At 44.0% G+C, this 144,179-nt stretch overlaps 3 protein-coding genes across 5 annotated transcripts; 1 reads left to right on the forward strand and 2 right to left on the reverse strand.

Moving 5' to 3' along the window:
* The first annotated feature begins 17,485 nt into the window (after positions 1 to 17,485).
* On the forward strand, positions 17,486 to 73,575 carry LOC141095864 (uncharacterized). The gene is made up of 5 exons (XM_073582244.1): positions 17,486 to 17,527; positions 17,644 to 17,858; positions 18,248 to 19,326; positions 73,352 to 73,462; positions 73,555 to 73,575. The coding sequence occupies exons 3-5, from the start codon at positions 18,289 to 18,291 to the stop codon at positions 73,573 to 73,575; spliced, it is 1,170 nt and encodes a 389-aa protein (XP_073438345.1). The 5' UTR covers positions 17,486 to 17,527; positions 17,644 to 17,858; positions 18,248 to 18,288.
* LOC141095492 (uncharacterized) lies at positions 59,718 to 79,023 on the reverse strand. Of its 3 annotated transcripts, XM_073581522.1 has the most exons (7): positions 78,564 to 79,023; positions 74,590 to 75,872; positions 74,169 to 74,234; positions 73,834 to 73,875; positions 73,612 to 73,670; positions 67,381 to 67,471; positions 59,718 to 60,137 (listed from the first exon to the last, which is right to left on the reverse strand). In XM_073581522.1, exons 1-2 carry the CDS (start codon positions 78,626 to 78,628, stop codon positions 75,260 to 75,262), a joined length of 678 nt encoding a protein of 225 aa, XP_073437623.1. In that variant the 5' UTR covers positions 78,629 to 79,023; the 3' UTR covers positions 59,718 to 60,137; positions 67,381 to 67,471; positions 73,612 to 73,670; positions 73,834 to 73,875; positions 74,169 to 74,234; positions 74,590 to 75,259. The 3 variants fall into 3 exon arrangements, with proteins under 3 accessions (XP_073437623.1, XP_073437622.1, XP_073437626.1); XM_073581521.1 differs by having other exon boundaries at positions 74,169 to 75,872; XM_073581525.1 differs by lacking the exons at positions 59,718 to 60,137; positions 67,381 to 67,471 and adding an exon at positions 72,934 to 73,060 and having other exon boundaries at positions 74,169 to 75,872.
* Positions 79,024 to 103,633: 24,610 nt separating this feature from the next.
* LOC141095493 (nuclease EXOG, mitochondrial-like) lies at positions 103,634 to 136,930 on the reverse strand. Its single transcript, XM_073581526.1, has 6 exons — positions 136,721 to 136,930; positions 117,265 to 117,414; positions 114,979 to 115,118; positions 114,462 to 114,538; positions 112,911 to 113,025; positions 103,634 to 105,426 (listed from the first exon to the last, which is right to left on the reverse strand). The coding sequence occupies exons 1-6, from the start codon at positions 136,848 to 136,850 to the stop codon at positions 104,968 to 104,970; spliced, it is 1,071 nt and encodes a 356-aa protein (XP_073437627.1). The 5' UTR covers positions 136,851 to 136,930; the 3' UTR covers positions 103,634 to 104,967.
* Between the last annotated feature and the right edge of the window lie 7,249 nt (positions 136,931 to 144,179).

Genomic DNA, 144,179 nt, shown 5'->3' on the forward strand with positions numbered 1-144,179 from the left:
ATCACGTGCAATCCATACTGGGCCTAACACCGTCTGAGCCTGCCTCCTGAGACATATATTTTGAATGTGTACGCTATCCATACATGTTATCCGGGGATACGGTACCCTTTCTAACCTTTGTGCAATCACGTGCAATCCATACTGGGCCTAACACCGTCTGAGCCTGCCTCCTGAGACATATATTTTGAATGTGTACGCTATCCATACATGTTATCTGGGGATACGGTACCCTTTCTCACCTTTGTGCAATCACGTGTAATCCATACTGGGCGTGAGAACGGCTGGCAAGCTGTTAAGCAAGCTACAGCACCTGTGGTTTGCACACGTAAGTTTTTCATTTTTTCAGTAATGACGGTTAGGCCTAATTCCGGAACTGCGGTTGACCTGCACTTACTGGGAAATCATTGTTCGCGGGTAATAATTGTAATCAGTGATCCCCATCACTAACATTGTTCAGCGGGTTATCTGCACCTGTAAGCGACAAACGCTGGCCTTTTCAGTGTAGCGCACATGCAGCCACGGACATGTAAGGGCATGATACACCAGTTATTGGCCAATCTCATGTGCCAGAGCCTCACGTGTCCCTCTAGTAAGCCGGACTCGGACCGCGGGGCATGACGGAGTCTCGTTCGTTAACGGAATTAAGCTTGCAATGTGTGCATCTGTTCTGTAGCTGGCATGGTTGAGGTTTCCCAGGTGGAGTCGAATTTAACCGTAGGCTCCACTCCTGGTGGTGCCCTTCTGGACATTCCTTTAAGGTTCAGCTTTGCAACCATACTGCCCATGTAAAACAAACACTTTGCCTTCATGAACGCTGTTTGGAGGGTCATGACTCGTGGGAATAACGCCGCCCAATCAGTTAACCTGCTAGAGAGATCCTTCGTTGCTCCCAAGCATGACATCACACTCCCTAGGAAGAAGGTAATGCCACTGTGGCGACCGTACTCCTGGGGGCGACACAAGTGCACTGATGCCCAGCCACTGCTCGATGAATCTGCTGGTACATTGACCCAGACCACTACAGTTCCATCTTACACGGTGACAAAGAGGAAGCTGCAGATGAAAGTGCAGGTTCGGCCCACCCGCCATCAGACACACCACCGTACTATCAGGGGCCCTGTGCCAGTGCCGTCGCCAACGAGTGGCCCCCCCCTGCTTGCCCAGGATCACAGCACTTGCAAAGTTGAAATACTGTGCAGTGAGATGGAAGATGGGGACGACGAGGAATCCAGACAAGTACAGGGATTCCCTAGCGAGGAGACTTATTTGATTGTTTTCAATGTTGGGACAGCAATTTTTGGGGAGCACTATACTCTGGAGAATGATAGATGGGGCCCACCATACACTGTAACATTCCAAAGGTGGACATCAGACACTGGAGCAGCATTTACAGGGCCCATTATACACTAGAGCATTAGAAATGGGGCCCATTATGTTTGGAGCATTATTTGGGCCCATAAGACAGTGGAGCTTCATCCATGGGGACCAACATATACTGTAGCATTATGTGGAGCTCATCATATACTGTTTCAAACATTATATGGGACCAATGATTCTGTATGGAGAAATAGATGGGCCTCGTCATGAGATGTAAAAAGTGAGGTATTTTTCATTGTACTATACCGCTATTTCTCTGCCGTATCGGAGCATGATGAGTTGTGGTATGTGTTAAAGGGGCGCTCTTTCGCCCAGGGCACATGAAAACCTGGAGCCAGCCCTCCCCCCCCACAACTTTAGCCAAATAACCCCCATTTTTCAGTGCGTAACTTGTATTATGAAGTTAATTAAGGTTGACAAGCTTAAGTAAGAAGAATTGATGCTTTTGGCATTCAAATGGGCACTGTAGGTGTGTTTCCTGTCCTCCTCTCACTGCCGACTTTTATTCCCCATTGACTTACATTGGGTTTCGTGTTTCGGGACGACCCCGACTTTTCCCTATAATCGGACGATCTTGCTCGACCCGACTTTTGGAAAAGTCGGGTTTCACGAAACGAAACGCGACCCTAAAAAACCAAAAGTCGCTCAACTCTAGTGAAGAGGATGGTCTAATATGACCCTTCTCCCACGCCTCCTTAATATAGGACCACATAGCCTCGTGCTCGGGTACAGATAAATTGAAGAGCCGACCCTTGGGAAATTTACACCCCGGGCTTAGTTCAATTGCACAGTCATAACTCCTATGACGAGGCAAGGACACAGACTCATTCTCACTAAATACATCATAAAAGTCCGCCAAATAGTCAGGAACATCATGCGACTGAGGAGAGGTGGAAAAAACCGGAGCCTCACTAAAGGCACACCGACAACCCCAACTCACCACAGACACAGATTTCCAATCCAAAACTGGATTATGAATTTGCAACCATGGAAACCCCAGAAAAACGGCATCATGCAGACCATGCAACACCAAAAATCTGCAATTTTCTTGATGGTCTGGGGCAACCCGCATGACCACCTGGGTCCAAAACTGAGGTTTATTTTTAGCCAAAGGAGTAGCATCAATCCACCTCAAAGGGATAGGCGTCTGCAGAGGTGTCATTGGAAATCCACAACGTTTAGCAAAATCCAAGTCCATTAGGTTTAGCGCTGCTCCCGAATCCACACGATCAGACAATTGCTTTATCTCCATTGAGAGAAAAAAAAATTCCCCCTACGGCCTCAGAGATATAGAGGAAAGAATATACACATATATATATATATATTTTATTTTTTTTTTTTTTTTTTTTTAAGCACAATGCTTTCCTGCTATTGAGTACCCTAGGATCTGCGGTATGGCGGGTGATTCTGTTATGATTGAGTCACCGTAGGAGGCAAAAACAGAAATGCTAGCTAAGTCCAGAAAACCAGAGAAGTTGGCAGCTATCGGATTGCAGATCCCTGAACTTATCAACACAACTAGCAGTAGCCGTGGGGGGTTCTTACGATGCCCTAGACCCCTCGATCACAGCCGGAGAATTAAATAGGCCTAAAGAAAGAAAGGGGAAATCTAAACTGCCCCAGAGCAGACCCCAAAGCAATAGGCAGCCCCCAACATATAATGACGGTGAAGCAAGATGAAAACACTAACACAGAGAGAAAGATAGACTGAGCAAAGACGGGGCCCAAGCTAACTACATAGGAAAGGACAGGAAGGCTGCTGTCTGCAATCCGTGAAAAACCCTATGAAAATAAGCGCCAACAGACTGACAGTGAAAAAGGCCCTGAAGACGCTAGGCTTCAAAAAGCTATGTCAGTACTCAGGAATATTCTGAAGACAGAGCAACAGGCAAAAGGAGATTCAGCTCACCCCAGCAGGGAATGGCAGAATCCAGTAAAGCAAGGAAAACAAAAACAAAACAGAAATGCAACAGGCAAAGCAAAAAACTTAGCTTTAGAGGAGCAGGAATCAGACTGGTGTCCTAGAAGTCCACAGAGAAATGACCCGCAGGGCAGAAGGGCATCGGCAGCCTTATATCCAGTCCGTGACTCCACTCAGCCAGTCATCCTCATTAGACTCAGGTGCCTGATAATCAGGCTCATTACCTTCCTTTACCAGAATAGGGAGTTCACCAGACCTCAGTGACGAAGGGGAAAATGAACTCACAACAGTACCTCCCCCTTGAGAAGGGGTCACCGAACCCTCAACCACGCCACCAGGGCGATCAGGGTGAGCCCGATGAAAGGCACGCACCAATCTTTTGGCATGAATATCAGAGGCAGAGACCCAGGAATTATCCTCCTGACCATAACCCTTCCACTTAACCAAATACTGGAGTCTCCGTCTAGCCAAACGGGAATCCAGTATTTTCTCTACCTCATATTCCATGTTACCTTCAACCAATACAGGGTCTGGAGGTGCCACCCCAGGAACAACTGGTTCAACAAACCTCTTCAACAAGGACTTATGGAACACATTATGGATTTTAAATGTGACAGGAAGAGCCAAACGAAAAGAGACCGGATTAATAATCTCCAAAATCTTGTAAGGTCCAATAAATCTAGGCTTAAACTTAGGAGAAGCCACCTTCATAGCAAAATTTTTTGATGATAACCACACCATATCACCAATCTTAAACTGGGGACCAATGGTCCTATGTCGATTGGAAAACCACTGGGCCTTTTCCTGGGAGAGAGATAACTTATCCACCACTTGGTCCCAGATCTGGTGCATTCTCTCCACCACAGTGTCAACACCTGGGCAGGCAGAAGGCTCCACCTGCCCTGAAGAAAATCGAGGATGAAACCCAAAGTTACAAAAAAAAGGTGACATCAAAGTGGCAGAACTAGCTCTATTATTTAAAGCAAATTCGGCCAAGGGCAAAAATGAAACCCAATCATCATGATCAGCGGAAATAAAACATCTCAAATACGATTCCAAGGTCTGGTTTGTTCTCTCTGTCTGCCCATTGGTCTGGGGGTGAAAAGCAGAGGAGAAGGACAACTGAATTCCCAGCTTGGAACAGAAAGTCCTCCAAAATCTAGACACAAACTGAACTCCTCTCTCAGATACAATGTTCTCAGGAATCCCGTGTAAGCGAACCACCTGGTGCAAAAACAGGGGCACCAACTCAGAGGAAGATGGCAACTTAGGGAGTGGTACAAGATGGACCATCTTAGAGAACCTATCACAAATCACCCAAATAACAGTCATTCTTTGAGAGACCGGCATATCAGAGATGAAATCCATTGAAATATGGGTCCATGGCCTCCTGGGGACCGGCAAAGGCATCAACAACCCACTAGAGCGAGAACAAGATTTAGACCGGGAGCAAGTCGCACAGGACTGCACAAAATTCCTGACATCATGAGACAAGGTGGGCCACCAAAAAGAGCGACTCACCAGATCTCTAGTACCAAAAATACCTGGATGACCAGCCAATGCAGAGCAATGAACTTCAGACATCACTCTCTTCTTCCACTGGTCAGGAACATACAACTTTCCACTGGGACAACGCTCAGGTTTGTCCTCCTGGAACTCTTGCAGCGCAAGTCTCAAATCGGGCGAGATGGCAGAAAGAACTACCCCTTCGCCTAAGATGGTAGCAGGCTTGGTCACCACAGGAGAATCAGCAAAGAAACTCCTAGAGAGGGCGTCTGCCTTGACATTCTTAGTTCCAGGAAGAAAAGAGACCACAAAATCAAAACGTGTAAAAAACAAGGCCCACCTAGCCTGTCTAGGGTTCAAGCGTTTAGCCGACTCTAGGTAAATCAAATTCTTGTGGTCAGTGAGGACCACAACTTGATGTTTAGCTCCCTCCAACCAATGTCTCCACTCCTCAAGTGCCCATTTCATGGCCAACAGTTCCTGATTCCCCACATCATAGTTACGTTCAGAAGGAGAGAACTTTCTGGAAAAGAAAGCACAGGGATTCATTTTAGATGTTACAGGATCCTTTTGGGACAAAACAGCTCCTGCACCAATCTCAGAAGCATCCACCTCTACCTGGAACGGGAGTGAGACATCAGGTTGCCGCAAAACCGGGGCGGAGGTAAATCTTCGCTTCAGCTCCTGAAAGGAAGCAACAGCCTCCGGAGACCAATTCAACACATCAGCACCCTTCTTAGTCAGATCAGTCAATGGCTTGGCAATACTAGAAAATTTTGCTATAAATTTCCGATAAAAATTAGCAAAACCCAAAAACTTCTGGAGGGCCTTCAAAGAAGTGGGCTGAACCCAATCATAAATGGCCTGTACCTTGGCCGGGTCCATTTCAATAGTTGACGGAGACAAAATAAATCCCAAAAATGAAATCCTCTGTACTCCAAAAAGGCATTTCGATCCTTTGACATACAGGGAATTCTCCCTCAAGATCCGGAACACAGTCTGAATATGTTCCACATGAGAATCCCAATCCTTGGAGAAGATCAAAATATCATCCAGATAGATAATCAAAAAATTATCGACAAAGTCTCGGAAAATATTGTTCATGAAGCACTGGAAGACAGAAGGGGCATTAGTGAGCCCAAAAGGCATCACCAGGTACTCAAAATGTCCCTCCGGTGTATTAAACACCGTCGTCCATTCATCCCCCTGCTTAATGCGGATAAGATTATACGCTCCCCTGAGGTCAAGCTTGGTAAACCAGCAAGCACCTCTAACTCTAGAGAATAGATCCGAAATCAGGGGTAACAGATACTGATATTTAATAGTAATTTTATTGAGGGCACGATAATCAATACAAGGCCTTAAGGAACCATCCTTTTTGGCCACAAAAAAAAAAAACGGCACCTAAGGGTGAAGAGGATGGTCTAATATGACCCTTCTCCAACGCCTCCTTAATATAGGACCGCATAGCCTCATGCTCGGATACAGATAAATTGAAGAGCCGACCCTTGGGAAATTTACACCCCGGGCTTAGTTCAATTGCACAGTCATAACTCCTATGAGGAGGCAAGGAAGCAGACTCATTCTCACTAAATACATCATAAAAGTCCGCCAAATAGTCAGGAACATCATGCGACTGAGGAGAGGTGGAAAAAACCGGAGCCTCACTAAAGGCACACCGACAACCCCAACTCACCACAGACACAGATTTCCAATCCAAAACTGGATTATGAATTTGCAACCAGGGAAACCCCAGAACAACGGCATCATGCAGACCATGCAACACCAAAAATCTGCAATTTTCTTGATGGTCTGGGGCGACCCGCATGACCACCTGGGTCCAAAACTGAGGATTATTTTTAGCCAAAGAAGTAGCATCAATCCTCCTCAAAGGGATAGGTGTCTGCAGAGGTGTCATCGGAAATCCACAACGTTTAGCAAAATCCAAGTCCATTAGGTTTAGCGCTGCTCCCGAATCCACACGATCAGACAATTGCTTTATCTCCATTGAAAGAAAAAAAAATTCCCCCTACGGCCTCAGAGATATAGAGGAAAGAATATACACATATATATATATATATATTTTTTTTTTTTAGGCACAATTCTTTCCTGCTATTGAGTACCCTAGGATCTGCGGTATGGCGGGTGATTCTGTTATGAATGAGTCACCGTAGGAGGCAAAAACAGAAATGCTAGCTAAGTCCAGAAAACCAGAGAAGTTGGCAGCTATCGGATTGCAGATCCCTGAACTTATCAACACAACTAGCAGTAGCCGTGGGGGGTTCCTACGATGCCCTAGACCCCTCGATCACAGCCGGAGAATTAAATAGGCCTAAAGAAAGAAAGGGGAAATCTAAACTGCCCCAGAGCAGACCCCAAAGCAATAGGCAGCCCCCAACATATAATGACGGTGAAGCAAGATGAAAACACTAACACAGAGAGAAAGATAGACTGAGCAAAGACGGGGCCCAAGCTAACTACATAGGAAAGGACAGGAAGGCTGCTGTCTGCAATCCGTGAAAAACCCTATGAAAATAAGCGCCAACAGACTGACAGTGAAAAAGGCCCTGAAGACGCTAGGCTTCAAAAAGCTATGTCAGTACTCAGGAATATTCTGAAGACAGAGCAACAGGCAAAAGGAGATTCAGCTCACCCCAGCAGGGAATGGCAGAATCCAGTAAAGCAAGGAAAACAAAAACAAAACAGAAATGCAACAGGCAAAGCAAAAAACTTAGCTTTAGAGGAGCAGGAATCAGACTGGTGTCCTAGAAGTCCACAGAGAAATGACCCGCAGGGCAGAAGGGCATCGGCAGCCTTATATCCAGTCCGTGACTCCACTCAGCCAGTCATCCTCATTAGACTCAGGTGCCTGATAATCAGGCTCATTACCTTCCTTTACCAGAATAGGGAGTTCACCAGACCTCAGTGACGAAGGGGAAAATGAACTCACAACAGTACCTCCCCCTTGAGAAGGGGTCACCGAACCCTCAACCACGCCACCAGGGCGATCAGGGTGAGCCCGATGAAAGGCACGCACCAATCTTTTGGCATGAATATCAGAGGCAGAGACCCAGGAATTATCCTCCTGACCATAACCCTTCCACTTAACCAAATACTGGAGTCTCCGTCTAGCCAAACGGGAATCCAGTATTTTCTCTACCTCATATTCCATGTTACCTTCAACCAATACAGGGTCTGGAGGTGCCACCCCAGGAACAACTGGTTCAACAAACCTCTTCAACAAGGACTTATGGAACACATTATGGATTTTAAATGTGACAGGAAGAGCCAAACGAAAAGAGACCGGATTAATAATCTCCAAAATCTTGTAAGGTCCAATAAATCTAGGCTTAAACTTAGGAGAAGCCACCTTCATAGCAAAATTTTTTGATGATAACCACACCATATCACCAATCTTAAACTGGGGACCAATGGTCCTATGTCGATTGGAAAACCACTGGGCCTTTTCCTGGGAGAGAGATAACTTATCCACCACTTGGTCCCAGATCTGGTGCATTCTCTCCACCACAGTGTCAACACCTGGGCAGGCAGAAGGCTCCACCTGCCCTGAAGAAAATCGAGGATGAAACCCAAAGTTACAAAAAAAAGGTGACATCAAAGTGGCAGAACTAGCTCTATTATTTAAAGCAAATTCGGCCAAGGGCAAAAATGAAACCCAATCATCATGATCAGCGGAAATAAAACATCTCAAATACGATTCCAAGGTCTGGTTTGTTCTCTCTGTCTGCCCATTGGTCTGGGGGTGAAAAGCAGAGGAGAAGGACAACTGAATTCCCAGCTTGGAACAGAAAGTCCTCCAAAATCTAGACACAAACTGAACTCCTCTCTCAGATACAATGTTCTCAGGAATCCCGTGTAAGCGAACCACCTGGTGCAAAAACAGGGGCACCAACTCAGAGGAAGATGGCAACTTAGGGAGTGGTACAAGATGGACCATCTTAGAGAACCTATCACAAATCACCCAAATAACAGTCATTCTTTGAGAGACCGGCATATCAGAGATGAAATCCATTGAAATATGGGTCCATGGCCTCCTGGGGACCGGCAAAGGCATCAACAACCCACTAGAGCGAGAACAAGATTTAGACCGGGAGCAAGTCGCACAGGACTGCACAAAATTCCTGACATCATGAGACAAGGTGGGCCACCAAAAAGAGCGACTCACCAGATCTCTAGTACCAAAAATACCTGGATGACCAGCCAATGCAGAGCAATGAACTTCAGACATCACTCTCTTCTTCCACTGGTCAGGAACATACAACTTTCCACTGGGACAACGCTCAGGTTTGTCCTCCTGGAACTCTTGCAGCGCAAGTCTCAAATCGGGCGAGATGGCAGAAAGAACTACCCCTTCGCCTAAGATGGTAGCAGGCTTGGTCACCACAGGAGAATCAGCAAAGAAACTCCTAGAGAGGGCGTCTGCCTTGACATTCTTAGTTCCAGGAAGAAAAGAGACCACAAAATCAAAACGTGTAAAAAACAAGGCCCACCTAGCCTGTCTAGGGTTCAAGCGTTTAGCCGACTCTAGGTAAATCAAATTCTTGTGGTCAGTGAGGACCACAACTTGATGTTTAGCTCCCTCCAACCAATGTCTCCACTCCTCAAGTGCCCATTTCATGGCCAACAGTTCCTGATTCCCCACATCATAGTTACGTTCAGAAGGAGAGAACTTTCTGGAAAAGAAAGCACAGGGATTCATTTTAGATGTTACAGGATCCTTTTGGGACAAAACAGCTCCTGCACCAATCTCAGAAGCATCCACCTCTACCTGGAACGGGAGTGAGACATCAGGTTGCCGCAAAACCGGGGCGGAGGTAAATCTTCGCTTCAGCTCCTGAAAGGAAGCAACAGCCTCCGGAGACCAATTCAACACATCAGCACCCTTCTTAGTCAGATCAGTCAATGGCTTGGCAATACTAGAAAATTTTGCTATAAATTTCCGATAAAAATTAGCAAAACCCAAAAACTTCTGGAGGGCCTTCAAAGAAGTGGGCTGAACCCAATCATAAATGGCCTGTACCTTGGCCGGGTCCATTTCAATAGTTGACGGAGACAAAATAAATCCCAAAAATGAAATCCTCTGTACTCCAAAAAGGCATTTCGATCCTTTGACATACAGGGAATTCTCCCTCAAGATCCGGAACACAGTCTGAATATGTTCCACATGAGAATCCCAATCCTTGGAGAAGATCAAAATATCATCCAGATAGATAATCAAAAAATTATCGACAAAGTCTCGGAAAATATTGTTCATGAAGCACTGGAAGACAGAAGGGGCATTAGTGAGCCCAAAAGGCATCACCAGGTACTCAAAATGTCCCTCCGGTGTATTAAACACCGTCGTCCATTCATCCCCCTGCTTAATGCGGATAAGATTATACGCTCCCCTGAGGTCAAGCTTGGTAAACCAGCAAGCACCTCTAACTCTAGAGAATAGATCCGAAATCAGGGGTAACAGATACTGATATTTAATAGTAATTTTATTGAGGGCACGATAATCAATACAAGGCCTTAAGGAACCATCCTTTTTGGCCACAAAAAAAAAAAACGGCACCTAAGGGTGAAGAGGATGGTCTAATATGACCCTTCTCCAACGCCTCCTTAATATAGGACCGCATAGCCTCATGCTCGGATACAGATAAATTGAAGAGCCGACCCTTGGGAAATTTACACCCCGGGCTTAGTTCAATTGCACAGTCATAACTCCTATGAGGAGGCAAGGAAGCAGACTCATTCTCACTAAATACATCATAAAAGTCCGCCAAATAGTCAGGAACATCATGCGACTGAGGAGAGGTGGAAAAAACCGGAGCCTCACTAAAGGCACACCGACAACCCCAACTCACCACAGACACAGATTTCCAATCCAAAACTGGATTATGAATTTGCAACCAGGGAAACCCCAGAACAACGGCATCATGCAGACCATGCAACACCAAAAATCTGCAATTTTCTTGATGGTCTGGGGCGACCCGCATGACCACCTGGGTCCAAAACTGAGGATTATTTTTAGCCAAAGAAGTAGCATCAATCCTCCTCAAAGGGATAGGTGTCTGCAGAGGTGTCATCGGAAATCCACAACGTTTAGCAAAATCCAAGTCCATTAGGTTTAGCGCTGCTCCCGAATCCACACGATCAGACAATTGCTTTATCTCCATTGAAAGAAAAAAAAATTCCCCCTACGGCCTCAGAGATATAGAGGAAAGAATATACACATATATATATATATATATTTTTTTTTTTTAGGCACAATTCTTTCCTGCTATTGAGTACCCTAGGATCTGCGGTATGGCGGGTGATTCTGTTATGAATGAGTCACCGTAGGAGGCAAAAACAGAAATGCTAGCTAAGTCCAGAAAACCAGAGAAGTTGGCAGCTATCGGATTGCAGATCCCTGAACTTATCAACACAACTAGCAGTAGCCGTGGGGGGTTCCTACGATGCCCTAGACCCCTCGATCACAGCCGGAGAATTAAATAGGCCTAAAGAAAGAAAGGGGAAATCTAAACTGCCCCAGAGCAGACCCCAAAGCAATAGGCAGCCCCCAACATATAATGACGGTGAAGCAAGATGAAAACACTAACACAGACAGAAAGATAGACTGAGCAAAGACAGGGCCCAAGCTAACTACATAGGAAAGGACAGGAAGGCTGCTGTCTGCAATCCGTGAAAAACCCTATGAAAATAAGCGCCAACAGACTGACAGTGAAAAAGGCCCTGAAGACGCTAGGCTTCAAAAAGCTATGTCAGTACTCAGGAATATTCTGAAGACAGAGCAACAGGCAAAAGGAGATTCAGCTCACCCCAGCAGGGAATGGCAGAATCCAGAAAAGCAAGGAAAACAAAAGCAAAACAGAAATGCAACAGGCAAAGCAAAAAACTTAGCTTTAGAGGAGCAGGAATCAGACTGGTGTCCTAGAAGTCCACAGAGAATTGACCCGCAGTGCAGAAGGGTGTCGGCAGCCTTACATCCAGTCCGTGACTCCACTCAGCCAGTCATCCTCATTAGACTCAGGTGCCTGATAATCAGGCTCATTACCTTCCTTTACCAGAATAGGGAGTTCACCAGACCTCAGTGATGAAGGGGAAAATGAATTCACAACAGGTTCTGCTCAGAATTTAGACGTTGGACTGCCGAAGTATCCTGGAACGACGACGCCCTGAGGGGGTTGTTCCGCAGGGGCCTGTCTGACCGTTTGCAGGACGCTCTGGCATTGGGGATGGTATTGGGGATGCCCCGGTTGCAACGCCACAATCCTCTCATTGATTGGGTGAAGGGGGAGATCATCCGATGGGGATGTAATGATAATGGTCTGTGTTGTAACCCGGTTCCTTTTGTCAATCCGGTAAGATTTGTATCTGTGTCGTCTGTCGGTCTGGAGAGTATTCCGGAGTACCTGAGAGACTTTGAAGACGTGTTTTCCAAAAGCGAGGCCGAGGCGCTCCCACCACATAGACAATTTGATTGTGCTATCGATTTAGTACCTGGAGCCAAATTACCCAAGGCTCGTTTGTTTAATTTGTCCGGGCCTGAGCGCCAAGCTATGAAAGAGAACATTAAAGAGAGCCTTCGCAAGGGGCATATTTGGCCCTCGGTCTCACCCGTGGCAGCGGGGTTTTTCTTTGTAAAGAAAAAAGATGGTGGGTTGCGACCGTGCCTCGACTTTCGGGAACTGAACAAAATTACTGTTAAGAACACGTACCCTCTCCCGTTGATTCCTGATCTATGCAACCAACTCACGGGGGCCAAATGGTTTTCTAAGCTCGATCTACGAGGGGCTTATAACCTTATAAGGATCCGGGAGGGGGATGAATGGAAGACAGTGTTCCTGACAACTGAGGGTATGTTTGAAAACCTGGTTATGCCCTTTGACCTCACTAACGCCCCTGCTGTTTTTCAGAACTTCATTAATGTTGTTTTTCTCTGACTTGATTGGGTGTTTTGAAGTCATCTACTTGAATGACATCTTGATATACTCCGGGGACAGTCAGTCAGTCACACAGTCAGACAGTCAGTTACACCATTTACGTACGGTTCTTATGAGACTCCGGGAGAACCATTTGTATGCTAAGCTGGAGAAGTGCTCATTTTTTATGCAAGAACTGTCTTTTCTGGGTGTAATTGTATCCGGGGAGGGATTCCGCATGGATCCAGGGAAGGTTCAAGCCATTACCGATTGGGTGTAGCCTCATGACCTGAAGAGGTTGCAGCGATTTCTGGGCTTCGCTAATTATTATAGGAAGTTCATTAAAGGGTTCTCGCAGGTGGTGAAACCCTTGAGGGACCTCACTCTTAAAGGGGCAGATGTAAAAAATTGGTCCGTGCCCACAAAAAATTCCTTCCTTACATTAAAGAAATGTTTTACCACAGCCCCTGTGTTGGTACAACCCGATTTGTCAAGACCTTTTTTCGTCGAGGTCGACGCTTCAGAGGTGGGGGTGGGGGCAGTATTGTCACAGAGCCCCTCTACCCTGACTAACCTCAAACCCTGTGCCTTTTTCTCTAAGAAGTTCTCTTCGGCCGAGAGAAACTATGATGTTGGTAACAGGGAATTGTTAGCGGTTAAATTGGCCTTCGAAGAATGGAGGCATTTTTTGGAGGGGGCCGCTCATCCCATTACGGTCATCACTGATCATAAAAACCTGGCCTATATCGAGTCTGCTAAGAAATTGACCCCCAGACAGGCTCGGTGGGCACTTTTTTTTTCTCGATTTCATTTTACCATCATGTTCCGACCAGGGTCTAAAAATGTAAAGGCGGATGCCTTATCCCGAAGTTTTGATTCTGTGTCCCCTCCAGAATCTCCTTCCTCCATTCTTCAACCGGGAGTGGTTGTAGCCGAAATCTCCTCTGAGTTACAGAGAGAGATTCTGGAAGCACAAGCTCCCAGGAATAAACCCTCAGGTAAATTGTTTGTACTCGAACAATTCCGTCTCACACTCCTTCAAGAATTTCATGATTCTGTGTTAAGTGCACACCCTGGTATTGCAGCTACCCGGGGGGGCAGTAGCTAAGGGTTTTTGGTGGCCCTCTATGGGTACTGATATAAAAAGGTTTGTAAATACTTGTGGGGTGTGTGCGCGCTCTAAAAGCTCTCAGGTCCGGCTGGGGAATTGGTGCCTTTGCCAATTCCGGATAAACCATGGACACACCTATCCATGGACTTTATCACTAACCTTCCATCTTCCAAGGGCAACTCAGTGGTATGGGTAGTGGTTGATAGATTTTCTAAGCAAGCCCACTTTGTGCCATTACCTGCCTTACCATCTGCTGAAACCTTAGCCCGTTTGTTTATACAGCACATTGTTCGATTGCATGGAGTGCCCGTGAACATGGTGTCGGACAGGGATGTGCAATTTGTGGCCAGGTTTTGGAGAGCGTTTTGTATGAAGTTGGGGGTTACGTTGTCATTCTCCTCTGCCTATCACCCGGAATCCAACGGACAGACTGAACGCACCAACCAGTCGTTGGAGCAGATTCTGAGATGCCTGGCCTCCTCCAGACAGGAAGACTGGTGTGAGGTATTGCCCATGGCAGAATTTGCATTCAACTGTCGTATTAATCAGTCTACCAGAAAGTCTCCCTTTCAGGTCAATTATGGGTTTGTTCCACAGTTTGGGGAATTTTCTCGTATGGATTCGGATTGCCCTGGTGCCGAGGGGATGGTACAACAGTTAAAAACCCTCTGGAGGGAGGTTCAGGAGAACATCTCCAAAGCCCAGAAGAAGTACAAACATTTTGCGGACAGGAGGAGGGGGTTGGGTCCTACGTTAATAGTGGGGGAAAAAGTCTGGTTGTCCACCCGTAACATCAAACTTAAAATACCCTCTATGAAGTTGGGCCCAAAATTTATTGGCCCATACAAGATTGTAGAGGTGATCAACCCGGTGGCATACAGATTACAGTTGCCCACCTCCTTCAAAATATCTAACGTCTTCCACAGGTCCCTATTAAAACCTGTGGGGACAGTTACAGAAGCTCCCTCATCTGTGGCTCCACCAGTGTTGGTAGAGGGTCAACTGGAGTACGAGGTAGGGCGCATCATTGATTTACAGTGGGTGCACCGGAGACTTCATTACCTTATTCATTGGAAGGGATATTCCGTTGAGGATCGGTCATGGCTTCCAGTCAGTTCGGTGCACGCTGATCGACTGGTGCAGGCTTTTCATGCCAGATACCCTGAGAAACTTGGGGGTCCAGTGGCCCCCATTAAGAGGGGGGTACTGTCATGGTTAGGACATGGTTAATGTCCTGTTCTCACAGGGTTAACTTTTGCCGGCCTCTCTTTGGATCTGGGAGGGGTATTTATGCTCACTCCAGACTAGGATTTCCTGTCAGCTATACTGTTATTCTGGCTGTGTGTCTGCATTGCTTGTTTGATTCCCGTGAATGGCCCGGTCTGTCCCCTCTCTCTGTTCTCTGTTTCATGTTTTGGTACTATCATCTTCTCCGGTTCTGACCTCCTGGCTTGGCTATCATTACTCCGTTACAGTTTGTCCCTATTGTACCATCTATTGCCCGTTCTGGTTTTCTGATCTATTGCTACGTCCTGACTATCCGTTCTGTCTAACCCTTTGGCATTGTTGTGCTATCTCGTGCTTTGACCCCAGCTTAATCTGGTTTATGTCTCTGCCTATGCCCCTTGGTAACTTGTCCCGCAGTTACCTTTCTAGGAGTTTTCCTTCAGCTCCTAGCTCTGTGGAGCTTAGGCCACGCCCCCAGCAGTCACGCGCTTCAGGCCCTGTTAGTCTGAAGCACGCATCTTCATCGCTGCTGCCCCGCTCCACAGGTATCTTTGAGCACCGATTTTGTACTCAGGACACGCACACTGGCTCAGTGAGCTAGTGCAGTGCGGTGTTCCTGACAGGAGGAAACCCAGCGTTTGGTGATGTCCATGGCTTCCACATTTCAAGCAGTCATTGCCTGCAATGGATTCTCTACAAAGTATTAAAAATGAACATTTTATTTCTGGTAAAGTTAAAGTTAAAGTCACTTACCCCCCAGGACGAAGCTCACGCGAAACGCACGTCGGGGGATCATTGCACCACTCAGGTCGTATGCATTATTTGTCCTATGGGGCTGGCATGGCATATTTAGGGAATGGGAGCAATGCTATGCAGGATCCTTAGGGAGTACACTCTGGCTACTCTTTATTTTGCACATGCAGTAATCTGATTTAACTGGATGGTATTGCTTTCATTTATGATGTGTGTGCCATTTTTAGATTATATTAGCACCCTATTGTGACGTTACTTTACTATCACACATTGAAATCTGGGGTACTTCATTTGATGGTCTGAGGGCCAGTTCTTCTATCGGACGTCCCTTGTGATGAATGCAAACCCCAGTCATTTTACTGGGGTATAACCACACTTAGGTGTATATTTATGGAGGCAATCTTATGCAGTATCTAAAGTAATGCCCTTACATAGATCTTTTGAGATTATAGGCCCTGCTTATTCATCACTGGAGGGTGATATATTTAACCATACGATTTGGCTCTAACACTATTGTGGAGTGTAATATGTACCTAACTAAAATATTTTCAATTTATGCTTTAATGGCGCACTTACATTCTTGAACATCTAGTTTATTAAACTCATTTGATACTTCCCATCCGAACTTTCCATTTCCAGCACTAGGCATACTATCTCTATATTAGATTGCATATGTACTTAGTGGTGTTTTATTGGCTATTCATCTCCTTTTAAGATTGTCTATATGTCTGTGTTTTTGTATTGACTCTAATAAAGCAGTGTTACTTTTATCGCTATTTGCTTCCGTAATCTTTTTGGATGATACATTTTTTGTTGAAAGTGCCATCTATCTAGGCCTATTTTTTTGCTTGAATTTATAGAAAAATGGTTGCAATTCCTAAACGTTTTACACGATATTTTTGTTCAACTCCTTTAATTAAACCTGAAAGTCTCCACTTCAATTTTATCTTAGTTGTTTCATTTTAAATCCAAAATAATGGCATGCAGAGCTGAAATCACAAAGATTCGGACGCTGTCCAAATATTTCTGGACTTATATAAAAATAAGATTCCAGGTTATGGGTATTCAATATCTGAAACATGGGGAAGGAATTTTTCCTTAATAAGGAGTAATTAGAATTTGTGAAGAGACTCCAGCTCCACGAATTGTGATTCACACTAGAACTACTGATGGAGTCATTTTGACCCCTTTCGTTTTTTATTTCTCTTCTGTGACTACATTTTTCAGAATTCCGGCTTGAAACTCGGTGACTTTTCCTCAAATATGATGTGAAAAAAGATTTTGTGAGAATAAATAATTTTGGTGAAAAATTTGCGTGTTTTTTTCAAAATTTACCAAGAACTACTGAAGGGAGTCATTTTGACTCCCTACTATATTTTGAGGTCCTTTTGTCACTAAATGTTGCTATAAAGTTTTGTGCATAATTTTTTCACTCTGTCTTATTTACCCTGATGTTCATATAGATGTAGTTCAATTTACATGTCAACTTTTCACATTTTCCTTGTGTTTTACCTGCTTGTATTACTGTGTAATACTGAACAAAATAGCTTGTTTACTCTAGGCTCTTATCTTATGCTAATGAAGGGTGGTGTTTTTCTAAGGTCCTAGCAGGAGACAGTATTCTGGATAGTAACTTTACTTTCAGTTCAGCTGAAGAGACAAAGAGAACAGACGCAGACATAGGAGCTCTGAAGACTCATACAGGTATGAATTGTTATGAAATAGTTTAGCTGTCTGTCAACTGATTCAGCCCACCTACTTTTGAAGGTGGCAGAACAGTTATTATTTCTTTTAGTTTTCATTTCATTTCTATTTTTCAGCAGGGAACTATATAGAATTATGGAATTTGTGAGGAATATGGAGAGAAGACGTTTGATAAAGCCTCAGGATATTCTGGCTACTTTGCAATCCATACCGGAGGATGAATCCGAATCCGAATTGCAGGAACATGTATTTGATTCTGACAGTGATGAAGATTTCATTCCTTAGAACATATCAAGTGAATCTGAAGACTCAGAAGGAACAAATCCAGAAGGTAAGTAGTTATGTGTATTTATTTGTTTTTCCACACACTGAGTTAGGGCCTGTGCACACTAGCAGAATTCTGGCTGAATAGCCATCTGGATATTCTTGCCGCAATACAGGCCGTACCTGCCCGCTCATGCCTGAAGCTCCGCTCCGAACCCCGGGCTGGAGCCGCTGTCAGAGACAGAGCAGCGCTTGCTTACGCGCGAGCATGGCTCCGTCCCAGACAGCGGCTCCAGCCCGGGGTTCAGGTATGAAACTCCGCTCTGTACCTGAGCGGGCAGGTACGGGCCGGATTGTGGTGAGAATATCCGGTCGGATATTCCGCCGCTAATCCAGCCAGTGTGCACGGACCCTTACAAAACAAAAATTCTAAATATTCATCAACTTTTTTTCCAGATATTCCAAGCACATCAACTGGGGATCGGGCTCATGCAGTTATGTTGCCTCGTGACCATCCTCCTGGTCGTGGACAGAAAAAATCAGCAAAACGTCCCAGAAATGAAAGAACAACAGATAACGATGGCGGCGAAGGTAATGCAACAACAAACACCAGAGAAGGCGAATCTGAAGGAATACTAGTTTCAGCGGATGGTATTCAATGGAAACCTGTTGAAATTGGAGAACACTTGCCTGGTAGGCGTGCCAGCCAAAATATTCTTCGAGAAGCACCTGGCCCTACAGGATACGCCAGAAGAAATATCATTATCGATAGTCCTTTGAGCGCATGGCGTTTATTTTTTGATTCATATATATTGACACATATAAAGAACTGTACGCTTGCAGAAGCATGCAGGAACAATAATTTACAGTTTACTCTATCCGATGAGGAGCTAGATGCATTCATTGCGATATTCTATGCTCGTGGAATATCTGGCACGGACCGTCACTCGATTAGCAGTATTTGGTGTAATGACTGGGGAATACCGTTTTGCAAAGCGACAATGTCTAGGGACTGCTTTGTTGAAATTATGAGGTTTCTCAGATTTGATGAGAAATCTACTCGATCGGAGAGACAGCAAACGGACAAGTTTGCTCTATTTTCTACTGTGTGGGACAGGTTTATTGAAAATTGTATTGCGTGTTACAAACCTGGCCCATACATAACGGTGGATGAGCAACTTTTCCCAAGCAAAACTAGGTGTCCATTCACGCAGTACATGCCTTCCAAACCAGATAAATATGGCCACAAATATTGGCTAGCTGTTGATAAGGAGAGCAAATATCTGGCAAATGGCTTCCCTTATCTAGGCAAAGATGACACACGCCGTGCTGAGGACCGTTTAGCTGACCCTGTTCATGCATTTGAAAATGCCTTAGACTTTGCGGGTATAAATGCATGGATAATATTCAAGGAGATTACCCACCAAAAAATGTCACGCAAGGCATTTTTGCAAACGCTTGTGAGAGAGTTGAGTGGTCCTTATGTCACAGATAGGGAAAAGGGTTCCACGTCCCAAGTTTCTACATGCTCAGAAGTGATGGTTCAAACAAAATTTTGCCAGATCAAAGAAAAGTGCAAGAAAAATAGATCTGTCGGCAATTGTAAGACTTGTGGTAAGTCTTTGTGTGGGCAATGTACTGCCATAAATCAAAGGCAATGCCTAAAATGCGAAACACCAAATGTTTAGAAGGTGAATTCTGCTCCATATTTTCATTTTTATGCTCCTCCACCTACATTTTCTCTGCTTTTTGTTCTTCAGTTGTTGTTTATATGTGTGCACTTGAATAAAAAAAAATGTTTGAAAAACGTCTATTATAATTATTGTTATTTTCTGTAGAAAAATAAGAAAAGCAGAAAAAAAACAATCAAGAGCATTACTGTTGGATCTCACAATAATAATACATTACAAAAAATATAATTATTAATAAATAACCACAAATGAAACTCTAAAAATAAACGAAAACAAGCAAGGAGTCAAAATGACTCCTTTCAGTAGTTCTAGGCGGGGTCACGAGTCCAGTAGTCCTAGTGTTAATCACATAAAAAATTTGGAGGACATACACAGTCATACACAGTCACGCGTTTCAGGTGTCTGCGCACCCTTCATCATGATGCGGGTCACGTGAATTTGCATTGCTGACTGTGTATGCCCTCTGAATTGCTTATGTGAATAAAGAATCATAGTTCCTGAAGCTGGAATCTCTTCATTTTGCATTTTCCACGCCTTGACAAGGCACTTCTGGGCTCCGAACAACCTCAAGATGCAATCGCGGTGAGCTGGATTTTATTTTAGCTTTCTTATGGCAGTTAGCATTTGCCTCTTGAAATTCGTATTCCTATGGATAAAAAAAGTCAGATTATAGGCAAACTCAATGGGCCTGGTCATTTTTCATCAGTGTGATGCTCCGTTTTCCAGTAATTTTTGTCATCATTGTGTCATCTGTTTATCTTGTGTGAAAAAACATGTTTCCCGACATTTCAGAGAGTTCCATCCTCAAAACAGACAGAAGTCAGACATTTGTTAATTTTTATATGCAGTTAGTTAGTCAAAAAACTAACGTCAGTAAGAAAATGGGATGTAATATGTCATAGTGCTATCAGTGGAAACACTAACAGCACCTTGACGACAAGCATTGGCGTGTGAATAAAGCTTAAGGCTACCATCACGCCAAGTATATTCAAAGTATTTTGGTCAGTATTTTTGTAATCCGCAGAAACTGAGAAAAGCGATAATGCACTTACAATATTTCATAGTGGGACTTCCCTGTCATTCTTCAATACACTATATAAAAAAATGTGACTATTGAAGGGGTTATCCAGGACTTTTTTTTTTTTACAATGTGCCTAAGATCTAATAGACAGGTAGTAAGCAACCAGGCACCAATCTCTGATGGCACAAAGTGATTTCATGTGACATATCAACAGAGCAGCGGTTTCTTTTCTGTTCTGCTTTGTTGACGGCTCATGACTGTCGGCGTCATGTTCATTGACAGCCGACTCCCTGCTGCCTAACTGCGGGAAGTCAGCAGTCAGCGAGATACCAGTAGTCACATCATGTTGACAGAGCTGTCCAGAAGAAGAGCTGTTCTGTTGCCATGGGGTAGCTGAATCACAGGCAGGAGCGGTCTAAATTCGCACCGGGTACACCAGGCAGGTACTTAGTAAATACATGCCTGTTAGTTTTTAGGAACATAGTTAAATAAAAAAAAACCTGTATAGCCTCTTTAAAGATTCTATGCCTATATACACATGTGCAGTACTGGTGGAGCCTGGTCAGAAGGAGCACAAAGCGTTTCGACAGAAACATCTGTCTTCCTCAGGTGGCAGTACATGGGTTACATCAAGGGGAGGTATATAAAGAGACGATAGCCAATCCGAGGTAACAAGTAATCAGTGCATCATGATGATTAAAACATGGGAAATTATAAGAAATAAACACATAGGAATGGGGAAATGGGGAAATAAAACATAAATACATATAAATTAAAAAACAGATTAATAAAATACTATGTAAAAGTATACTATGTAAAAAAATATAAAAAGATATAACTCCCTAAGGTTTCTCAATAGTCAAATTTAACCCATCTGTTGCCAATGTGCCCAATTTAAAAATCCAATAACTTTCCCTCCTAATGAGATTTTCATAACGATTGGTCACGTCCTCCTTTATGTGTTCAATGACTGTGAGTTTTAATAAACTGGGATTTTTATTGTGTGTATGCGAAAAATGTTTAGAAAGGCTACGCAGCATATACCCGACATAGCTTGATTGGCAGGTGACGTGACCCTTGATTTTAAAACTTGCGCCAGTAGTCCGGGATTCAAAATATTGTACCCCATTCGTAATTGATGTGCAACATAAGCATTTAGGGGTCTTACATGGAAAACACTGGTTATAGGTGGTAACCAGGCTCCATTTCGCCATATCCAGAGGTTCAGCCTTTTTCTGAAGTTCAATTTTATTTTTACTTCAGTTGCTAATTTTTTCAATGCAATCTTTTTGTGAAAGATTATTAGCCCTATTAAAGGCATCTTTCAAAAATTTTTTGGGATAGCCTTTGTCTACAAACCGATCCTCCAAAATCTTAGCCTCTTTCAAAAATTCTATATTATTTGTACAGTTTTTTCAAATTCTCCAATACTGCCCATAGGGAATATTCGAAATCCATTTCGGGAGATGGCCACTTGAAAAGTTCAAATAACTATTTACATCTACTTTCTTGAAATGAGTGGATGTCGAAATTTTACCAGAATGATCAACATTGATCATAAGGTCCAGGAACTGAATTCCTGTAGTGGAGGTATTAGAGGAAAAATAGAGGCCCCAAGTATTCTGGTTCAAAGACTGGGTAAATTCAATAGCTTCCAATTCTGAGCCAGTCCAAATTATGGGGTCTTTTGAATCCACTTTTATCGTGCAGTTCCCGCTGGCGGTTGGCAGGATAGCCCTCTATAGACGCTTTATTGACGATCTGTTTATAATTTGGACCTCAGAAACCTCAGAAAAAAATGACCTAGCATCCCCCTACAAATTCTAACCAGTAAAGGCTAAACAGACAGCTGTGGGCTGAGATTTCTAGCCAGGGAAAGAGCCATTGATATCGGCCTCCCTCCCAAGCTACCAACATCATCCTTCAGCAGCCCCGGAAGTGGTGCATCCATAAGATGTTCCAAATCTGGCCCTTAGCCTCACTCTTCCCACTTACTCTGGTGCGATGACAAGTGGGGTAATAGGGTTGGGTTGATGTCAGCTTTGTATTGTCAGCTGACATCAAGTCCAGGGGTTAGTAATGGAGAAGCATCTACAAGACGCCTCAATTACTTACCCCATAGTCAAATTGTAAAAAGTCCACAGCCAGAATAAAGTATTTTAATTGAAATAAACACACCCCACCCTCATTTTGCCATTTATTACTGTAAAAATGAAAATAATAAAAAATCATATTCCTCACTTGTTCGATGATAATCCATTTGTCCCACGCTGTAATCCATCTCTGCTTCATCTGGATGCTTTGCTGAACAGTGGTACTTTCTCCAAATTTTTAGAGGGTCATCATGCAGCCCTCACTACAAATTTTTAAAGGGTCATCATACGACCCTCACTCCAAATTTCTAGAGAGTCATTAAGCATCCCTCACTCATAATATTTAGAGAGTCATCATTCAACCTTCCCTCTTAATTTTTGAAGGTTGTGTATGGTATGATGCCCTCCTTCATAATTTTACAGGATGTGTATGATGCCTCCGCTACAATTCTCTTACATTTAAAGGGAACCTGTCACATCGCTTTTCCGCAATAAGCTGCGGCCACTGCCTTTCGGGGCTTATCTACAGCAATCTATAATGCTGTAGATAAGCCCTCGATCTAACCTGAAAGATAAGAAAACAAGTTTTATCTTGCTCACCCAGGGGTGGTCCGTCCGATGGGTCTCGCAGGTATGGATCTGCCGCCTCCCTTCTTCATGTGATGTCGTTATCCTCGTCGCTTCATGTCGCGGCTCCTGCGCAGGCATACTGAACTTCCCTGTTGAGGGCAGAGCAAAGTACTGCAGTGCACAGGCGCTGAGAAAGGTCAGAGAGGCCCTGCGCACTGCAGTACTTTGCCCTCAACAGGGCAGATCAGTACGCTTGCACAGCAGCCATGATACGAAGCAAGGAAGATGATAATATCACAAGAAGATGGGAGGCACCGGACCCGGACGTGCGACGCTCATCGGACCGGACCGCCCCCAGGTGAGTATAATAAAACTTGTTTTTCTTATCTTTCAGGTTAGATCGGGGGCTTAGCTACAGCATTATAGAATGCTCTAGATAAGCCTTGAAAGGCGGTGGCCGCAGCTTATTGCAGAAAAACAACGTGACAGGTTCCTTTTAAATATGCTAACCCCCCCGGGGTAAATGTATTTCAGCCCTTGCACTTAGTGCATAGGCTTTACAAGTCTGAGTCCCACGATTCAAAAATGGGGAAAAAAATGTGTTCCGAGGCCCTCCTCTATGTGACTTTCAGGGTGTATTGCAATCCCTCGTAATTTTTGGAAACTCTTGCTAGTTCATAAGCTTTATGAGTCTAGGAGTCCCAAAACCTAACAATTTTAACATAATGTGTATGAGGCCCTCCTTTTGTGTCTAATACAGGGTCTTCCTTCTAATATTTTGGCAGTTCTTGCATTGTCCGCATAGGCTTTGTGAGTTTTAGAGTCCCTCCTTCATAAATTAAACAGGATCTGTCTGACCATGTCACACACGCCTTATGCCCAGATAAAATTGTAAAATTTAAAAAATACATTTACATCTACATCTAATGTATTCAGAGACGACGGGGAAATACAGTGAGAGATGACCTGGCTATTAAGGGGTAGAGGAGGCAGGATTTTTCCCCTCTTTTTTATATTGGCGAGTGGCATGTATCTTCTGGTGTATGCAACGCCACAGCTGATTATAAATCAGGCGACCTGTGGTGTCATGCCCCCACCATGACTCAACTCTGCACATTTAGGCGTAGATTGGGAAACTGGTGAAAAGATGCCAAAAGTCACAAAAATTGCGACCTCTCAAAGCTTTTAGGCTATGTGCACATGTTGCAGATTTAGATGCGGATCCGCAGCGTTTTTGGCAGCACGGATTTGCATCACATCCGCAGTGTAGTGCACAGCCAATGTAAATCTATGGGAAATGGAGATTTGTTGTGCACATGCTGCAGAAAAATCTGCGCAGAAACACAGCGTTTTTTTTCTGCATCATGTCAATTCTTTTTGCGGATCTGCGGCGTTTCTGCACCCATTGACTTCCACTGAGTCAGGCACATCTGCAGCAAAACCGCAAATGTAAAAAGGATCTGTGGATTTGCTGTGGATGTGGTTGCTAGAAAGGAGGGAAGTTATGTGCATGTCTGTGTGTGCGGGGGTCTGCATGTATATGTGTGTGTGTCTCTGTGTGTGTTTGCGTGTGTCCCTGAGTGTGTGCGTCTGTGTGTCCCTGTGTGTGTGCGTATCTGTGCGTGTCTGCTGTGTAAATAGCCATTGTCTGATGGGACTACTGCATTGCCGGTGATGGGAAAGTAGTCCCATCAGACAATGCATGTCAAGTATAAAAAAAAAAACATACAGAACATTCAGTACATTACACACAGTACATAGAACATATAACATAGAGTACATACTCAGCAATCACCTAGTCCCCGAATCCCTTGATCTCCTAATAAAAATAATAAACCAACCTATACTTACCTTTCCGTCATAGTCCAGTTAATAATGAGTGTCTCACGATGATCTCCCGTGTAGAACACTGACATCGGGTGATGTCAGTGCTTTACAGGGGCTCCCGCGATGAACTGACAGATGGAGGTAATCCTCCACGATGTATTCCTCCGCCGCCGGGAAAGAGGTCCTGTAACCCTAATTTTCAGGCAGCATTGCTGTAAAGTGAGAGCCTGAACTTCAGTGAACGCTCAGTGATAACACTGCAGGAGCCATTTTCTCCTGTCAGTGTCACTGGAGGCCCTGTAGAGAGGTCACATCTCCTGATATGACATCTCTATAGTTAAGATCGTCGTGGGACACATTATTAAATGGATTACGTTGGAACAGGGAGTATTTGTTTGTTTTTTGTTTTTTTTCAGGAGATCGAGGGCATCGCATGGATTTGGCGTGTAATAAAGATGACAAAACTGTGTAGTGTTTTATTTCATTAAAATACTTTTTTCTGGCTGTGTGCGTGTTTATGTAACCCTTAACAACTATAGGATTAGTAATGGATAGGTGTCTTATTGACGCATCTCCATTATTAACCGGGCTTAATGTCACCTTACAATACAAAGGTGACATTAACCCCTTATTACCAAATATGCCACCACTACAGGGCAGTGGGAAGAGAGAGGCTACGTGCTGGAATTGGCGCATCTTAGAGATGCGCCATTTCTGGGGCGGCTGGGGGCAGATGATTGCAGCCGGGGGGCAATAACCATGGTCCCTTCCTAGACTATGAATATCTGCCCCCAGTCGTTGGCTTTCCCTCTCTGGTGCAGTAAATTGCGAGGGAGCCCACGCCATTTTTTCTCCCTTTTTTTTTCAAAATTAAGCATATTTTTCATTATTAAACATCGGCCTTGCTATTATATATCTATCTATAGATACATAGATATATCTATCCATATATCTATCTATATGTATATATATATCCATAGATATATCTATGGATAGATACAGACATAGATGGATATAGATAGATATATGGATATACAGTATCTATCTATAGATTTATCTATCTATTCTCATATATCTATTATCTATCTATCTATAGATCTATCTATAGATCTTTCTATCTATCTGTCTATCTATCTATAGATTTATCTATCTATTGATCTATCTTTTATCTATCAATCTTTCCATCTATCTGTATATCATCTATCTATCTGTGTGTAATGGAGTATGCAAAATAAGAGGTTGGACAAAGAAATTACTCTTTTTTTTTGTTAAATAATAGATCTTTATTTAGCTTACAAAAATGCATACAAATCCACATGAAAAAAACGCGTTTTCTGGCGAGAGATGCAGATTCTGTGCAGAAAATTCTGCAGGCAAATCTGCAACCTGTGTGCATACCCTTACCCCTGAATTCTGGAAGGAAAGCTCTGACGAATCTGGCCCTTTGAGTTTAAAAACTAATTCATGAAATGCATTTACTCGTTTTCCATTGTGGATTATCTTCATTATTTGTTACTGTGGTTACATTGTTTTTAGTAACTTCAATCAAAAGTGGTTAATTTTTTAAGTGATTCAAAACCACTTGAAATTTTGGTTTAAGATTTTTTCCTGTTAATTTGTGTCCATAGAGATAATGATTTAGGCCGGAGTCACACTACCGTAGAATACCGACGAGATGAGAAAGGAGGGTGATCCCTCCCTCACACAATCGGCACCGTTGACAAGGCAACCTGAGGTTATCATGGCAAACCCCGGGTCTGCCAGCTACGATGCAGCCATTCTGTCAGTGTAACACTGACTGGTATAATGCATTGCAATACCAGTGATCAGAGTTAAAAAAAAAGCTAAAGTCTCACAGAGGGACTAAGCAAAAAAGATTTTTTAAAAAGTACAAATATTTAATAATTAACAAAATAATGAAAAAATACTTTACCAATAAATAGGTACAGTATATTTACGTAAAAAAGTACACATATTTGGTATCACCACGTCGCGTACGGAATGACCCGATCTATAAAATTATCACACTAGTTAACTCCTTCAATGAACTCCATAAAAAAGGCAAAAAACTGCAGTTAGGTCCATATATATTTGGACAGAGACAACATTTTTCTAATTTTGGTTCTAGACATTACCACAATGAATTGTAAACAAAACAATTCAGATGCAGTTGAAGTTCAGACTTTCAGCTTTCATTTGAGGGTATCCACATTAAAATTGGATGAAGGGTTTAGGAGTTTCAGCTCCTTAACATGTGCCACCCTGTTTTTATAGGGACCAAAAGTAATTGGACAATTGACTCCAAGGCTATTTCATGGACAGGTGTGGGCAATCCCTTCGTTATGTCATTCTCAATTAAGCAGATAAAAGGCCTGGAGTTGATTTGAGGTGTGGTGCTTGCATTTGGAAGGTTTTGCTATGAAGGAAACATGCGGTCACAGGAGCCCTCCATGCAGGTGAAACAAGCCATCCTTAAGCTGCAAAAGCAGAAAAAACCCATCCGAGAAATTGCTACAACATTAGGAGTGGCAAAATCTACAGTTTGGTACATCCTGAGAAAGAAAGCAAGCACTGGTGAACTCATCAATGCAAAAAGACCTGGGTGCCCACGGAAGACAACAGTGGTGGATGATCGCAGAATAATCTCCATGGTGAAGAGAAACCCCTTCACAACAGCCAACCAAGTGAACAACACTCTCCAGGAGGTAGGCGTATCAATATCCAAATCTACCATAAAGAGAAGACTGCATGAAAGTAAATACAGAGGGTTCACTGCACGTCACAAGCCACTCATAAGCATCAAGAATAAAAAAGCTAGACTGGACTTTGCTAAAAAAAAACATCTAAAAAAGCCAGCACAGTTCTGGAAGAACATTCTTTGGACAGATGAAACCAAGATCAACCTCTACCAGAATGATGGAAAGAAAAAAGTATGGCGAAGGCGTGGTACAGCACATGATCCAAAGCATACCACATCATCTGTAAAACACGGCGGAGGCAGTGTGATGGCTTGGGCATGCATGGCTGCCAGTGGCACTGGGTCACTAGTGTTTATTGATGATGTGACACAGGACAGAAGCAGCCGAATGAATTCTGAGGTATTCAGAGCCATACTGTGTGCTCAGATCCAGCCAAATGCAGCCAAACTGATTGGTCGTCGTTTCATACTACAGATGGACAATGACCCAAAGCATAAAGCCAAAGCAACCCAGGAGTTTATTAAAGCAAAGAAGTGGAATATTCTTGAATGGCCAAGTCAGTCACCTGATCTCAACCGAATTGAGCATGCATTTCACTTGTTAAAGACTAAATTTCAGACAGAAAGGCCCACAAACAAACAGCAGCTGAAAACCACCGCAGTGAAGGCCTGGCAGAGCATCAAAAAGGAGGAAACACAGCGTCTGGTGATGTCCATGAGTTCAAGACTTCAGGCAGTCATTGCCAACAAAGGGTTTTCAACCAAGTGTTAGAAATGAACATTTTATTTACAATTATTTAAGCTGTCCAATTACTTTTGGTCCCTTTAAAAATAGGGTGGCACATGTTAAGGAGCTGAAACTCCTAAACCCTTCATCCAATTTGAATGTGGATACCCTCAAATGAAAGCTGAAAGTCTGAACTTCAACTGCATCTGAATTGTTTTGTTTAAAATTCATTGTGGTAATGTCTAGAACCAAAATTAGAAAAATGTTGTCTCTGTCCAAATATATATGGACCTAACTGTATGTATTTGCATCATACCACCAAAAAAGTGGAATAAAAAGTTGAATGTAAATAAGAATATATCAATGAAAATATAATCTTGTCCTACCAAAAACAAGCTGTCATACAGCTGTCTGCGAAGAAATGGAAAAGTTATGGCTCGAGAGTGGTGCAAAAATAATTCTTTTTTCTACAAAATAGTTTTTATTGTGTAAAAGGTCCAAAACATAAAAAAATATAGAAATGTGGACTCACTGCAAAGAATGAAGCCATCTTTTCACTTTTACTGTACGGTGAACGGCATAAAAAAAGAAGGGGTGACGTTATCAAGCACCATGAACTAGCATTGATCGCTCCGAGGTCACTGCAGTTCAGCCCGACTGGGAACGCAGCCTCAGTGACCGGAGGTAACCTCGATGACGTCACCGCTAGTCACACTGCGCACGCAGCCGTTCAGTCACCAGTGGTTCTCAGCCTGGACTGTCGCATCTTGGCACCGTCCTGCTTGAAAACTGTTTTTCCCCAGACATGGATTACGGCGTGGGACAGAATGACGGATAGGTGACGGATATTGTTTTTTTTAATTTTTGTTATATTACCGGATATGAGGGATTCAGTGGAATTAGGCATTAGGTGAGTATAACTGTGTTTGTTATTTTTAAGTAAAAATAGAAAACTGTTTTTATTTTATTTCTAATAAAAGACTTTATTCTGGCTTTATTTACCATATAGCTGTCGGGGTAGCTATTTAGGGAGGGCTAAATTAACCCTTCACAGTTGAGCCAGTGATTTCCAAATTAATCCACAGAGTGTTTCTAGCAACTCAAATGACCACACGGAGACGGGGGTCTCTGTACGGGAGGATTGAGACAGATCACCAAGCCCCTTTATTTTAGTCACTTCTTTTATAACATTTTGCTTAATTATGCAAAGTTCTCAACTACCAATAACATCATTTCACTTTATAAGCCAATAATATTGCAAGAAAACCGGAAACTACATATATGTCCGTATCCAAATAGAAAGTAGTATAATGGCATATTCTTCAGAGTTTTACAGCCCCGGTTCCCTTATCTTGCACCTGATGGGAACAGTCTGGTTTCATGACAGCCCATGCCAATTACAAAAATTTATCTTACAGCAACAAAAACGGAGAAACGAAACCTTCAGGAAAAATGGAGAAGTGAGACTTCAGCTCTGATTTTAGTATTAACCCTTCACATAATTATAGGATTAGTAATGGATAGATGGCTTATACACGCCTCTCCATTAGTAATCCGTGGACATGATGTTACCTGACAATACAAAGGTGACATCAACCCCACAAAATGGAAATTCTAGGAGTACAAAGTGAACACGAAAAATTGTATATAATGACTCAGATAAAATATATATAAAGTGGTGACCTAGATATGGTGGTGATATTAAATATACAGTACTTTCCCACAGCGAGGTTTCAAGAGCGGTATTTTCTTGTATACTGGCCCTTCGAAAATCTCTATGTGAGGACATACGTTCCTCTTTCTTGCGGACTCGCTTTACCACTAGTGGCATAGCGACTGGCTTCTGAGCACCATTTAGGACTTTTACTATTTTTACCTTACAGATGAATATTTCTAAATTTATTTGTTAGATTTGCAAATGTGCCCCACACCTAAATATATTCTTTGACATAAAAATATTTTTAGAAAGGTGACATAGTGACCTTCTATTTTAGATTGAATTGCTGCTTGGTTTAAGTGTCCCTTTAGTCTTCGCCATAAAACATTTCATTATTCAAAAAACTCATCATAATCATTCTAAAAATTCTCACAGTTGCAGCAATCGCTGTGCTATGTTCTGCTATTAAATGCCTTGAAATAATAGGTAATTACAATTCTAATATATTTTTATACAGGAAGAACGGTAACCTACAATTTAAAAAAAATATGTCTGAATATATATGGGACAAATGTGCAATCAACTAAAGAAATCTACAAAACTATTATATTCACAACACCGATAGAACATGACAATTTCCCAGGGGCTGAGAAAATCTCTGTAGCGGAATAGCATATAGAGTTTAACTATTTGCATTAAATATAATTACCGTATTAACTCCTATAAATTTCTCAGGACTATAAAAATCATGTATAAACCATTCAACTTTTTAGGCATTTCAGTAGTAGTTTTTTTGGCACAGTTCTTTTTGTTGTTTCAGCATCAAAATCTATATCTATGCAGAAGCCATAGACTTAACTTAAAAAAAAATAAGAAAACAAAAATCCCAGACAATTTTTCAATGGGGATTTACCCCATAGAATTGTCTTTTTATTTACAGGATACATTTGTACATAAAGTGCCGTAAGTACACATGTAAGGGAACATTCTAATAGAATATTATATTATGAGAACTATTTTAATACATTTATTTGAATATATACAGTGCTCAACATAACTGAGTACACAGTAACAGATTTGTCATAAAACATCTAGTTTCCTTTTAAAATCATTTTATGTGGGATTCCATACTACAAAATCTGGGCTACTGATAGTAAGCAAGATTTGTTATTTTCACACACAAAAGAGTAATTTTCCTAACAAATTCATTCAAGACCATGCTGCTAAAATGAATACACCTCATTGAAAGTCTTAGGAGGAAAGCTAAAGTTTATACTACTAAATTATAATTAACAAGAATTAAACCAAAGGTAAGTCTAATTATTTATTAAACAGGTGTCCTGCAGACAGTTGACCATAAAAAAGCAACATTTAACAAAGAAAACACCTTCTATTTCATGCTATCAGCAATGGTACCATATGGAAGAGAAATGTCACACGGGAGAGAAAATATTTTCTTTACACAAATGTGAAGGCAACAAGAAGATCAGCAAAAATTCACTTATCAGCCAGAATACTGAAGCAAAAGTGATACAAACATGTAACAAACCGACCACAGGAGCGTTTTCTGATGAGCGTTGAAAAAAATCGACATGCAAGTTCACTGCAGCTAGCTAAATAAGTAGAAAGCCAAACCGGGGTTAGTGTTTCCCATGACAATACAGTGTACACTGAAGAGTAATGGCATGCTTGGGTGTCATCTGTGAAGGAAGCCTCTTTTAAAGCCAATGGACAAAAAAGCCCACCTACAATTTGCCAAAGCCTATGCTCAAAAAGACTACTGGGACTCTGTACTCTGGAGTGATGAGACCAAGATAAATGTTTTTGGAACTGATGGTTTCAAAACTGTATGGCTTTGCAAACAAGAGGAATACAAAGAAAAATGCATGGTGCCTACAGTGAAACATGGTGGCAATGTCCTTATGTGAGGCTTCATAGGTGCTGCTGATGTTGGTATCATCATTGATGGTATCATGAATTCACAGATGTACTGTTCTATATTGAAAGAAAAGATGCAATCTTCACTCTGTACCCTTTGTAGACATGCACTTTTCCAAAATGACAATAATCCAAAACACACATTTTTGGCCACTGTTACCATTTCTGAAGAACAGCGTGAAAGTGATTTAGTGACCAAGCATCTCCTGATCTCAACCCAATCAAACACCTATGGGGAATTCTGAATAGAAAAGCTGTCATCACTCTCCATTCAGCATCCAGGCTCTTAAAGGTCATTCTAGAAGAATGGAAAAAGAAAGATGTTGCAGTATGTCGCTAACTTCTTCAATCTATGACTAGAAGACTTGGTGATGTCCTTAAAAATCATGGAAGTCATACAAAATATTAAATGTAGCAGTTTGTGTTGTGGGGTGTATTCATTTTTGCACCAACTAATTTGAGTAAAACTGAAGATTTTTTAACCCCATATCTACTGCCAATACGCCTTTTAACGGCAACAGTTAAGAGTACTACTTATGCCTCAGCGTCGCTATTTACTGGCACTGAGAAATAAGTCTATAGCTCCCTCAGGGTCAGAATTTCTCCAGGGTCTCGGCTACCGGGGGGTAGCTGAGACCCAAGAGAATATGATTTGGGTCGGTTTTTACCAACCCCAGTGTTGTGGTCGCTGTTATTAATGAAATAACGGCAACCACAAAAAGTAAGTCTGATTTCTCATTCAATTTCTCTCACCTCTGATGTGATCGCACATCAGAGGAGAGAGAAATGGGGTCCCCTGATCCCCCAGGTACATCCGGAGTCCCTGCAACCCACTGTAAAGTTCCCCGGGCTGCCAGCGCCTTGTTCCGGGAAGAAAATGGGATCTGCTGGCTTGCACCCGGCAACAGTAGGAAATTTTTCCTATTGATTAATTTCAATCACTGTGATATACCCTATCACAGTGATCAAAATAAAAAAAATAGTAAATCAACCCGCCCTTTATCACCCCCTTAGTTACGTAAAAATATAAAATTAAAAAAAGTAATCATTTCCATTTTTCCATTAAGGTTAGAGTTGGGCTAAAGTTAGGGATGAGCTAAAGTTAGGGTTAGGGTTGGGCTAAAGTTAGAGTTGGGCTATGGTTAGGGTTGGGCTATGGATATTGGTTAGGCTAAAGTTAGGGTTGGGCTAAAGTTAGGGTTGTGGTTATAGTTGGGATTACGGTTAGGGGTGTGTTAGTGTTAGGTTTGTGGTTAGGGTTATGGTTAGGGGTGTGTTGAAATTAGCATTGTGGTTAGGGTTATGGTTAGGATTGGGATTACTGTTAGGGGTGTGTTGGGGTTAGGGTTGGAGTTAGAATCAGGAGGTCTACAAACACGACATGACACCACCATTGATTCCATCCAATTTTGCGTTCAAAAACTCAAACGGTGCTCCCTCACTTCTGAGCCCTGCCTTGCACCCAAACAATGGCTTTCCTCCACATATGGTGTATCGGCATACTCAGGAGATATTACACAACAAATTTTGTCATTCATTTTTCCTGATACCCTTGTGAAAAAAATTGGTTCCAAAGTAAATTTTTGTGAAAAAAGTAAAATGTTCATTTTTTCCTTCCACATTGCTTTAGTTCTTGTGAAGTACCTGAAGGGTTAATAAACTTCTTGAATGTGGTTTTGCGCACCTTGAGGGGTGCAGTTTTTAGAATGGTGTCACTTTTAGGTACTTTCTGTTATATTGACCCCCCCAAACTCACTTCAAATGTGAGGTGGTCCCTAAAAAAAATAGTTTTGTAAATTTTGTTGGAAAAATGAGAAATTACTGGTCAACTTTTAACCCTTATAACTTCCTAACAAAAAAATTATGTTTCCAAAATTGTGCTGATGTAAAATTGCAAAATTTTCAAAATTTTGGCCAAATTTCCATTTTTTTCATAAATAAACACCAGTTATGTCGAAGAAATTTTACCACTAACATGAAGCACAGTAAGTCACGAAAAAACAGTCTCAGAATCAGTGGGATATGTTGAAGCGTTCTAGAGCTATAACCTCATAAAGTGGTCAGAATTGTAAAAATTGGCTTGGTCATTAAATACCAAATTGGCTCTGTCACTAAGGGGTTAAGGAAAGTTATGTTATTTAGTTACCTTATTTTCATGTTATGAGTTAAAAAAAAATGTTCCATGAAACTCAGGCTTGCCAAAATACTTTAAATTGCCCGTGTTCTGTGAGATATTGATTAAAATCTTACTTTTCAAAGTTGGTGCACCCATTTAGGCTGAGCACTGTATAGATTTAATTTTATTATTGATATTCAGTTTTAATAAAACGTCTCCACTCTCATAGGAGTGGTGACCGCGCTTCACCACCTGTGTCCATTCATTTGTATGGGAACACTCAACCAAATGAAAAGAGATCTCATTGCTTGGTCCTGCATCTATCTCAACGGTGGAGTTCTGTTATGTGGCCACCTCTCATTTTTGAATAGCATGCAACAGGGTCCCCTTCTTGAGATAGATGCAGGTCCAAGCGATGGGACATGCATCTATTACACATTACTAGCAAATAAATGTACAAGTTAAGAATACCTCTTTAAATGTCGAACACAACAGTACTTGTCCTTGACATCCACGGTCCATTCAGACAAGAAAAATAATATAAATAATATACAATATGATAAATAATATACAATAACCAATATTAAACTAATAATAAGTCAAAGTTTATTTTTATGGAGAGAATGATGAAAATCTACCGAAAATATATGCTTTGACATATCGGCAACAGTTATATTATGCTTTATCTTTGGTGATTATAGAGCATCCAAACTCTTTTTACACCATTTATTGATTTCCATCGCTGAAATACTCATCATTCATAGGAAAATGTTAATTATTTTGTTGTTCCTTTAGCTTAGAATGGACAGTGGTGTCAGAAATGTTCATTAATTATAATGTAAGAAGTAGAGATTGTAAGGTTTGAGGACTCTTCAAAGGTGCCAAAACCCCCTTGTTTTGAGGATCTGAGCTTGTATTTTTAAAGGGAACCTTTCATCAGGTTATTGCCACCAAATCTGAGAGCAAAATAATGTAGATACAAGGACCCAGATTGCAGTCACTCACTAGGCTGCTTGCTACAATTTTCATTAAATCGCTTTTCTACCTGAGGTAGAGATGAGCTGATCTCTTCACCCATCGCCAGTAGACAGTCCAGGTTGGTGTCGTTTCCCCAGAGCGATGTATGATTCACTGGCCTGGCGTGACTTCATCTGTGCAGGTTATGGCATACAGGTGATGATGCTCCAGCCAACCCGGGAAACCTGTAAGCTCAGGAAACTTATGCAGCTCCTGTTCATGGCCAGAAAACATTAACTTGGACTATGAGCTTGGTTTGCACAAATCCGCTCATCTATAACGGCAGGAGATTATCAGAGACAAATAGTTTCCAAGGCACCAGAGAGATGATTCTATATACTCATATACACTCAAACAAAAAAGGAAGCACACTGTTTGTATGTGACGGTCAGTTTTTTGAAATTTGTATTCATTAACCTTCTGACTGAGCACTCCACCTCTTAGCGACAGGCGTTTTTTATCACAGCAGGGCTACCACCCCTCCACAGAGATATAGATTTCAGTCTAAAGAGAGGATTTACATAGGTTCACATTCAGATGAAGACTTTAGTTTAAGTGAGGAGTGACATTAGGTTAGGGTCCTGGAAAACAGGAAGCGCCTTATCGTGGCTTCCAGGTACATATAAAATTGGCCATTTTATGTGCTAAGCTTTCTCAATTTTTCATATTTGTAATGCAATTCATTTTTCATATTTCATGTTTGCATGCTATGGCGCTACAGTGTGCTTCCTTTTTTTGTTTCACTAACATCCATGTGTCTGCTCAGTAAGAGTGTCTAGTGTTCCCTTTATTTTTTTGAGCAGTATATTTTGATGATGGACAATTTAAGCAGTGAAATGTACTATATTCGGCATCCTCCAGAATGAGAGTAATTTAACAAACTGGGCAGAACAATTTAACAAACCGACGATTTATTCACCCGTAATTTTCCTAAATATAAAGAACTGACTGTAAAATATGTCCTTTACCCAATACTCCCACACTTTATTCTATTCTTACTATAGCTGTTCTCTAGGAGGAAATCATTTTCCAGAAAAATGAATAATTTCAATACAATTGTTTCCAGAGATGACTTCAGAAACGCTTGGAACTGGCGATGGCCATTGTTATTATCTACAGTCTTGTACAGGCTGGCAGTGTCTCCACTATTACATCTCCTTCTATAAAACCTCTGATTGCTTTCGCACTATGTTTGACAATCCTTCCCAGAATGTGTGTGTTGAAATTGTTGTTCTTTTCAAGTTGCTATTTTGGAAAACGTCCTGCCTTTATACCTAGCTGTGAGAACAATAGGAATCCCATTCTGTATTGGAGCGAGCACGTGTGCCAAACTGTTTCGGTGTTCCTTGTTGTGGGATTGTGTAGGAAGATCTAAATTGATAGAATTGAATCATACAAGTTAACATTTGTACATCCCTGCTGTTAGCCACTGTGCTACATTGTTGAACAGCACCGGGGGAAAAAAAAAAACCTCTCCCGAATGAATGCAATATAACATGATTCTAAAATAACTCTGCCAAATTGCTCCTGGCTTCCCTGCTGAGTCATTTAACCTGCAGAGCACTTCTGATCCTTTCTTTCTGGCCCTTGGAAGTCAGAACAGACACAGTCGGAATCATTTAAGCCTGGTTCTCCCATACATGCGCATTGCTTTCATTGTTCAAAAGCCGCTCTATAACTCAGCTAATCCGTGTTTTTTATTTGTTACTACTAATTGTCTACATCAGACACTGGGACATCCTTTTTTCCCAAAAACGATGTTCCAACCACATCTTAGTTTTTGTCTAAAGTGGGTGAGTAAAGTAATATCTTTTACTAAGGACTGTATGGTCCCGATAGTGCAGTGGAGAATGTGAATACATGATCTAAAAAAAAAATCTTAATATTGTTGATATTGTTAGACTTCATAAAGAGGAAAGTCTGATCACAGTACAAAATAAGATAACTGTGCTAATTGTGCGTGATTCTCTGCAGATATGTGGGATCATAATCTCTTTGGCACTGCTCACTTCTGCATCAGTGCTGGAAAAACCCCTTCACCACCTTGGGTTTTTCCGTTTTTGAGTTTCCGTTTTATTTTCTCCCCTTCTCAGAGCCATAGCTTTTGTTTTACATTTTTCCATCAATATGGCCATGTGAGGGCTTGTTTTTTTGAGGGACGAGTTGTACTTTGAATGACAAAATTGGTTTTACCGTATAGTGTTCTGTAAAATGGGAACAAAAATTCAAAGTGCTGTAAAATTGCAAAAAAAAGTGCAATTCCATAATTGTTTTTTTTTTTCACCATGTTCACTAAATGCAAAAACTGACCTCCCATTATGATTCTCCAGGTCATTACGACTTCGTAGATACCAAACATGTGTAGGTTATTTTTTATTTAAGTGGTGAAAAAAATTCAAACCTTGTAAAAAAAAAAAAAATAGCCATTTTCCGTGACACGTAGTGTCTCCATTTTTCGTGATGTGGGACTGTGTGAGGGCTTTTTTTTTGCATGCCGAGCCAACATTTTTATTGATACCATTTTGGTGCAGATATTTCTTTTGATATCCCGTTATTTCATGTTAATGCAAAGTTGCATCAACCAAAAAAACGTAATTCTGGCATTTTGATTTTTTTTTTTTCGTTATGCCGTTTACCGATCAGATTAATTCTTTTTATATATAGATAGATCAGGCGTTTCTGAAAACAGTTATTATGTATTTTTTTATTTTATTTTGAATGGGAGGTGATTTTAACTTTATCTATTTTTTTATCCAACAATTACCATTTCTCCTTGCAGAGATTGACATGCTAAGCATGGCGAGATGAGGAGACTTAAAGCCACAATGCTCCTCTGGGAAATATGCAAATTGTCTCTTCAGAGAGGAAGAGGACTAGAACTCTAGTGCCACCTACTGGAAGTAGCAATCCTAAAAGTCAATGTCGACCCTTTAACGAGCCTTGTCACATGACTTAGGATAAAAAGCCAAACTGGAATCTCAATTTGCAGACACTGTGCTTCGAGGTACTGCCCCTCGTCAGTGCAAAGTGTGAGATCTGGGCTGGCTGTGTGAGAAGTGTCTGACCGATATCCAAGATGTACCGTTTCTCATTGTGGAGATTGACATGCTAAACATGCCGAGATGAGGAGACTTAGGCCGGGATCACACACAGCGAGATACGGCCGAGTCTCGCAGGTTAAAACCAAGCTCTGGCGCTGACACTCTGGAGTGGAGCGTGCAGCCGCACAGCAATACATGGAGCTGCATCTCTGCTCCAGAGTGCCGGTGCCAGAGCTTGGTTTTAACCTGCGAGACTCGGCCCTATCTCGCTGTGTGTGATCCCGGCCTTAAAGCCGCAATGCTCCTCTGGGAAATATGCAAATTGTCTCTTCAGAGAGGAAGAGGACTAGAACTCTAGTGCCACCCGCCTCTCACACAGCCAAGCCAGATCTCACACTTTGCACTGACGAGGGGCAGTACCCCGAAACACAGTGTCTGCAAAAAATTTTTTTACTTTTTACTGGCTTCAGTAGTCTCCATGGGAGACTAGAAGCAGCAATCTTCTGATCACTTGTGCTACACATACAGTTGTGGCCAAAAGTATTGAAACCCCTGCAATTCTGTCAGATAATACTCAGTTTCTTCCTGAAAATGATTGCAAACACAAATTCTTTGCTATTATTATCTTCATATAATTTGTCTTAAATGAAAAAACACAAAAAGAATTGTCCTAAAGCCAAATTGGATATAATTCCACACCAAACATAAAAAAGAGGGTGGACAAAAGTATTGGCACTGTTCGAAAAATCATGTGATGCTTCTCTAATTTGTGTAATTAACAGCACCTGTAACTTACCTGTGGCACCTAACAGGTGTTGGCAATAACTAAATCACACTTGCAGCCAGTTGACATGGATTAAAGTTGACTCAACCTCTGTCCTGTGTCCTTGTGTGTACCACATTGAGCATGGAGAAAAGAAAGAAGACCAAAGAACTGACTGAGGACTTGAGAAACCAAATTGTGAGGAAGCATGAGCAATCTCAAGGCTACAAGTCCATCTCCAAAGACCTGAATGTTCCTGTGTCTACCGTGCGCAGTGTCATCAAGAAGTTTAAAGCCCATGGCATTGTAGCTAACCTCCCTAGATGTGGATGGAAAAGAAAAATTGACAAGAGATTTCAACGCAAGATTGTGCGGATGTTGGATAAAGAACTTCGTCTAACATCCAAACAAGTTCAAGTTGCCCTGTAGTCCGAGGGTACAACAGTGTCAACCCGTACTATCCATCGGCATCTAAGTGAAAAGGGACTGTATGGTAGGAGACCCAGGAAGACCCCACTTCTTACCCCGAGACATAAAAAAGCCAGGCTGGAGTTTGCTAAAACTTACCTGAAAAAGCCTAAAACGTTTTGGAAGAATGTTCTCTGGTCAGATGAGACAAAAGTAGAGCTTTTTGGGCAAAGGCATCAACATAGAGTTTACAGGAGAAAAAAAGAGGCATTCAAAGAAAAGAACACGGTCCCTACAGTCAACATGGCGGAGGTTCCCTGATGTTTTGGGGTTGCTTTGCTGCCTCTGGCACTGGACTGCTTGACCGAGTGCATGGCATTATGAAGTCTGAAGACTACCAACAAATTTTGCAGCATAATGTAGGGCCCAGTGTGAGAAAGCTGGGTCTCCCTCAGAGGTCATGGGTCTTCCAGCAGGACAATGACCCAAAACACACTTCAAAAAGCACTAGAAAATGGTTTGAGAGAAAGAACTGGAGACTTCTAAGGTGGCCAGCAATGAGTCCAGACCTGAATCCAATAGAACACCTGTGGAGAGATCTAAAAATGGCAGTTTGGAGAAGGCCCCCTTCAAATATCAGGGACCTGAAGCAGTTTGCCAAAGAAGAATGGTCTAAAATTCCAGCAGAGCATTGTAAGAAACTCATTGATGGTTACCGGAAGCGGTTGGTCGCAGTTATTTTGGCTAAAGGTTGTGTAACCAAGTATTAGGCTGAGGGTGCCAATATTTTTGTCTGGCCCATTTTTGGAGTTTTGTGTGAAATGATCAATGTTTTGCTTTTTGCTTCATTCTCTTTTGTGCTTTTTCATTTAAGACAAATTAAATGAAGATAATAATACCAAAGAATTTGTGTTTGCAATCATTTTCAGGAAGAAATTGAGTATTATCTGACAGAATTTCAGGGGTGTCAATATTTTTGGCCACAACTGTAGCAGGGCTTTAGCAATGCTATGTGTAGCTAAAATGCTCCTCAGCTATGAGCGCCGGCCACTGGGCAGCGCTCATAGCTATCCGACAATGAAAACCACAGTGGTCTCCTGCAGACCTCAGATTGTCATGCCAACCCATTGTGTTACAAGGGCGCTAATGGGTGTGATTTGTGATGCACTGCCAGAGCGAGCATGTTAAATGCTGCTGTCAGAGGTTGACAGTGTTAACAGTGAGAGGTGGATTGCGATTCCACCAGCGGCTGTTAGGGGCAAACGTCTGCTGCTGAAATCAGCTGACATGTGCCGGAAAAGTTGATGGATCATCGCCGGAGCCCGCAGCAAACAGGGGGAAGCGACCTTGGACATACCTATACGTCCAAGGTTGTTAAAGGGGTTAAAGGAAACCTGACATGTTGTAAAGAAGACCAATACACAGAGGTATCCAGGGTTCCAGACTAATTCACTTCCAGTAACTGTTGTACAGTATATTACTCTACTTAATTCCGCACAAAATCCATTACTGACGTTATTGTCTCTAAAGCTTGGAGTATAAAGCAGTGGTAAGTTTCCCGAGGACAAGGCTTTATGTGTTTTGTGTACATGAGGGCATAACTCTGAGGTTTTTAATGACCTATTATACCGCAAAAATACAATAAAAGAAAATCATTAGGGACAGGAAAATCCTGTCCCATCTTTATTATACAGCAGATATCACAGAAGCAGTACAACGTGCAACATGAAAATGAGACATTGAAGCGTCACTAAAGGTAGTCTGCACCTCGATGTATCTATTTGTTCTTCTGTGGGTAAGGCATCCAAAGGGAATCTGTCAGTAAAAACAACCCTCCTAAGCCGTCTATATAGGCCTGCAGGTCATAGGAAGCTGAATAGAATGATACCTTGATATCTGTGATCTGATGAAAAATCCACATTTTTTATTATATGCAAATGAGCTGTTAAGATCTATATGCCGGACATAGATCTCCAAGAGAATGTGTCTCCTCTCCAGAGCTTATTGTAAATCAGGGATCCCCAACCTGTAGCTCAGAAGCCACTTGTGGCTCGCAGTCCCATGAATTGTGGCTCGTGCCTGTCTTCCAGCTTGGTGCATTAGGTCCAGGTTTAGCAAACAGGTATGAAGAGCACATCTCAAAATGGTGAATTTTGTGAGTAGCCCTGCACAGAAGTGCAGATGTGGATGCACATATACTGGTCTTAGGGGTTTAGAGGTGTTTTAGATATGGTACACTGGAGGATGGTACTACCTGTTAGAGGAGGTGCTCAAAGCTGGCTGTGACAGTGTGTTGGGAATCCTTGATGGTAGAATACTGAATGGGAAGCTTAGTGTGTCAATAATAACTTGAACAGAATAAGGTGTCAACGTCTGATAATATATTCCCTTTACAGTCAGTGGGTGCTGGACATAAAAGAAACATGTAAATCACTATGCCCCATTGCTTTGGCCAGAAACTTATATACAAACAATTTCTCAAAGCTATCTAAATGAAAAACTGTCCTTTTAAAGGGAATCTGTCACCTATTTTTAGCCCTATAAGCTGCGGCCACCACCATCAAGGGCTTATCTACAGCATTCTGTAATGCTGTAAATATGCCCCAGATGTAACCTGAAAGATAAGAAAAATGAGTTAGATTATACTCACCTGTGGGCAGGGACGGGTGCGGTGGGTGTCGCGGTCCAGTCTGACGCCTTCCATCTAGTGATGACGTCCTCCTCATTACTTCTGCCGTGGCTCCTGCAGAGGCGTACTTTATCTGCCCTACTGAGGGCAGAGTAAAGTACTGCAATGCGCAGGGGCCGGGAAAGGTCAGAGAGGTCCGGCACTGCAGTACTTTACTCTGCCCTCAACAGGGCAGATAAAGTACGCCTGTGCAGGAGCCACGGCAGAAGTAAGAAGGAGGACATCATTGTATGAAGATGGGAGGCGCTGGACCGGACCACGACACCCATTGGACCGCACCGAACGCCTTGGTGAGTATAATCTAACTCATTTTTCTTATCTTTCAGGTTACATGGGGGGCTTATCTACAGCATTACTGAATGCTGTAGATAAGCCCCTGATGTCAGTGGCCACAGCTTATAGGGCTAAAATGGGATGACAGATTCCCTTTAAAGATTTCTTATATAGATATTAGATATTGTAAAAGTCACTTCCATTAAAAAAATCTGGAGTAAAGTAGAGGCAATCGAAGGGTGCAGACCTGCGAGGTGCATCATTTACCATAGACCCTTACTAAATATAGACAGGCATGTTGTGGAGAGAGAGGTAATGTGTATATGAAAGGAAGCCAGGATTGACAGCAGCAAATTAGAAGCAAAAGTCAATCACACGAACTTAGATCATGCGATGTGAACCCTTTTTTAACATAATATTGCTACCCATTATTGTCATAGATCTATGACTAGAATGCGCAATAAGACAACGTTAGTGACCATATAGAGTTAATAAATCATACATACTAAAACAAATACTCGTATAGGAGCGAATTACAGAAATATCAATAAATAGGAGTTGACTTGCAGTACCCTGTTATGGCCACTAAACAGTGAGTGGAGCTGTGGTGTTCCTCTTCATTCACTGTTTCCATTCCGATACTTCTGGAGCTGAAAACAGCTGATAGGTGGGGGTCCAATACCTGGCATCCCATCAATCAGTTGTTGCCAGCCCTTGCAGTGGTGGTTAGGTCATCAATATCACTGTAGTGGAAAACCCCACTACAAGCTATCCTGGATCATGCTGTCTGCTATATGACGATAAGTGGTCATTTTCTCCAAAGAGTTTGCTACTGACATTTTGTTGGTCTATCCTTAGGATAGGTCATCAATATCAGATTGTTGGTGGTCCAACACCAATTAGCTGATGTTGAGTGTTCATCTCCCCATTATTTGATGTTAGTCATCTATATCTAATGAAAAGCTATCAATAGCTAAGTAATAGACAAAACATTTAACTTTTCATTAATATTTCAAAGGTTTTTTACATGAAAATTAAATAAGCCACAACAAATCATTGGTACCAGTCCTCTGGAGCTATTGAATTGTTGTGACTTGTTCTATGACTTCTCTATGGGTAACTCCACTGTGTCTGACAGCGGATGTCCACTCTCGATCACGTGCAGCTTCTCTAATATGTGGTGTCTTTTTTGAAAACCACTGTAGTGTATAACGCCCAGATCTTTAAAGTCTATGGGCGGTCCACAAGCAGTTAACCTCTTCACCCCCCCAGCCTGGTTTCACCTTCATGACCAACCAAATTTTACAAATCTCACCAGTAGAGTTGAGCGAAACGGGTCGGTCAATTTCAAAAATCGCCGACTTTCGCAAAAGTCGGGTTTCATTAAACGAAACGCGACCATAGCGTGAGGTCGGCCATGAGGTCGGCGACCAGAGCGCCAAAGTCGCGTTTCAAAAGATGCTTCCAGCGCCCTTTTTCAGCCAATGATGGAGGACGCACACTGTGGGCAACGCGATGACATAGGCAGTGGTCACCACCATCTTTGAAAAGGGCATGCAAGTGATTGGCTTGCTTTGTGTGGCGTTACAGGGGCTATAAAAGGGCGTGCACGCCGACTGTCATCTTACTTCTGCTGATCTCAGAATAGGAAGAGCTGCTGCTGCTGCTGATTCTGCAGGGAGAGCGTAAGGCAGGGAAGAAGATACAAAAAACTGCTTCTGCTGCTAGCGATTTTGCCTGTACAACACACCAATTAGTGTGCAGTGCAAGGGGAGGCTATATTTTGGTGCATCAGCTCTGTTGGTTATTAGGCTGCCTTATAAGGCTCCCTGATAGCTGCATTGCTGTTTTCACACTGCTGTGCAAACTGCTTTTTTAAAAGCAAAAATACTTTTCATCCTCTTTTTTGCCCAGTTACCAAGCGTTCATTTTTCCACACTTTTGTGTGCAGCAGTCCTGCTTATTAGGCTGCCTGCTTGGGACTGAGAGCATCATTGTCAGCTTGCTAAAATCTCAAGGGAGATTCAAATTCTCCCCAATAGTATATACACACCTTGTGCATGGTCATACACCAGCCTATTTCAGCCTGTTAAATTGAGGTGTAATCTACACTGGGCCTGAGATATTAGTTCAGTGTCCTCAAGTCTGTAGGGAGATTCACATTCTCCCCAGTCCTATATAGACATTTTATACACCATCCAATTTCAGCCTGTTATATTGAGGTGCAATCTACACTGGGCCTGAGATAATAGTTCAGTGTCCTCAAGTCTGTAGGGAGATTCAAATTCTCCCCAGTCCTATATAGACATTTTATACACCATCCAATTTCAGCCTGTTATATTGAGGTGTAATCTACACTGGGCCTAAGATATTAGTTCAGTGTCCTCAAGTCTGTAGGGAGATTCAAATTCTCCCCAGTCCTATATAGACATTTTATACACCATCCAATTTCAGCCTGCTATATTGAGGTGTAATCTACACTGGGCCTGAGATAATAGTTCAGTGTCCTCAAGTCTGTAGGGAGATTCAAATTCTCCCCAATACTATATACACCTTGTACCTTGTTTTACAGTACCATATTGCTGGTGGTATTTTGGGTACATTTTCCAAAAAATGATGAAGTGTGTTGGAAGAGGCCGTGGAAGTGGACGGGGGGTTGCCAGCTGGTAATGATGGTGTTGGTGGTGGATCTGCTGGTAGTGGCAAAAGCACAATAGCACCTAATGCAGGAGGTGTTGAGTCTGCGTCATCATTTAGCTCCACAAGGCCTCGAAGGCTCCCTTTTCTGGGAGTAGGTAAACCGCTTTTATAAAAGAAGCTTCAGGAACAAGTTTTGGCTTACATTGCTGACACAGCCTCCAGCTCTATCGCCTCCTCTTCTGAACTTTCAAAAAATAAAAGCACTGAGTCATCATTGGAGGCTCCTGGTTAGGAACAACACCTTTCCTTGTGTCCTTCACCCCTACCAAAAGTAAAGGGTGCGGCAGGCCACACTACAGATTACTCTATGGAGCTCTTTTCACATACCATGCCTGGGTTATCAAGTCAAATCGTGAATTACCCAGTCCAAGAAGAATCTGACATGGAGTGCACTGATGCACAGCCACTGCTAGATTTATCTGCTAGTACATTCACTCAGAGCACTACATTGTCCTCGCAGTGTACTGAGCCAGAATCTGACCCTGATAAAACTCAGGTGCCCCTTCCCGCATACTATACCACCTTACATGTTGACACAGAGGTGCACATGATATTGAAGAGGAGGTGATGGATGACCCAGTTGTTGACCCAGATTGGCATCCATTTTGGGAAGAGGGTGCCGCTGCCAATAGCTCAGAAGAGGAGGAGGAGCACCCGCACAGGCATCGACATCGCAACAGCTGTTATCTGGCAGGCCCGGAGCAGTCCAAAAAACGGGTTACAAAAACCAAAAGAGTTGCAGGACAGCTAGGCCAGACGGTCAAATTAGCACAGCGTGCAAGGCCTCAAAATGTCTTCCATAGTAGGAAGAGTTCAGTGTTGCACTTTTTTGAACAAAATCCTAATGATCAGGCAAAGGTTATCTGTAAGAAGTGCGCAAAGACCTTTAGCCGAGGGAAAAATCTGAGAAATTTGAATACTAGTTGCATGCTTAGACAATTAACCACCATGCACTTGCAAGCATGGATGGACTACCAAACCTCACGTACCACATGTGCAACTGCTCCTAATGAAGGTAGTCAGCAACGCCACATCGTTTCCCCCACTGTAAGCCCACCGGTTAGCACACCACCAGCAGCAAATGTTGAGGTGTCGTCGCAAGGCCAAAGCAGTCATGGAATCACAATGTTATTGCTACGAAAGACTGAATCTAGGCCATCAGAAAGAACACCAACTCCATCACCATCATCAACCCTCTCTCAGTCCGCCATGTCCACCGCTAGTTCCACCATATGCAGCTCTGAAGTCCAGCTCACCCTACCAGAGACTATGAGTAGGACAAGAAAGTACTCATCCGCGTACACTGGGTTTGAACGCCCACATTGCCAAACTAATCTCGTTAGAGATGATGCCCTACCGGTTGGTTGAAAGCGAAGCTTTCCGCGAACTCATGGCCTACGCAGTACCACGCTATGACCTACCCAGTCGGCACTTCTTTTCTCACAAAGCCATCCCACCCCACCACCTTCATGTGAAAGACTGCATTGTCCATGCACTCAAGCAATCAGTGAGTGGAAAGGTGCACCTCACAACAGATGCATGGTCCAGTAGGCATGGCCAGGGCCTTACGTGTCCATCACTGCGCACTGGGTTAATGTGGTGGATGCAGGGTCCACAGGGGACAGCAGCGGTGGGACAGTGCTGCCTAGCCCACGGTATAGGAAACAGTTGGGTGCAGGCGTTCGACCCTCCTCCTCCTCCTCCAGAAGCAAAAGCTCGTCCACAGAGTGCAGTCGCACGAGCATTCCATCTGCAGCTGCCAGTGTTGTGCACTCGGTGTCCCACTATCGAACAGCTTCAGCTGTAAGCGTCAGCAGGCTGTGTTGAAGATGATGTGTTTGGGCGACAGGCACACCGCGGAGGTACTGGCCGACTACTTGCAGCGACAAACTGAGTCATGGCTGGGCAGTCTACATCTTGAGGCAGGCAAGGTAGTTAGTGATAAAGGCTGGAATTTTGTGGCAGCCATAGCCCTTTCAAAACTCCGACACATACCTTGCCTGGCTCACACCTTGAACCTGGTGCTTCCTCAATAATTATCCGGAGTTAACAGGCCTGCTCCAGAAGGTCCGAAGACTGTGCTCGCACATCCGCCGGTCGCCCGTACACTCCAGTCGTATGCAGAAGTTGCAGCGATTGCTCCAACTTCCCAAGCACCGGCAAATTATCGACGTTGCAACAAGGTGGAATTCCACCCTGCACATGGTTGAGAGGCTGTGCGAACAGAGGCAGGCTGTAATGTATTTGTGGGAGGATACACGGTCAGGCACTTTGAGGGCATACATGGAGTTGTCGGGTGTGCATTGGTCGAAGCTAAAAGACCTCTGTAAAGTCCTTCAGTGTTTTGAGGAATGCACACGACTGGTAAGCGCAGACGACGCCATCAAAAGCATGAGCATCCCACTTATGCCTCTGCTCATGCAAACTTTGACGCACATTAAGAAGCAGGCATCTGCAGCCGAGGAGGATGAGGAGGAGGAGGAGGGAAGCCTTGATGACAGTCAGCCATTGTCTGCTCCGGGAAATCTCCTGGACGAGGTGGAGGAAGAAAAGGAAGAGGAGGAGGAGGATGATGATGGGGATGATTATTTAGGGCAGGAGGATGCTTCTCGTGGGGCAAGAGAAAATGTTGGCATGGCAAGGTCTGGTACAGGGTTTGTGCGTGACTGGATGGATGTGGATTTGCCAGAAAGTGCTCCTCCACCCAGCACTCACAGTGAATCATTGACACCTGGAACATTGGCCCACATGTCAGATTATGCCTTGCAGATCCTAAAAAGGGACCCCTGCATTGCCAAAATGATGAACGATGACGACTACTGGTTGGCCAGCATCCTGGATCCATGCTATAAAGGCAAATTCCAGAACCTCATGCCACAGGAGAACCTTGTCCTAATATTGGCTAACAAACAAGCAACTCTGGTAAACTGTTTGTTTGAGGCATTCCCAGCACACAGCAGCGGTGATGGTTCTCCAACGAGCGGTAGGGGGCAACATGGAAGAGGTGTTCATGGTGCTCACATCAGAAGTGGCGTTGGAGACAGGGGTTTGATGACCATGTTGTGGACTGATTTTTCAAGTCCCGCTTACACGACTGGTTATACTGCATCGATTGAAAGTTACAGGAGACAGCAGTTGTCAACTATGGTTACAAACTACTTCTCATCCCATATCGATTTTCTCCCTCACAGGTCATTCCCCTTTGACTATTGGGTCTCTAAACAGGACCCCTGGCCTGAATTGGCACAATATGCCTTACAGGAGCTCGCTTGCCCTGCTGCTAGTGTGCTATCGGAAAGAGTCTTCAGTGCTGCTGGCTCAATCCTAACAGAAAAAAGGACCCGTCTGTCGACCCAAAATGTTGATGATCTAACCTTCATTAAAATGAACCATGCATGGGTTTCAAAGGATTTTGTCCCACCTTCCCCCGATGACACATAGGTTGCCAGAAAAATGGCTCGCTTTTGTCCTCCTCTTCCTCGGACTTCTCCAATTCCTCCATTTGCAGCTGCTGAATGTCCAACATCAACATATGCCATTTTTTAAACCTCCCTATCTGGGCTGCCTCCCCCCCATGGCCGGGGTCACCACCTAGCGCACGCAACCGTGCGAGTGCCATTGCCCTGGACAGGTGGGTGGGCTGACTCTTAGGCGCCTGCACTGGCACAGGGTCCCTCATAGTGCAATCAAGTGTCTCTGATGGTGGGGGTGCAAACCCACCGTCAGACACACCGGCGTACTATGAGGGGCCCAGTGCCAGTACCGATGCCCACGAGTGGGCCCCCCTTGCTTGGGCAGGGCCCCAGCATTTCCAATACTTACCTCTCCCTGCTCCTCCGCTGTGTGGTCTGGGCTATCAAATCCTTCCCTGGGACTGCCACTACAAATTTGATAAACTGATAGATGATGGTTAAGATGCAGCTATGCCCTGTCCTGCTGGCCGGGCTCTAGCTTCAAATGATCAATGGCTTCCATTTCTTATGGACGTCGACTCACAATGAGATGCAGTGGTGGTTTATCATCAGCTTTCACAGTTTTCCTACTCACAGACGTGTGGCATTCCTGCCCACATTTTTAAATGTGCCCTCTCATGCCAATCCAATAGAATCTCCTACAGCCTGTGGCTTCTGTCTTTTGCACTCCAAAGTTACCTGACAGATCATGATAGGCAGTGAACACCATGTCTACATCTCTCCCTGTGATCAAAATTTGATGGAGATGAGTAACAGTGATGGGATCAAAGGTACTGCGATACAGCAACCCTTTCTTCACAAAGAACTGTTTTCGCTGTCTCCACACACAAAGTAATTGAGGGTCAGCATCGCCTCTGAGAATTCTCCCGGGAGTTTTTCCCCTGATTAGTAATTCCTAAATTTCTGCAATCACTCGACTTTATGTCTGTACTTTTATCCATCTCGTTTCCTCTTGAGGACAGTCTGGACTGTCTTTCTGAGACAGAAATATATATGAAGATTTAAAAATACCCCAATAGTGTATACTGGTGTACGCTTCAAAAACATTTCCTTTTTTCTACTTTTTAGATTGTTGTCTAATCTATACTGAGGCTGTGAGTGTCTTTGTCGGACTCCGGAAATAAACACGGAGATTTTAAATGTTTAAACTATGCTATATATACCTGTTATCCGGTGATACTGTACCCTTTCTCAACTTTCTGCAATCTTGTCGAATCCATACTGTGCCTAAGACGTTCTGAGTCTGCCTCCTGATTACAGATGAGTGGTGTTTGAGTGGAACTGTTGGCCAAGTTCAAATTCTAGCTGTTTTGGGCGGTGTTAGATCCATTCGTCGAACTACAACACTTTGATTAAAATTCGGCTGTTCGAGTTTCCGTTCGAGAACGTTTCGTTAAACAAAAGCGTATCTTTTTTTTCACATTAATAATGGTTTTCAATGAAGTTTTAGGGCATAGTAGCGGTGTCTGGTAGCCAGCGGTGTAGTACAGCTGTGAAGGAGCTACACCGTGTGTGTTTCTAATAATTTTTTACCGCATATTGTACTGAAAATCCTTTTGGACTTAGTAACTGTGTCTGCTACTCAGAAGAGGAGCCCACCCGTGAACCGAGCTATGCCGCCTGTTTATGAAAGAACCAGTTTTTGACTGCATTTACACCACTTAATACTTTGGGCTAGTAACTGTGTATGCTACTCAGCAGAGTTGGCCACCCGTGAACCAAGCTATGCCGCCTGCTTATGTAAGAACTATGTGCTACTCAGCAGAGGAGCCCAGCTGTTAAGCAAGCTACAGCACCTGTGGTTTGGACACTTAATTTTTTCACATTCTTTCTGGAATGCCGTTTAGGCCTAATTCTAGAATTACGGTTGACCTGCACTTACTGGGAAATGCTTGTTCGCGGGGAAGAATTGTAATCCCAGATCCCCATCACTAACGGGGTTCAGCGTGTTATCCGCACCTGTAAGCGATACACGCTGGTCCTTTCATTGTAGCACGCGTGCAGCCCCCGGACATGTAAGGGAATGACAGACCTGTTATTGGCCGATCTCGTGTGCCAGAGCCTCGCGTGTCCCTCTCATAAGCTGGACGCTGACCGCGGGGGCATGCCTGAGTCTCGCTCGTTAACGGAATTATGCTTGCAATCTGTGCAGCTTTTTTGTGGATGGCATGGTTGAGGTTTCCCGTGTTGAGTCCAATTAAGCTGCAGGCTCCACTCCTGGTGGTGCCCTTCTGGATATTCCTTTAAGGTTCAGCTTTGCAACCATACTGCCCCCAGAAACCAAACACTTTTCCTGACAGTGACATTCTGGTCAAAGAGTGCGATGACATCACGTCTGTATGCCCTCTGCCTAAACAGTCCAAGTGCAGAGAGATGGAAGATGGGGACAACGAGGAGTCCAGAGTACAGGGATTCCCTAGCGAGGAGACTTTTTTAATTGTTTTAAAGATTGGGAGCAATTTTTGGGGAACACGATACTCTGGAGAATGATATCTGGGGCCCACCATACACTGGAGCATTCCAAAGGTGGACATCAGTCACTGGAGCAGCATTTACAGGGCCCATTATACACTGGAGCATTAGAAATGGGGCCCATTATATATGGAGCATTATTTGGGCCCATAAGACACTGGAGCTTCATCTATGGTGAACAACATATACTGTAGCATTATGTGGAGCTCATCATATACTGTATGGAACATTATATGGGACCAATGTGTCATGTCGGACGCTATTCACACCACAGCGTCCGGCAGGGAGAGGTAGTTCCACCTCCGTCCACTATAGCCTCAGTGGCGCCGGCTTGATCTTCAGGCTCTCGGGGATTAATCTTGCTGGAGACCAGGTTGGATGTTTAGTCATGCCCACGGTCTTTAAATAGTCATGCTGGCCTATGGGCGTCGCCGTCTGAAGAATAGTTTTGCTTCAGCCCCCATTCTGGTGCAACCAGACGTGTCTAAACCTTTTGTGGTGGAGGTTGAAGCGTCGGAGGTGGGAGTGGGGGCAGTACTGTCTCAAGGCTCGTCCTTGAGCGAGATGCATCCATGCGCCTACTTCTCCAAGAAGCTGTCGCCGGCCGAACGGAATTATGATATCGGCAACAGGGAGTTGTTGGCCATCAAATTGGCTTTTGAGGAATGGCGACACTTCTTGGAGGGGGTGTCTCACCAGGTCACAGTCATCACCGACCATAAGAATCTGCTCTATCTGGAGTCGGCCAAGCGTCTGTCTCCTAGGCAGGCCCGCTGGGCATTGTTTTTTACTCGTTTCAATTTCCTTGTGACTTACCGTCCCGGGGCTAAAAACACCAAGGCGGATGCTTTGTCTAGGTGTTTTCCGGGGGGAGAACCTCGGGAAGAGCCGGTACCCATCCTCCAGGAAGGGGTAGTGGTCTCGGCTCTCACAACTGAGGTAGAGGCGGAGATTGCCGAGGCCCAAGAGGAGGTACCGCCAGGACTTCCCGCCAACAAATCATTTGTACCCCTGCATCTTCGGCTTAAGGTGTTGAAGGAACATCACGACTCGGTACTGGCTGGTCATCCAGGGGTGAAGGGCACCTTAGAGCTGGTATCGCGTCGTTTCTGGTGGCCCAAAATCCGGCAGGACGTGGTCTCATACGTGGCAGCTTGCATCACGTGCGCTAGGGCCAAGTCGCCCCGAGCCCATCCTGCTGGCATGCTACAGCCTCTGGGGGTACCCAATAGGCCATGGACAGAAATCTCCATGGATTTCATCACTGACTTGCCAGCCTTGGCAGGGAACACGGTCATCCTGGTGGTGGTTGACCGTTTTTCAAAGATGGCGCATTTTGTGGCGTTGTCTTCATTGCCCAATGCAAAGACCTTGGCTCAGGTATTTGTGCAGGAGGTGGTCAGACTCCACGGAGTTCCGTCGGACATAGTATCTGATAGGGGTACGCAATTTGTGGCGAGGTTTTGGAAAGCTTTTTGCTCACGTTTGGGGATCAAGTTGTCACATTCATCGGCGTTTCATCCACAGTCTAATGGACAAACTGAGCGCATGAACCAAAATCTAGAACAGTATTTACGATGCTTTGTGTCCGACAACCAGGAGGAGTGGTCTACTTTCCTTCCTCTGGCCAAATTCGCGTTAAATAATCACCGCCAAGAGTCATCGGGAGAGTCTCCGTTCTTTTGTGTTTACGGTCAACATCCTCAGTTTTGTACCTTACGTCAGGGTGACTCGGGGGGTGTCCCGGAGGAGGATCAGCTAGGAGCCCAATTGTCATCGGTCTGGAGGAGGGTGAAACAGCGTTTGTTGAGCATGAGTGCTAGGTACAAACGGGTGGCTGACAGTAGACGCGTGCCAGGTCCGGACCTGTGTGTGGGTGAATGGGTGTGTTTAGCTTCGAAGAACATAAAACTCAAAATCCCATCTTTAAAACTGGGTCCAAGGTTTATTGGGCCTTTTAGGATTTCTGCCATCATTAACCCAGTGGCTTATCAGTTGGAACTTCCTGCAGTGTACAAGATACACAACGTGTTTCACAGGGCTTTATTGAAAAAGGTGGTAGGCTCTGTGGACACGACGCCGATGCCACCTCCAGTCACGGTGGATGGCGATTTAGAGTTTGAGGTCGCCAAGGTAGTGGACTCTCGAGTAGTACGCCGTACTCTTCAGTATTTGGTGCATTGGCGGGGGTATGGTCCGGAGGAGAGGTCTTGGGTTCCAGCCTCAGACATACATGCGAATCGACTGGTCAGTTCCTTTCACCGTCGTCATCTGGACAAGCCGGGTCCTATGAGTCTTGAGGGTCTGGGGGTCCCTCGTAGAAGACGGGGTAATGTCATGTCGGACGCTATTCACACCACAGCGTCCGGCAGGCAGAGGTAGTTCCACCTCCGTCCACTATAGCCTCAGTGGCGCCGGCTTGATCTTCAGGCTCTCGGGGGTTAATCTTGCTGGAGACCAGGTTGGATGTTTAGTCACGCCCACGGTCTTTAAATAGTCATGCTGGCCTATGGGCGTCGCCGATTATAGCTTGTGTTTCATACCAAGTGGTTCCGGTCTGGAGTGGAGGTGTTGAAGAGAGAGAGATTCGTATCTGGTGGCGTATGATCCGGTGTTATCCTTTCTCCTTCCCATATTTGTGTTTAGTTGTGCCCTGTTCACATTACTGTATAGTCCTGTGTGTATGCGGCGCGGTGCAGTTTAAGTTCTCCCTGTCTGTCATTACTGTGTGGGGCTTTGGTGGTTTGTCTCCTCACTGGGTGGAGGGTGGAGGGGTAAGTGCAGGGCCGAGCAGGAGATAAGGAAAGGTTGGAGGCTCAGGCATTTGCACCATCAGCAAAAACCCTGGGTTGAGGGTCAGACAGGGTTTTCCCTAGTTAAAGGGACATCACAGGGGCCCCGGGTATTTCAGCCTTAGTTGAACTAAGCCCTGCGTGACACAATGATTCTGTATGAAGAAATATATGGGCCTCATTACTCTGTATGGCGCACTATGCGGTGGCCATAATAATGTATGGAAGAATATACTGTCTGTTTTTGGAGCTATTGGAGAACTTAAAATGGATATCAGTCATGTGATGTAAGAATTGAAGTATTTTTCATTGTACTGTACCGCTATTTCTCTGCCGTATCAAAGGATCGTGAATTGTGTCATGTGTTAAAGGAGCCCAGTGACACTCTTTGGCCCTAGGCCCATGAAAATCTGGAGCCAGCACTACCCCCCCCCCCCACAACTTTAGCCAAATAACCCCCAGTTTTCAATGCCTAACTATTATTATAAAGTAAATTAAGGTTGACAAGCTTAAGGAATAAGAATTGATGTTTTGGCATTAAAATGGGCACTCTAGTGTGTTTCCTGTCCTCCACTCACTGCCGACTTTTCTTCCCCATTGACTTACATTGGGTTTCGTGTTTCAGTCGGCCTTCGACTTTTCACGATAATCGGCCGATTTCGTTCGACCCGCCTTTTGCGAAAGTCGGGTTTCGTGAAACCCGACTCGACCCGAAAAAAGGCAAAGTCGCTCATCTCTACTCACCAGTATCACTTAATGTGGTAATACTGTAACTCTGGAGCGGTTCAAACGGATCCCAGCAATTCTGAGAAAGGTTTTTCATTGCATATTGCATTTCATGATAGTGGGAAAATTTGTTCAATATGACTTGCGTTTATTTGTGTAAGTCCGCAAGGGCAGGGTCCTCTCTCCTCTGCACCAGTCTGTCATTGTAAATTTGTTTACTGTTAACGATATCTATAACTTTGTATGTAACCCCCTTCTCATGTACAGCACCATGGAATTAATGGCGCTATATAAATAATAATAATAATAATTTGTGAAAAAAATCAGAAAATGTGAAAAATGTTGAACATTTAGTAATTTTCAAACTTTTAGTTCTTTTGCCCTTAATCCAGAGAGATATATCATACAATAAAGTTAATAAATAACATTTCCAACATGTCTACTTTACATCAGCACAACTTTTGAAACATATTTTTTTTATTAGGAAGTTAAAAGGGTTAAAAATTGCCCAGCGATTTCTCATTTTTCAAACAAAATTTACAAAATCATTTTTTTTTAGGGACCACGTCACATTTGAAGTGACTTTGAGACGCCTATATTACAGAAAATACCCAAAAGTGACACCATTCTCAAAACCACATTCAAGAATTTATTAACACTTCAAGTGTTTCACATGAATAAATGGAATGTGGAAGGATAAAATGAACATTTAACTTTTTTCATAAAATTTTATTTTAGACTCAATTTTTTTTATTTTCACAAGGGTAACAAGAGGAAATTGAACGAAAAATATGTTGTGCATTTTTTCCCTGAGTATGCCAATACCCCATATGTTAAAATGGGACCGATTTTTTTATTCGTTGTGTGTGACTCCAGCCTAATTTTGATCTAATTTTAGTCCATTTTTTGCTCAGCATTATGAAAGCATAGTTTTTGCAGTTTTTTATTTATTTTTTTACGGTGTTCACTGAAGGAGTTAACTAGTGTGACACTTATGCTGCGGGTCATTCTGGATGCTGCGATATTAAATATGTGTACTTTCTTTTTTACATAAAAATACAAATTTATGGATACTATATATACACTCACTGGCCACTTTATTAGGTACACCTGTCCAACTGTGTGTTAAGACTTAATTTCTAATCAGCCAATCACATGGCGGCAACTCAGTGCATTTAGGCATGTAGACATGGTCAAGACAATCTCCTGCAGTTCAAACCGAGCATCAGTATGGGGAAGAAAGGTGATTTGAGTGCCTTTGAACGTGGCATGATTGTTGGTGCCAGAAGGGCTGTTCTGAGAATTTCAGAAACTGCTGATCTACTGGGATTTTCACGCACAACCATCTCTAGGGTTTACAGAGAATGGTCCGAAAAAGAAAAAAAATCCAGTGAGCGGCAGTTCTGTGGCCGGAAATGCCATGTTGATGCCAGAGGTCAGAGGAGAATGGGCATACTGGTTCGAGCTGATAGAAAGGCAACAGTGACTCAAATTGCCACCCGTTACAACCAAGGTAGGCAGAAGAGCATCTCTGAACGCACAGTGCGTCGAACTTTGAGGCAGATGGGCTACAGCAGCAGAAGACCACACTGGGTACCACTCCTCTCAGCTAAGAACAGGAAACTGAGGCTACAATTTGCACAAGCTCATCGAAATTGGACAGTAGAAGATTGGAAAAACGTTGCCTGGTCTGATGAGTCTCGATTTCTGCTGCGACATTCGGATGGTAGGGTCAGAATTTGGCGTAAACAACATGAAAGCATGGATCCATCCTGCCTTGTATCAACGGTTCAGGCTGGTGGTGGTGGTGTCATGGTGTGGGGAATTTTTTCTGGGCACTCTTTGGGCCCCTTGGTACCAATTGAGCATCGTTGCAACGCCACAGCCTACCTGAGTATTGTTGCTGACCATGTCCATCCCTTTATGACCACAATGTACCCAACATCTGATGGCTACTTTCAGCAGGATAATGCGCCATGTCATAAAGCTCGAATCATCTCAGATTGGTTTCTTGAACATGACAATGAGTTTACTGTACTCAAATGGCCTCCTCAGTCACCAGATCTCAATCCAATAGAGCATCTTTGGGATGTGGTGGAACGGGAGATTCGCATCAGGGATGTGCAGCCGACAAATCTGCGCCAACTGTGTGATGCCATCATGTCAATATGGTCCAAAATCTCTGAGGAATGCTTCCAGCACCTTGTTGAATCTCTGCCACGAAGAATTGAGGCAGTTCTGAAGGCAAAAGGGGGTCCAACCCCTTACTAGTATGGTGTACCTAATAAAGTGGCCAGTGAGTGTATATATATATATATATAAATATATATATTTATTTTTTGAATTTTTAAATATATTTTTACAATTTTTTTAAAAACTTTTTTTTTACTTAGTCCCTCTATGGGACGCTCATAATTGTCTGATCGCTGTTATAAACCATTGCAATGTACCAGTGAGAGCCGGTTGTCATCTATGATATTAGCTGAACACCTGGCTGCAATCACGAGCACACAGCTGCTATTGGAGCAAAATCGCCAGGATGTACCCAGTACAAGGTTGGAAAGAACCCCATCGCCATCATGCGGCCGGGGGTCACCATAGAGACCATCAGGACATCGCGATCGCATTGCATTGTTTTGATGGAAGCACATGGGGAGCCCACTCCTTGTGTGATGCTCCTCGATGTCGCTGTTACTATTGACAGTGGTATCAGAGGGGTTAAACGCCCATGATCGGCTCTAGCACCAATCGTGGGCATTGCTACAGGGTGTCAGCTCTCACAAAGAGCTGTCACCCGCACATGATCGCCGTGACGCTCAGCGCGAAGCCCTTGTGATCGCAGGGCCATACATATGCTTCTCTTTGAGGGAACGCAGCTCTTGCAGAGCAGTATATATGTATGGTGCATGTCGGGAAAGGGTTAAAGGCTAACCATATTTTGAATTTTCGTTTTTCATAAATCAAAAGTACACATTAAAATAAGAAACTTTGTAATATATCTTATCAAAGAAATCAACTTCTTTCTCCTCCGGGACTGGTCTTTCATTCTCAGTTCACAGCCAAAATCTGTCCTCAGTGAATGCAGACTTTCCTTTTACTGAGAACATGACAGTTGGTGCTCATAAAGTTCTATGGAGGGGTAGGGAGAAGCTAAAGGCAGACACAGACCATCTGCTGCAAGTTCTCCTGAAAAGACAGTTGCAATGTTCCACCAGCTCAGCGTAGCCTTCATTCCGAGGGTCATAGGCTTCCTGGAGATTATATGCTATCACTTTATGAGATTGATTTTTCTTCTGAAAATATTAAAACTCCTGCATTGCAATATTTGTTTCCCTCCAAGAATAGGAAGACAGATTTATAAATAGGATTTACTTCCCGTGTAACAGACAGCACTGACCGCCTATCTATACTTAGACTAAACCCCAGGTAGCAATTATGGATCATATTTTCAGAAATTATCCTTACAACTTTGCCGAATGTGAAAAAGAAAATGGTTTCCACGGATACTGGGAATCGTCACAATAGGGACCTTCCTGTGAGTGATTAAGTTACCTGGGAGATGTATGAGTGACGTGTTGGTGAGAGGCGGCCTTTCTGAGGCATAGACGCGTAAATGTAAATCATTACAGACAAGGTAAACATTCATTTACTTCCAAAACAGATGAACTTGTGACTTAACTCTTTGTGCTCTATTAGTTTTGCATCTCTACAAAAGACCCTTGGGGAAGGTAATGCAGTAGGTTTACCTGCAGTCCTATGTAAAACCTTTGATACTATAAGTTATGACACATGACAAGCTCAGCTATGGTTTATATACAGGAAGTAGTTCAATGTAGAAGGAGTGCAGATGTCCATAGAAATATCACGTGGGACAAACAACATGTACCCTTTACGACAAAATGAAAGTAATAAATAGTAACACACAGTCACTTCTTGTCCAGCAAATACATGAGAGTCTTTTTGGATGAGTAGAGTGTCTAAAATATTATTCTACTCTGCGGACATCTTTTTGTGAGTAGTGTGTCAAAAATAAAGTCTACTGTATCTGTACGAGTTGTGGCTGTGCCTAAAAAAATAACTGCCTTTAAGCCTTTGTGTGTACTCTGCAACCCTGACTCTGAGAGTACTGTACCAAAAAGCCTCTTTGTGTACTGTACCAAAAATCCTCTGTGTATACTATGTCTAAAAACCTCAGGGACTGTTGGGCCAAAACACCTCTGGGAGTTCTGTGCCAAAAAGCCTTTATGCATACTGTGCCACAAAGCCTCTTTGTGCACTGTACCAAAAAGCCTTTGTGTGTACTGTATCTAAAAACCTCTGGGACTGTTGGGCCAAAAAAACTCTGGAAGTTCTGTGCCAAAAAGCCTTTGTGTGTACAGTGCCAAAAAGCCCCTGGGAGTACTGTACCAATAAGTCTTTGTGTGTACTGTATCTAAAAACCTCTGGGACTGTTAGGCCAAATAACCTCTGAGAGTTCTGTGCCAAAAAGCCTTTGTACGCACTGTGCCAAAAAGCCGCCTCTGAGACTACTGTATCAAAAAGCCTATGTATGTACTGGTCCGAAAAGCCTCTCTGTATCTGCAGCTGTGTTTGTACGAGTAGTGTGCCTAAAAAATAATTACACTCTGCTGTTGTATCTGTACAAGTTAAGGGCCTATAAAATAGTTATAATCTGCACCCGTGTTTGTGGTAGCACTGTGTGTAAAAACAAATACAAATTTTACTCTGCAACTGTCAACAATGGGACAAAAAAGGAATATCCAATAGTATTTAGTAAAAAAGTATGCATAAATTTTATTAGAAAAATCAAAAAATACAAAATAAGATATGACACAAAAACAAGACAAGTACCAATGACACAGAAGCCACGTGCACAAACAATTATGTATACAGTGTATATACTGTATATATATATAGCAGCACAAAGTCTGCTGTTAGTTTGCTGTAGATCAGGAGGTAGGCTGTAACAAACAAACAGTTATTCAAAGCCCAAAGGTAAATGTAGCTTAGGTAGATGTTTACCAAAAGTAAAGTGACTAGTGCGCAAGAAGATAATTACAGCTTACCAACTAAAGTGTACATGGACACAATGTCCAGATGGCAGGGAACCCCGACGCGCGTTTCACGTCCACCCATCCCTTTGAGAAAGTGACCTGTGTGGACGCAAAACGCGAGTCAGAGTTCCCTGCCATCTGGATATTGTGTCCGTGCACACTTTAGTTCATAAGCTGTAATTATCTTCTTTCACACTAGTCACTGCAGTTTTTGGGATGTTCGCCGATCCAAACTGAATCTTAACAAGTCCCAGATCTTCTTGTAGTGAGTGTGACACATTGTATATGCGCACACTGAATTTGATAACAGATCCTTGGTGATTATTATTATTGTCCTGATCAAATGGTAGCTATACAGTATGTCTCCATTATCAGGATATACTGTACAGTATATTTTGTGACAAGATAATGCAGTCCATACACAGAAATAAAGCTAAAGTCTAAAAAAAAAAATAACGTATGATCCCAATGGCAGGATAAAATAGTCATACTAAGGCTATGTGCACACAGTGTTATAGACGTTTTTCCTAAAGCTTCTTCTTTGTCATCTCTGTAGTCATTATTGCAGCTTCTTTGCTGTTGGGATCTTCTTAATTTAATCTGAAATGTAAAATAGTGAATGAGTGGTCAGGTCACTTCTTCAAGCCACTTCACGGCTTTCGAAACCTGAAGCGGTTAACAGAAGTTACAAAAGTTATAATACATGCATGTACGGGAGTGGGCAGGCTTGGGACCAAAAGTATGTTATTTGCATAAATGCGGTCACATGCTGACTAGACATGCGCAGCCAGGCACACGTCTAGTCAGAATGTATGTATGTAGTGACCACATGTAGATCACATGCTTGTGGTCACATGACGGCCCTCTAACAGAGATGATTCACAACTCTGCAGTCAGACAGCGACTGCAGACTTGAACCCCAAACTTCAACAACTCCTTTAATAATTGATCATTTTAAAATGGATGAAACATGGATGGAAAACTCACATATGACATTTTCCATTTTTCATCCATTTTTAACGGATCCTCATAAACTTTAATCATCAAAGGAGTATTCCCATCTCCAAGATCCTATCCCAATGTGTAGTAGATGTAATATTAATATTAGCAAATACATCAAATTAGAAATGTAGTATAGTTCTTCTGAATCGCTATGTCACTTACCCTACGTGCAGGTCACTGCAGTAGCTTAGGTATCAATGGTTACAACCAGTCATATAGTGAAAGTCGCTAGTTTCCTGTTAACGGTAGTAACCACGAATATTTAAGTTACTGCAATGTTTTGAATGGAGAAAGCGACATGGCGAATCAGAAGAACTATACTACATTTCTAATTGGCGCACACCAGAGGCTGAAGTAGGATTTCTGGCATGAAAACCACCAGCACTTTTGCAGAATTTGACTTGCAGGTGTAGCCCATCCCGCTCTAGCTCTGCCTGTTTTGGTAGAGCTGCTTTAAACTAGTGTGAAAACAACAAAAGTCGCACAAATTTTTAAACTTTTCAAAGAGTTTTACACCAGTATTGTCACAAACGCTACGATACATTCCTGCCAAAGTGAGGTTTCCAAGTTGCACTGCAGTACCGAGGAAGTTGTCAAACTTAAAAATTATTCTGCTTTGAAAAGTGAAGATTTATGGGCGATCTTATTATAATGTACAAATAATGAGGGGACAGTACAGTGATCTTTGTAAGGATCTTTTTACTCCTAGGCCTGCGACAAATAGATGCATCCTCTTCATCTAGAAGAAAGGTTTATTCATAACAGATTCTTTAAGAGCAGTGAGACTGGACTCTTTACTGTAAGAACAGTGAGAATATGGTACTTTACTGTAAGAACAGTGAGATTATAGATTCTTTACTGTAAGAGCAGTGAGACTATGGTACTCTACTGTAAGAGCAATGAGAGTATGGTACTCTACTGTAAGAGCAGTGAGACTATGGTATTCTTTACTGTAAGAGCAGTGAGACTATGGTACTCTACTGTAAGAGCAATGGGAGTATGGTACTCTACTGTAAGAGCAGTGAGACTATGGTATTCTTTACTGTAAGAGCAGTGAGAATATGGTACTCTACTGTAAGAGCAGTGAGATTATGGGTTCTTTACTGTAAGAGCAGTGAGACTATGATACTCTACTGTTAGAGCAGTGAGACTATGGATTCTTTACTGTAAGAGCAGTGAGACTATGGTACTCTACTACAAGAGCAGTGAGATTATGGACTCTTTACTGTAAGAGCAGTGAGACTATGGTATTCTTTACTGTAAGAGCAATGAGACTATGGTACTCTACTGTAAGAGCAGTGAGACTATGGTATTCTTTACTGTAAGAGCAGTGAGAATATGGTACTCTACTGTAAGAGCAGTGAGATTATGGATTCTTTACTGTAAGAGCAGTGAGACTATGGTACTCTACTGTAAGAGCAGTGAGATTATGGATTCTTTACTGTAAGAGCAGTGAGACTATGATACTCTACTGTAAGAGCAGTGAGACTATGGATTCTTTACTGTAAGAGCAGTGAGACTATGGTACTCTACTTTAAGAGCAGTGAGATTATGGATTATTTACTGTAAGAGCAGTGAGACTATGATACTCTACTGTAAGAGGAGTGAGACTATGGATTCTTTACTGTAAGAGCAGTGAGACTATGGTACTCTACTTTAAGAGCAGTGAGATTATGGACTCTTTACTGTAAGAGCAGTGAGACTATGATACTCTACTGTAAGAGGAGTGAGACTATGGATTCTTTACTGTAAGAGCAGTGAGACTATGGTACTCTACTACAAGAGCAGTGAGATTATGGACTCTTTACTGTAAGAGCAGTGAGACTATGGTATTCTTTACTGTAAGAGCAATGAGACTATGGTACTCTACTGTAAGAGCAGTGAGACTATGGTATGCTTTACTGTAAGAGCAGTGAGAATATGGTACTCTACTGTAAGAGCAGTGAGATTATGGATTCTTTACTGTAAGAGCAGTGAGACTATGATACTCTACTGTAAGAGCAGTGAGACTATGGATTCTTTACTGTAAGAGCAGTGAGACTATGGTACTCTACTGTAAGAGCAGTGAGACTATGGATTCTTTACTGTAAGAGCAGTGAGACTATGGTACTCTACTTTAAGAGCAGTGAGATTATGGATTCTTTACTGTAAGAGCAGTGAGACTATGATACTCTACTGTAAGAGGAGTGAGATTATGGATTCTTTACTGTAAGAGCAGTGAGACTATGATACTCTACTGTAAGAGGAGTGAGACTATGGATTCTTTACTGTAAGAGCAGTGAGACTATGGTACTCTACTATAAGAGCAGTGAGATTATGGATTCTTTACTGTAAGAGCAGTGAGACTATGATACTCTACTGTAAGAGCAGTGAGACTATGGTACTCTACTGTACGAGCAGTGAGACTATGCTACTCTTTACGGTAAGAGCAGTGAGACTATGGTACTCTACTGTAAGAGCAATGACACTATGGATTCTTTACTGTAAGAGCAGTGAGACTATGGTACTCTACTGTAAGAGCAGTGAGACTATGGTACTCTACTGTAAGAGCAGTGAGACTATGGTACCTTTACTGTAAGAGCAGTGAGACTATGGTACTCTACTGTAAGAGCAGTGAGACTATGGTACTCTACTGTAAGAGCAGTGAGACTATGGTACTCTTTACGGTAAGAGCAGTGAGACTATTGTACTCTTTACTGTAAGGGCAGTGAGACTGGACTCTTTACTGTAAGGGCAGTGAGACTATTGTACTCTACTGGAAGGGCAGTGAGACTATGGACTCTTTACTGTAAGGGCAGTGAGACTATGGACTCTTTACTGTAAGGGCAGTGAGACTATGGACTCTAGCTTTCTGGAAAATAAGCCGCAGCTCCTAAAACACTATCCTTTCTCTGATGACCCATAGAAATTGTATATTCGGGCTCCCAACATCTGCCATGTTTGGGAAACAGTGATTTCTGTAGTAACATTTAAACAATTCACGGATTAGTTGAAAGAAATGTAAGAACAGAGAAATATCTAAATGTGAAGCAAATGTTCTGGTGTTTGTTTCTCTCTTAGAGTGTTTACGCCGCCTTCCAGTAAGAATGTTCATTTCATACAGTTCCTAGTTAGCAATTAATGGCTGGTTATTGAGTACTCATTTCTTCTTTATCATTTATTGCAAAGCTGTATAAGAACATTTCGAGTGGCAGATTGTAAAATGCAGAAGTCAGTCAATCAATCCGCAAGATTGGACTGCCATCTAGAGGTGGTAAAGCTTACCTGCACCAAGAGAATGACCTTTTTTCTTTTTTCTTTTTTACAAATTTTATAATAAAAAAAGAGACATGTAACAATACATATGTCTGTATTGCATGTCTGACCATCACACTGGAGAGTGTATGGATCAATATACTCATTTTTTAATGAAAACCATTAGTAAAGAATATTAATAATCGTGTCAGTTTTGAAATCGATCAGCTGCGATCAGGTTTGGCAGGATATAAACTTTGAACAGAGCTGGAAATCACAGCTCTGCTTAATGTGTAATGGCCGATGCCACGTACTGCAGATCAGATTTATGACAATAAGGATAGGTCATTGATATTATATGCCTGGACAGCCCCTCTGCATTGGATCTATCACTGCTACCTTCTTGGATAGTTAGCTGTATAGCCTAACTACTGCAACTGTAAAGAAGCCTTTCCTTTACTGATGTCTGAATTATTTTCCTCCACTTGTAATGACTGTCCCCTGTTTCATTGTTTTAAATACATCTGTATAGACGTGTGTACTATCAAGAAAGACCACCGAGGAAAGGGATCACCCCTCTAAGGTTAAGTTCACACTAGGCATTTTTACAGCTTTTTTTAATGCAAATTTTCAGTTCCGTTTTACACTACCAGCAAAGTCTTTAAGATTATAGAAATCTCATGCACACACATGATTTTTTGCTTTGCACAATGGAGCAAGTCACTTCTTTTCCACCCATTAAAATTAATGTATCAGGTTTTGCTGCTTTTTATTGTGCCAAAACCTGATTCTATAGAATAAAACTTTTTTCAACGCTAAACTTTATCAGCATGAATAAGAAACAAATCTACCATGCTGGAAACACAGCAAAAACTCAAGAGATAAGGTTTTGATGCAGGAAAAAACAAAACGCCTAGTGTGAACTTACCCTCATACAGTTCACCCTTATCTACTATGTTAGATACTAAAAGCAAAACACAAAACAAATATCCTGGAATAAAAAAGTAAAAAAATATATTGCAAAAATTGCATGAAGGTAGTAATAATAGTAATAATAAGGGTATTTAGTTAACATAATTTTGATCAAAATATTTTAACTAAATACCCTTATTATTACTATTATTACTACCTTCATGCAATTTTTGCAATATATTTTTTTACTTTTTTATTCCAGGATATTTGTTTTGTGTTTTGCTTTTGGTCTTCTCTGTGTAAAGGTCATGTGTTCATATGCAATTACATTTTGCAAGCACATTAATTTACTTTTTCTGCTCAGACCCAGTTTCTCATATGTTAGATACTAGCAGGAACGCGGGATGCAGTGAGGAGCAGGAGGCAGAGCAAGGGTTAACGGGTACTTTATGCAAAGTAACATCACAGTTAATACTCCACCAGGAAGCTTGCAGAAATGATACAATGTGAATGCAGGAAGGGGAACGGTGGAGACAAAACGTTAATGGATCGCCCCCCCAGGGCTGTGGGGTACTCGGTACCGGGCCCGTGGAGTTCAATGGGAGATGTCACGGTAGCTGTGACCCGGTCCGTGGCCCTGGGCGTTGGTTGTAAAAGGGGAATGTTGAGCGTGTGGATGATGATGATTAAAGTTTATAAGTGAATGATTTGTGACGCCACCTGTGGTGTTCGGCAAGAGAGGTGTTAAGCCGACGCTGCGAACAGATCCTCTGGGACAGATGGTGTGGCGCAGCAATGATGTTGTGGCCCTCCACAGGTAGGGCAATAGTCCCAGGGCAGTGTAGGTGAGGAGATAGAAAGGAGACGTAGATGGTGCAGTGTCAGGCACAGACATGTAGCAGTGTAGAGTGTGTGACCGCAAGAATAAGTGGAGGACACCAGGGCATGCAGTTCCAAAGCTTTACTCACAGTCTGTTGTGCATACAGGTGCCCGCATCCGTGCCGTGTCCTCCGGGTCAGGAGCTCAGCCAACCTCCAGGCAAGATGAAGTACTCCCTTCCAGCACTCCGCCAACATGTGCCTTTTCTGAACATCTCCCCTTTTGCGCCTATAGTGAAGTAATCTCAGTACTGAGTTACACTGGATTTCCTTTCAGATGTTCTTAGAACTCTACTTGTACGGCAGACAGTTGTAGCCTGCTTCGGGGACTCCTTGCTACTAAGTCCCGGCTCACTCTTGTTGCTGTTGTGCCCCCAAGTCTTGTGTGGGAATACAGTGGTGACAACTTCTATTCCTCCGGTGTCTGTCGCAGGACCATTAGTATCCAAACAACCTCGGGGACTGGACCCCGGCCATGCGCTGTGAACTTGGGAAGGGTTCTGCTCTAACCCTAATCCTCAGTCCTCCTCTTCTCCTTACATTCCATACAAAACTATCTTTCTTATGGAGAATTAGGCTTTCTGAATATCTCTTTCCTGTGCCAGCAGACCCAGGTCACTGAGGTCTGCTGCAGCACTTCCTTAAATCCATCCCTCTCAGGGGATCTTCTCTCTCAGACTGACCAAATCCCAAACTCTTCCCAATCCTTTTGGTGCAGACTAGGCTCCACCCACCTCCCAGCACTCTTCGTGTTCCAAGCAGGGAGCCACCAAAGGGTGCTTTGCTACACTACTATGTTGTGTGGGATGCAGGTGTTGGAGTGTGGTCAGGTGTCCCCACCTTACCTGGATGGTGGGGTACCACACCTCAGGAGGAGGTGCAGTACCTCTGTGGTGACAACCCTCAGGGGCACCACATTAACAACAGATATTATGAAATGATTCAACTTATCAGTCTGAAGCTTCCAGACGGACGAGGTTGAAAGATCCCACGATGGCAACGCAGGTGCCGCAAGACATCTATGAAGCAATCCCGAAACGGAGTAGCTTAGCTTGTCCCGACGTAATCTCTCAGTCTCGGAACACAGTGTTATGCGACAGGCAGGAGTTGGCTCAGCAAGTGCGATACAAAGTCCCTGGGTGGAGGCCACAGCAGGACCCCGCGGACACGCATGCTTTGTGAGGTCAGCACGGTAAGGCTTGTCAGTCATTGTCAGATATGCTGACCAGTCAGTGCTCTTGGCTATCGAAGTCTGCAGTCTTGTATGTGCAAAAGTTGTGCGCGCAGGGGCAGATAGGCTGCAGAGTAGGGCCTCAGGTTGGTGGGAAGCAGTCGTGACGGAGTTAACCTTCTCCGTGCGTGTGCACTGTCTTCCCGCCAGAAGTCCCGTTTTTGCGAGTTCCACACCATTTATCTCCACCCCGCCCCCTACAGTCAGGTGCAAAGGTCTGCGTTGATCAGAAAGTCCCACAGAAAACCCTCCCCCCGGCAACACTGGTGACAGCCCCGATAGTTCCAGCCCGGGCACGCAAGAAGCTGCCCTAGCCTGGTCCATCCTCCTACAACTACACAGAGGCGTAGCTAGGGTTTTGGTTCAGGGGTAGTGAAACTTCTGAGTGGGCCCCTAACCAGGTAACTTTGATTATAACTGGGTGACGCACCCTAATAGTGGAGGAGAACCTCAGCAGATGACCGCGCTGTTACTGAAAATAATCTCTATAAAAAGACCGATATTGATATTACCACCATATGGTCAGTGGTAGATACCAGTCCTACAGAACATAAGACTACAGCACAGTTACAGATAATGACTTACCACTGATGTTCTTTCTGATGGAATCCTTTATTTTTCCCGCCTTTTCCATCTGGCCCAGACCGACATGACAACTTCTTACAGTTGGACTCGGCTGCAGAAAATACAACACATTTGACATCTCACATTTTCAGCACTGTCCCCAACAGGACTATTCCCAACCTGCACAAACTGCTCATCCTGCTGATACCCCAATGCTGAGCTGCTGCTGCTGCCGTAAGTGTCCCTATTACTGCACCTGATACCCCAATAGTGAGCCGCTGCTGCTGTATGTGTCCCTATTACTGCACCTAATACCCCAATGCTGAGCCACTGCTGCCGTATGTGTCCCTATTACTGCACCTGATACCTCAATGCTGAGCCACTGCTGCCATATGTGCCCCTATTACGGCACCTGATACTCCAATGCTGAGCCAATGCTCCGTATGTGTCCCTATTACTGCACCTGATACCCCAATGCTGAGCTGATGCTGCCGTATGTGTCCCTATTACTGCACCTGATATCCCAATGCTGAGCCACTGCTGCCGCATGTGTCCCTATTACTGCACCTGATTCCACAATGCTGAGCCAATGCTGCCGTATGTGTCCCTATTACTGCACCTGATACCCTACCCCAATGCTGAGCCGATGCTGCCGTATGTGTCTTTATTACTACACCTGATACCCCAATGCTCAGCTGATGCTGCCGTATGTGTCCCTATTGCTGCCCCTGATTCCACAATGCTGAGCCGATGCTGCCGTATGTGTCCCTATTGCTGCACCTGATTCCACAATGCTGAGCCGATGCTGCCGTATGCCTCTTTATTACTGCACCTGATACCCCAATGCTGAGCTGATGCTGCCGTATGTGTCCTTATTACTGCACCTGATTCCACAATGCTGAGCCGATGCTGCCGTATGTGTCCTTATTACTGCACCTGATACCCTAATGCTGAGCCGATGCTGCCATATGTGTCCTTATTACTGCACCTGATAGCATAATGCTGAGCTGATGCTGCCTTATGTGTCCCTATTGCTGCACCTGATTCCACAATGCTGAGCCGATGCTGCCGTATGTGTCTTTATTACTGCACCTGATATCCCAATGCTGAGCCACTGCTGCCGCATGTGTCACTATTACTGCACCTGATTCCACAATGCTGAGCCGATGCTGCCGTATGTGTCCTTTATTACTGCACCTGATACCCTACCCCAATGCTGAGCCGATGCTACCGTATGTTTTTATTACTGCACCTGATACCCCAATGCTGAGCTGATGCTGCCGTATGTGTCCCTATTGCTGCACCTGATTCCAAAATGCTGAGCCGATGCTGCCGTGTCTTTATTACTGCACCTGATACCCCAATGCTGAGCTGATGCTGCCGTATGTGTCCCTATTGCTGCACCTGATTCCACAATGCTGAGCCGATGCTGCCGTATGTGTCCTTATTACTGCACCTGATTCCACAATGCTGAGCCGATGCTGCCGTATGTGTCCTTATTACTGCACCTGATACCCTAATGCTGAGCCGATGCTGCCATATGTGTCCTTATTACTGCACCTGATAGCATAATGCTGAGCTGATGCTGCCTTATGTGTCCCTATTGCTGCACCTGATTCCACAATGCTGAGCCGATGCTGCCGTATGTGTCTTTATTACTGCACCTGATACCCCAATACTGAGCTGCTGCTGCAAATGTGTCCCTCTTACTGCACCTAATACCCCAATACTGAGCTGCTGCTGCCGTATGTGTCCCTATTACTGCACTTGATACCCCAATACTGAGCTGCTGCTGCTGCCATATGTGTCCTTATTACAGCACCTAATACCCCAATAGTGAGCCACTGCTGCCGTATGTGTCCCTATTACTGCACCTGATACCCCAATGCTGAGCCGCTGCTGCCGTATGTGTCCCTATTACTGCACCTGATACCTCAATGCTGAGCCGCTGCTGCCATATGTGCCCCAATTACGGCACCTGATACCCCAATGCTGAGCCGATGCTGCCGTATGTGTCCCTATTACTGCACCTGATATCCCAATGCTGAGCCACTGTTGCCGCATGTGTCACTATTACTGCACCTGATTCCACAATGCTGAGCCGATGCTGCCGTATGTGTCCTTTATTACTGCACCTGATACCCTACCCCAATGCTGAGCCGATGCTACCGTATGTCTTTATTACTGCACCTGATACCCCAATGCTGAGCTGATGCTGCCGTATGTGTCCCTATTGCTGCACCTGATTCCAAAATGCTGAGCCGATGCTGCCGTATGTGTCTTTATTACTGCACCTGATACCCCAATGCTGAGCTGATGCTGCCGTATGTGTCCCTATTGCTGCACCTGATTCCACAATGCTGAGCCGATGCTGCCGTATGTGTCCTTATTACTGCACCTGATACCTCAATGCTGAGCTGATGCTGCCTTTTGTGTCCCTATTGCTGCACCTGATTCCACAATGCTGAGCCGATGCTGCCATATGTGTCTTTATTACTGCACCTGATACCACAATACTGAGCTGCTGCTGCCAAATGTGTCCCTATTACTGCACCTAATACCCCAATACTGAGCTGCTGCTGTAGGTGTCCCTATTACTGCACCTGATACCCCAATGCTGAGCTGATGCTGTCGTATGTGTCCCTATTGCTGCACCTGATTCCACAATGCTGAGCCGATGCTGCCGTTGTGTCCTTATTACTGCACCTGATACCTCAATGCTGAGCTGATGCTGCCGTATGTGTCCCTATTACTGCATCTGATACCCCAATGCTGAGCCGCTGCTGTCGTATGTGTCCCTATTACTGCACCTGATACCCCAATGCTGAGCCGCTGCTGACATATGTGTCCCTATTACTGCACCTGATACCCCAATGCTGAGCCGCTGCTGCCGTATGTGTCCCTATTACTGCACCTGATACCCCAATGCTGAGCCGCTGCTGCCGTATGTGTCCCTATTACTGCACCTGATACCACAATACTGAGCCGATGCTGCCATATGTGTCCCTATTACTGCACCTGATACCCCAATGCTGAGCCACTGCTGCCGTATGTGTCCCTATTACTGCACCTGACTCCACAATGCTGAGCCGATGCTGCCGTATGTGTCCTTATTACTGCACCTGATACCCTATTGCTGAGCCGATGCTGCCGTATGTGTCTTTATTACTGCACCTGATACCCCAATGCTGAGCTGATGCTGCCGTATGTGTCCCTATTGTTGCACCTGATTTCACAATGCTGAGCTAATGCTGCCGTATGTGTCCCTATTACTGCACCTGATTCCACAATGCTGAGCCGCTGCTGCCGTATGTGTCCCTATTACTGCACCTGATTCCACAGTGCTGAACCGCTGCTGCTGTATGTGTCCTTATTACTGCACCTATTGTGTGGCACTATGTGCCCTCTAAATTCTAAAGCAACTCTCTATAATACAGTAATGCCTGGTACAAGTGCTCTAGAAAACAGTGCCCACATTTTGTCCCCTAAAAAGTAATATTCCCTGTGTGCCCCCCTTTGACAGTCACAGTAACCTGCGTTCCTCTATAAGGCCGGAATCACACTAGAGAGGAATACGGATGAGTGCTATGCTATGAAACATCGCATAGCACTCGGACCGCTGTTAATCTATGGGGCAGCTTCCATCATCCGTTTTTTTCTTGGCCATATTATACGTGTGAGAGAAATGGCAGCATACTGCGATTTGCACCGTATCTCGGCCGAAACTCGCCAATGGGTGCGAGAAAAAAACGGATTACACACGGACCATGTGTGCGACTTGCGAGAAATACGCAAGACTTCTCCAGGTGACAGGAAATTGAATCATCCAATATCAGGAAGCTTTGGCATGCTAATTAGCTTGGGAAGCTCAAAAATAATCCAGGAAGCACGCCTCCACGGAGTCCACCATCATGGCAACTTACATCAATGTTGAGATGCTCATAGTTCTGGTGCAAGAGAGTCCAGAACTATGGGATCAATGAGACGCACATTATGCAGATCGGGCACGGAGGGAGGCAGCATGGAGGATATGTCTGCAGATGTTCCCCGACTATGAGGACAAACCTCATGAGGCCCAGCAGCAAATTAGTAAGTACAATCCTTTAAAAAATATTATTGATCAAAGTAACACGTGTTACCACCAGAACACAAAATCCTAATATGTGATGCTTTTTATCTAAATTGGGCAGTCCCTTTGTAAAAACCTTTTAAAATGTTTTTTAATATCTTATATTATAGACATTATATATATATTTATATAATTATATATTTTTATATTAATATACACATATTTCTATAATTCTATATTTATATTTTATATTTATTTATATGCATCTCCAGTTGGAGTACTGAGGGTTTTGTTTTGATGTTTCGTTGCATAACTATATAAGTTCACTTTTTTTTTTTACTTGTGGAATCTGCATAGCGATTATTTCCTAAATTGTGTTTTTTGTGTTGTGCCTCGGCTCGGGTTCTGTAGGAGGACCAATGGTTTCGTAATATATGGGGTTTTTTTGCTATTTTTGACTGTATATTAATTACTGCTGGTGTCTTTGTCCAGGACGCGAACTTCGGTGTTCCTGCGGTGGTTCTTCTGAGCGATGGGTCCTGGCTTTCTTCTTCGGTGGTCAAATGGATATATTCCCTCTGACGCCTATTTTTTGAACCAACAATCTCCTCTTCCCCTTTAAAAGGTCATTTTTACCCCAAAAAACTGATCCTTTCTATAATAATCTACAATATCCTCTTTTAAAATATTCCCCTCTATTACAAATGGCTGAATGGTATAATTTATGTTTTCATATTCCCTTTCTATATATCAAAATTATCTCTGACGAAATTCTCAGTTATAATATTGAATTATCCTTCTCTTCTCTAAAATTTGCTTTTTGAATGTAACCTTAGATATAGATTAATTTCCATACGGATATTTTTTTTTGTCTACTAATTACTGATAGTCCTTTACTATGACATCATATATATATTTTTTTTTATTGTTTTTAAAGAATAAGTTTTCTCTTTTGAAATGCTTTCACAGTTATAAATATCTGCATGTCAGTACGTCGACAGCGATGTCTTTTCTGTCTGACAAATCCATCTTTGTATACTCACACGCATATTATTTATACTTTTTAATTATGACGTTTTTTTCAACAATAAGTGATGATGGGTTTCTCCTTGGATATGATCTCGGCATAATATCGGCCCCAGTCTGGGAGTTTGCGATGTCTTGCGACTTTCCCTCACTCTAGAGCAGGGTTCCCCACCTCCAGTCCTCAAGGCCCACCAACAGATCATGTTTTCAGGATTTCATTAGTATTGCCCAGGTCATAATTGCTTCACCTGTGCAATACAAAGGAAATCCTGAAAACATGATCTGTCGGTGGGCCTTGAGGACTGGAGTTGGGGAACCCTGCTCTAGAGCTTCAAACAGAAAAAATCCCCCTCCCCTTTTTATCTTGTCTTCCTCTTTTTTATATTGTTTGTACTGGGAAATTGATTTATTTTACATGGTAAAAACAATCACTTTATATTCATAATTATTAATGGACACAGTTCACTTAGATTTTTTAAATATTTATTAATTTTTTAATGTGTTTCTGCTCCGCAGGTTCTCGTCCATATCTTCTCTTTTGATGAAAGCTGGGATTCACTCATTCATTTTTTTCTTTAAATAATTTTTCAGTTGTTACCCGTTAATCTGTGATCAGAAATGGATTGATGATTAAGAAAGGGATCCTTAATGTATATGTTTAATTCTATACCGATCAAGACGTGTTAACCTTTTATCAACCATGAACTCTGACATCATGCGTCATTTGATCGTTAGGCGCCATTTTTTGAATTTAGCATGTGCTTAAACCTTGCAAGCACCTTGTCTCTTCATATTGTATGTGGTATTTCCTGACGAAGGGGTCATTGGAACCCCGAAATGCGTTGAATAAGCCACTGGAATATTTCAATAATTTCTGGAATTAATCTATTGCGGCAGAGCGGAGATAATCCACACTTCCTACTAAGCATATCTCTTCATAAGGTCGTGGATCGACCTGTGGATCTGCGGCAGCCGCCATCTTTACATGCCTGTATTCACCTGCACCAGGTGAGCAGTTTTCTTGGTGTTTCATCTTTGTGATACGTGGGATAAGACCCTATTGCGCTTTGTGTCTCCCCTCTTTCTTTTTCTATATATAGCAAACTGATGATACCGCTTAGAGTTTGTAAATCTTTCAATAAAAAAATTCTACTTACGTTTTATTTATTGTGTTCCCGCTCTGCTGAAGCAGCAGGTAAAAGCTCGGAGGAGCCAGCTGTATAGAATGGAGAAGAAAGGAAGGGAAGGTGTTGGTATCTTCCATTAAAAATATACTGAACAATATAGTATAAAGGGAAGACACAAAGTATATCTACCCATATTATGGGCCTTAGTGTAACAACATGTCACATACAACAATGGGGGAAGCTTTTCCTTACTTTGTTGGACGTCTCTCTGTTTCTTTTTTATCACTTTTGCTGCTGGAGAAAAAGAAAAAGTGATCACAAATAAATATATCAATATAATAATCAGGAACAAATCCTAGCATCATAGGGATACAGACAATAAACATAATGTATGCCCTGTCTCATATACTTGACCACATGATATAGATTGCTAATTATTAGCTCATTGAATACATTTCACATGCACTTGCAAGCGGACTGATCTGCCTGTGTAACTACCAGGACAAATCATTGTATAATTTTGCATCTAGAAGTCAGCATTTAGGACATAAGGGCACATCCATTTGTGGGAAGGGTTAAATACTTACATGTTTTTGATAGTAGTCTGGTTCTTTCTTCTATAGCATTTTGGCATCCACCATTTATGTTTGTGTCTTAAAAAATCCAAACAAACAAATTGAGACTCATACAATTCACATCATCATTCTGATCAGTCTATGAGAATTTATACAGTGATATTGTCCTGTGTAATGTCCTATGATAATGTCACAATTAGTGATGGGTGAACCTCTGGATGTTTGGGTCCTGCGTGTTATGCCAAACGGTTAAAAAAAAAGCTTGGTTTGGGTACCAGAACAGTACCCGAAACCGAACCTAGACCCCATTCAGATGCATGGTATGCCCGAACACCCATTGTTTGCCATGCTGTCATTTGCAGCACAGCACAGCAAACACTGTCTGTGATCAGTCAGAGAGCTGCGGTTTCCAACACCAGCTATGAAAGTTTACCTCTGTTCATAGAGGCGTCGGCTGATTAGAGAGTACTATTCCCAGCAGCCTACGCCTGCTGCCGCTAATAACAGCGAGATCTGGTGACGTTGATGGGAGTATTCATCAGTCAGTGCCTGCACTATAAATAAATACAATTTTTTAAAAAAAAAATGACGTGAAGTCTTTCTATTTTTGATTACCAGTATGGTAAAACTGACAGCTGCGAGCTGCAACATTTAGCTGCCAGCATTAGCTGGTTATCAACAATAGAGGGGTCCCAACGGCATTTAAAAAAATAATTAAAAAATATGGAATGGGATCCCCCCCATTTTTAACAACCTGCCAATAATTAATGCTTAGGAAGCCTAAGGATAAAGTTATCTGACTGGATATAACTGCTATCCATGTATTCTTGAGTACATTTTTTTCCAGGAGACTCGGAGATGTTCTGGGAGTGTTGGCGAATACATTATAATCTCACTATCTGTCTACTTACAAGCTGATATCCTCATTGCTGCCTTCTGATGTGGCATTAAACTTATCCACCTCTTCTTCCTCCTTTTCCTCCTCCTTCTCCTCCTCCTCGTTATCCTCCTTCTCCTCCTCCTCCTCGTCATCCTCCTTCTCCTCCTCCTCCTCATCATCCTCCTTCTCCTCCTCCTCCTCGTCATCCTCCTTCTCCTCCTCGTCATCCTCCTTCTCCTCCTCCTCGTCCTTCTCCTCCTCCTCCTCCGTCATCCTCCTCCTCGTCATCCTCCTTCTCCTCCTCCTCCTCGTCATCCTCCTTCTCCTCCTCCTCGTCATCCTTCTCCTCCTCCTCGTCATCCTCCTTCTCCTCCTCGTCATGCTCCTTCTCCTCCTTCTCCTCCTCGTCATCCTCCTTCTCCTCCTCCTCGTCATCCTCCTTCTCCTCCTCCTCGTCATCCTCCTTCTCCTCCTCCTCCTCGTCATCCTTCTCCTCCTCCTCCTCGTCATCCTCCTTCTCCTCCTCCTCGTCATCCTCCTTCTCCTCCTTCTTGTCATCCTCCTTCTCCTCCTCCTCGTCCTCCTCATCCTCCTCCTCATCCTCCTCCTCCTCCTTCTCCTCATCCTCCTTCTCCTCCTCCTCGTCCTCCTCATCCTCATCCTCCTCCTTCTCCTTGTCATCCTCCTTCTCCTCCTCGTCATCCTCCTTCTTCTCCTCGTCATCCTCCTTCTTCTCCTCGTCATCCTCGTCATCCTCCTTCTCCTCCTCCTCCTTCTCGTCATCCTCCTCCTCCTCCTCGTCATCCTCCTTCTCTTCTTCCTCCTCCTCTTCCTCACTATTGGATATATAACATAGACATTATTTAGCAATTCTCGTAAACTGCCATTGTTTTTACAATTACTCATTTTATATGAGAAATTTCTCTAAAAACTTCTGAATTTCTATCCATCGTCACTGTTATCCTCCAGTTGCCAACTATTAGCAGAATGAAGGCTGCAATTTATAGTAGACTGTGTATGGAGGACATAAATGGTTTCATAAAACTCCCAGGCATGATCCGTAAAAATCTCTCTAAGAAAAAGTGTCCGTGTTACTGTCCGCCATGTCTGTCATGCCGCAAGATGCCTGGAGCAATGTGCACGTGCGCCTTACCTCATGGCTGTTGCTGGGTAACCATCCATCTCTGTCTGGTTCTGCAATCCGCTGTATTCCTGGAACCCTCTGATCATGTGACCTCCTCTATGGTTCTACCCAGGCTGTTCTAGCGTTGCTCTCTATGATCCTGGAGGATCTGAACACATAGTTCCTCCCAGGTCCTGACCCGGAAGTACTGGTGCTATGGTGCTATATCAGACCACCCCTCCCTATGGTCAGGGCCTGAGTATCGTGTTGCTTCCCTGCATGGCTGCTTGGCCTGCTGGGTCGCTCCTGTATTCTGTGCCCCTACACTTTGCTCTGTCGTGCGTCTCTGCACACGCTCTGTGCTTGTACTCTGACTCCTGTCTCGTGCCATGTCTTGTGTTGTCTCTCGTGCCATGTTTGTCCTTGCCTTGCCTTGTAGTACCTCCGCTGTTCTCTGCTTTAGCCTGTTTTGCCATGTCTGGTCTTTGCTATTCTGAGCCTTGTAGTACTTCTCATGTTTCTTGTCTCTGCCTGGTTTTCCGTACTCTGCCCTTTGGTGCTCTCTTGCACATTTCCACGCTAGTCCCAAGGCTCTGCCTTGGCCCGGCTCTGGGCTTCAGCCTACGCTCCGCTGCTAGCTCTGTTCTTGCTCTGACCTGGCTCTGTTTCTGCCTATGTTCCGCACCCTGTCTTGCCTTGTTTCTCGCCTAGCCTTGTCTTGTTTCTTGCTTTGCCTTGCTTTGTTGCTTCGTGTGCCCTTTGCATGCACCTGGCCTTCCTAGCCTCCTGCTTGTGCCTCAGCCGTGCCCGCCTGCTTGTGCCTCAGCCGTGCTCGTCGGTCAGTGACAGCTGTGTCGCCTGCTATGCCTCAGCCAGGTTCGCTGGAGTCTTGCCCGCCTGTTAGTGCTGCAGACCGATCAGCTAGCCAGTGCCCCAGCCGTGCTCTCTGTGCTTCCTTGCACTTCACGCTGTTTCTGCACTGTGCTCTACGTGCTCTCTATAGAACGCGCAGGTCCTCGCCTGCCCTTGGCATACCTCCCCGTGCTTCTCTAAAAGTACACGCAGGTTTTGCCATGTACCCTGTCGTGCCATCTAGCACGCACAGGTCCTAGTCTGTACCATGTCTTGAATCCTGACCCTGGCGTGCCTCTCTGCATGCGCAGGACTCTGCTTTTAAACTCTGTCCCTGGCATGCCCCTCGGCATGCGCATGCCTCCGTCCATGAACCTTACCCTGGCGTGTTCCTTCGCAAGCGCAGGACTCTGCTCTGTACCTTTCTCTGGCGTGTCCCTCTACACGCGCAGACCTCCGTCCTTAAACCTGTCCCTGGCGTGCCCTTTGCATGCGCAGGCCTCCGTCCTTGAATGAACCCTGGTGTGTCTCCAAGCACACACCCTGCCTTGAACCCTGGCTTGCCTGCAGGATTCCCGAAACCTGCTGACCGCTGCCAGAGGTCCGGAACCAGATGACTGCGGCCTGATGTCCGGACCTGATTTCCGTAGCCTGATGCCTGGATCCTGTTTGTCGTTGCCAGTAGTCCGGAGTCCGATGCCATCGCACCCTGTCTTGGATCCTGGCATGTCTCCTTGCACGCACCCTGCCTTGGACTCTGGCGTCTCTCGGCGTGCACCTTGTCTTGGACTCTGGCGTGTCCTAGCATGCATCCCTCCTAGGAACTCGTGTGATCCCTACCACATACCCTGCCCTGGACTCCGGTATGTTTTCTGCACGTGTTATGTCTGAACTTTAGGCGTGCCCTTGCACGCACCTTGCCGTGTTTCACCATTGGTGCCCTGCATCTGATTCTCTGTTTTTGCCTTGTATCTGATTAAAATGTGTAACCACGTTTGCTGATGAAATCCTGTGACTTCGCTTTATGTTTCGTTTCCTGTTCGCCCTGTTGCTAGACACTCAATAGTGTCTCCCTGAGCCGGCCATCTGGTCCAGCTGCCGTGGTGGCTCACCCCCTTGGTCTTGCCCCTGACACTCCCCTGTACAGGGGGTGGGTTCTCAATAGGTTCGCTCGCCCTAGGTGGGTGGGTGCCACGGCCCAGAGGGTCCACTCTAAAAGGAAAAATGACTCAGCGTAAGCTGACGCTCGTCACACTCACAGCAACCAACCAGATCACTGTTCTTCATTTTAAAGGAAATTGAGATGTTGAAACTCGATTCTGATTGGCTGTGAAGGGTCACACTGATACTTTGTGTTAGAAGAGTATTTATACATGAGCGTGCCTGTGTCTGCTGATGGTGGCACAGTGACAATGAGGGGATGTGAAATCCTCATGAATTTCCAACTCTTTCTTACATCATTTCCCCTTGTAGATACAGTACATTGATTATGGCAATAGTATATCTGAGGGAACATCTCAGAAATATGACTCTGTTTATAATACCAACTTACAAGATGGTCTCCAGGGTAGGCGCGTGGGATGCTCTTCCAAATTTGTTTTTCCTATAAGAGAACATACAGCTCTGGTTAGAATCATAACACACTGGCTCATCATCTGCGGCTTTTTATAAGTCACTTTCCTTATATGTCTTGTGGTATTTGTTGCTGTTTTGGCACAGAATTCATCAAAATAATGTGCGTGATTCATGAATTTGTCGCAAAGTAAAAAATAGGCTTTTTTCGTCTTTTGAACTGCGTTTGTGATGTTTGGTCTCATATTTTGGAGTACTGAAAAACACACCAGAGGGAGGAAGAAGGAGACTAGAGAGAATCTGTGCCAAATCAGGTGAAAATATCTGGAATTGTTAAAAAACGGCCACAAAGCAGCAAAAATTAGAAAAAAGGCGAGCACATGTAAAATTGACTTAAAAAAGGTGCAAATAATGAAAAGGGTAAAAAACAACAAAAAAAGGTGCCAGCACACAAAAGTAGACATAAAGTGGACACAAAGGTGGTGATGAATCTGGGCCACGATGTATATAACCTGTCCCTCAGATAACAGCATGGACATAACCTCCAGAATCTCTCCAGCTCTGCCATCACATAGATTGTGCTACACAGAAGGATGATCCTTTAATCTCAGGCTCCAAGACAACATTTGGTCGGTCAAGAGTCCGGATAAATTTGGGGCATTACTGTAATTGGCTCCTGACCGTATTGTTATTCTATGAATAAAAGGGATGAGGAACAGTATGAAGAATTAATTTGGGTCTAAGTTCTTTATTATTGAAAGCAATGTCATCCTTCTTATGGAAACAGTGTAAATGCCCCTGAGTGGGAGCAGTAACGCCATGATATCACCACCATGGAATCCTCCCCTTATTGGGACACATACTACTCCTATATGAATGTGGAAGATATAATAAGATACATACTCGAATTCTACCTCCCATAGCTCTATGCTGACTCTCCATCTATTAAAGAAAAAGAAAACAGAATGAATAATATTACACATACACAGTCACCATGATGGAAGGAAGAGGAATGATACTATTGAGCCTTAATATAACCAATGCAGACTCATAGGAAACATCTCTGTGGTGGATCATTACAGGGAGAGTCCAGGAGGATCAATAATCCCAGTTATATGATATACATACAGCTCATGCAGGAACTCCTTGTACTCCTTGTACTCCTCTTCTAACATCATCCTACTGAAGAGAAGGAAGACAATTAGGAATTATTGTATCTGCTCCATAGCTGATAACAGATCATCAATGGTCACTAAAATATACAACTGTTGTATGTCAGAAACCTGGCGTAGTGTAAGGCCCTGTTCACATGTACGTGTCTCCAGGGCGTCTGGCAGCCGTTTTCACCTGTACTGGAGACATATATCCACGCGTACCCATTACAACCTATAGGGCTGCTCATATGTCCGCGTTTTACCAGCAGCACAGATGACAGAGGCCAATACCAGTCTATGGGTCCATGTACAACACATATAGCACACGAATGGCATCCATGTGTCATCCATGTGCCGTCCGTGTATATTTAACACTGCAAGTATAGAAGCTTTGGAATTGATTTTTATAAAGCCATACTGGAAAAAAACGGATGTCACATGGATGGCACACAGGTGTCCCACTGACGAATCATTGATGATACACTGATAGCACTCGGGTGACACTGGGGACACACTAATGACACCAAGTCATCGCCAACTGTGGTACTTTACAAATCATTAAAATGTAATCTTTAATTCAATACTAGAAAAAATATTTATACAAAAAAACACTAATTAGAGTAATATGGGAGTAATTACTCCATTTTTATACTATTTAATTAAAGTTTATATTTTAACAATTTGTAAAATATCACAATTGGTGGAAAATTGGTTTCTAAATAGTGTGTACTCTAATAACACAATAACGCTTTGAGCTTTCTCAAGGATGACACACTGATGGCTCACTGATACTACACTGACAGTACACTGATATTACACTGACAGTACACTGATACTACACTGACAGTACACTGATACTACACTGATAGTACACTGATGGCTCACTGATACTACACTGACAGTACACTGATGGCTCACTGATGGCTCACTGATTCCACACTGACAGTACATTGATGACACACTGACAGTACACTGATCCAAAACACTGACGACACCGATACTATTTTTTCCGGTATTGGTATTATATGGACGTGTGAAGGGGGCCCACAGTTTCCTCCCACCATGAATGAATTTCCCAAAAATGGGCACTAAATCTGCCACATCTGAACTTGCCCTTCGGCTAATGCTCGGCGGTAATAGAGTCACCCGGTCATTCTGACATGGAGCTGCAATGTTTCCCTGTGGGAAGCAGAATTGCAGGAGATTACGGGTGACATGGAAGGTGACTCTCTGCCATCCAGGGGCTCCAGTCTATCAGAGAAATTGCAGATTTAGGGTAAGTAAGCATTTACCTCATTCTCCTCACTAGATTCTCGCTCAAACTATAAAATAATAGAAAAAGAAGAATTATAGCAGACATTGTATTTCATTCCTGTTTTGATATTTGTAAAGAATTGCAGGGATTAACTACATAACGATTCCATTATTAAAGGGAAGTGATGTCCTGACATTACAGGGTTAACACCTATAGATAAAGGAGAACCTATCAGAACATAATAAAGGACACAAAAAAGAGGCTAATACGTTTCCTTCCACTTTACTCCCGACTGCAGCCCTCTAGAGAGTGTCCCCTCCGCAGGCACCATGATGTCACTGTGTGATGTCATCCCATTTCATGGATTACTAATCCCCAGTAACAGCAGTAACTGTCAGGAGTGACAAAAACCTACAACCAATCCCATATCCATGAAATAGGGTTTTAAGGGATTGTGCAGGACTGGAAAAACATAACTGCTTCCTTCTAAAAACAGTGCCGCACCTGTCCACGGCTTGTGTTTGGCATTGTAACTCGGCTTCATAGAGATGAATAGAGCTGAACTGTAATACCGGACACAACCAACAGACAGGTGTGGCGCTGTTTTTTGAAGAAAAGAGACAGAATTTTTCAAATCTTGTACAACCCTCTTAGATTCTTTACCTTAAATCAAAACTTTATCAATGTAATCACCTAAATATAAAGCACATAGCCTCTTCACAGAGGAAGAGGACAGGAGCTCTAGAGCCACCCATTAGAGGAGGCAATCCTAAAAGTCAATATCGACCCTTTCATGAGCCTTGGCACATGACTTTTGATAGGAAACCAAACCAGAAGCTGCATTTACAATCAAGTACTTTGGATTTTTTACTCCTTATTAGTACAAAGCTATCGCCAATAGGTGGCGCTAGAGCTCCTGTCCTCTTCCTCTGAACAGGCACCCTGCATATTAAAATTCCCAGAGGAGCATTACTTGGCCTATAAGTCTCCCCACACCAACTTGGCGCCTCCACAAGGGACAACGTTACCCCTTAGACCCTCTAAATGTTATGTAACTGTTACAAAATGGTAAAAATTAAATATTTATGGCAGTTATTTCTATATTCCTAATTATGCCTAATCTATACATTGCACTGTAGTGTTCACATGGATGGTGGAGGATACAAAGAGAGAAGGCCGGTTACATAGATGACACAGTTTAAACATTAGCAAAAAATAAAGTTGAGATATTAGAGAATGAGGGAAATGAGGAGCGAGAGTCACAGACACATGGGATATAATAGGACACAAATCAGGAGCGAGAGTCACAGACACATGGGATATAATAGGACATAGATCAGGAGCGAGAGTCACAGACACATGGGATATAATAGGACATAAATCAGGAGCTAATATAAATGATGTTACTTACACTCCACTAACTGAAACCCTCAGAGAAGTTCCGTTCGGCAGTTGATTCTATGTCATCGTGATGTCACAACATTCCGTGACCTCATAACCGGCAGCCACCTACAGCCGATGCTCTATACATGAAATAAGCTTCTCACGACTTATGGGCACAACTGGTTTTGGCCTTAAAGGGGTTCTCCGAGAAATGTAATAAATAAATAAATACAAAAATAATAAACAGTTTTCTAAATACTTTTATTTAGCAAAAAGCTATGCTTTATGGACTGCGCCCTGTCAGGATTTTTGCATGAAAGAGTGGTCCAAAATTCAAGTTGAGAGGTGTAAGAAGCTCTTGATGGTTATGGGAAGCCACTGATTGCAGTTATTGTTTCCAAAGGGTGTGCAACCAAGTATTAAGATGAGGGTGCCAACAATTTTGTCAAAACTTCAGTTTCTGGAACAATTTCAAGGGTTCCAACACTTTAGGCCATTATTGTGTGTGTAATATGTATACACAGCAGTCTCGGCGTCTCCTATGTGATGTAGCCGTATATACACCATTCTAGGTGTATCCTGTCCTGTGTCATGTATATAGCTATAGTGCTGTGTTAACATAGTGGGTAATATTTATATATTGAGCTTTTTTTCTCATACCGAGTCAGTATGAGAAAAAAATATTGCATTTCCTCATTCAATAGTATCTGATAAAAGAAAAAATCTGATAAAAATAAAATATCGGATAGCACATGCCCAATTTATACGTTTGTGTGCATGAGCCCTTATTCCATGTATATATACACTGCACAGTACGGGTTCTCCTGTCCTGTATACTGGGTATAAGGGCTCATTCACACTCCTGTATAAAATATTGATCTGATGTTGCTTCAGAAAAGTTGGACAAGTGGAATCCGTATGGCTTAACTTATGCCATTTGTTTTCTCCCCCAGTATCCGTGTGACATCTGTGCGACATGCATATGCAATGTGTTCTTAACATCATCTTTTACATACTATAATTCACTATGTAATTTAAAACTAGTTTACAAACTAATAAAGCAATCTTATATACAGATATAGATAGAATAGATATAATAAACTCTAAAGTTGGCTCTGAAGGATCTTTAGCCTTGTTTAACCCCTTTCTGACATCGGATGTAATATTCCGTCCACGTGCCCTGGGCCAATTTGACCATGGACAGATCATTACTTCATCGAGATCGGCCGTGCTAACGGGGAGTACGCGGCCGATCGCAGCCGGGTGTCAGCTGATTCTAACAGCTGAAACCCGGCATTAGGTGCCAGGAGCTGTCACAGAATGCTCCCGGCAATTTAACCCCCAAAATACTGTGATCAAACAAGATCTTAGATAAAAGCGCCAAAACATAAAAAAAATATATAAATGAGGTGTCTCTGTAATCGTACTGGCCCAAAGGATAAAACTGCCTTATCAATTTTACCACACACGGAATGGTATAGACCCTCCCTCCCCCCAAAAAAAAGAAATTCATGAATTGTTTTTTGCTCTTTCTGCCTCCCAAAAATCTGATCTTATTTCCAGCCAATTTTGCATTGAAAAAGTAAAACGGCGCTCCTTCCCTTCTAAGCTCTGCTATGCGACCAAACAGTGGTTTACCCCCACATATGGGGTATCAGCGCACTCAGGACAAATTGCACAACATCTTTTGGGGTCCAATTTCTCCCATGACACTTGGGAAAAGCAAAGCAAAAAAATTTGATCTGAAGTAAATTTTTTGTGAAAAAAAGTTAAATGTTCATTTTTTGTTAAACATTCCAAAAACTCCTGTGAAGCACCTGAAGGGTTAATAAACTTCTTGAATGTGGTTTTGAGCACCGGGAGGGCTGCAATTTTTAGAATGGTGTCACTTTTGGGTATTTCCTATCATATAGACCCCTCAAAGTGACTTCAAATGTGATGTGGTCCCCCAAAAAAATGGTGTTGTAAAAATGAGAAATCGCTGTTTAACCCCTTCACGACCTTTGACGCCACGTAGGCGTCATGAAAAGTCGTGCCAGAACGACCCATGACGCCTTTGTGGCGTCATGACTTTAAAGCCTCCCTGCGGGTCGGGGTCACTGAAAGGTCACCCGACCCGCAGATACAGGGGGCTTTGTTCTTCGCCACAGGGGGCGTGGCTTCGCCCCCACGTGGCTACGATCGCTCTGATTGGCTGTTAAAAGTGAAACAGCCAATCAGAGCGATAGTAATATTTCATCAATGAAAATTGATGAAATATTACAATCCAGCCATGGCCGATGCTGCTGTAGCATCGGACATGGCTGGAAACACCGATTCCACCCCCCCCACCGGCGATCGCCCCCCCCGCAACTGAATGACAGCGGCGATCTGCCGCCGCTGTCATCATCTGCCCCCCTCCCATTCCCTCTGCTCCCTGCCAGCTTCCGATAACCCCCTCACCCCATCTCACCTCCCCCGGCACCTTCTAAGTCCCCCTGTCGCTCCCGGTGTCCGGCGGGTCCGGTTCATGGGCGCCGCCATCTTGAAAATGGCGGGCGCATGCGCAGTGCGCCCGCCCGAATCTGCCGACTGCAGATTCCATTCTTTCATTTTGATCACTCTCACAGTGATCAAAATGAAAGAAAAAGTAAATAAACCCCCCCGATTATCACCCCCATAGGTAGGCACAACTAATAAAGTAAAGAAAATATTTTTATTTTTATTTTTCCATTAGGGTTAGGGTTAGGGTTGAAAACAGGGTTAGGGTTAGGGTTAGGGTTGAAAAGAGGGTTAGGGTTAGGGTTGGAAAGAGGGTTAGGGTTAGGGTTGGAAAGAGGGTTAGGGTTGGAAAGAGGGTTAGGGTTAGGGTTGGAAAGAGGGTTAGGGTTAGAAAGAGGGTTAGGGTTAGGATTGGAAAGAGGGTTAGGGTTGGAAAGAGGGTTAGGGTTGGAAAGAGGGTTAGGGTTGGAAAGAGGGTTAGGGTTGGAATTAGGGTTAGGGTTGGAATTAGGGTTAGGGTTGGAATTAGGGTTAGGGTTGGAATTAGGGTTAGAATTAGGGTTAGCGTTGGAATTAGGGTTAGGCTTGTGGTTAGGGATGTGTTAGGGTTAGGGCTGTGGTTAGGGGTGTGTTGGGGTTAGGGTTGGAGTTAGAATTGAGGGGTTTCCACTGTTTAGGCACATTAGGGGGTCTCCAAACGCGACATGGTGCAACCATTGATTCCAGCCAATTTTGCGTTCAAAAAGTGAAACGGTGCACCCTCCCTTCCAAGCCCTGACATGTGCCCAAACAGTGGTTTACCCCAACATATGGGGTATCAGCGTACTCAGGAAAAATTGCACAACAACTTTTGGGGACTAATTTCCCGTGTTACCCTTGGGAAAATAAAAAATTGGGGGCTAAAAAATTATTTTTTCATTTTCACGTCTCTGCATTATAAACTTCTGTGAAGCACTTGGGGGTTCAAAGTGCTCACAACACATCTTACATACGTTCCTTGGAAGGTCTAGTTTCCAAAATGGGGTCACTTGTGGGGGGTTTCCACTGTTTAGGCACATCAGGGGCTCTGCAAACGTAATTACGACCGCAGACTATTCCATCAAAGTCTGCATTTCAAAACGTCACTACTTCCATTCCGAGCCCTGACGTGTGCCCAAACAATGGTTCCCCCCCACATATGGGGTACCAGCATACTCAGGACAAACTGGACAACAACTTTTGGGGTCCAATTTCTCCTGTTACCCTTGTGAAAATAAAAAATTGCGAGCTAAAAAAATCTTTTTTTGAGGAAAATTTTTTTTTTATTTTCATGGCTCTGCGTTATAATCTTCTGTGAAGCACTTGGGGGTTCAGTGTGCTCACTACACATCTAGGCAACTTCCTTATGGGGTATAGTTTCCAAAATGGGGTCACTTGTGGGGGGTTTCAACAGTTTAGGTACATCAAGGGCTCTGCAAATGTAACATGACGCCCGCAGACCATGCCATCAAAGTCAGCATTTCAAAATGTCACTACTTCCCTTCCGAGCCCTGACGTGTGCCCAAACAGTGGTTCCCTCCCACATATGGGGTATCAGCGTACTCAGGACAAATTGTACAACAACTTTTGGGGTCCAATTCATCCTGTTACTGTTGTGAAAAAAAATTGCGGGCTAAAAATCTTTTTTTTTTTTGAGGAAAAAAAATGATTTTTTATTTTCACGGCTCTGCGTTATAAACTTCTGTGAAGCACTTGGGGGTTCAAGGTGCTCACCACACATCTAGATAAGTTCCTTGGGGGGTCTAGTTTCCAAAATGAGGTCACATGCCAGGGGTTTCTACTGTTTAGGCACACAGGGCCTCTGCAAATGTAACATGACACCCTCAGACCATGCCATCAAAGTCAGCATTTCAAAATGTCACTACCTCCCTGCTGAGCCCCGACGTGTGCCCAAACAGTGGTCCCCCCCATATGGGGTACCAGTGTACTCAGGACTAACTGTACAACAACTTTTGGGGTCCAATTTATCCTGGTACCCCTGTGAAAATTAAAAATTGCGGACTAAAAATATTTTTTTTAAGAAAAAAAAATATTTTTTATTTTCACGGCTCTGCGTTATAAACGTCTGTGAAGCACCTGGGGGTTCAAAGTGCTCACTATGCATCTAGATAAGTTCCTTAGGGGGTCTAGTTTCCATACTGGGGTCATTTGTGGGGGAGCTCCAAAGTTTAGGCACACAGGGGCTCTCCAAACACGACATGGTGTCCGCTAACGATTGGAGCTAATTTTCATTTCAAAAAGTCAAATGGCACTCCTTCCCTTCTGAGCCCTGCCGTGCGCCCAAACAGTGGTTCCCCCCCACATATGGGGTACCAGCGTACTCAGGACAAACTGGACAACAACTTTTGTGGTCCAATTTCTCCTGTTACCTTTGTGAAAATAAAAAATAGCGTGCTAAAAAATCTTTTTTGAGGAAAAAAAATGATTTTTTATTTTCACTGCTCTACGTTATAAACTTTTGTGAAGCACTTGGGGGTTCAAAGTGCTCCCTACACATCTAGATAAGTTCCTTAAGGGGTCTAGTTTCCAAAATGGTGTCACTTGTGGGGGAGCTCCAATGTTTAGGTACACAGGGGCTCTCCAAACGCGACATGGTGTCCGATAACGATTGGAGCGAATTTTCCATTCAAAAAGTCAAATAGCGCTCCTTCACTTACGGACGCTGCCGTGCGCCCAAAGAGTGGTTTATGACCACATATAAGGTATCTGTGCACTCAGGAGAAATTGCCCAACACATTTTAGGATCCATTTTATCCTGTTGCCCATGTGAAAATGAAAAAACTGAGACCAAAAGAAAATTTGTGTGAAAAAAAGTACTTTTTTTTTTACCGATCAATTTGTGAAGCACCTGGGGGGTTCAAAGTGATCACTATGCATGTAGATAAGTTCCTTGGGGGGTCTAGTTTCCAAAATGGGGTCACTTGGGGGGAATCTCCAGTGCTTAGGCGCACAGCGACTCTCCAAACGCGACATAGCAAGTGCTAAATATTCCAGCATATTTTCCATTCAAAAAGTCAAATGTGCTCCTTCCCTTCCGAGCCCTGCCGTGTGCCCAAACAGTGGTTTATGACCACATATGAGGTATCAGTGTACTCAGGAGAAATTGCCCAACAAATTTTAGGATCCATTTTATTCTGTAGCCCATGTGAAAATGAAAAAAATTAATGATAAAAGAAAATTTGTGGTGCAAAAAATAAAATGTCCATTTTTTCCTTCCACGTTGCTTTAGTTCCTGTGAAGCACCTGAAGGGTTAATAATCTCCTAGAATATAGTTTTGAGTAGCTTGAGGGGTGCAGTTTTTAGAATGGTGTCACTTTTGGGTATTTTCTGCCATATAGACCCCTCAAAGTGACTTCAAATGTGAGGTGGTCCCTAAAAAAAATGGTTTTGTAAATATTGTTGTAAATATGAGAAATCGCTGGTCAACTTTTAACCATTATAACTTCCTAACAAAAAAAAAATTGTTTCCAAAATTTTGCTGATGTAAAGTAGACATGTGGGAAATGTTATTTAGTAACTATTTTGTGTCACATCACTCTCTGGTTTAACAGAATAAAAATTCAAAATTTGAAAATTGCGAAATTTTCGCCAAATTTCTGTTTTTTTCACAAATAAACGCAAATATTATCGACCTAAATTTACCACTAACATGAAGCCCAATATGTCACGAAAAAACAATCTCAGAATCGCTAAGATGCGTTGAAGTGTTCCAGAGTTATTACCTCATAAAGGGACACTGGTCAGAATTGCAAAAAATGGCCAGGTCATTAAGGTCAAAATAGGCTGGGTCATGAAGGGGTTAACTTTTAACCCTTATAACTTCCTAACAAAAGAAAATTTTGGTTCCAAAATTGTGCTGATGTAAAGTGAACATGTTCGAAATGTTACTTATTAACTATTTTATGTGACATATCTCTGTTATTTAAGGGCATAAAAATTCAAATAAATTTTACCACTATCATGAGGTACAATATTTCATGAGAAAACAATGTCAGAATCACCAGGATCCATGGAAGAGTTCCTCCAGAGTTATTACCTCATAAAGGGACAGTGGTCAGAATTGTAAAAATTGGCCTTGTCATTAACATGCAAACCACTCTTGGGGGTAAAGATAATAAATAACTAATTTACAAGAAATATGTGGGTGCCCCCTCTGTTTCATAACCAGGAAAGGTAAAGCAGACAGCTGTAGGCTGCTATTATCAGGCTGGAAAGATCCATGGTTATTTGGCCCTTCCCAGCCTAAAAATACCAACCCTCAGCTGCCCCAAAATTGGCTCATCACATTAGATACGCCAATTCTGGCGCTTTCCTGATTGCCCTAGTGTGGGGGGATAACTGGTATTTCCTGCTAGGCCACAAGTCCAACTAACAAAGTCAAGTAATGCTCTATGGGCTTCCCTCACACTAGCTGTCCCCCGTTCCATTTACTGCACAGACCCGGACTGAACCCTAACAGGTAATCTCTGCATGTGTTGTGGCTGTCGAACAGTCGCAAGACCTGCAGGCGCGAAAACTAGAACATAGTATTTGAGCACGCAGAAGTCACTAGGTTAGTACCCAAGCATGCTCGGTTAACACCTTATCTGACCACGTTTGCTCATCACTAGCAGTAATGTTACTTACTGCTATTCACATTCACAGTCACCGGATTGGGGGGAATGCTGGACAACCTCAGGGCTGCATGGGGAACAATTTTTAAAATAAATTGATGAAAAAGTGACATTGTGTTGTTTTTTTCTCTGTTTGTGTTTTTCCATTAGCGGACTACGGCGGATTTGGTGGACTGTGGCAGATTCCCTTGATGACAGCGGACCTGTGTGGCTTTTTTTTTTTTTTTTTCAAAAAGAAATTGGTGAACCAGGAAAAGTGTTGGAGAGTGTTTTTTACATAAAATTTATTTTTCTGTCTGTGTATTTTTTTCCATAACTTTGTTAGTAATGGGGGTGTCTGATATATACCTCTCCATTACTAACCTCAGGGCTTGATGCCAGCTGTGATTTTTGACATGCGCAGCTCATTGTCTCTGCTGAATATCCGGTTGGACGCTCGCATCATGCCTACATTCAGCATTACACCATGGTGCAGGGCCGCCATCAGGGCATTACTGCTCTGATTGACGTATGGGGCCCGCAGTATCGGGCCCCCTCTCTTCTGCTCACCGGATCCCAGCGGCAGGATTCTGCTGATGCAGTAACTCAACCTGCCCTCCGAGACTCAGGTTCAGTTAATAGAATGTTCATTTCATACAGTTCCTAGTTAACAATTAATGGCTGGTTATTGATTACTCATATCTTCTTTATCATTTCTTGCAAAGCTGTATAAGAACATTTCGAGTGAGATTGTAAAATGCAGAACCCAGCCTTCCTCCTCAAAACCAATTTCTCCACCCTTATAGAAGATTGACTCTCCACTCCACTCTCAAGATCACGTCTCACCACCTGTGCACTTGACCCGATCCCATCCCACCCCACTTCATCCCAAACCTCACCACAGTCTTCATCCCATCCCTAACCCATCTCTTCAACCTATCACTAACAACTGGTGTTTTCCCCTCAAGCTTTACACATGCCTCAATCACACCTATCCTCAAAAAGCCCTCTCTTGACCCATCCTCTGTATCTAGCTATCACCCTATATCACTTCTCCTGTTGTGAACTCATTAACTCATTTTCTGGTTTACCTCTGGCTTCTGGTGACGGTGGTGGAGGAGTCGTGAGTTCTCCATCCGGGCTCCCTCTGTTGGTGACAGCAGGTAATGAAGCTGATCTAAATGGCAGAGACCTGCCACCTGAGGAAGAGGACTGTGATTGGACATCAGGAGTCTCTGACTGGATTTAAGACAGCAGACTCCCTAATTTTTTGCTGGTAATTTTTTCCTGCCCTGAGGTTCTGGTTTCCAGTTCTGTTCCTGCCTCAAGCTAAGTGTGCTCTGCTATTTTTTCACATGAGATTTGGTCTGGTTTACTCAGTTTTTGTGGTCAGCCAGCCCCTGCTGGGGCTGTGCTGAATTTCCATTCTTATGTCTCTGTTTATGCCAGTTTGCTTTTTGTCCCTGATCAGATTGGTCTCTTTTTGCTCTGTCTTCAGAATATACCAGAGTGCTGATATAGGGAATTGAAGTCTAGCGACTTCAGGGCTTTTGTTATCAGAAAGTGTTGGACATTTTTTGGCAGGGTTTTGTGCGTGATTGCAGACAGCATCTTTCCTTTCCTGTCCTTTCTAGTTAGTGTGGGCCCCATCGTTTGCTCAGCCTATTTTTCTATCTGTGTTTTCATCTTGTCTCACTGACAATATATGTTTGGGGGCTGTCTATTGCTTTGGGGTCTGCTCTTGGACAGTTTAGATTTCCCCTTTTCTTGCTTTAGGCTTATTTAGTTCTCCGGCTGTGACGAAGCATCTAGGATCATCGTAGGTACGCTCCACGGATACTACTAGTTGTGTGGATAGGATTAGGGGTCTGCAATCCGCTTAGATACCAACCTCTCCAGTTTTCTGGGGCTTAGCTTGTTTTTGTTTTTCCTCCTCGGTGACTCATTCATAACATCTCCCCTATGCCTCAAAACTACTGCAACAACACGTCCATCTTGAACTGTCCTCCCACCGCTCTTCTTGCATCCTCTTTGACCGCTTACAATCTGGCTTCTGGCCACACCACTCCACTGAAACTGCCCTGAGGTCACCAATGACTTATTAACCGCCAAGGCCAAGCGACACTACTCTGTCCTCCTCCTCCTGGACCTGTCCTCTGCCTTTGACACAGTGGACTGTTATGATGAGTCACCGAAGGAGGAAAAAACAAAATACCAGCCAAGTCCAGAAAAACCAGAGAGGTTGGCAGCTATCGGATTGCAGACCCCTGAACCTATCCACAACAACTAGCAGTAGCCGTGGGGGGTTCCTACGGTTCCCTAGACCCCTCGATCACAGCCGGAGAACTATATAGCCTAAAGACAGAAAGGGGAAAAACTAAACTGCCCCAGAGCAGACCCCAAAGCAATAGGCAGCCCCCAACATATAATGACGGTGAAGCAAGATGAAAACACTAACACAGATAGAAAGATAGGTTGAGCAAATGATGGGGCCCAAGCTAACTACATAGGACAGGATAGGAAAGCTGCTGTCTACCATTTGCAAAAACCCTATCAAAATGAGCCAACCGACTGATAGGAAAAACAGGCCCTGAAGTCGCTAGGCTTCAAAAGACTATATCAGCACTCAGGTATATTCTGAAGACAGAGCAAAAGATCAACAGATCAGAGACAAAAATGGAGTTCAGCTCACCCCCGGCCGGGGATGGCAGAACTCCCAAAAAACAAGGCAAAACAAAAACAAAACTGAAGAGTACAAAGAAGAGCAGAAAAACTTAGCTTTGAGATGCAGGAATCAGACTGGTCTCCAAGAATCCAGCAGGAAAATCACCAGTCAGGAAGAAGGGCGTCGGCAGCCTTATATCCATTCCTCAATTCCAGCCACCCAGTCATCATCTAGCTGCCCAGGTGTTTGGTAATCAGCCTCACTACCTTCCTTCACCAGAGGAGGGAGTTCATCAGACCTCAATGGTGAAGGGAAAAATGAACTCACGACAGTACCTCCCCCTTGAGGAGGGGTCACCGAACCCTCATCCATGCCACCAGGGCAATCCGGGTGAGCCCGATGAAAGGCACGCACTAATCTTTCGGCATGAATATCAGAGGCAGAGACCCAGGAATTATCCTCCTGACCATAACCCTTCCACTTAAACAAATACTGGAGTCTCCGTCTAGCCAGACGGGAATCCAGTATCTTCTCTACCTCATATTCCATGTTACCTTCAACCAATATAGGGTCAGGAGGTGCCACCCCAGGAACAACTGGTTCAACAAACCTCTTCAACAAGGACTTATGAAACACATTATGAATTTTAAATGTGACAGGAAGAGCCAACTGAAAAGAGACCGGATTAATAATCTCCAAAATCTTGTAAGGTCCAATAAATCTAGGCTTAAACTTAGGAGAAGCCACCTTCATAGCGTTATTTTTTTATGACAACCAAACCATATCACCCACCTTAAACTGGGGACCAACGGTCCTACGCCGGTTGGAAAACCGCTGGGCCTTTTCCTGGGAGAGAGACAACTTACCAACTACTTGGTCCCAGATCTGGTGCATTCTCTCCACCCTCTCCCATATTGATAGTTCTGCTTCACGTCACTTGTCTTATCTATTGCATTTTTTCTAGGCTGTATTGTGCATAAATATGTGACTTCAGATTTTGTATTAGTCTAGCCTGATGAAGAGACCTGAGTAGTCTCGAAAGCTTACAATGTATTACCATCTTTTCAGTTAGCCATTAAAAGGTATCAACTACTGAGGACTCTCAATCCTGAATATTTTTCTCTCCACCACAGTGTCAACACCTGGGCAGGCAGAAGGCTCCACCTGCCCTGAAGAAAATCGAGGGTGAAAACCAAACTTACAAAAAAAAGGTGACATCAAAGTGGCAGAACTAGCTCTATTATTTAAAGCAAATTCGGCCAAGGGCAAAAATGAAACCCAATCATCCTGATCGGCAGAAATAAAACATCTCAAATACGACTCCAAAGTCTGGTTTGTTCTCTCCGTCTGCCCATTGGTCTGAGGGTGAAACGCAGAGGAGAAGGACAACTGAATTCCCAGCTTGGAACAGAAAGTCCTCCAAAATCTAGACACAAACTGAACTCCTCTGTCAGATACAATGTTCTCAGGAATCCCGTGCAAGCGAACCACCTGTTGCAAAAACAAGGGCACCAACTCAGAGGAAGATGGCAACTTAGGGAGTGGTACAAGATGGACCATCTTAGAGAATCTATCACAAATCACCCAAATAACAGTCATTCTCTGAGAGACAGGCATATCAGAGATAAAATCCATTGAAATATGGGTCCATGGCCTCCTGGGCACCGGCAAAGGCATCAACAAGCCAGTAGAGCGAGAACAAGGTTTAGACCGGGAGCAAGTCCCACAGGACTGCACAAAATTCCTGACATCATGAGACAAGGCGGGCCACCAAAAAGAGACTCACCAGATCTCTAGTACCAAAAATACCTGGATGACCAGCCAATGCAGAGCAATGAACTTCAGACATCACTCTCTTCCTCCACTGGTCAGGAACATACAACTTTCCACTGGGACAACGCTCAGGTTTGTCCTCCTGAAACTCTTCCAGAGCACGTCTCAAATCGGGCGAGATGGCAGAAAGAACTACCCCCTCGCCTAAGATGGTAGCAGGCTTAGTCACAACAGGAGAATCAGCAAGGAAACTCCTAGAGAGGGCGTCTGCCTTGACATTCTTAGTGCCCGGAAGAAAAGAGACCACAAAATCAAAACGTGTGAAAAACAAGGCCCACCTAGCCTGTCTAGGATTCAAGCGCTTGGCCGACTCCAGGTAAATCAAATTCTTGTGGTCAGTAAGGACCACGACTTGGTGTTTGGCTCCCGCCAACCAATGTCTCCACTCCTCAAATGCCCATTTCATGGCCAACAGTTCCCGATTCCCCACATCATAGTTACGTTTGGATTGGGATAACTTTCGGGAAAAGAAAGCACAAGGATTCATTTTAGATGTCACAGGATCTTTTTGGGACAACACCGCTCCTGCACCAATCTCAGAAGCGTCCACCTCCACCTGAAACGGGAGTGAGAAATCAGGTTGCCGCAAAACCAGAGCAGAAGTGAATCTTCGCTTCAGCTCCTGAAAGGAAGAAACAGCCTCCGGAGACCAATTCAGCACATCAGCACCCTTCCTAGTCAAATCCGTCAATGGCTTGGCAATACCAGAAAAATTAGCTATAAATTTCCGATAAAAATTAGCAAAACCCAAAAACTTCTGGAGGGCCTTCAAAGAAGTGGGCTGAAACCAATCATAAATGGCCTGTACCTTGGCCGGGTCCATTTCAATAGTTGACGGAGACAAAATAAATCCCAAAAATGAAATCCTCTGTACCCCAAAAAGGCATTTCGATCCCTTGACATACAGGGAATTCTCCCTCAAAATCCGGAACACAGTCCGAACATGTTCCACATGAGAGTCCCAATTCTTGGAGAAGATCAAAATATCATCCAGATAGATAATCAAAAATTTATCCACAAAGTCTCGGAATATATCGTTCATGAAGCACTGGAAGACAGAAGGGGCATTAGTGAGCCCAAAAGACATCACCAGGTACTCAAAATGTCCCTCCGGAGTATTAAACGCCGTCTTCCATTCATCCCCATGCTTAATGCGAATAAAATTATACGCCCCCCTGAGGTCAAGCTTGGTAAACCAGCAAGCACCTTTAACTCTGGAGAATAGATCCGAAATCAGGGGTAATGGATACTGATATTTAAAAGTAATTTTGTTGAGGGCACGATAGTCAATACAAGGCCTTAATGAACCATCCCTTTTAGCCACAAAAAAAACCCAGCACCTAAGGGTGAAGAGGATGGTCTAATATGACCCTTCTCCAATGCCTCCTTATCATAGGATCGCATAGCCTCATGCTCGGGTACAGATAAATTGAAAAGCCGACCCTTGGGGAATTTACACCCCGGGTTCAGCTCAATTGCACAGTCATAACTCCTATGAGGAGGCAAAGACGCAGACTCATTCTCACTAAATACATCATAAAAGTCAGCCAAATAGTCAGGAACATCATGCGACTGGGGAGAGGTGGAGAAAACAGGAGCATCACTAAGGGCACACCGACAACCCCAACTCACCACAGACAAAGATTTCCAATCCAGAACTGGATTATGGATTTGCAACCAGGGAAACCCCAGAACAATGGTATCATGCAAATTATGCAACACCAAAAATCTGCAATTTTCTTGATGGTCTGGGGCGACCCGCATTACCACCTGGGTCCAAAACTGAGGTTTATTCTTCGCCAAAGGAGTAGCATCAATACCCCTCAAAGGGATAGGCGTCCGCAGAGGTGTCATAGGAAATCCACAACGTTTAGCAAAATCCAAGTCCATCAGGTTCAGAGCTGCTCCTGAATCCACAAAAGCCTTGGCGGAAAATGTGGACAGGGAGCAGATCAGAGTAATTGCCAGAAGAAACTTAGGTTGAACACCACCCACAGAAAACGTGTCTGCACAACGTTTTTCTCATTTAGGGCAGACAGAAATAATATGCGAGGCATCTCCACAAAAAAAACACAGCTTATTACGCCTTCTGAACTCCTGACATTGCACCCTAGACAAAACTCTATCACATTGCATAGGTTCAGACATTTGTTCAACAGGTGGTAACATCTCTCGTGTAGTTTTGCGTTCACGTAAACGCCGATCCACCTAAATGGCTAATGACATAGAATCGTCAAGACCAGAGGGAATAGGAAATCCCACCATAGTATCTTTTACAGTTTCTGACAAACCCTTCCGAAACAGGGCTGCCAAGGCACCATCATTCCAGGTTGTAAGGACCGCCCACTTTCGGAATTTTTGACAGTACAACTCTGCCGAATCCCGACCCTGGCTTAATGCCAACAGGGTCTTTTCAGCCTGATCAATAGCATTAGGTTCATCATACAACAACCCCAAGGCTTGAAAAAATGCGTTCACATTATTCAGAATAGGATCATCAGGTTTCAAAGAAAACGCCCAATCCTGGGGATCGCCACGCAGCAAAGAGATGACAATTTTAACCTGCTGCGCTGGGTTCCCCGACGAGTTAGGCTTCAAGGCAAAAAATAATTTACAATTATTCTTGAAATTCAAGAATTTAGACCGATCCACCAAAAATACATCAGGAGTAGGAATCTTTGGTTCAGCAGCATGTGAATGAGCAAGATAGGCGGAAATTCCCCGCACTTCAGCAGCGAGCTGCTCCACACGATCAGACAATTGCTTCATCTCCATTGAGAGAAAAATTCCCCCTATGGCCTCAGAGATATAGAGGAAAAAATATGCACAAAAAATAAAAAATTCTGACACTTTTTTCTCTTTTTTTTTTTTTTTTTTACAATTCTCTCCTGCTATTGAGTACCCTAGGATCTGCGGTATGGCTGGTGATTCTGTTATGATGAGTCACCGAAGGAGGAAAAAACAAAATACCAGCCAAGTCCAGAAAAACCAGAGAGGTTGGCAGCTATCGGATTGCAGACCCCTGGACCTATCCACAACAACTAGCAGTAGCCGTGGGGGGTTCCTACGGTGCCCTAGACCCCTCGATCACAGCCGGAGAACTATATAGCCTAAAGACAGAAAGGGGAAATACTAAACTGCCCCAGAGCAGACCCCAAAGCAATAGGCAGCCCCCAACATATAATGACGGTGAAGCAAGATGAAAACACTAACACAGATAGAAAGATAGGTTGAGCAAATGATGGGGCCCAAGCTAACTACATAGGACAGGATAGGAAAGCTGCTGTCTGCCATCCGCAAAAACCCTATCAAAATGAGCCAACCAACTGATAGGAAAAACAGGCCCTGAAGTCGCTAGGCTTCAAAAGACTATATCAGCACTCAGGTATATTCTGAAGACAGAGCAAAAGATCAACAGATCAGAGACAAAAATGGAGTTCAGCTCACCCCCGGCCGGGGATGGCAGAACTCCCAAAAAACAAGGCAAAACAAAAACAAAACTGAAGAGTACAAAGAAGAGCAGAAAAACTTAGCTTTGAGATGGAGGAATCATTCTGGTCTCCCAAGAATCCAGCAGGAAAATCACCAGCCAGGAAGAAGGGCGTCGGCAGCCTTATATCCAGTCCTCAATTCCAGCCACCCAGTCATCATCTAGCTGCCCAGGTGTTTGGTAATCAGCCTCACTACCTTCCTGGGAAAAATGAACTCACGACAGTGAACCGTTCCCTATCACTACAAACCCTCTCATCTCTTGGTTTCACAGACTTGGCCCTATCTTAGATCACATCATACCTAACCAACCGAACATTCAGCGTCTCCCACTCGTACACCACCTCCTCACCTCTCCCCCTGAGTCCAGCAAGGTTCAGTCCTAGGGCCCCTGCTCTTCTCCATTTACACCTTCGGCCTTGGACAGCTCATAGAATTTCACGGCTTTCAGTATCACCTCTATGCTGGTGACACACATCTAGATCTCTGGACCAGATATCACCTCCCTACTAACCAGAATCCCTCAGTGTCTGTCCGCTATTTCATCCTCCTTCTCCACTAGATTTCTAAAACTTAATATGGACAAAAGAGAATTCATCATCTTTCCCCGATCTCATGCGACCCCCCCACGGACCTATCTATTAAACGGCTGCCCACTCTCCCCAGTCCCACAAGCTCGCTGCCTTGGGGTTATCCTTGACACTAATCACTCTTTCAAGCCACATATCCAAGCCCTTTCCACTTCCTCCTGACTTCAACTCATAAATATTTCATGGATCCGTACATTCCTCAACCAAGAATCTGCAAAAACCCTAGTGCATGCCCTCATCATCTCCCGCCTTGACTACTGCAACCTCCTGCTCTGTGGCCTCCCCTCTAACACTCTCGCACCCCTCCAATCTATTCTAAACTCTGCTCCCTGACTAATCCACCAGTCCCCCTGCTATTCCCTGGTCCTCTCTCCCCCAGTACTAGTCGTGACTTGTATTGTTTAAGATTACTGTACTTGTATTTATTATGTATACCCCTCCTCACATGTAAAGCGCCATGGAATAAATGGCGATTTAATAATAAATAATTATTATATTATAATAATCAATCAGGAAGTTTGGATTGCCATCTAGAGGTGGTAAAGCTTACCTGCACCAAGGAAAGGAACTTTTTTTTTCTTTTACAAATTTTATAAAAAAGAGACATGTAACAATACATATGTCTGTATTGCATGTTTGACCATCACACTGGAGAGTGTATGGATCAATATAGTCATTTTTTTATGAAAACCAATAGTAAAGAATGTTAATAATAATCATGTCGGTTTTCAAATCGATCAGCTGCGATCAGGTTCGGCAGGATATAAACTTTGAACAGAGCTGGAAATCACAGCTCTGCTTAATGTGTAATGGCCGATGCCACGTACTGCAGATCAGATTTATGACAATAAGGATAGGTCATTGATATTATTTGCCTGGACAACCCCTCTGCATTGGATCTATCACTGCTACCTTCTTGGATAGTTAGCCTTGTATAGCCTTGTATAGCCTAACTACTGCAACTGTAATGAAGCCTTTCCTTTACTGATGTCTGAATTATTTTCCTCCACTTGTAATGACTGTCCCCTGTTCCATTGTTTTAAATACATCTGTATAGACGTGTGTACTATCAAGAAAGACCACCGAGGAAAGGGATCACCCCTCTAAGGGTAAGTTCACACTAGGCATTTTTGCAGCTTTTTTAATGCAAATGTTCAGTTCCGTTTTACACTACCAGAAAAGTCTACGAGATTTCAGAAATCTCATGCACACACAGTTTTTTTTTTTGTCATCAGGATTTTGTGTGTTGTATGGTTTTTTGCACAATGTAGCAAGTCACTTTCAGCGTTTTTCACCCATTGAAATGAATCATAGGATCATAGCGTTGGAAGGGACCTCCTGGGCCATCTGGTCCAACCCCCTGCTCAAAGCAGGATTCGCTAAATCATCCCAGACAGATGTCTGTCCAGCCTCTGTTTGAAGACTTCCACTGAAGGAGAACTCACCACTTCTCGTGGCAGCCTGTTCCACTCGTTGATCACTCTAAGTGTCAAAAAGTTTTTTCTAATATCTAATCTGTGTCTCCTCCCATTCAGTTTCATCCCATTGCTTCTAGTCTTTCCTTGTGCAAATGAGAATAAAGATGATCCTTCTACAATGTGACAGCCCTTGAGATATTTGTAGACAGCTATTAAGTCTGCTCTCAGTCTTCTCTTTTGCAAACTAAACATTCCCAAATCCTGCAACCTTTCCTCATAAGACAGGGTTTGCAGACCGGTCACCATTCTGGTCGCTCTTTTCTGAACTTGCTCTAGTTTGTTGATGTCTTTTTTAAAATGTGGTGCCCAAAACTGGACACAATATTCCAGATGAGGTCTGACCAAAGAGGAGTAGAGGGCAATAATGACTTCACGTGATCTAGACTGTTTGCTTCTGTTAATACATCCTAGAATTGCATTTGCCTTTTTTGCTGCTGCATCACACTGTTGACTCATATTCAGTCTGTGATCTATTAGTATACCCAAGTCTTTTTCACATGTGCTGTTGCTTGGCCCTATTCCTCCCATTCTGTATATGCTTTTTTCATTTTTATTGCCCAGATGTAGTACTTTGCATTTTTCCCTGTTAAAAATCATTCTGTTAGTTGCTGCCCACTGCTCCAGTTTATTTATATCTTTTTGAATCCTCTCTCTCTCTTCTCTAGTATTAGCTATCCCTCCTAGCTTTGTGTCATCAGCAAATTTAATCAGTTTACCCTCAATTCCTTCATCTAAATCGTTGATAAAGATGTTGAACAATACAGGGCCCAGGACAGAGCCCTGTGGTACCCCACTTGAGACATTCTTCCAACTGGATGTGCAGCCATTTACGACCACTCTTTGGGTCCGATCACTAAGCCAGTTATGAATCCACCTAACAGTTGCCTTGTCTATTTCATACTTAGTCATTTTTTCAATAAGGATTGTATGAGATACTTTGTCAAATGCTTTGCTGAAGTCAAGATATACTATATCTACAGCATTTCCTTGATCAGTGATTCCGTCATAGAAGGAAATTAAGTTAGTCTGACATGACTTATTAGTTACAAACTCAAGCTGGCTCTGTTTAATCACTTCATTCTTATCCAGGTACTGACATACATGTTGTTTAATAATTTGTTCAAAGATCTTTCCTGGTATAGAAGTCAGACTCACCGTCCTATAGTTGCCTGGGTCCACCTTCTTCCCCTTTTTGAAGATAGGAACAACATTTGCTCTTCTTCAGTCTTCTGGGACTTCTCCTGTTCTCCAAGAATTTTCAAAGATTATGGAGAGGGGTTCAAAAATTTCTTCTGCTATCTCCTTCAGCATTCTGGGGTGTAATTCATCTGGACCTGGAGACTTGAATTCATTTAGGTTAGCTAAGTGTTTCCTCACCATCTTTCTGTTTATAGATATCTTGGATTCTTCTATTCTGTTAATAGGACAGTGAAGAACAGTTGAGGTTACATTTCCTTTCTGAGAGAAAACAGATGCAAAATAGGAATTTAAAAGTTCGGCTTTCTCAACATCCTGTCTTACCATTTCATTATTTTTATCCTGTAAAAATACTATAGCATCTTTGACTTTTCTTTTACTTTGGACATATCCTCAAAATCCTTTATTATTGCTTTTGATATCTCTTGCAAGCCTCAATTCATTGTCAGCTTTAGTAATCTGATTTGTGCCCTGCAGGTTCTGCAGACAGCATTATATTCTTCTTTAGATATGCCTCCCTCTTTCCATTTTATAAACATTTCTTTCTTCCTTTTTAGCATGTTCTTAAATTCTGTGTTCATCCATCCTGGTTTCCTTAAATGCTTCCTATTCTTCCCTCTTTTCGGAATTGTTAACAACTGTGCTTTGAGAAATTCATTTTTCAAGATTTCCTATCCTTCCTGGACATTTTTGTCTTTAACCCCTTCCTGACATCCGACGTACTATCCCGTCCATGGGACCCGGGCCCCTATGCCCATGGACGGGATAGTACGTCTACCGCGATCAGAGGCACCCACGTGGTGAGCGCAGCTGATCGCGGCCGGGTGTCAGCTGATTATCACAGCTGGCACCCGGCACAATGTGTCAGGGGCGGTCACGGACCGCCCCCGACACGTTAACCCCTTGCACACCACGATCAAACATGATCGCGGTGTACCGGGGGTTAAAGGGAAGCATCGGCAGGGAGGGGGCTCCCTCCGTGCTTCCCTGAGCCCCCCACGGCAGCGCAATGTGCAGCGCTATGCGCAGCGCTGCTGCGGGGGCTCCTTTCCTGCAGGCCCCCGAATCCAAGGTGGTGACGGGGGCCTTCGGGGGCCTGCAGGAAGCTGGCTTCCTCAGTGCCTGCAAAGCGCAGACATGAGGAAGCCTTCTGCACTACCTGTGACAGATCGCTGTTCTGTCACAGTGATCTGTGATGTGACAGATCAGCGATCTGTCACAGGACAGTGATGTCCCACCTGGGACTATTTAATAAAGTTAAAAAAAATTAAAAAAAAAGTGTTAAAATAATTTTTTTTTTTAAAAATCGCCAAATAAATTAGAAAAAAAAAAAATATTCCCCCAAATAAATCCATTTTTTGGAAATAAAAAAACAATAAAAGTACACATATTAGGTATCGCCGCGTTCGTAACGACCCGCCCTATAAAACTGTCCCATTAGTTAACCCTTTTAGCGAACCCCTTAAAAAATAAAAATAAAAAACTAAGCAAAAAATAATGATTTATTATCATACCGCCAAACAAAAAGTGTAATAAAAAGCGATCAAAAAGACGTATATAAATATCCTTGGTACCGCTGAAAACATCATCTTGTCCCGCAAAAAACGAGCTGCCACACAGCATCATCAGCGAAAAAATAAAAAAGTTATAGCTCGCAGAATAAAGCGATGCAAAAATAATTATTTTTTATATAAAATAGTTTTCATTGCATAAAACCGACAAAACATAAAAAAACGACCTAATTGAGGTATCGCTGTAACTGTACTGACCCGAAGAATAAAACTGCTTTATCAATTTTACCGCACGCGGAACGGTGTAAACGCACCCCCCCAAAAGAAATTCATGAAACGCTGGTTTTTGTTCATTCTGCGTCACAAAAATCGGAATAAAAAGCGATCAAAAAATGTCACGTGCCCGAAAATGGCACCAATAAAAACGTCAACTCGTCCCGCAAAAAAATAAGACCTCACATGACTCGGTGGGTCAAAATACGGAAAAATTATAGCTCTCAATATGTGGTGATGCAAAAACTATTTTTACAATAAAAAGCGTCTTTTAGCGTGCGACAGCCGCCAAACATAAAAACCGCCATAAATAGTAAATCAAACCCCCCGTTATCACCCCCTTAGTTAGGGAAAAATGATAAAATAAAAAAAAATGTATTTATTTCCATTTTTCCATTAGGGTTAGGGTTAGGGCTAGGTTTAGGGTTAGGGCTGAGATTAGGGTTAGGGGTGTGTTGGGGTTCGGGTTGGAGTTAGAATTGGGGGTTTCCACTGTTTGGGCACATCAGGGGCTCTCCAAATGCAACATGGCGTCTGATCTCAATTCCAGCCAATTCTGAGTTGAAAAAGTCAAATGGTGCTCCTTCCCTTCCAAGCTCTGCCATGCGCCCAAACAGTATTTTACCCCCACATGTAGGGTATCAGCCTACTCAGGACAAATTGCAAAACAATTTTTGGGGTCCAATTTCTCCTGTTACCCTTAGGAAAATAAAAAATTGGGCGCAAAAATATCATTTTTGTGGAAAAAAATGATTTTTTTATTTTCACGTCCGAGCGTTATAAACTTCTGTGAAGCACTTGGGGGTTCAAAGTGCTCACCACACATCTAGATAAGTTCCGTGGGGGGGTCTAGTGTCCAAAATGGGGTCACTTGTGGGGGGTTTCAATAGTTTAGGTACATCAGGGGCTCTCCAAACGCACATGACACCCGCAGACCATTCCATCAAAGGATGCATTCCAAAACGTCACTGCTTCCCTTCCGAGCCCCGACGTGTGTCCATACAGTAGTTTTCTCCCACATTTGGGGTGTCAGCGTACTCAGGACAAATTGGACAACAACTTTTGGGGTCCAATTTCTCCTGTTACCCTTGGGAAAATGAAAAAATTGGGGACTAATTGATCATGTTTGTGGAAAAAATACGATTTTTTTATTTTCATGCCCGGGCGTTATAAACTTCTGTGAAGCACTGGGGGGTTCAAAGTGCTCACCACACATCTAGATAAGTTCCTTGGGGGGTCTAGTTTACAAAATGGTGTCATTTGTGGGGGGTTTCCACTGTTTAGGTACATCAGGGGATTTCCAATCGCGACATGGTGTCCGATCTCAATTCCAGCCAAAAACGTCAAATGGCGCTGCTTCCCTTCCGAGCTCTGCCATGCGCCCAAATAGTGGTTTACCCCCACATGTGGGGTATCAGCGTACTCAGGACAAATTGCACAATAACTTTTAGGGTCCTGTTACCCTTGGGAAAATAAAAAATGGGGTGAAAAGATCATTTCTGTGGAAAAAAATATGATTTTTTAATTGTACCGCTGTACGTTATAAACTTCTGTAAAGCCCTTGTGGGTTCAAAGTTCTCACCACATATCTAGATAAGTTCCTTGGGGGGGTCTAGTTTCCAAAATGGGGTCACTTGTAGGGGGTTTCCACTGTTTAGGTACATCAGGGACTCTCCAAACGTGACATGGCGTACGAAAATTAGGAAAAGACAGATTCCAGTGATGAATCACTTAGCTTACTGTGGCAGATGTGACACAGAGTTCTTAGATACAGCACATACAATAGAAGAGCTGAAAAGCTGCCACGGGCCACACCACAGCTATGTACATTATCTATAGACAGTGAGCTGCTTATCACAGGAGGGGCGGAGTCGAACTTGGTGTCACCTGTTGCTGCAGTCTGAGCAGTGATAAAGTCCTGGTGATAAAACCTTCATTATAAGTAAACAACAGCACACAGCCTCATAAGGGACACATCAATGAGTTACCCATTTAAACCCTACCTCATACTTTCTTCAGATTACATAGCGAAAGCCTGCTGATGAATTTCTTTAAATCTATAGATGTATTTCCATCCTTTGGCAATTAAAAGAAAACATCTGATAATCCCTGATGAGTTGGTAATAATGGCCTGGTATCAATAGTCGTAGCCGCACAAAGCGAACACTCAGACGGCAGCAAGATTTCTCCCCCTTCATGAGTCCGGAAGGGAGTGATCACAGCCTTCTTGGTCCGGCTCACAGACCGACCCACTGAATAATGACAAATGTAACGTTTTTTTCTATGATTTATTCCCCCCATATTTTTTTTTAAGTACTTTACAAAAGTCCTCATTTAAAGGGATTTTTCCTTGTTAAAGGTCACCTTAACAGATTCCTGAGCAAAGAAAAATAGAACTTGGTTCCATGTGATTATGGGCCTTGTAACATGCAGCTATGACTTGTTACCCTTGTCTTCCGTCTCGTACAGTAACGGTCTCACCAGACTCCAGTTCATTCTTCTTCTGTTCATAAAGTTCTAACAGATACCGGTCCGGCTTTATGTTGGCCTCACGCAATTCTAACATGATCTTCTCCACTTTCTGGAGGTTTCTTGCATTCTTCATGCTCCGTCCTGCAATGTATAGTTTGAACTCTTCTAGTTCAATAAGTTTACAGGTGTCCTCCTCACAAATGTTCTTCACTTCTTTTGATTTGTCCACTTGAGGGAAGAAAACAAGACCAGACGACTTCTCAAGTGTCTCAAGAGGGACCTGAAATTCTGGCAACTGATGCTGAAAGCTGATGGGGACGTTGGGAACAATAAAAGCTCCTTCAGCTAGAGTCTCCTCAGAGGGCTTCCTCCTGGCGAGGATCACCTTATACAGATGTGTGGGCACGGCTACATCATCACTGCCAATAACCTGAAATAAAAAATGAGCAAGAACATCTTCATTACACCAAAAAGATCACAGTGCACCACCACAAATTGCAGTAGGCCTCTGTGCACCTACATGGAGATTTCCACATCGCCTCTCACACACCCCACCCATCTTCACTATTAAAGTTTAAACTTTAAGGACTTGTAAGATTTAGAAAACGAATATTAAAATGCCATCAAATAGCAAAAGCGAAAGAAGCTGTGGTGGGCATCTCTATTCCTGGGGACCCAACTTGCCCCCAATAATATAAACTTTCAGCCCACTTATTTCACTGTTATCTGACAATTGGGTCCCGGGAAGCGGGGACTGCATTAATGGATAAATAGAAAATCAGCAAATACCTTTATTACAAATTAGATTGTTTAAAAGTGCCACCAACAAGGTGCATTCATTCTCACTAACCTGTCCGTCCAATGCCTAATGTCAGGTCTGTTGTAACAGAAAGGGAACCTGTCACCAGTAGTGTCATAACAGCTAAAACTATGACTTTACTCAGCGTCTGTGCTGCATTCCATAAATGCTTATATACCCCCTGTATACTCCCAAAAGAACCTTTAAAGTTCTCCCGCGTTGTATGAAAATCGGGTCGGTCCTGTCTGATGGCCATGGTTTCGGGCCTCTTGATCCCTCCCCCCCGGCTGCTGCTGGCCGCCCTCTTCCCCGGCTGCTGCTCGCCGCCCTCTTCCCCGACGGCTGCTCACCGCCCTCTTCCCCGACGGCTGCTCGCCGCCCTCTTCCCCGACGGCTGCTCGCCGCCCTCTTCCCCTACTGCTGCTGCTCGCCGCCCTCTTCCCCGACTGCTGCTGCTCGCCGCCCTCTTCCCCGACTGCTGCTCGCCGCCCTCTTCCCCGACTGCTGCTTGCCGCCCTCTTCCCCGACTGCTGCTTGCCGCCCTCCTCCCCGACGGCTGCTCGCCGCCCTCCTCCCCGACTGCTGCTCGCCGCCCTCTGCCCCGGCTGCTGCTCGCCGCCCTCCTCCCCGACTGCTGCTCGCCGCCCTCTGCCCCGGCTGCTGCTCGCCGCCCTCCGCCCCGACTGCTGCTCGCCGCCCTCCGCCCCGGCTGCTGCTCGCTGCCCTCCGCCCCGGCTGCTGCTCGCCGCCCTCCGCCCCGGCTGCTGCTATCCGCCCTCCGCCCCGGCTGCTGCTCACCGCCCTCCTCCTTCAACTGACATGGATGATGCCTCACGTCAAGATTTCGCCAGGCAATGTGGATGCATGAAGGAGTCACCTACGTCAAGTAAAGAAGAAGAACAGTGAGCAAGAGCCAGAGGGAGGGATGGGGAGGCCTGAAACCACAAATCCAGCCTTTATAGTGCCCACAGAATGATAATGAAATGGGGCAGCCCACTAGAAAAAAATCTGATGCAAAGTTACAAAGCACCAGAATTTTATAGTGCTCACAGAATTATAATAATGACATTGAGCAGCCTACTGAAAAAAAAAGTGGAAGCCAAGTTACAGAGTATCAAAATTGTGTATTCTAATAAAGGAAGTTCCAGACTCTATAGTGCTGACAGAATGATAATGAACTGGAGTATCCCACTGGAAAAAAAAGAAGCCTCGTAAGAGAGTGTCAGAAGGGTGTACTCTAGTAAGGGAAAAAGGAAGTTCCAGACTCTATAGTGCTGGCAAAATAATAATGACCTGAAACTGACCATGGAAAACAGAGTGGTAGCCAAACTACAAAGCATTCGCATTGGAACAGTTCCAGCTAGACTGGTACCGTTAGGTCCATATATATTTGGACAGAGACAACTTTTTTCTAATTTTGGTTCTAGACATTACCACAATGAATTTTAAACAAAACAATTCAGATGCAGTTGAAGTTCAGACTTTCAGCTTTCATTTGAGGGAATCCATATTAAAATTGGATGAAGGGTTTAGGAGTTTCAGCTCCTTAACATGTGCCACCCTGTTTTTAACCCCTTCACTACCAAGGGTGGTTTGCACGTTAACTCCGCCAATTTTTACAATTCTGACCACTGTCACTTTATGAGGTCATAACTCTGGAACGCTTCCATGGATCCCGGTGATTCTGACAATGTTTTCTCGTGACATATTGTACTTCATGTTAGTGGTAAAATTTCATTCAAATAACTTGCGTTTATTTGTGAAAAAAATGGAAATTTGGCGAAAATTTTGAAAATTTCGCAATTTTCCAACTTTGAATTTTTGTGCCCTTAAATCACAGCGATACGGCACACAAAAAACTTGATAAATAACATTTCCCACATGTTTACTTTACATCAGCACAATTTTGGAACCAAAATTTTTTTTTGTTAGGAAGTTATAAGGGTTAAAAGTTGACCAGCGATTTCTCATTTTTACAACACCATTTTATTTTTAGGACCACATCACATTTGAAGCCACTTTGAGGGGTCTATATGATAGAAAATACCCAAAAGTGACACCATTCTAAAAACTGCACCCCTTATGGTGCTTAAAACCACATTCAAGAAGTTTATTAACCCTTTAGGTGCGTCACAGGAATTTTTTGAATATTTAAAAAAAAAAATGAACATTTAACTTTTTTTCACAAAAAAAATACTTCAGGTTCAATTTTCTTTATTTTACCAAGGGTAACAGGAGAAATTGGACTGCAAAAGTTAATGTGCAATTTGTCCTGAGTACGCCGATACCTGATATGTGGGGGGGAACCACTGTTTCGGCGCATGGCAGACCTCAGTAGGGAAGGAGCGCCGTTTGACTTTTTCAATACAAAATTGGCTGGAATTCAGATCGGACGCCATGTCACGTTTGGAGAGCCCCTGATGTACCTGAACAGTGGAAACCCCCCCAAGTGACCCCATTTTGGAAACTAGACCCCCCAAGGAACTTATCTAGATATGTGGTGAGAACTTTGAACCCACAAGGGCTTCACAGAAGTTTATAACGTACAGCGGTACAATTAAAAAATCATATTTTTTCCACAAAAATGATCTTTTCACCCTCAATACTTATTTTTCCAAGAGTAACAGGACCCTAAAAGATATTATGCAATTTATCCTGAGTGCGCTGATACCCCACATGTGGGGGTAAACCACTATTTTGGAGCATGGCAGAGCTCGGAAGGGAAGCAGCACCATTTGACTTTATTGGCTGGAATTAAGATCGGACACCATGTCGCGTTTGGAAAGCCCCTGATGTACCAAAACAGTAGAAACCCCCCACAAATGACACCATTTTGGAAACTAGACCCCCCAAGGAACTTATCTAGATGTGTGGTGAGCACTTTGAACCCCCCAGTGCTTCACAGAAGTTTATAATGCCCAGGCATGAAAATAAAAAAATCGTATTTTTTCCACAAACATGATCAGTTAGTCTCCAATTTTTTTATTTTTCCAAGGGTAACAGGAGAAATTGGACCCCAAAAGTTGTTGTCCAATTTGTCCTGAGTACGCTGATACCTCATATGTGGGAGAAAACTACTGTATGGGCACACGTCAGGGCTCGGAAGGGAAGTCTGCGGGTGTCATGTTGCTTTTGGAGAGCCCCTAATGTACCTAAACTATTGAAACTCCCCACAAGTGACCCCAATTTGGAAAATAGATCCCCCACGGAACTTATCTAGATGTTTGGTGAGCACTTTGAACCCCCAAGTGCTTCACAGAAGTTTATAACGCCTGGGCGTGAAAAGAAAAAAATCATTTTTTTCCGCAAAAATGATATTTTTGCCCCCAATTTTTTATTTTCCTAAGGGTAACAGGAGAAATTGGACCCCAAAAGTTGTTTTGTAATTTGTCCTGAGTAGGCTGATACCCCATATGTGGGGGTAAAACACTGTTTGGGCGCATGGCAGAGCTTGGAAGGGAAGGAGCACCATTTGACTTTTTCAACGCAGAATTGGCTGGAATTGAGATTAGACGCCATGTTGCATTTGGAGAGCACCTGATGTGCCCAAACAGTGGAAACCCCACAATTATAACTCCAACCCTAACCCCAACACACCCCTAACCCTAATCTCAGCCCTAATCCTAGCCCTAACCCTTGCCCTAACCCTAATGGGAAAATGGAAATAAATACATTTTCTTTTAGTTTTATTATTTTTCCCTAACTAAGGGGGTGATAAAGGGGGGTTTTATTTACTATTTATGGCGGTTTTTATGTTTAGCGGTTGTCACACGCGAAAAGACGCTTTTTATTGTAAAAATAGTTTTTGCATCACCACATATTGTGAGCTATAATTTTTCCGTATTTTGACCCACCGAGTCATGTGAGGTCTTATTTTTTGCGGAACGAGTTGACGTTTTTATTGGTACCATTTTCGGGCACGTGACATTTTTTGATCGCTTTTTATTCCGATTTTTGGGACGCAGAATGAACTAAAACCAGCGTTTCATGAATTTCTTTTGGGGGGTGCGTTTACACTGTTCCGCGTGCGGTAAAATTGATGAAGCGGTTTTATTCTTCGGGTCAGTACGGTTACAGCGATACCTCATTTAGGTCGTTTTTTTATGTTTTGTCGGTTTTTTGCAATGAAAACAATTTTATATAAAAAATAATTATTTTTGTATCGCTTTATTCTGCGAGCTATAACTTTTTTATTTTTTTGCAGATGATGGTGTATGGCGGCTCATTTTTTGCGGGACAAGATGACGTTTTCAGCGGTACCATGTATATTTATATGCGTCTTTTTGATCGCGCGTTATTGCACTTTTTGTTCGGTGGTATGATAATAAATCATTATTTTTTGCTTCGTTTTTTATTTTTATTTTTTAAGGGGTTCGCTAAAGGGGTTAACTAATGGGACAGTTTTATAGGGTGGGTCGCTACGGACGTGGCGATACCAAATATGTGTACTTTTATTATTTTGTTTTTTTTTATTTTGAAAAAATGGATTTATTGGGGAATATTTTTGGTTTTTTTACTAATTTATTTAGCGATTTTTTTTTAAAATTATTTTTAACACTTTTTTTTTTTTTTTTTTTACTTTATTACCTTGTCCCAGGTGGGACATCACTGTCCTCTGACAGATCGCTGATCTGTCACATCACAGATCACTGTGACAGATCAGCAATCTGTCACAGGCAGTTCTGCAGACTTCCTCATGCCTGCGCTTTGCAGGCAGTGAGGAAGTCAGCTCCCTACAGGCCCCCCGAAGGCCCCCGTCGCTATCTTGGATCCGGGGGCCTGTAGGGAAAGAGACCCCCGCAGCAGCGCTGCACATTGCGCTGCCGTGGGGGGCTCAGGGAAGCACGGAGGGAGCCCCCTCCCTGCCGAAGCTTCCCTTTAACCCCCGGTACACCGCGATCGCATTTGATGTGTGAAAGGGGTTAAGGTGTCGGGGGCGGTCCGTGACAGCCCCTGACACATTGTGCCGGGTGTCAGCTGTGATAATCAGCTGACACCCGGCCGCGATCAGCGGCGCTCACCACGTGGGCGCCGCTGATCGCTGGGACGTAATATTCCGTCCATGGTAATTAGGTCCAGGGTCACATGGACGGAATATTACGTCCATTGTAGGTAAGGGGTTAAAAGGACCAAAAGTAATTGGACAATTGACTCCAAGGCTATTTCATGGACAGGTGTGGGCAATCTCTTCGTTATGTCATGCTCAATTAAGCAGATAAAAGGCCTGGAGTTGATTTGAGGACTGGTGCTTGCATTTGGAAGGTTTTGCTGTGAAGGAAACATGCGGTCAAAGGAGCTCTCCATGCAGGTGAAACAAGCCATCCTTAAGCTGCAAAAACAGAAAAAAACACATCCGAGAAATTGCTACAACATTAGGAGTGGCAAAATCTACAGTTTGGTACATCCTGAGAAAGAAAGAAAGCACTTGTGAACTCATCAATGCAAAAAGACCTGGGCGCCCACGGAAGACAACAGTGGTGGATGATCGCAGAATAATCTACATGGTGAAGAGAAACCCCTTCACAACAGCCAACCAAGTGAACAACACTCTCCAGGAGGTAGGCGTATCAATATCCAAATCTACCATAAAGAGAAGACTGCATGAAAGTAAATACAGAGGGTTCACTGCACGGTGCAAGCCACTCATAAGCATCAAGAATAAAAAGGCTCGACTGGACTTTGCTAAAAAACATCTAAAAAATCCAGCACAGTTCTGGAAGAACATTATTAGGGCAGATAAAACCAAGATCAACCTCTACAAGAATGATGGAAAGAGAAAAGTATAGTGAAAGCGTGGTACAGCTCTCATGATCCAAAGCATACCACATCTGTAAAACACGGCGGAGGCAGTGTGATGGCTTGGGCATGCATGGCTGCCAGTGGCACTGGGTCACTAGTGTTTATTGATGATGTGACACAGGACAGAAGCAGTCGAATGAATTCTGAGGTATTCAGAGCCATACTGTGTGCTCCAGCCAAATGCAGCCAAACTGATTGGCCGTCGTTTCATACTACAGATGGACAATGACCCAAAACATAAAGCCAAAGCAACCCAGGAGTTTATTAAAGCAAAGAAATATTCTTGAATGGCCAAGTCAGTCACCTGATCTCAACCCAATTGAGCATGCATTTCACTTGTTAAAGACTAAACTTCAGACAGAAAGGCCCACAAACAAACAGCAACTGAAAACCACCGCAGTGAAGGCCTGGCAGAGCATCAAAAAGGAGGAAACACAGCATCTGGTGATGTCCATGAGTTCAGGACTTCAGGCAGTCATTACCAACAAAGGGTTTTCAACCAAGTACCAGAAATGAACATTTTATTTACAATTATTTAATCTGTCCAATTACTTTTGGTCCCTTTAAAACAGGGTGGCACATGTTAAGAATCTGAAACTCCTAAACCCTTCATCCAATTTGAATGTGGATACCCTCAAATGAAAGCTGAAAGTCTGAACTTCAACTGCATCTGAATTGTTTTGTTTAAAATTCATTGTGGTAATGTCTAGAACCAAAATTAGAAAAATGTTGTCTCTGTCCAAATATATATGGACCTAATTGTATGTGCACTAACAGCAGTGATGAGGGCAACAGGTCCAAGCATTTACCCTGGTTTTGGATATTATACTAGGTACGCCCCCCCAGATTACGATTACGGCTGATTGCTGGCACAAATCACACATAGGTGCAAAAACGACAAAGAATATTTGCCCAGAATCACCCATGATTCCAATGATCATGCCATGGAGGTGTTGCAAACCTGCCATTTGCTGCCCCACGAAGCCTTTTATTGCATATTATGCCCTTAGCTCCTCATTTAAATTCTGAATTTATAATTTATCAAATTAGAATCTCACCCTGGTTACTGAGCAAACAGGTAGCTCTTAGTGAGAATGTGCGGTGTCTTTCACCCTGAACTAAGAAATTTAGTGGATCGGAGGCTGCCGATAAAAGGAACTTCAGTTCACGACTGAACGCTTCTCAACACAATCAGGCAGGAGCAGAAAGCAATGATCAGCCAGACTGAAGGAGGCTCATTGTTTTCTAGAACACGGCGGCCGACCGGTCATCTCTGAAGTCACTACATGAACATGTGGTGGTAAACAGCGGCTCACCTGATAAGTGACACTTTTCTTGCCGTCCTCATTCTGCACGGGTAACAGCAGGGGGCCGCTCACAATCCAGACATCATCGAATCGCTGTGTCAGGTCTCGACAATACATTTCAAACCTGGATAAAGATTTCAAGCAATGAGAAAAATGAGCCGCCATTACTCCATTGTAGGACTGATCTCATTACACTACACATGCAATGGCCTGGCTGATGACTGGCCCCGGAGAACATGTCCACCTCAAGCCGCCATCGGTTATGTCATTCTTTGCAGATATTTCTACATATCTGTGTCTGAAGCTCCAGATACGGTTCTCCTAGACCTGTGAATAGGAAATTTACCTAGTTACATAGTAATCCAGAAGCAGAGGGGTGTCACCGTGCAAATAGATGCCATCCAGGACAGAGTATGAAATCAACGTGAATAATGACATTTATGGGATGGGGTATTCCCATCCCATAAAGTGATGGCATGTTACTTTATGATCGGTGGAGGTCTGACCTATGGGCCCCTCACTGATCCTGAAAATGTTGTACTCTCTACACAGTGACGCCAGAGGGGAACTACAGCTCAGCGGTATACCACCACCTTCCTCAGCGCCTGTGCTGCATTACAGAAAGTTGTATACTATGTCCTGACTCCCCCTTATATCTCCAAAAAAAACTACTGAAGTGCTCCAGCAAGGTATACAAATTAGGACGGTCCGGTCCCAGGGGTGTCATTACAGCGGGGCCTGTCCCTCCTCTCCCCTGCTAAAAGCCGTCTTCCAGCTTTGATTGATGTGGATGACGTGTCCTGTGTCATCCACATTGCTGAATGAAATCTCGCGCCTGAGCAGGGACATTGCCGGATCGCACAAATGCACTTTCCTCTTCTCTACTGCAGGCCGAGCCTAAAACCTAACTGCGCATGCGCCGGCACATGTCTTTCCGGCTCCTGCTTACCAAAACCATTTTAGCTATATTGTTTTCTGGGCAAAATGGTTCCGGTAAGAAGGAGCCAGAAAGAAAGGAAGGCTGTAGAAGGCAGCCATGTCTCGTCATATCTTTGTGTCTGTGACATTGAAGGCTCAATGTGGGTTCAAGCTGCAGTGGTCCAGGAAAGACCACGATATGTTAAAAGTATTGTCCATTACTGAACAGCCTCTCATTAAATGCTAAAGGACACCAGATTTAAAAAAAATAAAAAATATATTTCTATATATTTACACACACTTGTCGGATGGAGGTTATTCCAGCAGTTTTTAATCGCTGGTATAACCCGAGTCTTTTGATAGAGGACACTGGTGTCACAGGAGCGTTGCAGACTGCCACACCGATCAGCTGCAGCCTTCAGTCAGGTGAAGCCATTTTGTCTGATGCCACGATGAAGGCTGGAGCCGATTGTCATGTCACATAACCTCTGGAAGACAGCTCCAAAAATCACTGAGATGTGGAGTCCGGGTGGTAAGGAGGTGATTTTTGCTATTGACAACCCCTTTAATCTTTGAACATGAGGCAGGACTGCATCTGCATTTCAGATTGTAAAGTAAATCCCTGTTGACCATGGACCTTACCGATTCCAGAAGCCGGCGTTGTTTTTATAGTTTTGGGGCACAATGTTTGACAGGTAAAATGTTTCAGCCATGGCCTCCTGTGGACGTAAAAGGGAACTGATGTAAATAGTCAAAATAGTAAGGGTCTGTGCACACGCTGCAGAGTTGTCGCTTTTTTTCTGCACAGATTTGTCATAAAGTGAATGAGAATCCTGAAGTCTCATGCACTTATTGCTTATTTGTGACTTGCAGATTTCACTCATATTAATGAGTGGGAAAAATCTGCACCAAAAAAACATTTAAAAAAATGGGGCAAAAACGCATGTATTACACGCTGTTTTTCGTGCCAAGAGATGCCGAAATGGTACAGAAATTTCTGCACCAAACATTTAATGTCTGCACACAACATAAAGCTTTATGACAAGTCAAAGTAATGAACTTTATATTCCATATTCTTATATAAATACAAAAAGAAAAGAAAAAAAAGACTAATTTTTATAGATTTTCTTCTTCAGATAAGCAGAAAACAGATTCTTACTGTAGAATATTTACTGTCCCCCGCTGGCGCCATGTGACCCCGGGACCACCCGCTACGTAAATAGTCTTCATTGCTGGCACTAAATAAATGCGGAATGTTTGGATCCGGTTTAAATCGACAGTGTTTCCGGTCAGCAACGCCTAAGGAAAAGATAAAAAAGAAAAACATGTTCTAAAACCTAGACAAACAAAATAAAGCACAAAACCCCCTGAATTGGGGGGCAACTATATTTATACTGAGCCGTCCTGCTGTTTACAGTCCCAAGAGGGGCCTTTCCATTGGCAGCTGTATACGACCATTAGGGCTCGCTCCCACTGGCGATTAAATAATAATAATAATCAGATTGCATTTGAACCAATTTAATCCTATATTTCATTATTTATCAATGGCGGGTTTTTGCCAGCGCTGATTGGATTGCAATCGGACAGGAAAAAAAAATGGCAGCATGCTGTGATTGCGCGCCAAATTCGGTTCTCACGCACCCATACAAGTCTATAGGAGAGTGTGTAACATCGCACTGCACTCGGATAACAGATGATCATTTCCACTGTGGATTTGGTCACTAATCCACAACAAAACGTGTAATGAATCCACAGAAGGAACCAGCATTCGTTGATCGTGGATTCCACCCTGCTCCGTTACTAAGCATTATTGAATAGGGTGAAATCCACAATCAAAATCTGTACATGAATGAGCACGCTGCAGATCTGACGTCGGCACCATGCTTTCATTTTTTTGCAATGTGTGATTGAGACTTTCAAGTCTTCTAGACTGCTGCAGACTAAACCACAATTCCGCAAAGTGTGAACTTGGCCTCAGGACATGCCGCAGCCTCACTTAAAGAGGACCTGTCACCTGTGTGTGGCTGCACGTACGATGTAAGAAAAGAGAGAGCAGCCACAGACCGACGGTTTTACAAATCATAACTCATTAAGAAAGACGTCCAGCAGTGTCCCTAATGACAGGCTAAAGGTACGGACTGTCTAGAAAAAAATCAGGTCCTAACTTCCGGGTTGTGGGATCTGGACATACAGAGCGAGATCCAACAACCCTCCGTGGCCGCCGTGACAGTAAAGTGCGAGGCCGATGATCTACACCAGAGCGGATACATCATTTACTGAGAGGCGAGGTAACCGCTCTAATGATGTTACGACTGGTAACTGCTACGTACCGGACGGGGCGACACTGGTTTGGCTCCAACGTGAGATTTCATGACACCTCACGAGGTCTCACACTGAGGGAATCTGAATGCCACGATCTAACAACATGCAAGTTTGAACCTGAATTTTGCTAGAAAGTCGGGTCTTTTAGGCTGGTATTAGCAACACTTTTTTATTTCATTTTTGCCCATAGGTTGTTTAAAAAAAAAAAATTAAAAATCACCAGTCGGAGGCTGCCCGCTGTTCTCTTAAATAAAAAAGGGCGACCTGAGACTGGTGGCAGGCGCTCTGTAATGTGACCGCTCTAGACAAATGTCTAATGCTACAGTTTTCCCAACACTGAAGTCAGTAAGTGAAAACGGAGTCAAATCAGAAACAAATAGAAGAGGTTTGAAAACTTTTTTTTTACTGCATGGGAATAAACAATAAGAATTCACTACAACGTTGTCTGGCCTAAGTGGTGAATTGTCAGAAAAAATACTAAATACATCAAAAATCAGATGTGTAAAAGTGCAACTAAAAATGGATAACTGTGATCCTGACATATTGTTAGACCTCTGGGAATCCAGTGCTGAATAAAGGGGGCTGTCCCACTCTCTGTCTTCAGGAGGGCACAGCTCCCGGCGAGCATGCAGTCAGAAAATAGGAACGGCACTGAGCGCCCGATACATTGTGACAGATGAGACGAGCCGCATGTTTCCACCGCTCACTGGAACGCAGCGCTCAGCTGCTGTTACAGGAGGCGGCTCTGGCTCCGCTTGTAAACATTATTATTATGCTTTAGCTTATATAGCGCCATTAATTCCACAGCGCTTTACAGATCTTGTCTTCACTGTCCCCATTGGGGCTCACAATCTGAATTCCCTATCAGTATGTCTTTGAAGTGTGGAAGTAAACCGGAGAACTCGGAGGAAACCCATGCAAACACGGGGAGAACATACAAACTCCTTGCAGATGTTGTCCTCGGTGGGATTTGAACCCAGGACCCCAGAGCTGCAAAGTAAAGGTGCTAACCGCTGAGCCACCATACAATGCTAACCACTGAGCCACCATACACTTTGTTGCCCATTGTGCTCCTTACTAGGAGACCAGCCGAGGTAATGGAATTAATTCCCTTTTTACTCACCAACTATTTTCTCTTTTGTAAGATGCTCAATGACCCAACGTGGGGTCTTCTTTGCTTGATCATAAGATAAAGCATGACCGATATATTGCCTGACCTCCTCTCCACTCTGCGGGAATCCAAACTCCTCCAATGGAGACTTCTGTACAGGTTCTGGGGGAAAAAAAAGGGTTAATATTAACATTATATCTGGTTCAGTAGGATCAACCCTCCTAAGCCATCTAGATGACCACGCAAGTAAGTAAAAATAAATAAAAATTAATAAAATGATAACGTGACGTCTTCAATCTGATCTTATTACCTAGAAATCGACACTTGTCTTTATATGTAAATGAACGGTTAAGATCTACGGGCTGGACATAGATCTCCCTGAGAATCTGCCTCCAGAAACTTTTTTAAATAAAAGGAGGTGTTACCAGTGTAGATCAGGAGAGCTGACTGTCAGTCATTACATGTCTCACACCAGCAATGCCGCATTTCATTTAAAGTTGTCCACTGCTAGGACAACCCCTTGTCATACCCCACGCTTTGCCCCAATAAGATAAAAAAGCCTATACTCACATCCCGTGCCTGCGCTGCTCCCACGGTGTCAGCACGCGCTCTCTGCAGGGCTCTCATGCGGTTTGACACTGGCACACAATCAGCGCTGGCATCACTGTCCCCACCCTTCATATGAATTGAACATGAAGAGGAAGTCGGAGATCAGCCGCAGCCCGGACTTACTCTTCATGTACAACTCGTATGAAGGCGCGGACAGTGACGCCAGCGCTGATTGGGCAGCGGAGTCACGTGTCACATCGTACAAGAGCCCCAGGACCGCGGCATAAACTTAAAATGAAGCAAACAATGGTGTAAATTGCTGTTGTTTCACAATACAACTCAGCCTGCAGAAAAACACCAAATATCAGAGCTACACAGACGAAAAAAGAAAAAAAGTGTATAAAAAACAGAACAGAAGAGATGCTGAGCAGTGATGAGTGAGCGTGCTGAGGTGTTATCTGGGCATGCTGGAGCGCTAACAGTGACCGGTGTGCTGAATAATATGTTCTAGTCCTTGCGGCTGCATGTGTAGGGTCGGTGGGCCGAGCTGGGGGGTGGTCCCTCGATATACCGCTCAGAGACAAAACAGAGACAAGATGGAGGCAGGTTCTGGGTGCAACAGGTCCAAGTTTATTCCACTCGCCGTCCGCCTGACGGCCTCTGCAGTACACCGCACTTCTCTTTACCTCACGGCCCTCCGTTTCTAGGGCCCGTTATACACACCGTACTTTCACACTAGGGACGTACATGCACGTACCGTCCCTTCTTCACTGTTTGACACTCCTGACAGGTCCGTCACTGTGGCCGCCTTAGGCCACTAAACCAACAGCAATTTTACTGGTCAGGCGTCGTGTCAAATACGGTGTCCCACACCCGGTGTCTCGTCTCCACTGCGGTTCTTCCTGTCAGGATCACCCCCCTGACGTTCTCTCTCCTCAGTCCCCCTGGTTCGGTTCTCCTCAGAGCGCACAGACTGTCGTAGTCCTTCTGTCACCTGAGCTCCCCATGGGGACTGGAACTTTCTGGAACCCTCCCTCAGTATTTATACCTTTCCTGTGATAAGAACTGAATGAGTTAAATGAATTCTGCTGAACTTTATCTTTTCTTCGAGGAGATGTCTCAGACATCTCCCTTGCGAACCAAGGTCAAATACTCCTGTTTTTTAGCCTATATGACTTTCTTTGTAGAAAACAAGTTGTGAAATCATTTTATACTGCGCATGACTGTAAATGTCTAAATTCTTTGCTATAAAAGATGGAAGCCTAACTGATAAGCAGAGGCGCGCAGCAGGCATCCCGAGTTGTATTATACAGCTTGTGTCTGTGTTATTCTTCTCGACGGAGCAATCAATTAGAGACATATGGTGTCCTACACCCAAGAACATCGGTCCTTCAGATGAAAGAGATATCTGAGGGATCCCGACAGTTTCCTGGCGCCTGAAACAGGGATCTGATATAGGCACCTCTCCAAGACTACCCGATCTACAGACCACTCCAGTTACTGATGAAATTGTGAACAGCAGACCTAAACACCTGGCCAGGTAAGAGATCAATTTTTCTATTCTCTGCTCTTCATAATGTATCATTATAACTAAGGTCCGTATAAAGGGGAATCTAGTAGAGGAGGGGGCCGTAAGATCAGGTCCATATAAGAACTCTGAGGAAATCGGGTGTGACACGCATATGTAATTTCTGCTCGAATGAGAGGTTACTGTAGGTTCTGTCTGTGCACAGCTATTTTTAGAAAAAGAGCTGATGCAAATCGAAATGGGAGAGGTCTGACATTACGGAATATAAGGCTGGGTGAACAGTTCATGCTGCAAAGCCCCGACGGACAAGTTCTCCACAATAGAAGATTCCGTGTTAGGAATCAGGGAGGTTGTTGAATGGCTACTTTGATTTGAAAGGTTGTGGAAAGTAGAAAAATAAGCTGCACAGTAGGTATTCGTTCAAAGAGTGGTGATATTGCCTAACTGGGTTATGTGACAGCGTCCTTTCGGGGAGGTCACCGCCTAAGCTTAAATCAACACCCTTTACGAATAAACCTTGTGACAGATAAGAGTGTGATCGAATGAGCACAGGACCGCGAAATGAGCCTGTGACAAGATATGACTGAAGGACCCCGATAGATGGATACTTTGTTTACAATCCTGTGTGTTGTGGGAGTGTTTCTGTTCGGATGTTACATAGCATATAAGTACATGAAACACGTAGTACAACGAGGAACAGACACCCCATTTAGCCTGTTAGCACCTTAGGAAGAAGGTAACGAGGTATAGTAGAGCCTAGTCTTGAGCTTACCCAATACACCACCTAAGGAAGGGAGGATTAACAGGAAGGAACAAGAGAAACAGGATAAAGAAATGGGGAACAGTCAGGGAAAGACACCTGAGGAGGGAAATTGGTTATGTGATATAATTGAAGATAGATATGGAAAAAGTGCAGCAAGAGACCTAGAAAAGGTATTAAAAAAATTCAAGGTAGAAGGGAAAGAGGCTTTGAATGAGGATAAATGGAAAGAAATAAAAGACACGAAGTCAGGAAAAATTGCAGATGCGGGATGGGGAGAACAGGTTGAAGCATGTTTAAAATGTTCACAAGTTGCTCAGAGGGAAAAGTGGGCATATAACGAGAAGACAGGGAAATGGATACGTCCAAAGAAGGTCAGAATGACGGATGACCCAGTGTAGAAAATGCATGAGCCTCCACCCTATCCAACCCCTTTGTCAGTGCCACCACCAGTACCTATGGCTCCTGCCACAACTCCCAGTTCACCTCCACCACCGGCTAAGCTGTACCCAGAGACGCAAATAGCTGTTAAGCCACCTAGTGGCAGTGATGAACCTGGATGGGTCTGCAGTAATTGTGGTCAACAAAACCCCAATTGGAGGGAGAATTGTCTTGCCTGTGGTGCACCCCGATACCATGCGCCCAACCTATTAGCCCCTGTCAGATCACAAAGCAGACCCTTCAGGGAGATTACAGCACAGGGGGATTACGTCACTAGACATATAATTACTAATCATTACCAGCCTTGGACTGCAACTGAATGTATGGCTTTGTTGTCTAACGCCCCTGACCCGATTATCAATCCAGCCCGATTTGCTGCTTACTTAAGACAGGTGTTGATGGTACACAGAGGTACCTGGAATGACGGGGAAGATATGCTCAGATTAAAACTACCTCTGCCACTCCAACACGAGCTCTGGCAGGCTTTGACAATTAGAAAGCCAGCGGAGGATGCAGCAGACAACCCTCGCACACAGGCATCAGCAGGAATATTCCTAGAAGTCCTTGACACGTTCATGGGAGACAAACAGAGACAGCGAGGTTCACAGACAGCTGTTTCACAACAACCTGGACAAACAGTAGCTGATTTTTACCAGACATTAGAGATGGGATTTAGCGATGAGGGACTAGACCTTACCAACCCGGGGGTACAGAGACTGCTTGCTAAGTCCTTCATAGATGGGTTAACGCCAGAAATGAAATTGAAGTTGAAAAATTGTGCTCTCGATTGGAGGTCAGCAGACAATGCCCATGGTCTAAAGCAGAGAGCCATGGGAATTGAGATGGACTTAAGGGAAAACAAAAGAGAAAAAGGGAAAGTGTTTCTTACACTAGATTTGGAAGACCCGGTAGGGAGACCAAGGAGAAAGACTTTTACTTGCCATTACTGTAAGAAACCTGGTCACTTTCAAAGAGATTGCCGAAAGAGAAAAGCAGATAGGGAACATCAATCTAGAAAGGAGGACACAACCGACTGACTAAATGCCACTAGAATGACACTCGATTCTAGGGAGCCAGTAATTAAAATTCAGGTGAATGGTAAAAAGGTACCCTTTCTATTAGATACCGGAGCAACCTCTTCGGTGGTCAATGACAAAGTAATAACTCCAGACCTCCTTTCAGAGTATTCGACTTTTGTCTCAGGATTCAGTGGACAATCTAGCCTAATTCCTTTTAGCAAACCTTTACCCGTTAAGATAGGACCTAAAATGTTCCTGAATAAATTTTTGTTTGTCAAAAGAGCACCAATTTGCCTATTGGGAGTAGATGTACTAAAGAAACTGCAGGCAGATATCAAATTTGCTGAAGATGGTACAGTACATCTTACTATCCCAGATGAGGATGAGGATGCTCTTGAGGCTTGCATGATAATTCAAGCTCTCGAGTCACAAAATCATGATGACACCACATCACAACCATGGGACCCAGCCCTAGACAAATTACCTGATACCTTATGGGCAAAAGGGAATGCGGATATTGGCTTACTTCCCGTATCCCCAGTTGTGGTGGAGGTGCCCGCAGACACAAGGTTGCCACAGCTGCGGCAGTACCCTATCAGTGCCCAACAAGAGGCTGCTATTGAGGCACAAGTCACTGATCTTGTAAACAATGGAGCATTGGTGTCAATTAAATCACAAGCTAATACGCCATTGTTTCCTGTCAAAAAGAAAGGAGGACCAGGTGATGCCCCGAAATATCGCATGGTACATGATCTGAGAGAGATAAATAAGGTCCTTGTTCCTTTGACACCAGTAGTACCTAACCCACACACGCTATTGGCAAAAATCCCTAGTCAATCGAAATGTTTTTCAGTGATTGATTTGTCAAACGCATTTTTCTCAGTGCCCCTCCACAAAAGCTGTTGGCATCTGTTCGCTTTTACATTTAAGGGCAAACAATATGCCTGGACCAGACTGCCACAGGGCATGCAGCATTCACCCACACTGTACACGCAGGCATTGCAATCTGTGTTGGCCGGCTGGCCACACCCACCTGATATTGTGCTCTTACAATATGTGGATGACCTGTTGCTTTGTGCACCTGATGAGGCTAACTGTAGAATCCATACACTTTCACTACTGATGTTTTTATCAGACAATGGTTGTAAGGTCAACAGAGAAAAATTACAGTTTTGCCAACCAAAAGTCATATTCTTAGGACATTGTCTATCACATGGTACCCGACACTTAACCAATGACAGAATCACAATTGTACAACAAATGAAGGAACCGACAACCCATAAGCAGTTGAGAGCATTTTTGGGTTTAGTTTCGTCTTGCCGCCAATGGGTCATACATGCTAGTGAACACATGCAGCCACTGTATGATTGCATCAACACAACCCCTTTCCAACTGACTGACATTGCACGAGACTCATTTCAGTATCTGAAGAAGGCCATAGTGTCAGCCCCAGCATTAGGTATACCTAACTATGATATACCCTTTCAACTGATGGCCGCTGAAATTAGAGGGCATGCTACTGGCATTTTGACACAGAAACATGACAAAAAGAATAGACCCCTTGCATACTATTCTGCCAAACTAGACTCTGTGGCACAGGGAACACCATCCTGTGTTAGAGCAGTCTCTGCAATCGCATAGCTACTTGACAAAGTTTCTGATATTGTACTGGATAACCCACTAACTGTCTGTACCACACATGATATATACGGTATCCTGAATCAGGTTTCTTCTAAACATATTTCTATGGCAAGACAACTCAGATTGCAATGTGCCTTGCTTATGCCTCCTAATGTTACGTTTACCAAAACTCAGAATCTGAATCTGGCTACATTGTTGCCAATTGCAGATTCTGAAGGGGGGGATATAGATGAGAACACATTATCGCTTTCTTTTGAGCCCCCACACGAGGTTGAACATGATTGCATAGAACTGATGCAGCAAGAAGTTGTTGGCTTGCCCAATGTCACAGACACACCATTGTCAAATCCAGACTTTGTACTTTTTGTGGATGGCAGCAGATATGCCGATGAAAGTGGAAAATTCCACACAGGATATGCTGTGGTATCACCACATGAGACTATTGTGGCAAAGGCACTTCCACCCCACATGTCCGCACAAGAGGCTGAGCTGACAGCTCTGAATGAGGCATTAAAACTTTCCAAAGGAAAAACAGCAAATATCTACACTGACTCAAGATATGCCTTTGGGATAGTACATGATTTTGGGGGTTTGTGGCGCACAAGGGGTTTCATGACAGCAGCAGGAACACCCATAAAACATGCCACACTGATCAGAGACATCCTCGAGAATGTGGCCCAGACACAGGGGGTGGCCGTTATGAGGGTGCCAGCACACACCAGAAAAGACAACATGGAAGCAAAAGGCAACGAAAAAGCAGACCAGGCGGCGAAGCAAGCTGCCTTGGGGACTCCAGAAAAAGTAAACATAGTGCACAAGGATGCATCAGAATTGTTTACAGACTTACAAAAGTTCCAAGAAGACTCCGCTCAGACGGACAAGGAAACTTGGGAAAAGATGGGAGCTGAGAAGACGAACGGAATATGGAAGAAAGATCAGAAGTACTGCTTGCCTAGGGTTTTGTACCCAAGGATGGCAGAAGTAGTTCATCTTCCAACTCACATGTCCGCCAATGGAATGACACGCCTAGTCACGAAGGTTTGGATTGCTCCTGGGTTTGGGAAGGTGGCGCAGCTACACTGTATCTCCTGTCCCATATGCCTAGCACACAATCCCGGACAGGTAGTGAAAACTCCACGGAAACACAGTCCTAGGCCGTTATATCCCTTCCAGAGACTACAGATCGACTACATTCAACTCCCCAGAAGTGGACCATATGAATATGTTCTGGTGTGTGTTGACATGTTCTCTGGATGGCCAGAGGCCTACCCGGTGAAAACGGCTACAGCTCGAACCACTGCAAAGAAACTAGTGATGGAACTAGCACCACGATTCGGTGTCCCTGAAACAATTGAATCAGACAGAGGTACACACTTTACTGCTGAGGTAATGCAAAATGTAATGCAAATGATAGGTGTAGAACAAGCATTTCATACACCCTACCACCCACAGAGTTCAGGGAAGGTAGAAAGAATGAACGGGACACTAAAATTAAAAATACAGAAAACCATGGAGCAGACCCATAGACCATGGCCAGAGTGTCTCCCATTAGCATTATTCTCAGTAAGGTACACACCCACGGGGAAAACTAAACTGTCACCCTTCGAGATACTGTTTGGAAGACCACCAAACACAGGGTTGTACTACCCACAGGTCTTAACACTCAATGTGGATAATTTGGCAAGTTATGTAATCCAGTTGCAAAAGCATTTAACTCAAATGCATTCTCTAGTTTTCTCTTTCATTCCAGATCCAGATAGTGTGGAAGGAACTCACTGTCTACAACCTGGTGATTACGTATTTGTCAAGAAACACTCCAGAAAGACCCTTGAACCCCGATATCAAGGACCTTACCAAGTACTCCTAACAACGCCTACTTCTGTTAAGTTGGAAGGACGACCAACCTGGATCCACGCATCGCATTGCAAACTAGCCACAGGAATTAACAAAGCATAAGAGTGCATAATGTTTTGGTTTGGTTTTGTTGCATTATCTGTAATAATGGTAGCTGCATGGGACAGTCTAAATTCTCCAATGTCCTTGAATAATAAGTTTATACAACATCATGAAAAATTACTGAATGATTGGTCAAATGACACTCAGTCTCCAGCAGATTGCTGGATCTGCACACATTCACCAGTATCAGCCACTAGTATTACGTTCCTTGTTATTCCTGTGCCACCCGAGGAATTATTTGCCTGGACCAGTTGTTTTGATACACTTGCTAATAATGCCACAAATAATGTGAAGTTATGGAACACAACTGTTGGAATACCTATTGTGGGATGGGTAGGATACCCTTGGTGGCAGGGTAACCTTTCAGGAAGTAATACACACCTTCAATATCTGGCATATAAAGGGGGGGCTTGGGTACCCAGGAAAAGGACTCGGTTAACCTACTTGGGGCAAGTTCCAACGTATGGTTTACAAGTTAGCTTTGATGTAACTTCTCATTCTACTGATGCCTTCAAACCAATGTTGCTAGAAAGAAAGTTACATAATATGTCATGGGAGTACTCCAATTTATTTCCCCAGGGCACTAACGAAACTTGTATTAATATTCCTGGTAATATGCCTTGTAACGAGTCCTCGGAATATAAGAAGGGAACCTCCCCTTGTGGAAACCCTGATGCAGGTTATTGTAGTCCTTTAGGACAATTTTCACCTTGGTGCATGCTCCAGAATGCATCTGCGTTCATAGATTTAGTTCATAGACTGGTACTACAACATTCAGCCCTATGGGACCTACCTAGTGACATGTACTGGGTATGTGGAGACAATGCATATAAATGGTTGCCAGTAGGGGTAAAAGGTGCTTGTACTCTGGGTCGTTTGACTCCAGCTACCTTTGTTATTCCGAATGACCAGTTGAATACTCAGAGCATACCTAAACACACGTTGTACAAAAGAGCTGCTGACAATACACCTCGCCTCTCTGGGAGACCACATATAGTGCAGATGAGTGTGGCTAATAAAATTGTCAGTTCTATTTTTATTTATCCTATGATTACTCAAATGTGGGATAAATTAGTCAGGGCTACAGATTACTTAGACGACCAAATATGGGATATATTGGATATACTGAACACCACCGTTGCTGTCCAAAATCAGCTTATCATAGTCACTAATCAGCATACCATAGTATTAGATTATTTAACTGCAGAGCAAGGAGGTATGTGTCAAGTCATCGGACCCGCTTGCTGTCATTATATAGATCCCAACAGTAGTTTAAAGTTAAGATCAAAAATAGAGGATGTTCAAACACTTAGAGATCAGTACGATAAAGACAATAATCGTACTAAGGACAGTTGGTGGTCAGACACCTTCTCTTTTCTTAATCCAGCTAATTGGTTTAAGGGTATTGGAGGCTGGATAGCTGGGATTATACTAAGTTTATTACGTATTGCCGTTTGTCTCCTTATAATATATGTGTTACTGAAACTTGTTTTTTGGTGTATCTCTATATGCAAGAAAAGATGCAGAAATAGATAAGGAAGTTTGACTGTAAACAACAAGAATTGAACTATTATTCCTTTGAGTCCTAGATTGACATCTCATTTCTGGCATGAAGGAGCGTACTCTTGCAATGATGGACGTGGCTTCAGTATCTGGGGGATGGAGAAGGTAGAAGACCTGTCTCCCTTGGGCAACCCGTCGGCCTGGGATAGTACCTGGTGAACGAGCCACTATCCGCTGTTGTTGCAGGATCCAGTGTTCCAGATTGTGGAAAATGAAGATGTCAAAGGGGGGAATGATAAGAACTGAATGAGTTAAATGAATTCTGCTGAACTTTATCTTTTCTTCGAGGAGATGTCTCGCGAACCAAGGTCAAATACTCCTGTTTTTTAGCCTATATGACTTTCTTTGTAGAAAACAAGTTGTGAAATCATTTTATACTGCGCATGACTGTAAATGTCTAAATTCTTTGCTATAAAAGATGGAAGCCTAACTGATAAGCAGAGGCGCACAGCAGGCATCCCGAGTTGTATTATACAGCTTGTGTCTGTGTTATTCTTCTCGACGGAGCAATCAATTAGAGACATATGGTGTCCTACACCCAAGAACATCGGTCCTTCAGATGAAAGAGATATCTGAGGGATCCCGACACCTGGTTCCCTGTAACTCCGCCCCCATGACCAATGGTTTCCTAAGCCCTAAGCTGATGTCAAGTCCTTTGCTCACACTCCTCCCTGCCCTCTAATGGTCAACCCAGGTACTGCACGTCCACTACACTTTCCTAGCTGTTTCCCCACTGTAGTAACTGACAACTATCTGAACTGTGCAAACCTTTCCTTCTCTATACTGACAGGTCCGTCCGGTCACCTTCCCTACACATGTCTCGTGACAGCGGTGACACATGTAAGGGTATGTTCCCACGGTCAGTGGACGCTGTGTACATCCGCAGCGTCCAGATGTTACAGCACAGTGGAGGGGGTGTCATCATATCCCACGCCCACTATGCGGGCAGACGCCTCCGGCTTCCATGTGGAGCGTCTCTCCCGCCCGCAGCATGTCTATATATGTAGCGGAGACGCTCTGTCTCCACAGGATAAATCTCACCCGTACAATGTAATGGGAGCCGTGATTCCGCACGGTTCAGTGATCACATGTGGAATCAGCGGCGTTCAGAAGCCTGCAGCGCTGTGGATGGAGCGGACATGTGCTGCCAATACTGACCGTGGGAACATCCCCTGAGGAGTGACTGACAATCCCTGCATGTGCCGCTGCTGTCAGCCACGAGACATGCAGCCGCGGGGACCAGAACACAGTATTCGAGCACGCCGGGCACTATGAGCACTCGAGCATGCCCAGATAACACTTCATCCGACCCCGCTCACTCATCACTGATTCCACGGTGTGGACGTTGCGCTTTTTTACTTCTCTCCTATAAACCAACACAGAACAGACCCCAGACAGACCCCATAACGATCCATGGCCATTCTGCTCCGTTCTGACAGGAGGGGGCGCTGCAGTAAGGCAGAGGGTGAGAGGGGAGCTCGTACTGACGTCACTGGGAACTAGTGATGGGAAGTTCGGCTTTTTTTGGCGATCCGGCTCATTCGGCTCCGCTCACCATAAAGAGCCGGCTCTTTTGGCTCTTTTTTTAATATTAATCCATTTTCCACAGTCCTCGTTCCAGGTCTTTGCCTGTAAAGTGAGGGCCTCATTCTCCACCTGTATAAGGATCTAGTGACGCAGTGTAGACTGTTATTCAGCATTGCTGTCTCCTCAGATTGTCAGCTCTTGTGATCAGGCCCCGGCTCCTCGGTTGCAGACAGTCTTACCATGTATTCCTTTCTAATCTGTGGCGTTTTTTGTACATGTCCTGTCTGGATTAGTAAGTGCTGCAATCTGTGTTGGCGCTGTATAAGGCCGGGGTCACACTGGCGAGGAATACGGCCGAGTGAGAGGCGCTAAAAGCACGCATTATACACGGACCAATGATTCTCTATGGGGTCCCTCGCACCAGCCATATATTTCTCATCTGTATTCTATGTTGCGTGCCAATCGCAGCATGATGCGATTGTCAGCGTACTACGCCCGTAATACGCCAATGCAAGTCTATGGGTGCGCAAAAAATACGCATTACACACGGACCACACGTGTGACTTGCGAGAAATACGCACCCGGTGTCTTTTAGCAAAGCCGGCAATTCAGTGCGCGATACAGTAAACTCACACTGACAGGTTTAACCCCTTCCTGACATCCGACGTACTATCCCGTCCACGGTACCCGGGCCCGTATGACCGTGGACGGGATAGTACGTCTACCGCGATCAGCGGCGCCCACGTGGTGAGCGCCGCTGATCGCGGCCGGGTGTCAGCTGATTATCACAGCTGACACCCGGCACTATGTGTCAGGGGCGGTCACGGACCGCCCCCGACACGTTAACCCCTTGCACACCGCGATCAAACATGATCGCGGTGTACCGGGAGTTAAAGGGAAGCATCGGGAGGGAGGGGGCTCCCTCCGTGCTTCCCTGAGCCCCCCACGGCAGCGCAATGTGCAGCGCTGCTGCCGGGGGCTCCTATCCTCCAGGCCCCCGAATCCAACATGATGACGGGGGCCTTCGGGGACCTGAGGAAGCTGGCTTCCTCAGTGCCTGCAAAGCGCAGGCAAGAGGAAGTCTTCTTCAATGCCTGTGACAGATTGCTGATCTGTCACAGTGATCTGTGATGTGACAGATCAGCGATCTGTCACAGGACAGTGATGTCCCACCTGGGACTATGTAATAAAGTAAAAAAAAAATTAAAAAAAAATGTACAAATAAATTAAAAAAAATCACCAAATAAATTAGAAAAAAAAAAAAAAATATTCCCTCAATAAATCCATTTTTTGGAAATAATAAAAAAAAAAACAATAAAAGTACACATATTAGGTATCGCCGCGTCCGTAATGACCCGCCCTATAAAACTGTCCCATTAGTTAACCCTTTTAGCGAACCCCTTAAAAAATAAAAATAAAAAACGATGCAAAAAATAATGATTTATTATCATACCGCCAAACAAAAAGTGTAATAACGCGCGATCAAAAAGACGCATATAAATATCCATGGTACCGCTGAAAACATCATCTTGTCCCGCAAAAAACGAGCCACCACACAGCATCATCAGCGAAAAAATAAAAAAGTTATAGCTCGCAGAATAAAGCGATGCAAAAATAATTATATTTTATATAAAATAGTTTTCATTGCATAAAACCGACAAAAACATAAAAAAACGACCTAAATGAGGTATCGCTGTAACCGTACTGACCCAAAGAATAAAACCGCTTTATCAATTTTACCGCACGCGGAACGGTGTAAACGCACCCCCCCAAAAGAAATTCATGAAACGCTGGTTTTTGTTCATTCTGCGTCCCAAAAATAGGAATAAAAAGCGATCAAAAAATGTCACGTGCCCGAAAATGGTACCAATAAAAACGTCAACTCGTCCCGCAAAAAATAAGACCTCACATGACTCAGTGGGTCAAAATACGGAAAAATTATAGAGCTCAATATGTGGTGATGCAAAAACTATTTTACAATAAAAAGCGTCTTTTAGCGTGCAGCAGCCGCCAAACATAAAAACCGCCATAAATAGTAAGTCAAACCCCCCGTTATCACCCCCTTAGTTAGGGAAAAATAATAAAACTAAAAAAAAAGTATTTATCTCCATTTTCCCGTTAGGGTAAGGCTGTGTGCACACGCTGCGGATTAGGTGCGGATTCATCCGCACGGATTTTGTAAAATCCGCAGGTGAAACCGCAGGTCAAAAGACCTGCGGTTTTACCTGCGGATTGCTCTGCGGTTTTGTCCTGCGGTTTTTCATCTCCTCAATAGAGGAGATGGCAAACCGCAGGAGAATCCGCAGAAAGAATTGACATGTCAATTCTTTCTGCGGATTGAAAACCGCAGATAATCCGCTCGGAAAATTCCGCACCGTCTGCACTGCGGTTTTTGATTCCCATAGGGAATCATGGTACTGTACACCGCAGCAGAAACTGCTGCGGGTCCGCAGCAGCCAAAACCGCTGCGGAACCGCAGCAAAATCCGCAGAGTGTGCACACAGCCTTAGGGTTAGGGCTAGGGCTAGGGTTAGGGCTAGGGTTAGGGCTAGGGTTAGGGCTAGGGTTAGGGCTAGGGTTAGGGCTAGGGTTAGGGCTAGGGTTAGGGTTAGGGCTAGGGTTAGGGCTAGGGCTAGGGTTAGGGCTAGGGTTAGGGCTCAGATTAGGGTTAGGGGTGTGTTGGGGTTATGGTTGGAGTTATAATTGGGGGTTTCCACTGTTTGGGCACATCAGGGGCTCTCCAAATGCAACATGGCATCTGATCTCAATTCCAGCCAATTCTGAGTTGAAAAAGTCAAATGGTGCTCCTTCCCTTCCAAGCTCTGCCATGCGCCCAAACAGTGTTTTACCCCCACATGTAGGGTATCAGCCTACTCAGGACAAATTGCAAAACAATTTTTGGGGTCCAATTTCTCCTGTTACCCTTAGGAAAATAAAAAATTGGGGGCAAAAATATCATTTTTGTGTAAAAAAATGATTTTTTTATTTTCACGTCCGAGTGTTATAAACTTCTGTGAAACACTTGGGGGTTCAAAGTGCTCACCACACATCTAGATAAGTTCCGTGGGGGGTCTAGTGTCCAAAATGGGGTCACTTGTGGGGAGTTTCAATAGTTTAGGTACATCAGGGGCTCTCCAAACGCACATGACACCCGCAGACCATTCCATCAAAGTCTGCATTCCAAAACGTCACTGCTTCCCTTCCGAGCCCCGACGTGTGTCCATACAGTAGTTTTCTCCCACATATGGGGTGTCGGCGTACTCAGGCCAAATTGGACAACAACTTTTGGGGGTCCAATTTCTCCTGTTACCCTTGGGAAAATGAAAAAATTGGGGACTAATTGATCATGTTTCTGGAAAAAATACGATTTTTTTATTTTCATGCCCTGGCATTATAAACTTCAGTGAAGCCCTTGGGGGTTCAAAGTGCTCACCTCACATCTAGATAAGTTCCTTAGTGGGTCTAGTTTTCAAAATGGGGTAATTTGTGGGGGGTTTCCACTGTTTAGATACATTAGGGGCTCTCCAAAGGCAACATGACACCCGCAGACCATTCCATCAAAGTCTGCATTCCAAAACGTCACTACTTCCCTTCCGAGCCCCGACGTGTGCCCATACAGTAGTTTTCTCCCACATATGGGGTATCAGCATACTCAGGACAAATTGCACAATAACTTTTAGGGTGCTGTTACCCTTGGAAAAATAAGAATTGAGGGTGAAAAGATCATTTTTGTGGAAAAAATATGATTTTTTAATTGTATGGCTTTATGTTATAAACTTGTGAAGCCCATGGGGGTTCAAAGTTCTCACCACACATCTAGATAAGTTCCTTAGGGGGTCTAGTTTCCAAAATGGTGTCATTTGTGGGGGGTTTCCACTGTTTTGGTACATCAGGGGTTTTCCAAACGCGACATGGTGTCCGATCTCAATTCCAGCCAAAAACGTCAAATGGCACTGCTTCCCTTCCGAGCTCTGCCATGCGCCCAAATAGTGGTTTACCCCCACATGTGGGGTATCAGCGTACTCAGGACAAATTGCACAATAACTTTTAGGGTCCTGTTACCCTTGGGAAAATAAAAATTGGGGTGAAAAGATCATTTTTGTGGAAAAAATATGATTTTTTAATTGTACCGCTGTACGTTATAAACTTCTGTAAAGCCCTTGTGGGTTCAAAGTTCTCACCACATATCTAGATAAGTTCCTTGGGGGGTCTAGTTTCCAAAATGGGGTCACTTGTAGGGGGTTTCCACTGTTTAGGTACATCAGGGACTCTCCAAACGTGACATGGCGTCCAATCTGAATTCCAGCCAATTTTGCATTGAAAAAGTCAAACGGCGCTCCTTCCATTCTGAGCTCTGCCATGCGCCGAAACAGTCGTTCCCCCCCACAAATCAGGTATCAGCGTACTCAGGACAAATTGCACAATAACTTTTGCAGTCCAATTTCTCCTGTTACCCTTGGTAAAATAAAAAAAATTGAACCTGAAGTATTTTTTTTGTGAAAAAAAAGTTAGATGTTCATTTCTTTTTAAATATTCAAAAAAATTCCTGTGACGCACCTAATGGGTTAATAAACTTCTTGAATGTGGTTTTGAGCACCTTAAGGGGTTCAGTTTTTAGAATGGTGTCACTTTTGGGTATTTTCTATCATATAGACCCCACAAAGTGGCTTCAAATGTGATGTGGTCCTAAAAATAAAATGGTGTTGTAAAAATGAGAAATCGCTGGTCAACTTTTAACCCTTATAACTTCCTAACAAAAAAAATTTTGGTTCCAAAATTGTGCTGATGTAAAGTAAACATGTGGGAAATGTTACTTATCAAGTTTTTTGTGTGCCGTATCTCTGTGATTTAAGGGCATAAAAATTCAAAGTTGGAAAATTGCGAAATTTTCAAAATTTTTGCCAAATTTCCATTTTTTTCACAAATAAACGCAAGTTATTTGAATGAAATTTTACCACTAACATGAAGTACAATATGGCAGGAGAAAACAATGTCAGAATCACCGGGATCAATGGAAGCGTTCCAGAGTTATGACCTCATAAAGGTACAGTGGTCAGAATTGTAAAAATTGGCCATGAACGTGCAAACCACCCTTGGGGGTGAAGGGGTTAATAAAGAAACGAAAGAATAGATATATTCACATAGAATACACACATTTATCTATATATATGCATTCTATGTGTCTATATCTATTCTTTGGTTTCTGTTATAAACCCTGTCATAGGGTTCCATTATATGTCCATTTTGCAAGTCGGCGAGAAAATCTCGCAATACGGATGCTTACATGCGCAAAATACGCGACCACACCTTGCTTACGGATGACCTACGGAGCACTGTTTAGGGGTCATTCATCCGTATTACGCCTGTAAACTACGGACCGTATTTTGCGCAGGTTAGTGTGACTCCGGCCTAAGAGTATAATCCGTAAAAGGTCTGTTGGAAGCGCTGTGCCAACACACACTCCAAAATATGTTAGCAAAGCATACTGAATGGTAAAATCAGACACTAAGAGCAGCTGCCTGGCTGGGGGGCTCGGTGTCGCACCCTCACTGATCAGACATTGCTGACCTATTCTAAGGTCAGCCAGCATTAAAGTCATGGACAATCTCGCTTGTGCGCTTATTTGAAGCCTGCAAAATGATTTGGACTTGGGCCAGTTTTGTTTCTATATTACACTGAAATGATCCTTTCTGTTCCCCACTGGCACCTTCCTCCTAACCCCCTATTCCTGCAGTGTAATAACCTCATGTGCAGTAAGAATAGTCTCATATCGGCACTGGTGATCTGATAATGAACCAGCAGTAGCCCAGCGGGACGTCTATTCCCCCAGACTAGTCGTCCGCACCTTCATTGCTGCAGTCATTCCCTCTTGGACGCGATTTATTTGCATCCGTGTTTTTTCTGCAAATGGATGCAAACGCATGGAACTGCAGCCTGATCAGGATTTGGTTGGAAATGTGAAATTCTGACTTCTGGGGCAGAGGATAGGGGGAGAGAGGAGAGGGGAGGGAAGAGAGAGACTGGTGAAAGAAAAAAAGAAAATGGACCTCGGAGCCTGCGCAGTATGAAATCCACATGCAGATTGGACGCAGGCATCCTGATTCAGGTGCGTCTACATTGACAATCATATGGTTTTGCTGACACATATCAGGATGTCTGCAGATTTTTGTCAACACCCAAAATTCGCAACAAGCTGTGTTTTGGGAGAACATGGAAAATCCTGATGCATCCTGATGAAAACGCAGGTCCGTGCATCCCTATGTTAAGTATAGAGATGTGATCTGGATCAGGATTGCTACGCTTCACAACGCACCGTACCAAAACGCTAGTGTGAACGCAGCCCGACTCGTGCAGCCCGTAACCAGGTGCCCCCATGTCATATACATGCTCCCAATACATGTTATTATCATTACCACACTGTAACACAGGGCACAAGCCCTTCTAGTGAGGCGGGAAAGATCCCTGTATGACAGAGCAGCATGCGGACATAGTCTAGATTATGTCTGCAGTCTGTTCCCATGCAGTTTCATCACTTTCCCGTACAGCACATCCCTCACTTCCGAGCATCAGTGCCGCAACACGGATCCCTGCACACGGACCCGTGTTGTCCTGGATCCGTGCTCCATAGAGCTCCATGTTAATTCCAGACGTGTAGCCGCGGATCCGTGCGTCTCCCTGTGCCTGCGTGTTTTTTAGATGACACAAAACTGCAACAAGTTGCGTTTTTGTGCATCTGATAAAATATGCAGACACAGCGATCTGTGGGAAAACGGTGACAACTGGATGCACAGTCCCATCCGTCACCACTGAAAGTCAATGGAGACGAAAACGGATCCATGTGCAGCCAAAATATGCAAGTGTGAGACCAGCTTAACCCTATAAGGCCATGTGCACACGGTGCGGATTCTGCTGCGGATCTGCAGCGTTTCAGGCCCTGTGGGGCCGCAGCAGCTTTAGCTGCATTGTACAGTATCATTGTTTTCAATGGTAAACTGAAAAACGCTGTGCACATGCTGCAGATTTTTCTGCGCTGATTCGCTGCGGGTTCATATCCACAGCATGTAAATTCTTTGTGCGGAATCAGCTGCGGTTTCAAACCTCCATTGTAGAGATGTGAAACTGCAGGGTAATCCGCAGGCTGATCCGCAGGTCTTTTTTACCTGCGGATTTTTCCAAATCCGCAGCACCAAAAATTCTGTGTGCACATGGCCTAATTATTGGGGCTGGACCTAGATCTCTGCACAGTCTTGCCTGAAATCACTTTATTATATTGCTTACCCTTACCCTACCCTCAGCAAAAACTGACGCTTCTCCCTGTAGGGCTCCTGTCCTGTGTGACTGTCCTGAATCCTCCTCACTCAGGCCGGTTTCACATTTGCGCTTTATGGCGCAGCGACGGACTGCGCACGGCCGCCGCTAAGCCCCGCCCCCTGCCCGCCCCTTCCGGTCATTGCCACCTACTAGCGCACATGGATGCTTGCGATCTGCGCACCCTATCTTTAGCATAGGGTGCACAGATCGTGCGCTGGCCGTGCACTAGTAGGATTTTGCCGTGCGCTGCGCACTTTTGAAGGTGTGCCCGTGTGCGCCGAACGCAGCATGTTGCATTTCGGCACGCACGGCGCACCTTCAAAAGTGCACAGTCCACGGCAAAATCCTGCTAGCGCACGGCCAGCGCACGATCTGTGCACCCTATGCTAAATTTAGGGTGCACAGATCGCAAGCGTCCATGTGCGCTAGCAGGCGGCAATGACCGGAAGGGGCGGTCAGGGAGCCGGCAGGGGGCGGGGCTTAGCGGCGGCCGTGCGCAGTCCGTCGCTGCGCCATAAAGCGCAAATGTGAAACCGGCCTCACTCAGTGCTGCACTGCTGGGTCGGGGGACTTTAACTAATAGTATATGTGAGAGTCTACATGAGACCAATTTGCTGAGTCACTTGAGTTTAACCCCTCTACAGTCACATGCCATGCATGCATGTCTGAAGCTAGGAGGAGTGTATCACTTTCAATATTTCCACTCACTCCAGCACAGACAGCACACATTTCTCTCTGTCTCCTGACAGCTCCGCCTCCTCCCAGATGAGTCACTGCCACTGCCTGGCGCCAGAAAAAGAAAAAAAAAACCGGCTCGTTCACAGTGCAGAGCCGGCTCATTTCGTGCTCAGCGGGGAGCCGGCTCTTTGAATCGGATGGTTCATGAACGACACATCACTACTGGGAACTAGGGGGTGACACATACACTGTACCCAGCTCGGACCGGTCACTCCCACGCGTGAGCGCGGACACGAGGCCACGTGACTCCGCCCTGATTCACTGTGGCCGCAGTTTCGGGGTTAACCCCTCCGTGCCTGTTGAGGTCCCCGGATGCCATGAGGAGCGCGCACAGAGCAGGGACCCGGATGCAGGCCGCAGCCCAGGCGTCTATGACAGGGCCTCCCTCCACAGGGGTAACGGCGCACACTCTCCACCAGGGGGCAGCTTTCTCACCTGGCTCGTCTCTTTTTCGCTCGTATAAGTACAGCGCGGCTAAGCAGGACGATGTGCTCAGTGTAGCCCCCAGCACGAAACCCCCCAGAAAGCGGCGGCTTATAATCCTGTAGGAAATATGTCCTGACATCTTCCAAGTAGTTGTAAAAGACGAATGAACCGGAGCCGCCACCTGCTGGCCGGGAACAGTACAGCACTCGATTTAGAACCCAAGGCGTGCTACCAGCGACATCTTGCGGCCAGACTTGTTTATTGCATGTGAATAAATTGTATGTAGACGGGCGCCACCTACTGGCGCGGAATATGACTGCTGCTGTGCTGGTGATCGGACATGAGGCGTCACATCTCTGAGCTGTGATTTGGGGTCACCTCAGGAGTCAGGTATAGGTGTAAGCAGGGCCGGACTGGGGAGAGAATTCAGCCGCGGCATTGTAGGTGCACAGGCCACGTGTGGGATGAATGTGAGACATCTCTGTGCACTTGTAGGTTGTAAGAAGTGAGGTTGGAGTAACACGACTCTATGGCTGAGTTCACACGTGGTGTTTTTTTCGCGTTTCCGCCGCGGTTTTAACCGCGTGATTTTGCCGTAAAAACGCGAAAAATAAGCATCCCATGCATTCCTATGGGATTCCGCAATGCTGTGCTAATGCTGCAGTTTTTACCGCGGCGGAATCGCCTTGCGGTAAAAACCGCAGCATGCTCATTAATTTGCGGAATCGCGGCGATCCCGCACCCATAGGAATGCATTGTTCCGCTTACTTCCCGCATGTGGCTGTGCACATCATGCGGAAAGTAAGCAGAACAATTGCGGATGGTACCCACGGTCCGGAGGAGAGGAGACTGTCCTCCGGGCTGTGGGTACCATATCCCTGTTAAAAATAGAATTTAAAATAAAAAATATTGTTATTCTTACCTTCCGAAGTCCCGCGCAGCCTTCCCGCCTCTCTCCACGCTCCCGGTCCCAGTAAGCCTTTGCGAAAATGCCCGCGATCCCGCGAGAACGGACGTCATAGCGGGCATTTTCGCAAAGGATTACTGGGAACGGATGCGCGGGACGATGGAAGGTAAGAATAACACCATTTTTTACTCTTTTTTACATTCTATCTTTTACTACTGATGCTGTATAGGCGGCCTCAGTAGTAAAAAGTTGGTCACACTCGTCAAACACTATGTTTGACGAGTGTGACCAACCTGTCAATCAGTTCTCCAAGCGATGCTACAGATCGCTTGGAAAACGCTAGCATTTTGCAAGCTAAATACGCTTGCAAAATGCTAGTTTTTTCGCGGGAATTTAAAATGCGATTTTCCCGCGGAATGGAATTCCGGAATTCTCGCGGTAATTTCCGCAAGAGTTCCGGTACGTGTGCACTTAGCCTATGGCCGGGGTCAGACTTGTGAGAAGCTCGGACGAGCCTCGCATCAATACCCGGCACTGCCACCGGCACTCGGGAACGGAGTGAGCGGCTGCATGTATTTCTATGTGGCTGAGCGCTCCGGGCCGAGAGCCGGCGGCAGTGCCGGGTGTTGATGTGTGAGGCTCGTCCGAGTTTCTCACTTGTCTGACCCTGGCCTATAACACGGTTGCAGGTGGTCCAGTATCACAGCTCCGTCCTATTGCAGCTACTTTACCTACATATACCGGGGTCTCGTAGATAATGATGAGGACGCTGCGCTCTCCATGGTGCTGGGGGGTCTTCATACAGCTCACGGGCCGAGATGTAGATACCCCCTGAGCTAATACTGATGACCCATGCTACAGACAGCGATCAGTCTGAAGTCCCCAATCATCACTTTAACCCTTTCGAGACTTTACAATTTTCTGTTTTTTGCGTTTTCCTTTTTTTCCTCCCCTTCTCCCCAGAGTCATAACTTTTTTCTTTTTCCGCCAATACACCCACATGAGGGCTTGGTTTTTTGCAGAACGAGTTGTACTTTTGAACGACACCATTGATTTTACTGCTGCAGCCAGGATCATATTCCTCACCAATCGTTACACCGATGCCTCTACCTTGTGCCAGTCATTACACTGGCTACCCATCCACTCCAGAATTCAGTATAAACCACCCCACATCTCCTCCCTTGTTTCAGTATACCACCCTACCCGCGTCCTCCGTTCTGCTGATGACCTGAGGTTAGCATCCTCGATAATCAGAACCTCCCACTCCCATCTCCAAGACTATACATGTGCTGCGCCAATTCTTTGGAATGCACTTCCCAGGTCAATACGATTAGTCCCCAATCCCCACAATTTTAAGCGTGCCCTGAAAATGCATTTATTCAGATTGGCCTATCGCCTCAACACATTAACCTAATCTATCCCTGTGTGGCACAGCCAAAAGTTTTACCATAACCAGGTTCCCTGCATCATGTTCCCACATGCTTTATGCATCCATTAGCCCTCTGTGTCCGTACTGTTACACACTTAACATTATGGCTGGTCCATACAATCAGGGCAATTGTTACCACCAACCTTTCGTGTCTCCCTTTTTCCTCATAGATTGTAAGCTTGCGAGCAGGGCCCTCATTCCTCTTGGTATCTGTTATAATCTATGTGATTATTGTTATGCTGTAATGTCTATTGTCTGTACAAATCCCCTCTGAAATGTAAAATGCTGCAGAATATGTCGGCGCTATAGAAATAAAATGTATTATTATTATTTTACGATATAGCGTATTGGAAAATGGAGAAAAATTCTAAGTGCAGTGAAATTGTAAAAAAAAAAAAAGCAATTCCACAGCTATTCGGCTTTTATGTAATTTACCATGTTCATAAAATGATAAATCTGACCCGCCTTTATGATTCTCCAGGTCGTCACGTGTTCTCAGATATCAAACATGTCTAGTGGTGAAAAAAGTCCAAAGATTATAAGAAAAGAAAGGCGCCATTTTCCGAGATCTGGAGCGTCTCCGTTTTTTGTGATTTGGGTCAGGGCTTCTTTTTTGCTGCTGACGTTTTATTGATACCATTTCGGGGTAGATACGATCACATTTTATTGCAATGTTGCGACAACCAAAAAAGTTATTTGGGCGTTTTGATTTTTTTTTCTCGTTACGTCGTTTACCGATCGGATGAATTTACTTTATATATTGATATTTTGGGCGATTCTGAACTCGGCTATAACAAATATGTGCATTTTTTTATTTACTTTTTAATGTTTTATTTTGAATCGGGCAAAAGGGGGGGAGATTTGAACTTTTATATTTTTTAGCCCACCATATGTAGCAAATATCATCTCCTAGGAACGTCGGCCACGGGTCAGCGTTCATATTAGCTTCACAATGACAAGCACGGGAGTCTCCTGCAGACCTCCGGCTGTTGTGACAACCCATTGGCACCCCACGATCATGTGACAGGAATGCCAAAAGGCGGCTCTTGTGACACGCTTCCAGTTAGCGCGAGTTAAATGCCGCTGTAAGAGGTTGACGGCGGCATTGATTACCAGCCGTGGGTGGATCGTGAATCCACTCACTGCTGTTAGATGCACATGACAGCTGATCAGATCAGTAGTCATGTGCAGGGAAAGCTGCGGGCTCCGGCACAGAGACACGATCTTGGAAGTATCTATATGTCCAAGGCCGTCAAGGGGTTAAAGGCCAGAGTAATTTTATAAAATATAATAATGTAATGCATGTAAGCCACTGCAGAAATAAAAGAAACCCCAGAGTGGTGCTTTACTGCAGCTTACCAATAGATATAAGGGACATGTTATCTTTATTCTCTCAGTACAATACTGCAGCTTATGGAGAGAGTCCACTGTGACTGTGAAAATGTTTTTTAGCTCCACATTTTGCATCTTCATAAGGGTAACGGGAGACATTGCACCATACAATTTGCTGTGCAATTTCTCCTGAGCGTGCCGATGCCCCAACGGGCATTAGAGGATCCCGGCTGGTAATGAAGCTCTACACATGATGCACCTCCTGCAATGTCTGGGGGCTCCTTAGGGTGGGAAACTGCCTTTACTGGTAACTTTATGATATGCATTTCCTGCATTTCCACGTTAGGCCGGGGTCACACTGGCGAGGAATACGGGCGCGTTAGAGGCGCGAAAAACGCATTAGATACGGACAAATGATTTTCAATGGGGTCACTCGCACCAGGCGTATATTTCTCCTCCGTATCCTACGCTCCGTGCCAATCGCAGCATGCTGCGATTGTCAGCGTACTACAGCCGTAATACGCCAATGCAAGTCAATGGGTGTGCAAAAAATACTGATTACACACGGAATACACGTGTGACCTGCGAGCAATACGCAGGTCTTTTGGCTGGTGACAGGAAATGGGCCAATCCATCATCAGGAAGCCTTAACATGCAAATGAGCTCAAAAAGCGCTCCAGACATCCAGGAAGTACGCCTCCATGGAGTACAGCAGCAGCATGGCGTCCACATATATTAATATTGAGATGCTCATTGTGCTGGTGCAGGAGCATCCCGAAATATGGGACCCACGCGATGCAAATTATGCGAACCGGACAAGAAAGGAGGCGTCATGGAGGCGCATCTGTCGCCAGATGTACCAGGACTTTGGTGACAGACCACGTGATGAGCAGCATAAAATTCGTAAGTGCAACCATAAAAACATCATTAACCTTAGCGCGCTTAAAAATGAATCTACAATCATCACCCCCCTTCCTGGGCATGTAATATTCTTAGCCTCATGAGGCCGTTACATTTGGATGTGACACGTGGCTTCACACAGCCATAATTAGGGGTTAGGCCACAAGCTCCTCATCCTCCTAGCCAATAAAATTAGTTTCAGTGTAGCTAATGAGACCCTGTGTATCGGCCCAATTACATATGCCACCATGGGTAGAACGCACACCCCAGAAGGCCCCATGCCTAGACTACTGTTAGAAAATGTGACCTCTCAAATATGTGATTTTGACAATCTTTCCTGTCACATTGCAGTGGAAGATGTGATGAAACACTGGCAAAGCATCCGGGACCAGTTCCGCCGGGAACGCCAGCAGCGGTCCAGGAGTGGGGATGCTGGGCATGTCAAGCGGAAATATATCTACTATGACCGGCTGAACTTCCTCGCCCCAATTCTGGATCTGAGACCGTAAGTACATAGCTCGCACCACATTACACAAATACATTACACAAATACTTTACAGGGACAAAAATATTGATGTATTTTTGCCTCTGTTCTATTTCATAACAGAACTCAATCCAACCTTATGGATCGAGGAACGGCCTCAGAGGCAGAGCCCATTATAGATCCTGTAGGGGATGAGGTGGCTGGCCCATCTTCTCCCCCTACAAGAAGGATGGCTGAAGATGAGGCATCACAAGACCACACAATGGCTGCCCTACACACCACACCACCAGGACGGTCTGCTGCTGCCACCTCACCCATCCTGGAAGAGCCGGGCAACTTGAGCAGCAGCCCAACTGCCCAGATCAGGTCCTCCCCACAGGCTGCTCTAGCATCACGGCGAACAAGAAGGCGCCAGGTCACTCTTCAAGAGAGCAGGACCCATGTGGACACAGGGGTGCTAAATTATTTGTCCAGAGTAACAACAGATGATGGTGAGGAGGCCTATGCACGTAGCCTCACCCTTTATCTCCGTTCCCTTACCCGTGAGGTCAGGCTCCGTATTAGGGGATGTATTCAGATCCTGCTTGATGCAAGCACCCCCCCCCCAATACCCCATATGAGGTTTTTGAATTTCTGGAGAGGTGGCAGCTCTCACCACGAAATTTAATGCGCATGAGACCATCTACACAGATGCTTGCTCAAGCAGGGTCTGAACAGCCCCTAATACGTGGGCCAACACCTCAACCCCTTCCTCCCCCTACCCAACCGTCTATACCGCAGCACCAAATGTCTTCCTCAAGCCAACCCCACCAATATTGCCACTTGTACCCACCCAGTGTTGGAGGCTGGTCCCAACCTGGTTGGGGACGATCTGGCTATCTTGGTGGGTATGAGCACGGGCCTACCAGAGCCAACAAGAAGCCCCTCACCATCATCAGTACTCTGGCCAGTATCCCCAACAGTCCCAGGAGGCTGGACAATTCCAGCATCATGGGCAACAGTATGGCCCCACACAGGGCGATGTTGGCCACAATGTCCAGCAGCACCCACAGGCTGTTCTTCCACGTTCCCCTTCCCCAACATATGAGGATTTATGATTCTGATGGTTGGAGATGTCCAGTCAGATGTAACTGGTGCTCCTAATCTAAATGTAAAAACAGGTGTTCTCCTTCACCAACATTTATAACATATTTTAACATTCACATTTTTAAACAATGTTTTCCAAACATATGAAACAATCCATCATGACAGGCAACGCTACCTCACGCCTTTCAGACAGATATTACATGTGTGTAGAAAAGAGAATCTTTAAATGCGCTATGCTGTAAACTGAAAGGATGAAAATACACTACTCACTTGCTAAGGCATAGGAAAGGCGTGCTCGCCTTAGTTAAGTAGTCACCTTTTTTGTTAGCAATCTCTAGTACAAAATTTCTAGGCGACCAGCATTCAGAATAACCCGCTTTCTCTATGTCTTAACAAGTGAGTTTTGTATTTTCATCCTTTCCGGTATAGCATGCTTAAATATTGTCTGGTCTACAGACAGGTAATATCTGTGTGAAAGCTGTGAGGTAGCCTTGCCTGTCATGGTGGAATCTTTCTATGTTTGGCTAACATTATGTGGAAATGTGAGTGTTATCTCGTTGCCTTTATTTTGGTGATGGAGCTCACCTTTTGTTGGCAAATCTAGGTTAATCTAGTGATGCAGCAATGTTTTTTTTGCCTAATGTTTGTGGCTGTTTTGTTCTGTAATGTTCATTTTACAACAAGTTAAAGAAGGCACAAAGGGTCATTTTGGCCATTGCCAAATTTGTCTTATGGCAAAATTATGTTTGCCTTTAAGCGAAAAAAAAAAGGCAAAACTAAATATTTGTCTACTCTACTTAACGTCTCTGTGTGATTTTTCACAATCCCTCACAACATACTAACAGACACCAACCAAAGCACTGAAACATAGAATCATAAAGGCTTGAGTAATATATATTTTGATACACTTAAAGAAACAAATTATAACATAGACACAGCATGCTTTTGCCAAGAAGTTGCCCCCTCAGGTGAGATAAAGTAATTAGTGAAGATATCACGCACTTTGAGGCCAGAGAGCGGTCTACGTTGAGGGTTCATAGGTGGTCTCACCCTGCGCACATTGTCCGGCCTATGCACAACACCATCAGAGGAGGAGCAATCATGTATCCTGGTGAAGTTATGCAGAACAACACAGGCTTTCACAACTTCACATTTTGCTCACTCATCTGAATGGCAGACTGGAGTACTCGCCATTTGGCACAAAGAATCCCAAAGGAACACTCCACCAGTCGCCTAGCACGTGATAGGCGCAAGTTAAAAATTCTGCGCCTGTGGTCAAGGTTGTGCCGGGGATATGGCCTCATGACATTGCGCGATAACTGAAAGGCCT

The sequence above is a fragment of the Dendrobates tinctorius genome, unplaced genomic scaffold (genome assembly GCF_039654945.1).
Source record: "Dendrobates tinctorius isolate UK_male_01 unplaced genomic scaffold, ASM3965494v1 ptg000070l, whole genome shotgun sequence".
NCBI classification, from domain to species: Eukaryota; Metazoa; Chordata; class Amphibia; order Anura; family Dendrobatidae; genus Dendrobates; species Dendrobates tinctorius.

What these genes read in the sequence shown, in the direction of transcription:
- LOC141095864 (XM_073582244.1), top strand. Translation starts at nt 18,289, where the DNA reads ATGTTGCCTCGTGACCATCCTCCTGGTCGTGGACAGAAAAAATCAGCA. An exon ending in AAGTTTCTACATGCTCAGAA is followed by an intron (nt 19,327 to 73,351) that starts GTGATGGTTCAA and finishes CTATTGCGGCAG; the next exon opens with AGCGGAGATAATCCACACTT. An exon ending in CCTGTATTCACCTGCACCAG is followed by an intron (nt 73,463 to 73,554) that starts GTGAGCAGTTTT and finishes TTCTATATATAG; the next exon opens with CAAACTGATGATACCGCTTA.
- LOC141095492 (XM_073581522.1), bottom strand. Translation starts at nt 78,628, where the DNA reads ATGTTCTCTTATAGGAAAAACAAATTTGGAAGAGCATCCCACGCGCCT. An exon ending in CCTACCCTGGAGACCATCTT is followed by an intron (nt 75,873 to 78,563) that starts GTAAGTTGGTAT and finishes TATATCCAATAG; the next exon opens with TGAGGAAGAGGAGGAGGAAG.
- LOC141095493 (XM_073581526.1), bottom strand. Translation starts at nt 136,850, where the DNA reads ATGTCAGGACATATTTCCTACAGGATTATAAGCCGCCGCTTTCTGGGG. An exon ending in GGGACAGTAAATATTCTACA is followed by an intron (nt 114,539 to 114,978) that starts GTAAGAATCTGT and finishes TTACGTCCACAG; the next exon opens with GAGGCCATGGCTGAAACATT. An exon ending in AACGCCGGCTTCTGGAATCG is followed by an intron (nt 113,026 to 114,461) that starts GTAAGGTCCATG and finishes ATCTTTATCCAG; the next exon opens with GTTTGAAATGTATTGTCGAG.